Here is a 116,107-nt window from a genome sequence, read left to right as displayed (position 1 = left end):
CTGTCTGCACATTGTCATCCCTCTAACGTCTGAATGATAAGAAAGGGGGGAGGCAAACTGCAATCTATACCCCTATCTCTACCCAGTGCTTTCTATCTCCACAGAAACATAGTGGTCAGCAAAGAAAACACCAAGGCGTTTCTGGGGCACAGGGCGCCTGTCACACCATGAGTAACGCTACAACGGGCACCAGAAACGCGTTTGTGTTTTAATGATGGATTTGAATGTAAAAATAGGTTTATATCTTTCCCAATAAAGATTTTAGCTGGATCCTCTGCTACAACAATATATTTACCCTCCCCACATTAGACTCTACTCACAGAGCCACACACACACACCAGTATAACTCACACACACCAGTATAACTAACATACACACCAGTATAACACACACACACACCAGTGTAACTAACATACACACCAGTATAACACACACACACACACCAGTGTAACTAACATACACACCAGTATAACACACACACACACCAGTATAACTTACACACACACACACACACACACACACACACCAGTGTAACTAACACCAGTATAACACACACACACCAGTATAACTAACACACACACACACACACACACACACACCAGTGTAACTAACATACACACCAGTATAACACACACACACACCAGTATAACTAACACACACACACACCAGTGTAACTAACATACACACCAGTATAACACACACACACACACACACAAACACACACACACACCAGTATAACTAACACACACACACCAGTATAACTAACACACACACACACACACACCAGTATAGCTAACACACACCAGTATAACTACCACACACAGACACCAGTATAATGCACGCGCACACACACTGCTCCGCTCTCTAGTCGCATGACCCAAAGGTCCTGGATGGACTGTTTTTATACACACTGAACCATGGATGAAAGAGCTGTCAACTCCCTGCTCCGCTGTTATATACAGCTAAAATCCAGACATAACCCTGACCTCGTGGGACCGCTCCCCAAATTTGAGACAGTCCTGATGGATCTCGGACGGTTAGGAAGTATCCATTCGATTTAGGCCACGTGCACACGGTGAGTATTTAGTCACTTTTTTTTTTAACTATTTGTAGCCAAAACCAGGAGTGGGTGATAATACAGACATGGTGGCCGTGTCTGTATAATACTTTTTCTCAGATTGTTCCACTGTTGGTTTTGGCTACAAATACTGAGCAATAAAACTCCCCAATAAAAATACTCTATGTGTGCCTTACTCCATAAGTATAAAGTGCCTTGCGAAAGTATTCGGCCCCCTTGAATTTTTCAACCTTTTCCCACATTTCAGGCTTCAAACATAAAGTTAAAAAAAATTAAATTAATGGTGATGAATCAACAAGTGGGACACAATTGTGAAGTTGAACAAAATGTATTGTGTATTTTAAACTTTTTCAAAATAAATGGAAAATTGGGGCGTGCAATATTATTCAGCCGCTTTAAGTTAATAGTTTGTATCGCCACCTTTTGCTGCGATTACAGCTGCAGTCGCTTGGGGTATGTCTATCAGTTTTGCACATCGAGAGACTGAAATTCTTGCCCATTCTTCCTTTGCAAACAGCTAGAGCTGAGTGAGGTTGGATGGAGAGCGTTTGAGAACAGCAGTTTTCAGCTCTTTCCACAGATTCTCGATTGGATTCAGGTCTGGACTTTGACTTGTCCATTCTAACACCTGGATACCTTTATTTGTGAATCATTACATTATAGATTTTGCTTTATACAGTTAGGTCCAGAAATATTTGGACAGTGACACAATGTTCGCAAGTTGGGCTCTGCATGCCACCACATTGGATTTGAAATGAAACCTCTACAACAGAATTCAAGTGCAGATTGTAACGTTTAATTTGAAGGTTTGAACAAAAATATCTGATAGAAATTGTAGGAATTGTACACATTTCTTTACAAACACTCCACATTTTAGGAGGTCAAAAGTAATTGGACAAATAAACCAAACCCAAACAAAATATTTTTATTTTCAATATTTTGTTGCGGATCCTTTGGAGGCAATCACTGCCTTAAGTCTGGAACCCATGGACATCACCAAACGCTGGGTTTCCTCCTTCTTAATGCTTTGCCAGGCCTTTACAGCCGCAGCCTTCAGGTCTTGCTTGTTTGTGGGTCTTTCCGTCTTAAGTCTGGATTTGAGCAAGTGAAATACATGCTCAATTGGGTTAAGATCTGGTGACTGACTTGGCCATTGCAGAATGTTCCACTTTTTTGCACTCATGAACTCCTGGGTAGCTTTGGCTGTATGCTTGGGGTCATTGTCCATCTGTACTATGAAGCGCCGTCCGATCAACTTTGCGGCATTTGGCTGAATCTGGGCTGAAAGTATATCCCTGTACACTTCAGAATTCATCCGGCTACTCTTGTCTGCTGTTATGTCATCAATAAACACAAGTGACCCAGTGCCATTGAAAGCCATGCATGCCCATGCCATCACGTTGCCTCCACCATGTTTTACAGAGGATGTGGTGTGCCTTGGATCATGTGCCGTTTCCTCTCTTCTCCAAACTTTTTTCTTCCCATCATTCTGGTACAGGTTGATCTTTGTCTCATCTGTCCATAGAATACTTTTCCAGAACTGAGCTGGCTTCATGAGGTGTTTTTCAGCAAATTTAACTCTGGCCTGTCTATTTTTGGAATTGATGAATGGTTTGCATCTAGATGTGAACCCTTTGTATTTACTTTCATGGAGTCTTTTCTTTACTGTTGACTTAGAGACAGATACACCTTCTTCACTGAGAGTGTTCTGGACTTCAGTTGATGTTGTGAACGGGTTCTTCTTCACCAAAGAAAGTATGCGGCGATCATCCACCACTGTTGTCATCCGTGGACGCCCAGGCCTTTTTGAGTTCCCAAGCTCACCAGTCCATTCCTTTTTTCTCAGAATGTACCCGACTGTTGATTTTGCTACTCCAAGCATGTCTGCTATCTCTCTGATGGATTTTTTTCTTTTTTTTCAGCCTCAGGATGTTCTGCTTCACCTCAATTGAGAGTTCCTTAGACCGCATGTTGTCTGGTCACAGCAACAACTTCCAAATGCAAAACCACACACCTGTAATCAACCCCAGACCTTTTAACTACTTCATTGATTACAGGTTAACGAGGGAGACGCCTTCAGAGTTAATTGCAGCCCTTAGAGTCACTTGTCCAATTACTTTTGGTCCCTTGAAAAAGAGGAGGCTATGCATTACAGAGCTATGATTCCTAAACCCTTTCTCCGATTTGGATGTGAAAACTCTCATATTGCAGCTGGGAGTGTGCACTTTCAGGCCATATTATATATATAATTGTATTTCTGAACATGTTTTTGTAAACAGCTAAAATAACAAAACTTGTGTCACTGTCCAAATATTTCTGGACCTAACTGTATTTGGGAACATTGTCTTGTTGGAAGACAAATCTTAATCCCAGTCTCAGGTCTTTTGCAGACTCCAACAGGTTTTCTTCAAGAATGGTCCTGTATTTGGCTCCATCCATCTTCCCATCAATTTTAACCATCTTCCCTGTCCCTGCTGAAGAAAAGCAGGCCCAAACCATGATGCTGCTGCCACCATGTTTAACAGTTGGGATGGTGTGTCCAGGGTGATGAGATGTGCTGTTTTTACGCCAAGCATATAGTTTGGCATTGTGCCCAAATAGTTCAATTTTGGTTTCATCTGACCAGAGCACCTTCTTCCACATGTTTGGTGTGTCTCCCAGGTGGATTGTGGCAAACTTTAAATTACACTTTTTATGGATATCTTTGAGAAATGACTTTCTTCTTGTCACTCTTCCATAAAGGCCAGATTTGTGCAGTTCTATGGACAGACTCTCCCACCTCAGCTGTAGATCTTTGCAGTTCATCCAGAGTGATCATGGGCCTCTTGGCTGCATCTCTGATAGTCTTCTCCTTGTTTGAGATGAAAGTTTGGATGGACGGCCAGGTCTTGCTAGATTTGCACTGGTATGATACTCCTTCCATTTCAATATGATCGCTTGCACAGTGCTCCTTGGGATGTTTAAAGTTTTGGAAATCTTTTGTAACCAAATCCAGCTTTAAACTTCTCCACAACAGTATCACAGACCTGCATGTTGTGTTCCTTGGTCTTCATGATGCTATCTGCGCTTTAAACAGAACACTGAGACTATCACAGAGCAGGTGCATTTATACAGAGACTTGATTACACACAGGTGGCTTATATTTATCATCATCAGTCATTTAGAACAACATTGGATCATTCAGAGATCCTCAATGAACTTGCTGTATGTATCCATGTATCCATGGTTATGACCACAAGTAAATAACTGTTACTATATGAATGGACATAACTATGGATACCTAGGCTGCAATGCCCTGCACACGAGGTAAGAGACATGGCTATATCAGGAGAACTACGGTAGTATTAATAATAATAATTAATATTAGCAAATACCTCCAAATGGAAATATAGTACAGTATACTATATTTCCATTTGGAGGTATTTGCTAATATTATTATTATTAGACATATTGGGATTTGATCCTGGAGATTGAAATAACCCTTTAACTAATTTTGTGATGCTGAAAACAAATATGATGCTTAAATTTGCTGATTGGCTCTAATTTTCAAGAGGAGGTTGTAATTACTTATGACATCTTTACTTATGACACATTTGAGATGGATGGCGACAAACTGGAAGTTGTAAGGGACTTCAGCCTACTCGGATCAATGACCACTCAAGATGGAGTGACGACACCAGAAGTCAAAAGGAGAATAGCTATATGCAAATCATCAATGAAGTCCCTGGATCAGGTCCTCAAATCAAAGAAAATTTAAAAAAATTGTTCTTTTTTGTAGTAACATATGGATGCAAAACCTGGACGATAAAGAAACATGACGGAAGAAGAATCAATGCCTTTGAAATGTGGTGCTGGAGAATGATAGCAAAAAGAACAAATAATTCAATTTTGGAAAAAAACCAAGCCAGACATGTCTCTTGAAGCAAGGATTACCAAGCTATGACTTGCCTACTTTGGACACATCATATGAAGAATGCAATCACTAGAGAAGGACATCTTGGTTGGAAGAATAGAAGGAACAAGGCGAAGTGGAAGACCAGCAATCCGATGTCTTGACCCTGGTGGACTGATCTAAGCTTGCACAAGATCGATCTTCCTACAGACCGTTCATCCATCAAGTCGCCATGGCTCGAGATAGAGCTGAAGACTGTTAAAAAAAAATTCCCCCACACTGTAATATGGCCCCTAGTATTCCCACCACCCTATAATATGGCCCCCATTACTTCCATCACACAGCAATATGGCCCACAGTATTTACCCCACTCTCTAACATGGCCCTCAGTATTTTCCCACCCTGTAGTATGGCCCCCAGTATTTTCCCCACACTGTAATATGGACCCAGTATTCCCTCCACCCTTTAACATGGCCTACAGTATTTCCCTACCCTCTAACATGGACCTCAGTATTTTGCCCACCCTGTAATATAGCCCTCAATTTTTCCCTCACACAGCATAATGGCCCCAGTATTCCCCTCACACAGAAATATGGCCCCCAGTATTCCCCTCACCCTGTAATATGGCGCCCAGTATTTTCCCGACACTGTAATATGGCCCCCAGTATTCCCCTCACCCTGTAATATGGCCCCCAGTATTTTCCCCACACTGTAATATGGCCCCCAGTATTCCCCTCACACAGAAATATGGCCCCCAGTATTCCCCTCACCCTGTAATATGGCGCCCAGTATTTTCCCCACACTGTAATATGGCCTCCAGTATTCCCCTCACCCTGTAATATGGCCCCCAGTATTTTCCCCACACTGTAATATGGCCCCCAGTATTCCTCTCACCCTGTAATATGGCCCCCAGTATTTACCTCACACAACAATATGGCCTCTAGTATTTACTCCACCCTCTAACATGGCCCTCAGTATTTTCTCCACCATGTTATATGGCCCCCAGTATTTTCCCCACACTGTAATATGGCCTCAGTATTTCCCCCCACCCCCCACCCTGTAATATGGCCCAAGTATTCCCTCCATCCTATAATATGAGCAAAAAAAACAAAACCTCTTATATTCACCCAACCATGGTCCTGAGGTGCGTCGATAGGACCAAGGCATGGGAGGGCGAATGCCGTGATGTCATCACAAATGGATCTTTGTAATGACATCATCACTTCGCTCCAGGTCCTTGCTTCTTCTGTGAGTCTGAGTGGTAGGTCAGGGAGATCATGTCTCCTTGTGTAAGACCTGTTAACATTTATATGTATATATATATATATATATATATATATATATATATATATATATATATATATAGGTTAAAAGACTGTTTGGTGGACTTCCTTGTGTTATGCTGCCACCTGCTGCTCAAGTGACTAGATTGAGTCTGGAACAGGAGGAGGAGGAGTCGACATGTGTCTGTGTGTTTTTGGCAGAGAGGAGTGTGCTGGAGTGGGCTGTAAGATAGAAGGCCTCAGTCTGCCCTGTTTTTCCGAGGTCCAAGTACCTCAGAGTGTTGCGTGGTGTCTCCCCCAAGACACAGATCCAAAGAGGCTGGATGTGGAGCGAGGAGCCAGACAGCACGTGCAAATTACAAAATTACAGATCCAAAGAGGCTGGATGTGGAGCGAGGAGCCAGGCAGCACGTGCAAGTTACAGACCCGGGACAAAGACTGAACTTTAGAGGTGTCTGCCGGCGGAATACGGGCCCCAACGGTGACGAGGTACCCCACGCTGAAACCTGCAGTTAAGTGTGCACACTACTTTTAGTTAGGGACAGATAGGAAAAGACTGCACTGTGTTATACGAGTAAGATAACAAGGACTCTGCGTTTTTTTTTTGTTGAATAAGGATTTCTGTGTTTTGCTTTTGGGAGTACAATCTGAGGCTTCCTATCCTTGACAAGTTATTCAAAGTGGTTGTATGTATATTGCATTATATCTACTGCTGTGCACATTCCCGCTTTTCTTCCCCCTCCTTTCCCGCACTATTCCTCCACCTGTGTTGTGCAATACATTATTAAATCTGCATTGATTAACCCCCGTGGTTCCGTGCAGTCCTTGCGTATCCCGTTACCTGCAGTATTACATTTGGCGTAGTCGGCAGGATACGCAGGCTGGTACGGAACAATGGACGGACAGGGGGGTGTCGCTGATGGAGGTGTTCTAATACAACCTGATGGGGGAATACCAGCAAGGCAGCTGTCCCTGGGGGCTATGCTGACCCATATAACCAAAATTTACTGGCAGCAATGTACCTCTCCATGACTGGGCGCAGAGAGTGAGGGGCATGTTGAGAGTAGCAGGAGTGACTGCAGAAAATCAAGGGGAGATATTGTTGATTGCCCTTGAAGGCCATGCTCAAGAGACTATTTTATTGCGCCCTGAGAGTGAACGAAAGACGTTAGAGCAGGTGGTGAAGATTCTTGAGAGAGTGTATGGCGGGAAACCAGAAGCAGGAGATTTACAGGCGCAACTGTTCTACAGGCTGCAGGGTGAAGAAGAAGGTCTGCCACAGTATGCAAATGCACTCCAGAGAATAATGAGACAAATGCTTACAGCAGAGCCAGAGCTAGCACAAACCCCCGGTTATGCTGACCGTACCCTGCGAGATCAATTCCTCCGCGGATTACATAACCCCAAGATCAAAGGTGCCCTCCGTGAACGGCTCAGGGTAGAAAAAAAACTAACTTTCCAGGAAATATTGGAAGAAGCAGTCTCCCGCACACAAACTGAAAATTGCGACCCGCAGAACGCCTTGGGTGAAGTTTGTATGCATAAGGTAGTCCCGGGTGAGAAAAACCGAGAACCGAGCCAACTTGAGGCTAAAGTGGATCAGTTACAAGAGACTGTTACTGCTCTACAAGAGTTGCTGAAGAATATGCAAGCCCCGGCGTCAGAAGTAAGAACGACAGCACCGCGGCCAAATACCCGCACGCATACCTATCAAGAAGAGAGGAGTGTATCGGCCGGGACGGCCGAGGTTAAAGAGGGGGGGAAATGTAAGACCTGTTAACATTTATATGTATATATATATATATATATATATATATATATATATATATATATATATATATATATATATATATATATATATATATATATAGGTTAAAAGACTGTTTGGTGGACTTCCTTGTGTTATGCTGCCACCTGCTGCTCAAGTGACTAGATTGAGTCTGGAACAGGAGGAGGAGGAGTCGACATGTGTCTGTGTGTTTTTGGCAGAGAGGAGTGTGCTGGAGTGGGCTGTAAGATAGAAGGCCTCAGTCTGCCCTGTTTTTCCGAGGTCCAAGTACCTCAGAGTGTTGCGTGGTGTCTCCCCCAAGACACAGATCCAAAGAGGCTGGATGTGGAGCGAGGAGCCAGACAGCACGTGCAAATTACAAAATTACAGATCCAAAGAGGCTGGATGTGGAGCGAGGAGCCAGGCAGCACGTGCAAGTTACAGACCCGGGACAAAGACTGAACTTTAGAGGTGTCTTCCAGCGGAATACGGGCCCCAACGGTGACGAGGTACCCCACGCTGAAACCTGCAGTTAAGTGTGCACACTACTTTTAGTTAGGGACAGATAGGAAAAGACTGCACTGTGTTATACGAGTAAGATAACAAGGACTCTGCGTTTTTTTTTTGTTGAATAAGGATTTCTGTGTTTTGCTTTTGGGAGTACAATCTGAGGCTTCCTATCCTTGACAAGTTATTCAAAGTGGTTGTATGTATATTGCATTATATCTACTGCTGTGCACATTCCCGCTTTTCTTCCCCCTCCTTTCCCGCACTATTCCTCCACCTGTGTTGTGCAATACATTATTAAATCTGCATTGATTAACCCCCGTGGTTCCGTGCAGTCCTTGCGTATCCCGTTACCTGCAGTATTACACTTGCACTACCAGAGTCTATCTTTATTGGCACTGCACACACCAATGCAGTTTACAGGAGGGATAGCTCAGAGTGGGCCCGTTATATGACGATGCCTGGGCGACCTCCCTCTCTGCCCCCCGATGGCTACACTACTGATGCGATCCATTTGCTATATGGGATTTTCAGACCCTTAGACTTTAAAGGGAATATGTCAAGTGCAATATACACGCAAAACAACGAGCAGTTCTGGGTGTATATTGCTAATCCCTGCCCAACCATCCCTGTATCTAGTAGCATACATAAAGAGATCTTTAGAAAAAGTATTTCCAAAGATCCTTTATGATATGCTAGGGCATTATTTCCCCAGACTAGCCTGTCTTCTTAGCATGTTAACATGCCCACAGGGACATACTAATATTCTATTCAATGCCCAGTGTCATCAGCGGTGATGCTGTGTGCGTTGTCACCACTTCAGAATGCCAGGTTTTGGGTCCTTGTACATGATCAGAAGTCCCGGCACTAGACCTCTCTGAAGCCAGGACGTGTACACCTGGCTTTATAGTGTGCATGACTGGAAGTGCTGGGACTTCAGATCATGCACATTGACCCTAAACCTGGCATTATGAAACAGTGACAACGTACCCAGGTACACGAGTCACCACTGATGATGCTGGGCATTGAATAGCATGTTAGCACGCCCTGTGGGTGTACTAACATGCTAAGAGGACAGACTAGTCAGGGGAAATGACACCCTTGTGACTAGTCCCTGGCCTCATTATCATATCATAGAGGATCTTTAGAAATCCTTTTTTATAAAGATCTCTTTATCTATGCTAGTGTATACAGGGACGGTTAGGCAGGGATTAGCAATATACACCCAGAGCTGCTCGTGGTTCTCACTGCATATTGCACCTGATAGATTCATTTTAATAGATATGAGTTCTATCCATAAAAATCACAGATAGAACAGTGTACAGGATTCATGGACAACTGAATGGAGCGGTGGACACGTGTGAATGGAGCGGTGGACATGTGTGAATGGAGCGGTGGACACGTGTGAATGGAGCGGCGGTCGTGCAAACAGAGTCAGACCGTAGAACACAGACATGTTTGTAATTGAGATTAATATGAAAAAAAATAGAACATGTTTGTAATTGACCTTAGTCACAGTTCCATGGTCCATGAAAAACAGGGAAGACTCCGAACCCCCCGCTCAGGGCCGCCATCAGGGCATTACTACTGTGCCTGATGTAGGGGGCCCGGTGGAGAGAGTGGGCCCGGTCAGGCCCGGGGTAATTACTTAGCTTTGTAAAGCCCCAGGCAGGACGGGCCCCTTCTGTTCACCGGGCACCAGTCACAGGCGCAGCAGAGGGGCCTGGCTGTGTCATTTCTGCCACTGCACACACGGCTAAATTGCAGGCGAAGCCCTTTTAGGACATTGCATGCAAAATAGCCATGTGGCCGGAAGCGAGTAGAGCAGGGAGGCGGCGTGTCATCACACAGCACTGTGATGAGGCCATCACTCTACCCCTCATCACAGTGCTGCGGACAACGCGGAGGTGGCGAGGACATGGCATCCGGCGGGGACAGGTAAGCGCTGTAAGCTGAAAACTATCGTCGGGGGGGTGAGGTGGTGGGGAGGCCCGCCCGCTGATCCCAGCCCAAGAGGGGACCGCTAAGCTCTGCCTGGGGCCACCTACAGACCCGCCGACTGCAGACCCGCCGGCCGCAAGCCCGCAGACCCACCGACCACAGCCCCCCCGACTGCAGACCCGCCGACCGCAAGCCCGCCGACCACAGACCCGTCGGCCGCAAGCCTGCAGATCCATCGACCACAGGCCCCCTGACCGCAGACCCGCCGACTGCAAGCTCGCCGACCACAGACCTGCCGGCCGCAAGCCCTCAGACCCGCCGAACAAAGACCCGCTGACCACAGGCCCCCCCCCCGACCACAGGCCTGCTGATCCCTTCCCCTGTCTTGCTTCAGCTAGATCAGGGGTGGGAAACCTCCAGCACGTGGTCTCCTGCATTCCTGCTGTGAGCCTCCTGCATTCCTGCTGTGAGCCTCCTGCCTCCCTGCTGTGAGCCTCCTGCCTCCCTGCTGTGAGCCTCCTGCCTCCCTGCTGTGAGCCTCCTGCCTCCCTGCTGTGAGCCTCCTGCATTCCTGCTGTGAGCCTCCTGCCTCCCTGCTGTGAGCCTCCTGCCTCTCTCATGTGAGCCTCCTGCCCCTCTGCTGTGAGCCTCCCTCTGCTGTGAGCCTCCTGCCTCTCTCCGGTGAGCCTCCTGCCTCTCTCCTGTGAGCCTCTAACGCTCTGCTGTGAGACTCCCTCTGCTGTGAGCCTCCTGCCTCTGTGCTGTGAGCCTCCCTCTGCTGTGAGCCTCCTGCCTCTCTGCTGTGAGCCTCCTGACTCTCTCCTGTGAGCCTCCTGCCTCTCTCCTCTAAGCCTCCTGCCTCTCTGCTGTGAGCCTCCTGCCTCTCTGCTGTGAACCTCCTGCCCCTCTGCTGTGAGCCTCCCTCTGCTGTGAGCCTCCTGCCTGTCTCCTGTGAGCCTCCTGCCCATCTGCTGTGAGCCTCACTCTGCTGTGAGCCTCCTGCCTCTCTCCGGTGAGCCTCCTGCCTCTCTCCTGTGAGTCTCTAACGCTCTGCTGTGAGACTCCCTCTGCTGTGAGCCTCCTGCCTTTGTGCTGTGAGCCTCCCTCTGCTATGAGCCTCCTGCCTCTCTGCTGTGAGCCTCCTGCCTCTCTGCTGTGAGCCTCCTGACTCCTGGTGCTGTGAGCCTCCTGACTCCTGGTGCTGTGAGCCTCCTGCCTCCCAGTGCTGTGAGCCACGCTCCCTCCAGTGCTGTGTGCCACACCCCCCAATACGGTCTGTGCTCTCTCAGTCCTGTTCATATCCTCCAGTCCTGTTTGTGCCCCTCTAGTGTTGTCCGTGCCACCGCTAGTTCTGTCCGTGCCCAGCAGTACTGTCCGAGCCCCAGCCCCTCCTGTGATGTGTATATGCCCCCAGACCCTCCTGCTGTGATGTATGCATATGTCCCCAGCCCCTCCTGTGATGTATGCATATGTCCCCAGCCCCTCCTGTGATGTATATACATGTCCCCAGCCCCTCCTGCTGTGATGTGTGTGTATGTCCATAGCCCCTCCTGTGATGTGTGCGTATGTCCACAGCCCCTCCTGCTGTGATGTGTGTGTATGTCTACAGCCCCTCCTGTGATGTATATATATGCCCCAAGCCGCTCCTGTGATGTGTATATATATGCCCCCAGCCCCTCCTGTGATGTGTATATATATATATATATATATATATATATGCCCCCAGTCCCTTCTGTGATGTACGTGCCTTCAGCGTCTCCTACATGATGTATATGATTTACCAATCTGTTGACATATATACCGGGAGGAGGACATATTCACCAGGAAGAGTTAGAAATCAGGCTGGGAAGATATATACCCGCATGTGCCCAGAAGGGGTGTGTATGTGTATGTGTATATATATATATATATATATATATATATATATATATATATATATATATATATATATATATATATATATATATAATGCATACATACATATACCAAAAAGCCCCAAGGATGGGACCTATATACCGGAAGGATTACTTATTCACCAGGAGGGGCAGAAACCAAGCTGGTAACATATATACCTGCATGCCTCCAGGAGAGGGATAAATAATAATAATAATTGCAATATACACTGTGTGTGAAATATATATATATATATATATATATATATATAATTACATACATATACACACATGTTTTTCCAAGAGTGGCAGTGAGAGTGTGGAAGGTTTGAGTGGTGGAGGCGGAGCTGGGGGTGGAGCCTGGGCGGAGTCCCAAGGGGGCCCGAAAATGTTTGCAGTATGGGGCCCTGAAATTCCTAGTGGCGGCCCTGCCCCCGCTGCAGCTGGTGTTTGCTTGTAGAAACTGGAAAACATTATTTATTTATTTTTAAGAGAGAAACTAATGAAACTGCTGCTAAAAACTGAAACACTGATATCAATCTGCTCCAGCACACCCATTCATCTTTCACATAAGAAAAAAAAGAAACAAAAACCGATGGTTTTATGGGGAAAATAATAACTCATGTGTAACAAACAAAATATTAAAGCATTTTATCTGTAGCTCACAGGAAAGAGAAGAAGAAAGACAAAGATCCCAAAAACGGCGACACCTGTACATGGAGGAAGGCGGCTCCGGGCTGCGCTCACCACACACTGTACAACAGCGACATCTGCTGGACGGGAGCAGAACAGCAGACAACACGTGGCAAAAACTTATCAAAAGTTTGATACGATTAGAACTTTCTTTCTATGATAATCTGTTGTGTGAGGACGGGACGGATAGGAGATTAGCAAGGTTCCGGATGTTATCGTGATCTGCAGCCTCTGTAGATGGGAGGATCCACAGTGCACTGCACACGAGCCTTCCGGGGGGAGCGGCGCCTGCCCCTTCCAAGGTCCTCATTTGGTGCGGTGACTGCGGAGAGGTCGGTATCATGTGTCTGCAGCGCTCCCGGGTATTGCTGCAGCTATCTATGTAATGTATGTGTGGGTATATATATATATATAATCTCTCCCCCCCTCCCTATCTCTCTGGTGCGTGTATTCTGCACTGCCCTCGGCTGCTCCCCACGTGTTGGGCCTTGTGTAGTCTCTTCCTGTTACTGACCTGACCCTGTTCTGATCGTTTGTGTGAACATTTACTTGCAAGAATTCATAACCCTGGATCTGTAATGTGGTGGGTTGTTGATTTTTTTTTTTTTTAAACTTAACCCTTTACTAACTATATACATGCACAGGCCCTACTGACTCGTAAGTAACACCAACCCCCCCCCCCCCTTACTTCTACTTCCACTTCCCCATTTCAATGTGTGTATTGATGTGGCTTATGCTGAGCATTCTATTTATATTTTTACCTGTGCTGTTATGGAATATTTTCCTATTACAAAGTGTGTTTATGTAATAAGTTCTATAGTTCTCCACAGAGGGGAAATGAAAAATTGAAGTGCAAAAGTGAAAACTCGCCGTGCTCTTAAGGGGTTTACTGTGTTGCAATAAATAAAGGCATAGTTGCAGTATGGTGGATCTGAAGTGACTGGGTGTAAGGCTATGTGCCCACGTAGCGTATTTTCATGCAGTTCTGCACCGCAGTGTAACTGCATGCGTCCCGCGTCCCCAGCATAATCTATGAAGATTGTGCCTAATCCATGCTCATGTGGCTTATTAGAACGCATGCATCCAGAGCGCATAAAATCGGCTTTTCAGTACGCACTCCAGCGCACATGTGCTGTTCAAATCGCTGCAGAAATTTATGCAGGGACAGAACGCAACGTGGACACATATCCTAACTGTCTGGAGACAGTGGGTGGGATTGGTTGGCGGCGTAGAGACAGTGGGTGGGATTGGTTGGCGGCGCAGAGACAGTGGGTGGGATTGGTTGGCGCTGGTGGGTGGAGCAGAGACTGGGGTGGGATTGGCTGGTGGGTGGAGCAGAGACTGGGGGTGGGATTGGTTGGCGCTGGTGGGTGGAGCAGAGACTGGGGTGGGATTGGTTGGTGCTGGTGGGTGGAGCAGAGACTGGGGGTGGGATTGGCTGGTGGGTGGAGCAGAGACTGGGGGTGGGATTGGTTGGCGCTGGTGGGTGGAGCAGAGACTGGGGGTGGGATTGGTTGGCGCTGGTGGGTGGAGCAGAGACTGGGGGTGGGATTGGCTGGCGCTGGTGGGTGGAGCAGGGACGGGATTGGGCGGCGCAGAGACGGGGGCATAAGTCCATGCGGTCATTGAATTTTCTAAAATAGAAGGGGGCTGTCTGAGAGTAAGGGTATGTGCGCACGTTGCTTTTTACCTGCTTTTTACCTGCTTTTTTGCTGCTTTTTCTTCTGCGCTGTTTAATGCCAAAATGGATGTGTTCTTCTATTCAAGCAAAGTCTATGGGAATTTGGGTTTCTTGTTCACACTATGTTGTTCAAAATGCTGCCTTTTTGTGGCAGAACTTTGGTCAAAAACTCAGCTTTGCAGTGCAAAACCCAAATGGCAAAAACAATTGACATGTTGCTTCTTTGAAAAGCTGAGTTTTTGACCAAAGTTCTGCCTCAAAAAGGCAGCATTTTGAACAACATAGTGTGAACAAGAAACCCAAATTCCCATAGACTTTGCTTGAATAGAAGAACACATCCATTTTGGCATTAAACAGCGCAGAAGAAAAAGCAGCAAAAAAGCAGGTAAAAAGCAGGTAAAAAGCAACGTGCGCACATACCCTAAGACTCCCCAGGTGAGGGGAAGGGGGTCCTTAACCCCCAGATCCTCGTTTAATTATGCAACCCCTTCCCCCACCTTGGGGTCTTATCCCCAGCCCCCCGCTTCTATTTTAAAGAACTCCATGACCATGTGGACTTAAAAATTAAAGGAACTGCTGGGCCACCTAGGGTGGGTGTGAGCAGCTTATCACCAACTGCGCCCACTAACTCCTGTGGTCACACTCTCACTTCTGGTCCCCGATACTGCAAGTATGCCATAAATAAAAGCTCATGTCCCCCTGTTGTCCTAAATACATACACTGATGTGAGCGGCCCATGGTGTATTCCATAGACTGGTATAATAGTGCGTGATGCAGAACATTTATTATTAGGACAGTGTTGTTTATATTCGTACCTTTTTTCCCTGCTCCTCTCTACTCGCTCACTATATCTACTTTTGCTTTTTTTCTTGCAGCTTGCTAAAAATGACCGCCCGTCACACATTGCCAGCGCTGCTGGGGACGTGGATACTTTGGTTTCCTGGAGAAGGCACCTGAGGCAAAGGTGAAATAACTTCTAGAAGTTTCTAAATGATGATCTACTGTATACACCACGCCATGTCTCCAGTCAGGCTATGTACTTTGGCCTTTTAGTGTCTCGTCTCACATGAAGGACGGGTGCCTCAGTAACCTCACAATTTTCTGCACTGTTGTTGTCTCCTCCTTGGATCACCTTCTGATAAATTGTCAGCATTATATAGATGATATTGATGAGCCGCTTCTTCTGAGCTGCTCCTGCTTAGCCCTAATAAAAATACTGTAATGTGCATAGTCGATGACGACAGCTGTACTCCCTGATTATATCATCATTGATGTTCAAAAGGATTTACCTGAGACTGTGCACGGCCCCTGAACTCCACCCCATGACAATTAGGCTATAATCATAGACTTCAAAGGGAAACATATTTAGCTATGGGGAAAGTTTTCTTTTTTTTTTTTGTTAAATTTTTAAAAAGAAAAGCTAATCTTGTAGCGGTTTTGTTTTTGCTTCTTCTTTTTCACATGTTACAATCAGTATTAACCCCTTAACGACCCATGACGTACTGGGTACATCATGGATCGTGTGCCGGTAAGCCCCGCCCCCTGCCGCCGGCAGGCGGCGGCGATCCGCGCACATATCAGCTGTTATCAACAGCTGACATGTGTGCCTGCTAGCCACGGGTGGAATATCTTCCACCCGCGGCCATTAACCCCTCACATTTCGCTGCCAAGATCTGGCAGCGAGTTGTATATGGGCGCCGCCATGACAGTCACTTACCCCGCCCCCACCGGAAGTCACGTGACATGATCACGTGACTTTCGGTGGTTGCCATGGTAGCACAGGGTCATGTGATGACGCCTGTAGCTTACATGACTCACTTCCTCTCAATGCCGGAATACACCCGGCATTGAAAGTAAAGCAGCAAATCTGCAGTTCTCCGCTCTGTAGCTGAGATCTGCAGATAGTGCAGAGCGATCGGATTGCTGATTGCTATAGCCCCCTAAGGGGACTAGTTAAATAAAAAAACATTTTAAAAAAATAAAAAAACCTAAAAGTTCAAATCACCACCCCTTTCACCCCACTGAAAATTAAAGGGTTAAAAAAATAAAAAATATACACATATTTGGTATTGCCGCATTCAGAAATGCCCGATCTATCAAAATATAAAATCAATTAATCTGATCAGTAAATGGCGTAGCGGCAAAAAAATTCCAAACGCCAAAATTGTTTTTGGTCGCCGCCAATTTTGCGCAAAATGTAATAACAGGCGATCAAAATGTAGCATCTGCGCAAAAATATTACCGTTAAAAACGTCAGGTCGAGACGCAAAAAATAAGCCATCAATGAGCCTCTGATCCCGAAAAATGAGAACGCTACGGGTTTTGGAAAATGGCGCAAAACGTGCGCCACTTTTTTTGGACAAGCTTGTGAATTTTTTGTAACCCCTTAGATACAAGTAAACCTATACGTTTGGTATCTACAAACTCGCACCGACCTGAGGCATCACATAGATACCTCAGTTTTACCATATAGTGAACACCGTGAATAAAATATCCCAAAAACTATTGTACGATCACACTTTTTTTGCAATTTTTCCGCACTTGGAATTTTTTTGCCGGTTTCCAGTACACTATATGGTAAAACTTATGGTTTCATTTAAAAGTACAACTCGTCCCGCAAAAAACAAGCCCTCATATGGCAAGATTGATGGAAAAATAAAAAAGTTACGCCTCTCGGAAGAAGGGGAGCAAAAAACAAAAACGGAAAGTGCCTGAAGGAGTTAAAAATAAAAAAAAAATGGAAACCTTTCCAACAGTTTCACCAGCCACTGAGGCCATTCTATACTCATGCGCCCTGTACATGTGCATTTCCTGAAACGTTAGATGCAATGGTCAGACCCATTTTTTCTAATGAGGTGCCTACTAAGCTTGTGCAAAGGAAGGGGGAGGAGGTCTGCTGTGACATCCCCTATAGGGATTGGTGGACCCTGTGGTATCTTAGATCTCTCCTGTCACTGTAATCCTGCCTGTGCTGATAAGGGGCCTGCTAAAAACTTCCTGAAAGGGCAGATAGCTTGAGCCTAAAATGGCTCCAGTGGTCACTGTGGAAATTGCAAGATTCCAAATTTAGTGTTAATAAAATAATATTTAAAAGAAAAAAATAATTTTATTATGTTTCATTTTTTATATATATATATATATTATTATTTTTTTTTTTTTTTATTGGAAATGTTCTAATGTTGTTTTTTTTACTTTAGTTTTTTTCTCCTCGGAAACCAACTCCACCCTCAACTCATCAAATAGATGTTTTATATATTTCTGACCACATATAGAAAGGTGAGTAACCTGTACACAATGTATATATGTAATTCTGAAAATGTACAGCATGTAGCCAATGATGAGCATTGTACTCCCTGATCGGAAATGTTATTCTGTAACTGATGCCTTTTAAAGGATTTACCTGAGGCTACAATAGTCATCAATCTGATCTGTGAATCTGCATCTTCACAACATCTTATTTATAATTCTTTTGTTTTTTTGTTTTATTTTTAAGCTTGTGTGCTCACAGTTTGGGGGGGGAGGGGGGGTCACATATATTATTTGGACCATTTAATAATAATAATTTTTTTGTTTCAGCATTCTGCTGGGGTCTGACCATTGCCCTAGGCTTGCCCGCCTGTTTGGGAACACCCGCGTGTGACCATGGTAAGACGTTATTGTGTCAGCTGTACGGTGAATGTTGCGATACATAAGTAGCCAATGATGAACTGTGTACTCCTGAGCGGAGGTCATCTCCAGTTGATGCTTTAAAGGATTTATCTGAGGCTACGTCTAATCGAGGCTCTTGTTAGTAATACATAAGGCCTAGGAGACAATCATTGAGGCGGTCAGATCAAGTCAAATACTTCTTAATGGAGGTATTGGAAATATTGACTCTTTATCATGATTGGTTTTCTTCTTGTTTGTAGGTTAATCGGTAGAAGTCAAGAGACTGCGGTAGAAAGGTCCAGCTGACGCCACGCTGAAGAGCAAATCAACAGAGAATGACTGTCATTTTTTTTCAATCACTGAAGTGTTTGTTTTTTAACTTTTCTTAATAAACATTACTTAATATTTAAGAACATATTTTTAATCTTCCAAGATTTTTTTTTTTTTCCTTGAGCATGATTTCATATTTATCAAGATGTACCCAGGATAAAAGTCCGAGCAACACCCATCCCCCCCCCCCCCCCCCCATGTGACTGCAATATGAGACGGGGTTGTGCAAACAAGGAAACTCCCTTGAAAGTAGAAAAGATTTAGGCTGTAAGCCCACGTTACATTTTTTTATGCCTTTTTTTTTTTTTTTTCCCTTGCTTCTTTTAACCCCTTCAGCCCCCGGGCACTTTCCGTTTTTGCGTTTTTGTTTTCTGCTCTCCTTCTTCAGAGAGGCGTAACTTTTTTTTATTTTTCCATCAATCTTGCCATATGAGGGCTTGTTTTTTGCGGGACGAGTTGTACTTTTAAATGAAATCATGAGTTTTACCATATAGTATACTGGAAAACGGCTAAAAAATTCCAAGTGCAGAAAAATTGCAAAAAAAGTGTGATCGTACAATAGTTTTTGGGATATTTTATTCACGGTGTTCACTATATGGTAAAACCGAGGTATCTATGTGATGCCTCAGGTCAGTGCGAGTTTGTAGACACCAAACATGTATAGGTTTACTTGTATCTAAGGGGTTACAAAAAATTCACCAGCTTGTCCAAAAAACGTGGCGCACGTTTTGCGCCATTTTCCAAAACCCGTAGCGTTCTCATTTTTCAGGATCTGAGGCTCAGTGATGGCTTATTTTTTGCGTCTCGACCTGACGTTTTTAACGGTACCATTTTTGCGCAGATGCTACGTTTTGATCGCCTGTTAGTGCATTTTGCGCAAAATTTGCGGCGACCAAAAAACGTAATTTTGGCGTTTGGAATTTTTTTGCCGCTACGCCGTTTACTGATCAGATTCATTGATTTTATATTTTGATAGATCGGGCATTTCTGAACGTGGCGATACCAAATATGTGTATTTTTTATTTTTTTAACCCTTTAATTTTCAATGAGGTGAAAGGGGGGTGATTTGAACTTTTAAGTTTTATTTTTTTTTAATTTTATTTTACTAGTCCCCCTAGGGGGCTATAGCAATCAGTAATCCGATCACTTTGCACTATCTGCAGATCTCAGCTACAGAGCTGAGAACTGCAGATTTGCTGCTTCACTTTCAATGCCGGCTGTATTCTGGCATTGAGAGGAAGTGAGTCATGTTAGCTACAGGCGTCATCACATGACCCTGTGCTACCATGGCAACCGCCGAAAGTCACGTGATCATATCACGTGACTTCCGGTGGGGGCGGGGTAAGTCACTGTCATGGCGGCGCCCATATACATATCGCTGCCAGATTTTGGCAGCGAAATGTAAGGGGTTAATGGCCGCGGGTGGAAGCGATTCCACCCGCGGCTAGCAGGCACACATGTCAGCTGTTGATAACAGCTGATATGTGCGCGGATCGTGGCCGCCGGCAGGGGGCGGGGGTTACCGGCACACGATCCATGACGTACCCAGTACGTCATGGGTCGTTAAGGGGTTAATCAATAAAAGCATTCCAGCAAAGTCTTTGAGAATCCTGACTTGCTGTGCACAGTTTTTTTTATGGTTTTTTGGGGGGGGGGGCCGGGGTTTCCCCTTGCAAATTTTGTTGAAAAAAGCAGCATGTCAATTGGTTCTGCGTGTTTTGTTTTTTTTTGTTTATTTTTCTTTCTTCATTTCTATAATCTGCAATGCTTTATCCCTACGGGGGATTATAGCGCAGCACTTTGCCTCAGACACCTTGCATACAGCATGGTGTGTAAGGCTCTCTAATCTCTAGCTCAGTAACCTGGGGTCATCTTGGTGATGACTCAAGAGTTACTATGGCAGTGATTGGGTCCCTGTGATCGCATTACAGGGACCCGATCACCAGAGAGAGGTAAGTGATCCTCTCCCTGCCTCCTCGATCGCACTGACCGCAGCATTTAGGGGGTTAAACTGCCGGGAGCAGCATGGGCACCACTCCAGTCACTGAGAGCCAGGTCCCAACTGTAACATCAGCTGGAGACACTGAGGCGATTGTGGGGGTATAGCGCCTGAACCCTCGCAATTGCCATCGCAAAAAAAAGCACTTTTTTTTTTTTTTCCTGCCAAAATTTATTTATTTATTTATTTTTGGTGCACAAAAGAAGCACACGAAAAGGCCACGTGACCACATAGCCTTAGTGTTCTGAACTGAAGGTAGAATAAAAGTTTTTATTTTTTAGCAATTGATGTGGGGTATGATGACTTAAATCGCGTTAACCCTTTTCCCGCCAAGGAATTGTACGTCTGATTGTAGAACATTTTATTACAATCCACCATACATTCACAGTCAAAAAAATGAGTCCGCACCATCTGCATTGAGCGTGGACTTGTAACGGCCAGGATCCCAGATCTCAGTTTTAACTCCTTAGATGGCGCGGTCAATAGAGGCTGCGGAATCTAAGTAGTTAGAGGAACTCCCCTTCTCTCATCATTATCTCCTTGTGATACTATGATGTGGTGCAGAAGCTTTGTCTTTGCAACCGAACAATTGGACTCCATAATTATCTCAAAACATCTATTGAGTCCTGCTAGAAGCCGTACCTAATAATCCTATTTACATACAAATGTTAACGATTCATCTAACCCGGAAGTGGCTGGACCGGTAGGCATTGGACATATTACCTTTTAAATAAGACTTTGGAGGAAAGGGTCAGGCACGCTGCCAGGGGATTGTCCGGGCTTCATTACCTATGGAATATTGCATGATTTGTAGTGATCATCTAGCATCAGTTCCTGTAATTGTACAGATGAGTAATCACTTGGTCATTGCACAGACAAGTGTCTGTCACTCCTAATGTTACTGTACAGATTTAGGCTGGTTTCACACTACGTTTTTTTTAACATCCGTCATGAACGTTTTTTAACACAAAAGCGGATCCAATGCAAATGCGTTTTCATTTCAATGCATTTGCAATGGACTCGCGTCAACATGCGTTCACCTGCGTTTGCGTGCGTTATAGTGAGGATCCAGCGACTTGCAGTTTTTTAACATTTTTCAAAAACGCTACTTGTAGCGTTTTTGAGCTGCGTCCAAATACTGCAAATTGCTGGATCCTGACTAAACAGCATGCAAACGCATGTGAACGCTGGCATGCTGATAGACAGGATCCTGCTTGCTCTACTGAGCATGCACAGAAACCAGTCTCATGTGATCAGTCCCTCTCTCACCCTCTCCCTCCACCCTCTCATTCCTCCCTCTCTCTCTCTGTCTCTCCTCCCTCTCCTGTCTCTCTCTCCCACCTGAGAGCTGCGGACACTCGTAACCAAGGTAAATATCGGGTAACCACTTCTCTTAGTTACCCGATGTTTACGTTGGTTACGTGTACAGACGCTCGTAACCAAGATAAATATTGGGTATCCAAGCAAGTTACCCGATGTTTACCTTGGTTACAAACCTCCGCAGTTGTAAGAAGCCGGCTCCCAGTCTGGCACGTTTAGTTCCCCTCACTCCCGATCACATGACTCCAATGCCCGCCCCTAAACATCCAGTGACAGGATCCTGCAAAATAACACATGCGTTAGCCAGGATCCGCTTTTACAGCAAAAAAAACGTTCATGACGCATGTTAAAAAAACAGTGTGAAAGCAGCCTTACTTGTGGGTTCATCAGGAGTGAAATAGTTGGTAAAGGGGGAAACGCGTTGAGTGTGTTCATTTCTAAGTGCTCTGAGTAATGGGGTATTGACCTTAATAATTAATGTTAGTGTTAATTGTGGTATTTGTTTGGACATACACCCATGAGTGTTCTTTCGGAATGTTCTGAAGAGTATTACAGCATTGACCTTTATACCAGCTACTTACAATGAAATGCTATAGTGCTATCAACTGGGGTATTACTAACTATAATTTACCATTCGATATCTAACCACAATCAATTTTGGCTTGTTACCTAGGTCCTCTTGGGGCCAGCTAACGTGGACTGGGGGCATTAATAAAAATTGGGGTGCTTAACCTCCGTCGGTAGGTAGGGTAAGGTCAGAGCATTTTAGGGATCTCTGTCCAATGTGCCGCAATGTGTGTTTTATCCTTATGGTCACTTGGTTTTGCTGTGTTTTTCATTATTTCATTTGTTTCACCTTATGTGAATTTTTAACAAGTTTAATATTAAAAGGTATCTTTTAATTTTGAGTACATTACAGTGACTTATTGATGTTATATATGCTCTTACATCTATATCTGTGAAGACAAAGTGGAAGGACTAAACTGCACATCTAATCCAGATAATAGGATAAAATAAAATCTTCATTACATGATAAAATTGTCAGAAAAACTGGAACATAACTGACGCGTTTCTGGTATATTTGCGACAGGTAAAATGGATTTATAGGCCCCATATACTAGGCAAAGGCCAAAAGTGTTAATTGTCCTCAATCTGGCCAGAATACGCTAGGGAATTTGTCACTGTACCTCCCCTCCAAATGTTGTACGTACTCCAACATGGTAATGAAAAAAAAACTCAAACCCAAAAAAAAAAACAACTTTTCTAAAAATATTTTTTTGCACCATTTTTAAATAAAAAAAAATTAACCCTTGCAAGTTGAGCCTAACAAACATTTAGGGGGCACCTGACTGAGAATCTCTGGTTTATATCGTACTAGGAACTGTAATGTCTCATGTAAGAAACGCCTATAGCACATGTTAGGTCTAAGCCACACGGTGAGAAAATCGGTGCGGGTGGAGTGCGATAAAACATCGCATTCCACTCGGACCAATTCTAGCCTGTGTGTCAGCACCCTTGAGCGATTTATTTTCTCAGCCCTAATCGCACCGAGAAAACAATCGCAGCATGCTGCAACTGCAATGCGAGACTCTTTCTCTCGCACCCATTCAAGTGAATGGGGCGAGAGAAAAATCGCACTGCACTCGCAGTACACCGGTGTACCGCGCATGCAGAGCGAGAATCGCAATAGCCGGCTATAGAGGAGAGAGGGAGATAAATCGCTCCCTCCCCTCCTCCGTGCCGGCCCACCCCTCCTCTGTGCTGGCCCGCCCCCTGCAGCTGAAGTCTGTTCGCACAGTCGGACCTCAGTTGAATGGATACTAGCATGATACTCGGCTCCTGCTGTGCTGCCAGCGGAAGCCGAGTGTCATGCGAGCATTGCACTAGTGCCCCGTGTGGCCCCGGCCTAAGGCAGAGGCTATCACGTTCAGATCAGGAAACTAGCGGCCGGTCCATGCATCGCTGTTTGTACTTGGACCGCAAAACACAGGTGCGTGAATCCGTACCTAATGATTTTTAGCTGTGTACTATACCTCAGTTATCCCTCATGTCAGGCAAGGACCTTTTTCTTAAAAATGTACATCTCGCCCTGTCTAGCCAGTCACTGTACCCCCTTGACCAGCCAGACCAGCATTTGGCTGTAACCAATCACAGGCTACAATGGGCAAGTCTAGAATGGGGCTGATTTGTTTTTCAATACAATAAATAATTCCGTATCGACTGGAGCACTGGGACGAGTACATATTCATAATTAGCTAAAAAAAAAAAAAAAATTGTTTAATGCAATTACATTTTTTTTTTTTACAGTAATTAACGGAAATGTTTGTACAATACTATATAAATGTATTTAACCCCTTAATGACCGCGGGCAGTAAAGTTACGTCCTAACGGTCATAGCGTTAATCCCCACCTGCTGCTGCAGGCGGGGATCCGTGCACATCTCAGCTGATTTATACAGATGACATGTGCCTGCTAGGCACAAGCGGAATCGCTATCTGTGCCTTTTAACCCCTTAAATGGCACTGTCAAGATGTAACAGCACCATATTAACAGCGATAGCAGTAGATCCGTACTCACCGCCCGATACCAGAATTTAAGTGACGTGATCATGTGGATCCGGTGGTTGTCATGGTAGCACAGGGTCATGTGATGACTTGGAAAAAAAGGTGATCCAGCTCAACTGGGGCAAAGTCCGGCATGCAAGGATAACACTCTGGCAGTGCAAGGGTCCAATAGAAGAAAGAAAAATCCAGCTTCTGGAGTAGTAGTAAAACTGATGCAACATTTTATTAAAGGACGTAAAAATTAATGTGATGACAAAAATAGGGAGCCCATATGCGGCGTAAGGCTACGCGTTTCGAACGCTGCCTGCGTTCTTTGTCAAGCCTGAGTGAACATGTCTTGCTCACAAGCATTTAAACTCACTCCTACCAATGGGAGGAGTGTGTTTAATCAGAAAGCACATGTGCCAGCATGGGGTAGATAACATACAAAGCAACAATACAAAAATTCAACAATAAGTGAACAGATTTTTTTTTTTTTTTCATATATACAGAAAAGATTTTTGATATTAAAATTCCACATAAAAAAACTATCATCCGAAATGTACATGCGAACATTATCTACCAAGATTTAATAATGAAACATGACATCTCGTCTCAGATTAAGACCATTGGGTATTCTAGTTCCCAAATGAAATATCCAAAAAGCCTCACGTGTGAGAACCTGATGTTGGATATCACCACCACGAGGAGAGATTTTAACTTTTTCTAAGCCAAAAACACGCAGGGAGTCAGTATTGCAATTGTGATGTGAAATAAAATGTCTGGATGCCGATGAGAGATTTCTGGCTGGAATAACGGTGCCCTTAGAATTATAAATATCCCGGATATGTTCATTAAAACGCACCTTGAGTTTTCTCACTGTACAACCAATATAAAGTAGGTTGCAGCTGGTGCACTTAATGCAATAAACCACATTGGTGGTATTACAATTAATGTACCTCGAAATGGAATATGTGGCAGTCTCACCAGTATTTGAAAATGAGCTACAAGGTAAGGCAAATTCACATGTACGGCAGCGTGAGGTGCCGCACCTAAAAAATCCCTTGTGTACAAGCCAGGTGGAAACAGGTTTATTTTTTACAAAAAAACTAGGTGAAAGAATGTTGCCCAGTGAAGGTGCTTTTTTAGCAACCACATTGCAACCAGATTGCAGTATGGTTGGAAGAACAGGGTCTTCATTTCAAACGGGTAAATAACGTTTAATAATATTTTTGATGTGATTAAATTGTGTGCTGTATTGTAAAGATAGCACTATTTTGTTATGCAATTTCATATTATTCTTATTGTTTTTACATTCAGAGTTTTTATTTGAAAAATCTATCAAATGATCACGTTTTTTATTTTCTACTATCTTGCGTGCTCTCTGAAGTGTCCAGGATGGATAACCCCTTGCACTTAATCTGGATTCAGCTGACCTGACTTCATTGTTATATACAGAATGCTCACTGCAATTACGCAAAACCCTGGTAAATTCACCCACTGGTACAGCTTTGATTGTATGATTAGGATGACTACTCATAGCATGTAAAATTGTATTTCCAGCCAGTGGTTTACGATAAATACAAGTGGATATAATCTGGTTAGGCATGCCTGTGAAAGTCAAATCCAAAAAATTAATTTTATTATTGTCACAAAAATGGGTGAATTTTAGATTGAATTGATTATTGTTTAAATAATTCATGAACTCCGGAATTAATAAGGTGGGACCATTCCAAATGAATAACTGGTCATCAATAAATCTACCGTACCAGTGGATGAATTTACAGTAAGGGTTATTAATATCATATAAGTATTTTTCCTCCCAATGAGCCATAACCAAATTCGCAATTGAAGGCGAAAATTTAGCACCCATAGAAACTCCGTGGTACTGTAAATAAAACTGTTTATTGAACACGAAAAAATTATGCTCCATCAAAAATTGCGCAACTTGTATGATATAATTTTGAAACGCTGAAAAATAGGAGCTATATTTATTCAAATGAAAAATCAAAGCTTGTATAGCTACAGATAAAGGAATAGTAGTGTACAATGATATAACATCGCAACTAAGCCAACTAAAGCCTGTTTGCCAAATTTTATTGGAGAACTGATCAAGAATGTCAATACTATCTTTGATGTACCCTGGAGTTCTATGGGTTAAAGGCTGCAGTATTGAATCCAGCCATTTACTCATGTGTTCATTGGAAGAGCCGATACCTGAGACTATTGGCCTCATTGGGGGAGGTGATATTCCCTTGTGTGTTTTGGGTAAAGCGTGCAGAGTCGGGGTAACAGGATGTTGTACAATGAGATAATCCCTTTGTTTCTCAGTAATATAATTCAAATGTACACCTTCATCAATCAATCGGACAATCAATGCAGAAAATTTCTCAGTAGGATCAAAATCCAATTTTTTGTATACAGTGGGGTCGTTGAGCATGGATTCAACCTGGGTGCAATAAGCCAGTGAATCCATTACTACAACAACCCCACCCTTGTCTGACATTCTAATTACAATGTCAGTCATTGTTTCAAGATCCTGCAGTGCTTTTCTTAATTTAAAAGACAAATTGTGCCTGGCAGGTAGAGTGTGAACACTGTCATGCAGCTTTTTTAAATCCTGTTCTATTAAATCCTGAAATCTATCCATGCATTCAACCAGTGAATTTATTGGATAAAATGCAGGGTTTTTTGGAAAAAACTGAGTAGTTTGATCAATGGAATTATCATCAGCAGTATTCACACTCAAATCCTCCAAGCACAACACTGCACGTTGTTCTGAAAAGTCATAAGAACGATAAGGGTTAATACTGACAGGATTATTCACATTAGAAAAATTTTTCACCAACAGCATCATGAAAAAAATGTTTTTTAAGGCTATGTTCGCACTGGGAAATGGAATTTTCTTGAGAAAATTCCGCATGCTCTCAAATATTACCGCACCCGCGGAAAAAAACCGCGGGAAACCGCACCGGAAAACCGCATGCGGTTTGCTGCGGTTTTACCGCGGTTTTGCCGCGTGCGGGTTGGGATGTGCTTTATTGCATTCAATGCAATAAAGCACATTGAAAAAAAAAAAGTCATTTAATTCTGAGATAGTAGATAGATAGACAGAAGAATAGATAGAGGGATAGATAGATAGACAGACAGATAGAGGGATAGAGGACAGATCGCTGCATTTCCCACGGTCGGCAGTGAGTTCACATTACCGGCCGTGGGAAATGACCGGTAATTACCTCTGCTGTCTGCTGCGTTCATTCAGCGCTGTGTCTGTGACAGTCGCGGCTGGATGTAAGCAGCGCAGGACCTGTGGATTACGCCGGAGCAGTGGATTACGCCGGAGCTTTGGTGCGGGAGGGGTTAATAAAATGGTGAACGAGGCTTGTTTGTTTTATTTAAAATAAAGGATTTTTCGGTGTCTGTGTTTTATTCACTTTACTTACGGGTTGATCATGTCAGCTGTCTCATAGACGCTGCCATGATCAAGCCTGGAGTTAATGGCGGTGGTCCCCCACCATCATTAACCCCTTGTATTACCTTGCTGCCACTGCTGCACGGCAGCAAGAAGAGCCGGGGACACGCCGGTGCTGCCGCATAATGCATGCGACAGTCCCGGTGCAGCTGCGGCTGATATTCTCGGCTGCGGGAGGGGGAGTGAGGCGGGGGACATTAACCCTGCCCCTCTCCCTCCCCAGCCTGAGAATACCGGGCCGCCGCTGTGTGCTTACCTCGGCTGGAAGGTAAATATGCAGCGGAGCCCACGTTCTTTGTTTTCTATATTTCCGTTTGCTTTCTATGTGTGTTCTATGTGTCTGTGATGTCTATCTGTGTCTGTGATGTGTGTGTGTTTACTCTCTGCTTTGCTTCCTCTTCCTGTAATGACATCACTTCCCTGCAAACCGCAGACAAGCGATGTACATTACCGGAGGTAAACCGCGAAATACCGCAGGGAATAACGCAGTGAACCGCACAGAATTTGCTGCCTGCGTTATTCCCTGCGGGATTTCATGATTAACATTGGAGTCAATGGAGTGAAATCCCGCAGCGATGTGCGGAAAAGAATTGACATGCACTTGTTTTTGCTGCGGGATTCCCACAGCAAAACATGCAGCTGTCAAATTCCGCCCAGTGCGCACAGGATTTTTTTTCCCATAGGATTTGCTGGTGATTCACTGCAGAGATGTTATGAACATTTTCTGCAGCGAAACATGCAGCAAATCCGCGGCAAAATCCGGTAAGTGCGCACATAGCCTTACAGTGAGAATTCTCATAAACCTGTTAATATCCAGTAATGTTGAAAATAGATTAAAGTCCCGTGCAGGAACAAAGTTCATACCTCGTGATAAGAGTTCAATATGGTCATCTGATAAAAGACGCGATGACAAATTAAGAACGCTGTTCTGATTTAGCGGTAATTGTGCTTCTTGCCTCTTGTTATAACATTGTAGGTTCCTCCGATGTTTCCTCCCCCTGCTCCGTTTTTTGATTTAGAAGGTACAAAAGTCCTGGGCAATTCATTGAAGGAGGAATTATTGGAAACATTATCTGTGTCCACATTATGTCCATCAGACATTTTTGCCTCAGAAGAACTGAAACTTACACGTGAAGCTCGATTAAATTTTTTCTTCTTGAGAATGGATTTTGGTGTCCTGTTATAGAAGAATTCTTCATGCCAATCATAAATTTTGTTTGCAGCATAGTCATTGAGATCCCTTTGGAACTTTTTCTTTTTTAAAAACATAATGTTATCATCCAAATTTGAAACTGATTTGTTAATTCGTTCCATAGCAGTATCAAATTCCTGTTTGTTATATTGTGAGATAACACTCTGCTTAAGGCTATGTGCGCACTGGGAAATGGAATTTTCTTGAGAAAATTCCGCATCCTCTCAAAGATTACCACACCCGCGGTAAAAAACCACGGGAAACCGCACCCGAAAACCGCATGCGGTTTGCTGCGGTTTTACCGCGGTATTATTCGCGGTATTGCCGCGGTTTTGCCGCGTGCGGGTTGGGATGTGCTTTATTGCATTCAATGCAATAAAGCACATAGAAAAAAAAAAAAAATACATTTAATTCTGATAGTAGATAGACAGAAGAATAGATAGAGGGATAGATAGATAGACAGACAGATAGATAGAGGGATAGATAGAGGACAGATCGCTGCATTTCCCACGGTCGGCAGTGAGTTCACATTACCGGCCGTGGGAAATGACCGGTAATTACCTCTGCTGTCTGCTGCTTTCATTCAGCGCTGTGTCTGACAGTCGCGGCTGGATGGAAGCATTGCAGGACGTCGGAGCTGTGGATTACGCCGGAGCTTTGTTTGGGGGGGGTTAATAAAATGGTGAACGAGGCTTGTTGGTTTTATTTAAAATAAAGGATTTTTCGGTGTCTGTTTTATTCACTACTTACGGGTTGATCATGTCAGCTGTCACATAGACGCTGCCATGATCAAGCCTGGAGTTAATGGCGGTGATCCACCACCATTAACCCCTTGTATTACCTTGCCACCACTGCTACACGGTGGCAAGAAGAGCCGGGGACACGCCGGTATTGCCGCATAATGCATGCGACAGTCCCGGGGCAGCTGCGGCTGATATTCTCGGCTGCGGGAGGGGGAGTGAGGCGGGGGGCATTATCCCTGCCCCTCTCCCTCCCCAGCCTGAGAATACCGGGCCGCCGCTGTGTGCTTACCTCGGCTGGAAGGTAAATATGCAGCGGAGCCCACGTTCTTTTTTTTCTATATTTCCGTTTTCTTTCTATGTGTGTTCTATGTGTCTGTGTCTATGTGTTCTGTGTCTGTGTGTGTGTGATGTGTGTGTGTTTACTCTCTGCACGGCTTCCTCTTCCTGTAATGACATCACTTCCCTGCAAAACCGCAGACAAGCGATGTACATTACCAGAGGTAAACCGCGAAATACCGCAGGGAATAACGCAGGAAAACGCAGTGAACCGCACAGAATTTGCTTCCTGCGTTATTCCCTGCGGGATTTCATGATTAACATTGGAGTCAATGGAGTGAAATCCCGCAGCGATGTGCGGAAAAGAAGTGACATGCACTTGTTTTTGCTGCGGGATTCCCGCAGCAAAACATGCAGCTGTCAAATTCCGCCCAGTGCGCACAGGATTTTTTTTTCTCCATAGGATTTGCTGGTGATTCACTGCAGAGATGTTATGAACATTTTCTGCAGCGAAACATGCAGCAAATCCGCGGAAAATCCGCGGCAAAATCCGGTAAGTGCGCACATAGCCTTAATGTGGAAATATTCTTTTGAAGTTCTGTTAATTTGAGCTCCTCATACTTGACAATGAGTCGCATCAGGTTCAATGAACAGGTACTGAGAATCTGATTCCATTCCTCTTGAAAGGCAGAACAGAAAATCGTGGTAGGTGATTTTTTAATGCGAAGACCTCTTGGGATCATGTCCTTTGAAACGTACTTGTTTAAGGTTGTACAATCCCACCACGTTTTATTTTCTATAAACAATAATTTTTCCAGCTCACGCATATCCGATAACATATTTTTATTATCAAAAATCTTTTCTGTATATATGAAAAAAAAAAAAAAAATGTTCACTTATTGTTGAATTTTTGTATTGTTGCGTTGTATGTTATCTACCCCATGCTGGCACATGTGCTTTCTGATTAAACACACTCCTCCCATTGGTAGGAGTGAGTTTAAATGCTTGTGAGCAAGACATGTTCACTCAGGCTTGACAAAGAACGCAGGCAGCGTTCGAAACGCGTAGCCTTACGCCGCATATGGGCTCCCTATTTTTGTCATCACATTAATTTTTACGTCCTTTAATAAAATTTTGCATCAGTTTTACTACTACTCCGGAAGCTGGATTTTTCTTCTCATGTGATGACTCCTGTGCTCACATGACTCAGGTCCTGTAAGAAACAGCCGAGTGCTGCTTGTTACAAGAAATGATCATTTCTCCCGGTCTGAGTGGTGCTGCTCTGATCGGGAGAAATGAATGAGTGATCAGACAGCTAATCGCTATAGTCCCTAGGGCACCTAGTAAAATTAAAATGAAATTAAAAAATAAAAAAACCTATAAGTTCAAATCACCCCCCTTGGGCTCCATTGAAAATTAAAGGGTTAATAAAATAAAATATATACACATTTGGTATCGCCGCGTTCAGAAATGCCCGATCTATCAAAATATAAAATCAATAAATCTGATTGGAATTTTTTGCTGTTACGTCGTTTACCAAATGCCAAAATTAGGTTTTTTTGGTCATCAAACATTTTGCGCTAAATGCAATAACAGGTGATCAAAATGTAGCATGTGCACAGAAATGGTACCGTTAAAGTCAACCTGAGACGCAAAAAATAAGCAGTCATTGAGCCATAGATCCCAAAAAATGAGAACACTCTGGGTCGTGGAAAATGGCGCAAAACGTACGACACCTTCGGACAAATTTCTGATTTTTTTTTTTAACTCTTTAGATAAAGTAAACCTATACATGTTTGGAGTCTACGAACTTGCACCGACCTCAGGCATCACAGTGACATATCAGTTTTACCTTATAGGGAACACAGTGAATAAAATATTTCAAAAACTATAGTGCAATCGTACTTTTTTTGCAATTTTTCCGCATTTGGAATTTTGCCGTTTTCCCGTACAGTATATGGTAAAACTCATGGTTTAATTTAAAAGTACAACTCGTTCTGCAAAAAACGAGTAATTAGTATCATGAATTTGATCCGATTGTTCAACACACCTACACTTCAGATTATCTGTCTGTGTGAACACAGCGCATGATATTGATGTGATTATTTAACGATAGCTATTCAACCATTTCATTCATGATTCTCAGGCTGTATAAACACTTGTCTGATGAAGTTTGTAGTTGTGAATTACGATCGCATCACTGGCAGACACAGATAGAAAAGCGCCCCTGTGCAAGAACAGTATATGGGAACCTGGCAGACCAATAATTCATCATAATGCAGTTCCATCTGCTTTGGAAGTGGTCATGGGCCAATGATATGGCCACACCTGGATAACCTCATTTAAAGCACCACTCCAGGTCACAACTTAATACAAATCTATGAGAGCCTCATTCTGGCTGTCATAGACCTGTTTTGACAGCTTGTGATGTAACCTCCGACTTCCAGAAGCGAAGCGGCGTCAGTCAAAGTTGAAGACGCTGAACGGTGAGTATATAGTAGGTGGCTTAGATTTAAAGTGCCACTCCAGTGCAAAATGAAACAACACAGGAGTTATGCTTTAAACAATTATCTGGTCTTCTAAACCAGGGTTCCCCAACTCCAGTCCTCAAGGCCCACCAACAGTGCATGTTTTCAGGATTTCCTTAGCATTGCACTGCTGTTGGAACCAGCACCTGGGCAGGTAATTACATTAACACCTGTGCAATACTAAGGAAATCCCAAAAACATGCACTGTTGGTGGGCCTTGAGGACTGGAGTTGGGGACCTCTGTTCTAAACGAACCCTAAGTTTCACAACTCCGCTTTGTATCCAGCTCCATCTAATCCAACGAAACAAGCATGGGTTTCAGAAATAAGATTCCAACAATTATAATAGAGACATAAAAGTAGGTTTTGGTGTTTTACATAATATATGTTGTTTATTTCCAGTGAAGTTAATAGAATCTGTATATGGAATATGGTGGTTCATGTATAAAATAAAAATATAAAAAGAAATGGAACAGATGAGGTGAACATTGGACAGGTCTGCTAAAGTTATCCAACACTTCATGGTAAAGCTCCTACTACGAAGATTATACTGCTATAATGGTTAATCACAAGACTATCAGGCAGGAGTATTTAGGGATTCCCTCTCTTTTGTTTTATATTTTTTGGTATAAAAAAAATACATGGTGTGTCCAGCGATCACAAAAAGGATCGAGATGATGACCAAGAGCCCAAACTGTTGAGGTTGAGGAGCAAGAATGACCATGATGAAATGTACTAGATCCATGAGGTAATTCATTGAGCTTTGCACTCCATTGACGACTCCACGCTCTGATTCGGGAATGTTCTCCTGGAGAAGTTGAGTCACTGTTAAGTCAAAAGACCAAAGACCTACGAGAGACAGAAATATCAAAATATTCATAAAACCAACAATAGGCTTAACATAAAGGTAAAATTTTTCACACTTTACAGTATTTCAGACAAGCAATGTAAAAAAAGGTCAAACACTTCTAATAACTGCAGTACCAGTCACCGCTATACGGAGATGGGGGCACTGTTCTGGATAATGCAGTATAAGGGGTGCAGAGCACGAGCTCCATTTACTATACAGGTTAAATAAACCTAGTTGCTATATAGTCATTGTCATATAGACAATGTGAAAATGTCAAATTAGTCTCCAAACTATCACTTTAGGCTACATTCACACATCCATTGAACACGTCCTTGTGCTGTCTGCTGTTTTTTTTACTTAGCACAAAAACCTATAGGTATTTACTGACCCATACAAAATATCTACTGTATTTTAAAAATTGATTTGTCTGAACCTTTAGATTCAGACATGTCCTATTATCATGTTTTTTCGCGGCTATTCTCATCTTTCAGCCGCGAGCACAGTTGAAGCCCTGACTGCCAGCACTTCAGTGTCAGCACGACAGCAGTGCCATCAGGTCAGCTGATCACGCTGTTGATGTCACTAGGCGGCTGACAGCCTGAAAGCGTTGGTGGTAAGTGCTTCAGTGGAGCGGAATATATCAAAGATTTATTGTAATTAGGAGAAGGGGAAAGAAATTTCAGTAAAACGTATGCGGAGAGAGGGGGGGGGGAATGTATACAGACACAGTATGGGGTGCGAGGGGGGAATACATTTGAGGACTATATGGGGAGTGATGGGGGGATTTGAGGACTCAGTATCTGCAGAAAGGGGGCAAGATGGGTGTGGATACAATATGGAGTGTGAGGGTGAGAATGTATGTGAACACAGTAATGGAGCAAGGTGGGGATGGGTGTGGACACAGTATGTGGAGCGAGGGGGGATGAGTGTGGAGACAGTGAGGAGCCATATGTGATGAAAATAATGTGAGTGGGCACAGAATAGAGACTGGGTAGTATCGGGGGTTGGTATTGAAAGGGGGCAGCATGGGAAGACAGTATGACAAGGAGGGGGAGTATGATGAGGGAGCACAATAAAAAGACTGAGCACTATAATGGGGATGCAGTGTGAAGAGGGGGCTCAGTATGGAAAGGAGAGGGCAGTGTTTAGGGCATGTACCATAAGTGGGACAGTGTATGTCTCATATTTTGTGCAGGCAACACAGTGAAGGGCAATTATTTATTCAGGAACACAGCATAGAGCAGATAATGTTATTCAGGAGAATTATAATGACACTGCTATTTTTAAGAGTTTCGTGCTGGGTGGGTTGTGCTGCAGAAGACAAGAGAAGACGGAAGTCTGCCGAGATGAGCTGGGGGATGTGAAAAGTCATCATGGCGTCTGGACAAGATGACGAAAAGAAAGAGAATGACTCCGATCAGTGATTTCATCAATAAGGTACCTGGATATAAATGAATATTTGTAATACTGACATTCTCATCAGTACTGTGGTACCTGTATGGTCTGCAGTCTGATAATGCAGATAACAAAAACTCCCAGTACATTTTTACCATTGTTTAGGACATACTGGAAGTTGTAGGTTCATGCAATATAAATGTTTCTGGGTCTGACCTGACATTACATTTGATGCATCATGTACTGATGGTGGTTCTTGTGATGTATTCCTGTAGTGATGAGGATTTTGATGCTGTATATTTGTACTGATGCAGGTTACATGGATGTACTTCTGTGCTGCTGGTGGTTCTGATGATTAATTTTTGTACTGCTGGTGGTGCAGATTATGAACTTTTCTTTTCTACTGCTGGTAGTTCTGACAATGAATTTCTGTACTGCTGGTATTTCTGGTGATAATTTTCTGTACTGCTCGTGGTTTTGTTAAAGGAATTTCTGTACTTTGCATTGTTCTGGTGATGAATTTCTGTACTGCTAGTGGTTCTGATGATGAATTTCTGTATTGCTGGTTGTTATGCTGATGAATTCCTATACTGCTGATGGTCATGGTGATGAATTTCTGTACTGTTGGTAGTTCTGGTGATTATATTCTGTACTGCTGGTGGTTCTGATAATGAATTCCTGTTCTGTTGGTTGATCTGGTGATCATTTTCTGAACTGGTTGTGATTTTGGTGATAAATTGTGATTTATTTATTTTTTGCCAGGAAGTGTAGATAGGATGCAGAAATATGGTGTAAACATTTCAGCAATAAATCTGCATCTCTTGGCAAAAAAAACCTGCAGTTTTATGCCAGGAGATGCAGGTCTGTGAACTCAGTGACCTCACTGGGGAGTGATGGGGGGATTTGAGGACTCAGTATCTGCAGAAAGAGGGAAGATCGGTGTGGACACAATATGGAGTGTGAGGGTGAGAATGTATGTGAACACAGTAATGGAGCGAGGTGGGGATGGGTGTGGACACAGTATGTGGAGCGATGAGTGTGGAGATAGTGAGGAGCCATATGTGATGAAAATAATGTGAGTGGGCACAGAATAGAGACTGAGTAGTATCGGGGGTTGGTATTGAAAGGGGACAGAATGGGGGGGACAGTATGACAAGGAGGGGGGAGTCTGATGGGGGAGTATGATGAGGGAGCACAATAATGGGGATGCAGTGTGAAGAGGGGGCTCAGTATAGAAAGGAGAGGGCAATGTTTAGGGCATGTACCATAAGAGGGACAGTGTATGTCTCATATTTTGTGCAGGCAACACAGTGAAGGGCAATTTTTTATTCAGGAACACAGCATAGAGTAGATAATTTTATTCAGGAGAATTATAATAACACTGCTATTTTTAAGAGTATTGTGCTGGGTGGTTTTGATGATAAATTGCGATTTATTGATTTATTTTTTTGCCAGGTAGTGTAGATATGGTGCAGAAATATGGTGTAAACATTTCAGCAATAAATCTGCATCTCTTGGCAAAAAAACTGGATTTTTATGCAAGGAGATGCAGGTCCGTTTAATGAGGTTACCTGAAGTCCGGTTACCTTCGATAACAAGTGAAGGACTCTGGGAACATCCAACTGTGATCACAAATAACCTGAGTGATGTTGATGCTCATCGCGCGGCTGAGTCTCTGCCTAAGGCTGGAAACACATCTATGCAAGTAAAATCGGTCCGAGTTGGCTGAAAAAAACTCGGCTGATTTTAGTTCACGTTAGGTCAGAGTGCAATGCAACTGCACTGCGATCCTAAGATTTTTCTCATGATTGCAGTGCGTGTGTGATCCTTTTTTTTCTCAGCAGCTGTCATGTGCCATTCAGCTCTGCTACATGGCTGCTGACAGCAGCCACAGACAGAGCCATGTAGCAGAGCTGAATGGCAGATGACAGCAGACACAGACAGAGCCGCACGATCAGAATGAACTCGGGTGAACTTCACCCGACTTCATTGTCATGCCGCGGCTCTGTCTGTGTCACGTCCTGATTAGCGGTCACCCGTGAAGGACTCACCAGTGACCGCTAATCCCCTGAGTGACTGAATTGAGCAGCGCGATTAGCGCTGCTGTCACTCAGGTTACCCGCGGCCAGCTGGATCCTCCCCCCGTGACCGCAACTCACCTGTGACTTCATCACTGTCACTCGGGTGACTTGCTGTCACAGTTGGAGGATCCAGCGGTGGCCACGAGTTACCTGACTGACATCAGCTGATCGCGCTTCTCACCTCAGTTGCTGCGTGGAGGTGACAGGAGCGGCGGTGTCTTCTGCAGCTCCTGTCACCTTCATGTAGCAGAGCTGGAAGCGACGCGGGACCTCCGTGGATTACGTCGGACAGGGATGGGTTTTTTGCGTACTTAATAAAGTGGTGAACGAAGGTCTTTGTTATTGTTTATTATTTCAAATAAAGGATTTTTTTCACTGTGTGTGTTTATTAACTTTAATTTACAGGTTAATCATTGGGGTTGTCTCATAGACGCCTGCAATGATTAATCTAGGATTTAGTGGCAGCTATGGGCGGCCATTAACTCCTTATTACCCAGATTGCCAACGCACCAGGGCAAATCGGGAAGAGCTGGGTACAGTCCCAGAACAGTCGCATCTAATAGAAGCGGCCATTCTGAGCGGCTGCTGGCTGATATTGTTAGGCTGGGGGGCTCCCCATAACGTGGAGCTCCCCATCCTGAGAATACCAGCCTTCAGCCGTATGGCTTTATCTGGCTGGTATTAAAATTGTGGGGGACCGCACGCCGTTTTTTTTTAATGATTTATTTATTTTACTGCACAGCATAGACACGCCCACCGGCTGCTGTGATTGGTTGCAGTGAGACAGCTGTCACTCAGCGTGGGGGCGTGTCTGACTGCAACCAATCATAGGTGCCGGTGGGCGGGTAAAGCAGGGAATACGAGATTGAATAATGAGCGGCCGGCTTTTTCAAAAAAAGGAGAAGCCGACGGAGCAGTGTGAACGCCGTGCAGCGCCGCCCTGGTGATCGGGGATCGGTGAGTATGAGAGAGGGGGGGAGAGGGATAGACCAACATGGACAGAGAGTGAGGGACAGAGATAGTGACCGACCGACAGAGAGAGAATAGAGACCGAGAGGGAGAGACCGACTGACAGAAAATAATGATTGACAGACATTGTGAGACATCACTCGTTTCCAGTGTTTTAGGAAACATGCGAGAAATGTATTTAGAAAATCGGATGTCACTAGGATGGTGTGAGTGCCGTCCCGTGATATCCGATTTTTTACACGCTCCCATAGACTTGCATTGGAGAGACTCGCAGTAGAAACTCGCAAAAAAACAGCATGCTACGATTTTTTTTCTCAGTCCGATTTGGACTGAGAAAAAAATCGCAAATGCGAGCTGAATCATTCACTAACATGTGTCCGATTCCAATGCGAGATTTTCTCGCATTGCTCTACTGCGAGAAACTCGCAAGTGAGAAGCAGCCCTAAAGCTCACAGGAGGTAGTCACGTTCTATGGCCGCGCTGTGCCTTCAGATGTAGCAGAGCTGGAATCATTGTGGTACCTTGTGGATTACGTCAGACCTGGGTGTTTTGGGGGTTAATAAATTGGTGAAAGACTGGGGTTTTTGTATTTTATTTCAAATAAAGGATTTTTTTGGTGTTTGTGTTTATTTCTTTTCACTTACAAAGTAGTAATGGATGGGCCTCATTGATGCCTCTCATTACTAAGCTAGGGCTTAGTGGCAGCTGTGAACTGTTTTTAACCCCTTATTTCCCCAATTGCCACTGTGACGCCCTGGCAAAGCCAGGTTGTCACAGAAAGAGTTAATCCTCCTTGGTAATCTGATCTCACACCGGTGCAGCAGGACAAACCACATCCCTCAGGGTAAGAGAAAAGCAGAGCAGAGCAGAGGGGAGGGGCTGGAGCAGAGTGTTTGGAGAGACAGAGAGAAGAGAAGTCTGGAGTTGTAGCTTCCAGGCTGATAGTGAAGCGTGCTCCGAGAGGGCCGGGACAGGCCGTAGTGAGGAAGGGGCCAGAGGTAGCCGGAGCAGGGTAGTGGCCCCTCGGTACCTAGGGTGACCCGGATCACTACAGGGGAGTGGATTCCCCGTTCCCGGCTGAGGAGAAAGAGGAAGAGAGTGGAGAGAAAGGCACCTGGCTGCAGGGAAAGAACAGGAGCTGCTGCACCGTGTGTGGGACACTAACACCCCCGTACCGAAGGCTGCGGACACTGGCAATTCCTAGTTTACCAGTGACTCTGTGTGGAATACTTGTGAGTACGCCCGTGCCCTCGGGCATCGCACCGCAGCCCTGCGCCCTGCTCCCTGCTTACCCCATCACCGGGCCCCGGGACAACCAACCCCCTACCCACGGAGGGGAGAAATAACATCTAGCTGCTCCATACCATCGCTCCCGGGATCCCCGTCCAGAGCAGCGGTGGTGTTCCAACCTCACCACAACCGTGGGTGGCATCACGGAAAATCTCCCTTACCAAATCCCCTTTTACTGTGGAGCCTGGGATCACAGACCGGGTCATGCCACCGTGATACCCACAGAAGTGACCCTGTGGCCCGGATCTGAGAACCCCTGGTCCCCGGGCGACACACCACCGCAACAGGGCAATCGGGAAGAGCCAGGTAAAGTTCCAGGATTGTCACATTTAATGGATGCAACTATCCTAGGGAGATGCAGGCTTCTATTTTTAGGCAGGGGTCCCCCAATAAGCATGGGTCTCCCCAGGCTGTGAATACCAGCCCTCAGCTGTTGGGCTTTATCTTGGCTAGGTATCAAAATTGGGGGAGACTGCACGTCATTTTTTAAAATTATTTATTTAAATAATTAAAAAAAAAAAAAGATGCATGCGGTTCCTCTGCCACCATTATCCCTTCTACCACCATTTTTAAGCGCCAGATTCTGATCCCCATAGACTTATAAGGGGACTGGCATCCAGCCAGATATCCGGGATCAATTCCGGGCCTTAACCGTTTTGTTTGTTTTTTTTTAAATGTGGTTAGACTCGCCAATCTCGGTTATCTACGAGTCCGCCCATCACTAATCAGAACACATTTCTCAAAGAAAAATGGACCAGAGAGATCCACATGTATGACAAATTTGAAAAAGATGCATCAAAAGGATATGACTAAGTAATTCACATTGGTGGAGCCAGGTCGGTCATAAACAAGATGAGGTGGTGTTAAGGGATTATGTAGATGATCGTATTTTTGGTCAAATCAAACCATCAGATCGCACGCGGACCAACGTTATTCAGTGAGGCAGTGCACCTGTACAATTTACCTCCTTAAATCAAATCGCACTAAAGGCCACTTTACACACAATGACATCGCTAACGAGATGTTGTTGGGGGTCACGGAATTCATGACGCACATCCGTCGTCGTTAGCAACGTCGTTGCGTGTGAAACGCAGGAACGACCGTTAACGATCAAAAATACTCACTATATCGTTGATCGTTGACACGTCGTTCTAATCTCAAATATCGTTGCTGCTGCAGGTACGATGCTGTTCATCGTTCCTGCGGCAGCACACATCGCTATGTGTGACACCGCAGGAACGAGGAACAACATTGTACCTGCGGCTGCCGCCAATGAGGAAGGAAGGAGGTGGGCGGGATGGTACGGCCGCTCATCTCCGCCCCTCCGCTTCTATTGAGTGGCCGCTTAGTGACGCCGCATGAACCGTCCCCTTAGAAAGGAGGCGGTTTGCTGGCCAAAGCGACGTCGCTAGCGATGTCGCTGCGTGTAAAGCAGCCTTTAGCCATTTAAGTCTATGGGTCCATGAAAAAAAATTCAACCGCACTTGATGACATCCGACTGTGGTCTCATTTCACAGACTGACAAAATGAAGAAGGTGGAGAAACATTGTTTTTCATTCTCCACCGTTGAGAAAAATCGGATCTCACACTGTTCAAACTCTGATCAATTCTGATGACAGTCTGATTAGCGTATTTGGACCATTTTTCTCAGATGGAGAAAATACGGTAATGTGAACCCAGCATTAAGGCCCATTTACACACGTACCGATCGCACCCGCCCCTGTCGTTTGTGCGTCACGGGCAAATCGCTAGCCTTTAGGCTCAGAAATGTGCTGTACGTTGTGCCAAAAAATTGCACAAGAGGATTTGTTCTCCCCGTGAAGTGTTGTAATTCCAATGCTATTCATACACATACAAAATGGAGTAGAGAAGGGGTTAACGCTGCGCATCAGCCAAATTAAACTGTTGGGATGTTGATGAATAACTTTCTTTTATTTCATCGGTCTACGTGTTTCGAGGTCGAAACCTCTTCCTCAGGACCAGTACATCAACAAAAGCAAAGCATAGATCCAGATAACAGATATATATATACATCTGGTATAACAAGAGGACCGCCTACTGATAGAAAAAAATGCAGACAGAGGGATTGCCCGCTGATTTTGTTTCTATCAGTAGGCGGTCCTCTTGTTATACCAGATGTATATATATATATCTCTGTTATCTGGATCTATGCTTTGCTTTTGTTGATGTACTGGTCCGGAGGCAGAGGTTTCGACCTCAAAACGCGTAGACCGATGAAATAAAAGAAAGTAATTATTCATCAACATCCCTACAGTTTCATTTGGCTGATGCTTAGCGTTAACCCCTTCTCTACTCCATTTTGAATGTTCATCCACGTGGGGCTGCAGCAGACGCCATTATCTCATGGTTATCAGTGGTTGTGACTCTTACAACCGAATTAGGTGAGTGTATATTTCCTATATACTACATTTGTCCATCTGGTGTTACACTATCAGCTCTTCTTATTTTGAGATTTGCATTCATACACATACAACATTGTATATCTTGCCAGTGTGAACTTACCCACTCTTGCTAATATTACTCCTGAAAATAACAGTATTATTGAGATATAGGAGTCTGGATGATCGCCGGCACGGACACTCTCAAACAGCACAGTATTGTTAGTCCAGTGGATCGAGGAGCGGTCTGGGAGGATAGGCTGGTTGATATTCCCTTGAGATGGATATATATGAAGTTGGTTCTGATGCAGTTTTTCAGTGTTTGAAGAAGAATTCACACCAATAATGACAGAGAAAATGCCCAAATCAAACGGGCTCCCTGGAGCAAAGACTGAAAACACGCAAAGCATTAAACAACAAACATGGAGGCAGCTGGATATAATTCCTGTGACCACTAAGCCATAATGTCTTCTTAGTTTGGTAAACAGAAATGTGCCCATTAATCCTGAGATGGCAGACACGGCCATGAGTATGCTGAGCAGAGAGCCACTGATCCCCTGAGTGTAGGCATAACCTGTAGTAATACAGTCAAAGCCCAGGACTGTGGTGTACAGGAAGGCCAATCCTAAACCTGCTAAAAAGACAGATTGTCTGTAGTAGGATTTCCAGCCGTCTGTACAGGTACGCAACATTCTCTGTACTTTTTGGAAACAACGTGGAAGTGCCGAAGTGCGTTCTGCTGAGGTCTCCGGAGTCCGGGGCTTCCCTTCATGGGATGCACTGGGAATGGCTGGTGTGCTAATGAAGTCACCTATGACTGAGCAGATTGGCAGATCACCTGCAAAAAAAGCAAATGATAAGAGGAGCATATCAGCTGCTATAATAGATCAACTGTATATAAGATACCACTTCCCCCCAAACAGCCATATTTTCATTATCTCATCTAATTTCTACAAAACTCTCTTTTATTACACCTCACTAAAGAGACTCTGATGCATCCAATATACAACATTACAACAAACGATGGCCACCATGGAAATGAGTATAGCACCTATTTAGTCTTAAAGGGTTAATCTTATGTGAAAAACTAAAAAAAGTTAACCTTAGACAATGAGAAATGAAGCAAGTTTTCAATTTTATTTATGTTTCTAGCTGCCTGTGATCTCCTCTTGTCTCTGTTTTTTGTTTTTTTTTTGTGTACTGGTAATTGCCAAGGAAATTGCTACCAAACAGTGGTGGCCGTACAAGCTATTATAATTATTATTATTAACTAGCTGCATTACCCGGCATTGCCTGGGATAGTAACTGTCTCTCTCCCTCTCTGTCTCTCTCTGTCTCTGTGTGTCTGTGTGTGTCTCTGTATCTGTGTGTGTTTTTGTATCTGTGTGTGTCTCTATGTGTCTGTCTCTGTATGTGTATCTCTGTCTCTGTATATCTGTGTGTGTGTGTGTCTCTGTATCAGTCTCTGTGTCTCAATCTCTTCATTTCTGTATGTCTCTGTATAAGTCTCTGTGTGTCTCTGTTTCTGTGTGTGTCTTTGTATCAATCTCTATATCAGTCTCTATCTCTGTTTATCCCTTTCTCTCTGTGTGTCTGTGTGTGTGTCTGTCTCTGTGTGTCTCTATCTCTGTATGTCTCTACTAATATCATATCCCCTCACACATAAGCTGTGTTATAATAATAATGTCCTTTGTAGCTATAGCTACCAATCAGAGCTCCTGTTAATGACCTGTAGCTCCCAGCTCTATTGACTTTAATGTAAGCAGGTTTTTTAGTGAATAACTGTAATCCTTGTATTAGTAATCAGACTAATTTAAATGTAAGGTTCTATTCACAATTCGTTTGTGAAATATTTCTTATACTTGTGATTCTATTGACCTGGGATGCGTCAATGGAATGTCCCGGCATGTGTCAGGCTCCTGTGTATTCGAATGCTTTTTACACTATGTGGAATAGAGTAGCAGACTAAACTACAAGTTATTACAAAACTTTTTTCTAAATCTTATTTCTGAATCCATTTGTACCTTGCACATTTATAAGTTCCAGTTGTCGCTCCATGTAATGCTCGCCGATGGATTGCTGTGGTTTTACGGCAAGCTGAGGTACCATTTTGTAAACTCTGGAGAGAAAGATAAATTCCACGAGGAGCGACACCAGATTCCAACCAAGAATGAAACCACAGCCAACCACATTGGAAGCCCAAGTCATGACCTGACCCACTGACAACGGGGCAAAGATATTGATTACTTGATCCATCCTTCTCACAGTTGCATTCATCCCTGTAATTTACAGATAGAGATCACAAATAAAAATGTAATTTATTGAACATTTAACATTTGGCTACCAAAACGTGTCCCACCCGTGGTTACATATGGAAGTGTTTTATAAGTGTTACCACGCAGCTAGGGCTTTACAGCATGGCATTGCACACACCGGCCACCTTCCCATTTTTCGTCAAAAGGAGCAAGTCTCAAGTGACCATGTGGGATCTTTTACAATGGTGTCCTAATCTCTTACGATCTTTGATCACTAGGGAAATGTTGAGGTTTTATTGTGGTAATCCCATTATTTGCAACACTGCTTGTGGGGGATCCTTTTAAGTGAAATTTTACAATTGTTACCATTTATCTATACCGGTAGTCTCAAAGGATATAGGTCTCATTCAACTCAGTAAACTATTGAAGACTGCAGCATACAGTAGTAGGTGATAAGTTGCTTGTAGAGTTCCCTGTTTGAACAAAGCGGTGGTCGTACAGGACAGCCATACCACTGGTGCAACCTGCGCAGCTGAACAGAGGCCAGGGTCAGAGAAGTACAAGAAGCTGCTGATAAGTCTTTGGCTTTGTGGGGTTTTTTTTGTTTCTATGGTAACGAATGGTACATTACATGAAAGTCTTATGTGTCTAATATATGTTTTCAAAATTTTGTGTTTGTTGCTTATGGCAATAGTGTTCTACGCATGCGGGAAGACAAAATGGCGGAGGCTAATGCGATATTCACAGCAACTGAGAGTAGAGGAGTGATAAAATTCTTGTTTCTGCAAGGAAAGTCCGTGAAGGATATTCATGGTGATATGTCGCAGACATTGCGGGATCAATGCCCTTCATATTCCACAGTTAAGAACTGGTTTGCCAAATTTAAAACAGGCCACTTCAGCCCCAATGATGAAAAACGTCCTGGACGACCAAGAGTGGTTGTTGTTTCGGAGATGGTCGATGCTTTGCACAACCTCATACTAGAGATCGACAAATTTCAGCTAAAACAATAGCAGACATCATGGGGATTTCCTGTGAACGTGTTTGTGTCATTATCCATGAACATTTGGACATGAGGAAACTATCTGAAAAGTGGGTCCCCAAATGTTTGATAACAGATCAGAGAAGCATGCGAGTGAAAACTTCCCGGTCCATTTTTCAGCGTTTCCGGACTGATAAGAACTTCCTGGTTTGACTGGTCACCATGGATGAGACCTGAATTTATTTGTATGACCCTGAAAACAAGGAGCAGTCAAAAGAGTGGAGACAAGTGGTTCTCCTCGTCCAAAGAAGTTCAGGGTACAAAAATCAGCCCCTACGGTGATGGCATCTGTGTTTTGAGATAAGGAGGGCGTGCTGCTAGTGGACTACCTTCAAAAGGGTTCCACCATCAATGCAAGGTATTACATTGAACTTTTGGACTGACTGAAGGCAGCTCTGAAGGCCAAGCTGTCCAAAGGAATCTTGTTTCTGCAAGACAACACCTCCGCTTGCAAGCGATCATGGCATGACTGTCAGAGCTGGGCTTCCAGCTGGTTTGCCACCCACCTCATTCACCAGATCTAGCTCCCTCCGACTATAATCTGTTTTCAAATGTGAAGAAACACCTCAAGGGTCCTAAATTTCACACCATTTCTTATGCCATGGCTGCTACGGATGCCTGGTTTGAGGCACAACCGAAATCCTTCTTTTTGCTAGGCTTACAGAACTTGGAATACTGATGTAAAAAGTGTGTTGACAGCAGTGGAGAGTATGTGGAATAAATGTAAAGTTTCAACATCCTTTCTCGTTTCTTTCTGGGTAAAGCCAAAGACTTATCAGCAGCCCCTCGTAAGGGGACCCAGTACCACCTCAAAATCAGTTGGAATAGTGCATTATGATGAGCTGTTAGACTGAAAATATACCGTTCTTGCACATCGGCCCCTTCCTGTCTGTGTCTGCTCTTGGTCCTGCATGCACCTGTTACATGGTGTTTGGCTCTAAACTCATTGAGTGTCTTGGTGGCATCTGACGCTGCAGATTCTGACACTCCCCATTATGCCTTCTTTGGTGTTTTTGAGTTACACAGACAGGCTCAGGCGTCGACCAGCTGTGTTCTCATTAGTGATTAGGCTTGCAGGAGTTAATTTCTCCTAGTCTGCTGGTTACCTCTTGGATCACATGTTGTGGGTGACCTACCAAGTCACTCCCCACCTTTTTAACATGATGAGCATGTCTTCCCAAGCAGTCTATAGCTTTTGCTAAACCGGTCCGTGTGCTGTTGTATCCCACTCATGCTGGTGATTGTATTACTTTGTGCATGGAGCAGTGGAGTTCTCCCATTGTCTTGTTGCTTCCTCCCTGCTTTTATTTTCCTCCTAAGCTCTTTTTATCTTATGTATGTGTGTGTGTGTGTGTGTGTGTGTGTGTGTGTGTGTGCGTGTGTATGTGTATGTGTGTATATATATATATATATATATATATATATATATATACATATATATATATGTGTGTGTGTGTGCGTGTGTGCGTGCGTGCGTGCATGCCCGCGCCCTGAGGAGATTTGGTTTCCCCTGTTTATCTATTTCTGTTGACTTAATCACTCCTGCCCTCCTCAGGGGTTGGGGAGAGGGGGTAAAAGAGCAGGGCTGGTAAGGAGCATGGCATGGAAGGCGGCCCAGATATCTTCACCATCAGAGGTAACTCTGGGATTAGGGATAGCTAGGGTTCCCTAGAATGAGGGCCAGTCTAGGAGCCCTTGTTCTCCACCTACATTGTTACAGCACTGTTCTACTAAAAATCTATGTGGCTGATGAAGATAACAGAGTGACGCTCTCAGCTATAACCATTAGTTATTTGCATATTAGTAAGAACTTAGAATATTAATGCTATGTTTATAGAGTAAACACGTTTGCAAATTACACACACAGGGTTAATATTTTTTGTTAATTTTGTACATTAGTTCTGTACAAAGCACAAGTAAATGGCAATTATTAAAAGCCCAGGAAACTTCACATCTAAGGATATACTAATTAAAAAAGCTCAAAGGAAACCAAATCATCCATATTCATGCAGCCTGCAGCATAACAAATGCATGAAAGCAAATGTAACAAAAGCAGGAACAAATGAATAATTCTGTGTCAGTGTTTTAGAAATAAACAGGACTTATTAGAAAAAACCCACATAAAGTATTATTTCTAGCTGTCCTTGTATGACCAGTGCTTTAGTGGACAGTAAATGTGTGGATCCCAAGAAAACGACAACTCCAAACCTCTCTTTTTTGTATATTACTTTTTTTTCTGGCCTCTTGTGTAATGGACAGCATACCGCCCAATAGCTTATGGATGATTTTCCACACAGTTCTCAGGTCAATGTGGAAAAATATCACAGCATGTGCCGGTCTAATTCATGGATCTGACTAGTGCGTATACAAAGCAGGCGGCTCCTCCACCCGTCCGCACTGCCGGATCTGCAGAAGGGCTGTATATCCACAATTTGCACACGTGATTGTTCCACAAAGTTTAGCGCTGTTATGAATTTAACTTTAGATTATGATATCCAATTGTGGTGTTACCATTTACTCAGATGCTCCCACCTATTTCACATCTGTTTTTGTATTGCCTAATTGTTAATAACAGTTGTAACTGTATTTTGCACACCATTGTAAATCCCTAATCTAAAGGGAAACAATCACCAGGATTTTCGTATATAACCTAAAGCCAGTGCTATACTGGCACTATCAGGCTGATTCTCTACATACCTGTAGTGGTCAGCTCGGATGCATAGGCTTTGAAATCCATGAAAGTAAAGTTTATAAAAATTAGCAGCTTCTTGAGTGACAGCAGCTGAGGATCAGATAATATCTAGGGGGGTATTCATAGTTATCCCCTCCTTGTTAGAATTAGCATAAGTATTATACAATCGACCTAGCAGGACCTGTGTGAGGTCACACCCGTGTGACCTGGTATCAGCTTTGTTGGCTGAGGCCCCACCCCTTCTGGTCACATGGGTATGACCACACCACAGGTCCTGCTAGGTCGATTATATGATACCTATGCTAATTCTAACAGGGGGGGGGGATAACTATGAATACCCCCCAGATATTATCTGCTCCTCAGCTGCTGTCTGTCAAGAAGCTGCTGATTTTATAAACTTTACTTTCTTGGATTTCAAAACCTAAACATCCGAGCTGACCACTACAGTATGTAGAGAATCAGCCTGATAGTGCCAGTATAGCACTGGCTTTAGCTTATATATGGAAATTCTGGTGAATGGTTCCCTTTAAGGAGCTTTCAGTCAATTAATAATAATGGAGTAATATGTGGTAACAATGTAGAGTTTATGTCATTCTCATTTGTGCTGTAAAGTTCATCCACAGTGAATAGATATGAGTAAATCGCTTTGCACAACTTCGCTTCATGGTCCAGATCAGCGTTCAGTGGCTGTTGTCAGAAGCTGCATAAATTTCCTCAACTTCTGCGTTACCCAGCATGCCTTTTGATTCGTCAGCCTGGCGTGGCATGAGGCACTCAGGTTATGTTTCACCATCCCGGCTAATCATAAGGTGAACCTGGGATACTGGAGGGTAAGGAAATTTGTGCAGCTCTTGTTCATGACTAGAAAACTCTGGCCTGGACCATGGACAGGGGGTTACTGATTTCTGATAGTCGACCTTCACCACATGATCAGCGAGGCGTATTTAGTCTTCATAGCACATTACATGGATTCTCAGAGACAAAAGTTTCAAGTAATTTTTGGTATGTTGTAGCCTCTCATTATAATTATTGACCAGTGGGGTTATGGGCCTTGAAACCCCTACTTAGGACTAAACCCAAGAAGAAAATGCTTAAGGACACATAGAGGGGTGTATATGCCTAAGCCTTGTAGTGCCGACTTCTCTGCAAAGATGCTGACTTACTCACCAACCCGGCAGCATCGCGTCCTCCCCTGCACTCCCCCGGCCAGCCACATGTGATGCTGCCTTCTTCCCCTCCCAAGCCCTGTACATGCCACACAGGCTTCCCAGTAGTGCACCTAAGATGTGTGTGCGCAAACCAGCTCTTCTCTTAAAGAGCCAGAGTGCTATTTCCAGGAAATGCCTCTCAGCCTATGGCTGAAAGGCACAGAACATTTAAGGCATCCTCCCATTAGGGTAGGTGCCTGTGCAACGCCTCTAGTTAGTCAGTCTTCCAGTCAGTTACCTAGCTAGTTGTCAGGCCCTGTTATCTCTGTGCCCATCACCCTGTACCTGCCTTCCCTGTTTATACCTGCCTGTCCAACCTGCCTCAGTCACCCCACCTATACCTGAGTCCGTCACCTGTCCTGGGGGTCAGCTGTCACAATCCCGGTCACTGCCTTGGGAGTGGTACCTAGCGTCTGCCTCTCAGTGGTCACTTAGTTAAGCTCATCCCAATAATGGGTAAGCCCGGGTCCCCCTGTGGTCTAGTGGCTTCACTAATCCTGCTTGCTGCCACTACACCAGCCATGAGCATTAAAGGGCTAGGGCTACACTGTGACATTTGGCAATTTGTTGTACAGCAAAATCACAGTTCTCAAATAGTCTCACCACAGCAACTGCACACAATTTGCACATATTGTTTTGGTGGCATGACTTTTTAGAATCGCTTTGAGAATGTTTTTTGAAAATTGCTGTTCTCTGACAAATGTCACCGTATAGCCCCATTGTAATATAAATTCTATAGGCCCACTCACCATTCAGTGCATGGTCTAACATAAGCTTAGCATGTCTGACCATTGGTTTGGCTGACTTGATGGACTCCAGACAATCAACAATATTATCAAGGGATGCAACATATCAAAGATGACAATGTTCAGTTACACCTTAAGCTATGATGACCTATTCTTAGGATATGTCTGCAAAGTGTAGCGCCTGGTCCCACCAGACCCCGTGGGGGGCGCGCTCCCTCACATGTGCCCAGTCCCAGCATGGCTCCCACTAGCACTCCCAGTCATAGCCCCAGGCAGCGACGACCTTCCTCTTACCGGTCCCATGGCTCTGCAGGCGCTGCTCCTGCTCCGGGTCCTGATGTACGTCCTTCTCCCAGGCATGCTGCAGCCTCTTCCTGTCTCCCTTCCTTACACAGAGCTGCAGTAAGTGACTCTAGGCTGCGCGCAAGGCCACGCCCCCTTTCTTAAAGCGGTATGCCCCGTTTTCTGAAAGTGACCTCAGAGGTCACCTGTTACCTAATGGGTATTTAGGTTCCCCTCCCCCAGCAGCAGGCGCCCGAGCAACGCTTCCATTAGAGCCTTGCCAGTGTCCAGACCCCTTGTGCTGTTATCTGTTTTCTGTGCTTTGATACCTGGTTCTAATCCCTTGTCTCACCGTAGTGCCATCCGTACCATTCCGGCTGTGGACGTCACCGCTCATACCGACAGTGGACGTCACCGTGCCCTACCTACCGTGGACATTATCTGTGCCGTACCTGCTGTGGACGTCACCGCTCATACCGACAGTGGACGTCACCGTGCCCTACCTGCCGTGGACATTATCCGTGCCGTACCTGCTGCGGACGTCACCTGCTGTGAACATCTCCGGTGCAGTTTCCGTGTCCTGCCGGCTGTGGACGTCACAACCTTGCTACACCTGGCCCTACAGAGACTCCTACTATCGGTTCCTGGCTGCCGTGCATTTAGGCCTTCTGGGGAGGCGCCGCACAGTCCCTGTATAGGGATTCGCTGCTGGTCGCCTTCTCAGGGGAGTCCGGTGCACGGTCCAGTGGGTCCACCTCCGGACGCTCGCCGCTCCTCGGTGAGCGTAACACAAAGTTTTATCACAAACATTTTTATCAACCTTTTTACTAATCGCAAGATCTCAAAAAACTTAATTCAATATTTCACGAATACTGTGTATTTATACGACTCTCACCGGCCAGTTGGCTTCTGTTATCTCCCGTAATAACGACAATCCAGTCTTTCTGAATAGTTATGGTTAGCGCCGTGCTTGCAAGATTTGCCAGATCTGCTAAAATAATGACCACACCATAGCAGAATATCTGCGGATAAAAAAAATCAAACTTCAATTAAAAATATTTTGGGGGGTGACATCACGACTACAGCGCACGTCAACACTGCAGATAATTGGGCTAAGTGGCCCTGTTAATCATCAGCGGCAGGAGTGAGTGCTGGTGCATGGGATGATTTTACAATCTAGCTGCTGTAGGGGTATGTGCACATATTAAAGCCAGAAATCCCCGCACCAAAAAGGCATCTCTTGGCAGGAAAAACATTGCATATAAAAAAAGCATATTTTGACAAGTTTATTTGCACACATTTTTTATGCGTTTTTTCTCTATTCATTTAAATAGGTGAAAAATGTTTTATAAAGACGGTGAAGGAATTGATATGCTGCGGATATGAAACTGCTTCAAATCTGCAAAAAAAAACAAGCAGCGTGTGCATGAGATTGCAGGAATCTCAGTCATTTTGCTGGCACTGTAATCTGCAGAATTTTGGGTGAAGAAATATTTATGCAGAAATTTCTGCTGCAAATACTTAACATGTGCACAAACCCGAAGGCTATGTGCCCATGGGACAATGTACCCGCGGATATTTCAACAGGTTTGTCCGCAGGTTTCCCTCAGCAGCTCCCCGGAATCCGCAGCTATCCATTGCAGCGGGTTCCGAGCATTTTTGTAGCTGTAAACCTGTGGGACAAGTGCGGAAATACCTGCAGAATTCCCACCCTGTATCTCAATAGTGGAGGAGCGGGAATTCCGCAGATATTTCCGCAGGAATAATTGACATGCAGTTATGTATTCTGCAGCCGCACATACCGCACCATTGATACAGCACTCCCCAAATCCCATAGGATAACATAAGGTGTGTCTGTACTACTGAAAATCCAGATAAATCTGAAGGTTTTCCGCGACAAAATCCGCGGGTACGTTGCCCCGTGGGCACATAGCCTAAATGTATTCATGCTGCTCCCCCAAACCACAGACACTCACACTGAAGAGTAAGTGAGAAGGACGGGCTGAATATTAATGTCTATAATTACAAGTATACTGCACATCCAACTACATACTGGCTGGATTTAGAAATGTTTTTCTATGGAAAGAAAGTTCTGATGGGACCATATTAGGTTCTTAAGGCTATGTGCGCACTGGGAAATGGAATTTTCTTGCGAAAATTCCGCATGCTCTCAAAGATTACCGCACCCGCGGTAAAAAACCGCGGGAAACTGCAACCGAAAACCGCATGCGGTTTGCCGCGGTTTGCTGCGGTTTTACCACGGTATTGTTCGCAGTATTGCCGCGGTTTTGCCGCGTGCGGGTTGGGATGTGCTTTATTGCATTCAATGCAATAAAGCACATTGAAGAAAAAAAAAGAAAAAAAAGTCATTTAATTCTGAGATAGTAGATAGACAGAAGAATAGATAGAGGGATAGATAGATAGACAGACAGATAGAGGGATAGATAGATAGATAGATAGATAGAGGACAGATCGCTGCATTTCCCACGGTCGGCAGTGAGTTCACATTACCGGCCGTGGGAAATGACCGGTAATTACCTCTGCTGTCTGCTGCTTTCATTCAGCGCTGTGTCTGTGACAGTCGCGGCTGGATGTAAGCAGCGCAGGACCTGTGGATTACGCCGGAGCTGTGGATTACGCCGGAGCTTTGGTGCGGGAGGGGTTAATAAAATGGTGAACGAGGCTTGTTTGTTTTATTTAAAATAAAGGATTTTTCTGTGTGTGTGTTTTATTCACTTTACTTACGGGTTGATCATGTCAGCTGTCACATAGACGCTGCCATGATCAAGCCTGGAGTTAATGGCGGTGGTCCCCCACCATCATTAACCCCTTGTATTACCTTGCTGCCACTGCTACACGGCAGCAAGAAGAGCCGAGGACACGCCGGTGCTGCCGCATAATGCATGCGACAGTGCCGGGGCAGCTGCGGCTGATATTCTCGGCTGCGGGAGGGGGAGTGAGGCAGGGGACATTATCCCTGCCCCTTTCCCTCCCCAGCCTGAGAATACCGGGCCGCCGCTGTGTGCTTACCTCGGCTGGAAGGTAAATATGCAGCGGAGCCCACGTTCTTTGTTTTCTATATTTCCGTTTTCTTTCTATGTGTGTTCTATGTGTCTGTGATGTCTGTGTGTCTGTGATGTGTTTGTGTTTACTCTCTGCACGGCTTCCTCTTCCTGTAATGACATCACTTCCCTGCAAACCGCAGACAAGCGATGTACATTACCGGAGGTAAACCGCGAAATACCGCAGGGAATAACGCAGGAAAACGCAGTGAACCGCACAGAATTTGCTGCCTGCGTTATTCCCTGCGGGATTTCATGATTAACATTGGAGTCAATGGAGTGAAATCCCGCAGCGATGTGCCGAAAAGAATTGACATGCACTTGTTTTTGCTGCGGGATTCCCGCAGCAAAACATGCAGCTGTCAAATTCCGCCTAGTGCGCACAGGATTTTTTTTCTCCATAGGATTTGCTGGTGATTCACTGCAGAGATGTTATGAACATTTTCTGCAGCGAAACATGCAGCAAATCCGCGGAAAATCCGCGGCAAAATCCGGTAAGTGCGCACATAGCCTAAAACATTAAAGTCGCCTTAAAGTTGCAGTTATTCTGTAATTGTATTACAACTTGGCACCATGGCCACATTATTTAAATGGCACATTTCACATAAAAAAACACTATTAACCAGTAGGTTAATCTACAGGTTAATAGAGTTTTTTAAATCTGCACAAAGAGCACTGCTGTCAGAAGGAAATTAACTTTTTTCCTCCTGGCAGCTTCTAGCCATAAGGGTGTCGCCGATGTGGGTTCAGTCATAGTGAGGGGTGGCGGTAGCCACGCCCCCGTCACGGACTGACAGCCGGCTCTGCCTTTGACCCGGCTGTCAGTCAGTCAGTGTCAGGGGTGCCATTTCTGCAGGTTAATGGCATTTTTCACATGACATGTTCCCTTTAATCAAAGAATTTTGGTTGCCTTCTATTATCACTAGAGGGAACTAGTGATTTACTTCCTAAAAATATAGACATTGAACTTTTACTCCTATATTCTTTAAACGATGAAAGAAAATCCAGCGAAGTCCTCAAGTGCAATTAAATTTTTTTTTTCATTTATTTGATAAATCCGTTAAAAATGGAAGGTGTACAAAGCGGTCAGCTGGGAAAGTATAGGGGACATAGAGAAAGAACCCCTCAGAACTACGCGTTACGACACATAGTCTTAATCATGTTCTGGAAAGGAAAGAATGTCGGTTTCCTATAAGGTGTAACACACACCCACCTTAATTACATGCACATGTTAACATTTGGAAATCCATCACACCAGACGGTCACATCGGTAAGTGCATGAAATGCGGTTTTCAGAAGAGTTGAATAGAAAACAGAAGTTGTAGAAAGTGATAAGGGAAAAAGAGAAAAAGGAAGAAAAATCAGAGAAAAGAAAAGAATGGAAACTGCATATGCAGTATATGTATATACTTTCCCAGCTGACCGCTTTGTACACCTTCCATTTTTAACGGATTTATCAAATAAATGAAAAAAATTTTTAATTGCACTTGAGGACTGCGCTGGATTTTCTTTCATCATTTATGAGACTGGCAGCCTAACCTTCCGTGCGCGGATCCAGACATACAGCGGACCACAGCAACTCAGTGAGCTGAATTTTCACATATATTCTTTAAACGGGTTTTACCACAAACAAAGTTAACTTTAAAGTTGATTTTAATCAATAGATCTTGGATTAATAATAATTTCCACTATTGGATGTTTAAAAAAAATGTTCCTGTGCTGAGATAACCTTATATATTTGCCCTGCTGTGTACTGTATAATGGCCGTGTCTGACCGTACACGGACATGGTCTGATCATACCACAGCTCCTGGACACGGGAGGACACAAAAGAGTATACAAATAGCACAGCTGATCTTGCTGATTCTTTTTGTGAGGTAAAACATTTCCCTGCCTGTTTTTTTAAAAATGTTTTACCTCAAAGAAAGCATAATTTGCAATCTCACAAGGTAATGTCTGTATACTTTTTTACTTCCTCCCCTAGCCATTAGCTGTGGTATGATTAGACCATGTTCCTGTATGGTCAGACACGGCCATTACACAGTACATAGCAGGCGCACATATATACGATTATCTCCGCACAGGAACATTTTTTTTAACACATTCAATTGTGGAAATGATTATCTTTCCAAGATTTATTCATTAAAATGAACTTTGATTGGAAAACCCCTTTAACTAGCACTTGTTAGTGTTCGAGTCAATCAACTAGAATTTTATGCTTTAATTCCATGAAGGAATACATGAAAGCAGGAAATAAAGGAGCGCAGTGTAATAAAAAAATCACATTAAGCAATAGCATAAAATTGGGAAATCACACACCACCCGAACTTACTGTAAGCCAGCCATGCCAAATCTGTTCTATTTCATTTTTATAGGAGAATACCAACATCAGGACTATACAGCAAGCGGTGACAGAGGAGTTCTGAATGAATAGTGATGCATGAGCAACTGAGGAAGCAAAAATGTATCATCAACATTAACATGCGCTGAGATTTATTTTTGTACTTTGCTAATCTATTATTACAGATACTCCAAATTTTAGTTTGTGGTGTGCAGAGGTTCAGCCATTGGCACCGCTTGTGATGGCTACATACTTTATATACCATACATGTGCTTTATTAGCAGTACTTTTTGTTTTGCACTGCAGGTGTTCCCCTCTTTGAGACATGCTGTGTGTGTGTATATATATATATATATATATATATATATATATATATATATAACATTGCATAACTGCTGAGGATTATTTGAAAAAAGAGAGATATTTAGCTAATGTATTGATGAATTCATTATTGCCCCATTACCACTTCACGGTAATCTCTTATTTATGGGGTCCCTAACTAAATGTTACGTCTATATGCGGTTATAACCTGCTTGTGTATGGGAAGCCAGGGACCTGGCTATATAGGAAATTGAATAAACATGGCTAAAGGGCGGGACTGGGTTCTCAGACAGAAAAAACTGCATAACAATAGAAAACTGAAGGACGTTTGGTTGAATCACTGCCTGTGGGTTCATTGACTTCACACATCAGCAGAGCCTCATCCAGCACCACGACAACCACTGTGAGTTTCTCTGCTCCCTGTCTCCCAGACCTATAGCCCACGGCTCCCCCTTCCCATCACCGGGCCCATGGACACCAAACCCCCTACCCACGGAGGGGTTAAGCATCCTGCTGCTTCAACATAGTCACCGGGCTCCCCATCAGCAGCGGTGGTCTCTCACATTACCACGCACCGTGGGTGGCGTCACGAACTTTCTAAGCCCCCTGTACATATTCCCCCTTTATTGAGTGGCCGCACGACCCCCGGGTCCGGAGACCCCTCAAACCACGGCGGTTCCGGATCCGAGCAGCCCGGCTGCTGTCACAGGGGGGCACACAAGCAGGTTTCAACTGCACATAGAGGTAACATTTTGTTAGGTACCCATACACACAAGCAGGTTTTAAACTCATCATGGGCACACACCCTAAGGCCTCATTCAGATGTCTCTGTGTGGTACGTGCATGTGATATCAGATTTTTTTCACGGATACCACACATATCCATTATAGCCTATGGTGCTATTCACATTTCTATGTTTTTATGCAGACCATATGTCCATGCAAAACTCAAGGGGACATGTCCGTTTTTTCTGGCATCAAAGATGACAAGAACCAATACAAGTTTATGGGTCTGTGAAAACACGTACAGTACATAGATTGCACCCGTGTGCCATCAGTGTGCTTTACATCTTTAACATTGAAAAGCATAGAAGAAGCTTTGTAATTTACCGTATTTTCCAGATTATAAGATGCACTTTTTTCCACCAACACTGGGTGTAAAATAGGGGTGCGTCTTACAAGCCGGATATGACTTACCTGGGAAGCCGTGGTGGAACGGGCTTATAAGAGGCAGGGTTGGCGATACTGAGGGCTTGGAGGAGCAGTGGAGCGGCTTAGGAGGGTCAGAGAACAGGGTGTCTTGGCGGCAGGTGAATTGATCTGACTGCGGGCTCCATTGAATCGCCTGCGGTTGACGCAATGGACTTCAAGAAAATAGCCACGGAGTCCTATCTGTGCACGCGCCGCCTCAGCGGCTATTTTCATGAAGTCCATTTTGTTAACCAAGGGCGATTCAACGGAGCCCGTAGTCAGATCAATGGCACCCGCCGCCGAGACACCCCGTCCTATGACGGTCCTGAGTCGCTCCACTGCCCCTCCGAGCCCTACTCCCACAGACCGCCAGCAGATCAATGACGCCCGCTCCCGCCGTGACACCCCAGATCCCGCAGTATCGCTGACCCTCCTAAGCCAAAACACCCACTTCTCTGAGCCCGCAGCATTGCTGATCTTGCCTCCTGTGACCTTCCTGAGCCGCTCAACCACCTCCGCTTCCCCCTGGTGAGATATTATAAGACGCACTAGGATTATAAGATGGTGCCACATTTTAACATTGAAATTTTTTTTTACTATTTTCCTCCTCTACATTAAGGGTGCATCTTATAATCCGGTGAGCTTATAAAATGAAAAATACGGTAATACGGTATTTAGTTAATGATCCATATGTGAAAACACTGTCAACTGATGGTGAAAACGGACACACAGACCGCACACTGATAACACACCGATCCAAAACACTGATGACATGGTACTATTTTTTCACGTATGTGTTTAATCACGAATGTGTGAATGAGGCCTTAGAGCAGCTTTGTTGCCCATCTCACTGCGCTGCAGGTCGTGGGCTCAATGGCAACCTCCCCGATTGACTGCAGTATGTTGTGTACTCTGCTGCCTCGACGCTGTTTCTCTGCACCGACATAGCTGTGCATAATATGATTTCTGTAAAAGAACTGTACTATTACTACAGTCCTCAAAAGTAGATCAGAAGATAAAAACAGGGGTTTCTTTGTAAAAAAATCTGCATACACATAACGGTAGAATACAGTTAATCAAAATTATATTCTAAAGAGGCATATTTTGTATTTAAGTAAAATTAAGCAAAAAACAAACACAAAAACATAAAAAGTACACATATAAAATGCATTGCTTCAAATATTTTCTGGTTTGTTTTTTTTGAGGCTCCTCCTTAGTCCTCCGAAATACTTGTAAATAAATTGTCAACTGGGTATTACTACTTGTTAAAGGATTTGGCCCTTACAAAGCAATGATGGGACAATGTTATACACATATTTAATTACATTTTCAATTCAAGATAGTGTCTTCTTTAAATTAAAAGTTTTTTCCAATATATAACATTGATTTATAAGTTATAGTAAACCACCAGTGACAAAATGGCACTCAGATGAATACATAGCGTTTATCACTTTGCAGAACTTTTATCATTCTGACATGATGTGTTTATCTGTGATTTTTTTTTCCGTAGAACTATAAAACCTACAAAAACAGCCAAACCCTATGTGCTATCCTTAGACGGGGAGTTACCACGATTCCCTCTGGCCAGTCTGAACGTCTAGAATACCTAGTGAGTGTATAACGCCAAGGAGCCACATTTTAGTAACATCTGTGCGTACCGTCATTTATGATCAAACCATTGCTGTTTCTAAACAAATCTTATGGTGTCTGTAGATGGCGCTATACCACAAAAATATAACCTGTGATATGTGGTCATATGAAGCAGTAAGCTACCGTCACAGCTGTGAGGAGGTGGAGGGAGAGGTTTCGGTCTCTTGTATGATATGAAAATCTACATGGGCAATTTTGCAAATCAAATATTTTATTTTACTGTGAATATACAATGACAGCAACAGATAGTAATTCCCATTCAGGACATGTTCCCATGTGAGAAAACATTGATTTTTGTCTGCAAGTGTGAACCAAATTAGCAATCTGCTCTGTTTAATGCATCTTTGTTGTATTTTTTTAATTATTTTTTTTGGATGTAGATTTTCTCAGCATTGCATTTGTTACGTGCATTTTTTTCAGACTGTCCATAGAAGCCTGAGGGAAAGAGTGCCCAAAAAATGTAGGCTTAGGCTGGGTACACATTACATTTGGGGCCATTGTGGGGCTTAATCGGGCTTTACATGCTACGAGATCGCTACAGCGATCTCGTTGGGGTCACGGATTTTGTGACGCACATCCGGCCGCTGTAGCGATCTCGTTGTGTGTGACTCCTAGGAGCGATTTTGGATCGTTGCAAAAACGTCCAAAATCGCTCCTCGTTAACATAGGGGTCCTCTCCCAATTATCGCTTGGGCGAAGTTGATCCTCGTCCCTGCGGCAGCACACATCGCTACGTGTGACGCCGCAGGAACGAGGAACCTCTCCTTACCTGCCACACGCCAGCAATGAGGAAGGAAAAGGTGGGCGGGATGTTCGTCCCACTCATCTCTGCCCCTCCGCTTTGATTGGGCGGCCACTTAGTGACGTCGCTGTGACGCCGAGTGAACCGCCCCCTTAGAAAGAAGGCGGTCCGCCGGTCACAGCGACGTCGCCGAGCAGGTAAGTACGTGTGACGCTGCCGTAGCGATAATGTTCGCTACGGCAGCGATCTTCACATCTCGGCATAACGATAGGGGCGGGTGCTATCACGCTCGCCATCGCTAGCATCGGCTAGTGATCTCATAGCGTGTAAAGCCACCCTTATATGCCCAGGAGATATGTGTCTGCAAATAGCAGCAATCAGGATGGATGCCGAGGCATCCGTCCACCATAGGAACCCATTGTAAAGAAATGTATACCACGTGGTATATATGTCTTTGCAACTATCTATATAGGAACCCAGCTGTAACACACTTTTCTATACAGTTAGCAAACCGTATACAGAAGCATACTGACCAGAAGGAGCCAGTGAGAACACATTTTTTTGTCTTCATCTGGTGAATGGAGGGCAAGGAGATTCTATCGGTACGTACCCACGATCAGTGTTCACAGTGTTTTGGACGCAGCATGTTTCAGCTGCGTCCAAAACGCTGCGTTGTACAGTACAAGCACAGTGGATGGGATTTCTAGAAATCCCGGGCCCACTGCTTGTTTTTACTGCAGCAAACACTGATTTGCGGTGCGACTTTCTGAGCCACAGCATGTCAATTGTTTGCTGCGGAGTCGGAAGCATCCTCCAGATCATGGGCACAGGCAGCTGCGGTCTCCTGCGTTCTACTGCGGAGGAGACTTGCGGCCCCGCAGGTCAGGACCCGCCGTGTTCAGGACAAAGCAGGTCCTGATCGTGGGCATGTACCCTAACAGTATGCATCGGAAACAAGTCTTTACATACTGACAACTAAGTGCACAGGTGCAGTGTGCATCTAGCATTAAACACAATTTTTAAATGCACATTTCCTTTTTATCCTTATATATACTTTTGTTTGGAACTTATGGCTAAGAGAGACAAAAACAGATCCTTTGTTGACAGAAACGTTTGTTATGGTAAATGAGCTATGTTCTGCTGGTTTAGACTGCATTTTGACAGCATGAAACGGAGGTGCTGGCACCTAGGAGGAAGTGCCTGAGAGGAAGTGTGTGGATGGTCATCTTGAGAGAAGAGAGTGAGAGCTGCAAGGAAGAAGACGTGTGACTCTTCATCCAGCATTATCTGTGGGGGCCGTGTGACCTGGTGAGACGAAAACCACTCTAGTTAACAGAGGACACTGCCCCAATTCAGTTACTTTGGCAAGGGAGAAGGTTGTTGCGGTGACATTTACAGCAGGGAGTGGAAACGAAAGCTTCGGGAGCCAGTATCAGTGACGCATCTGGAGGGCCCTCCCAAAGGTCGGCGGTGGTACAATGCATTAGTTGGAGACTCGCTACTTTCCTCTTGACCACGCAGTTGTTGACTGGACGGACATAATTTTGCATCAATACAGCAACCACTCCCAGGTCGGTAAGTCCTGAGCTCAGGCCCCACCACAGTGATCATGGTGGGAGTGTGCATGCAAATGTAGTTAGTTTAGTGCCAAGGTAGTCAACAAATATAGACACCAGATTGTAGCAGTGCTCAACAGACTCATCTCTCTGAACTAACCATATTTCAAAGAGACTACAGCTGTAGGAGAGTTTATACAACACCATATCAAACATTTCTTATATAAATTATCTATGGGGATGAAGAAATGGGAGATTTAGAGTTTTTGTTAAGTTTGTGAAGTGTTGTGCTGCACCACCAAAAGGCCATCCTTGACATACATTTGATTACTCCTTATACTAGATAAACCTCTTGGTTACTGCACTAGGCGGGTGTACTATAAGCCAAATTATAGTAACGTAGGGACTACATCTGGGCCTACTGAGTTGTTCAGCACAGTGGTCCTGGTCAGCATTGACTGGGTGCATGTGAATCCATTTGGGATCTTTCTTTTGTTACTGGAAAAGCGTTTTATTTAAATTCTTTAGTATAGAGTTCCTTTTGCAAGCTTGGTGTTTGGCCATTTTCCTTGTTCACAGTTTTCCTGTATCCTGGGGAGCCCCCCCTGTACATGGTCTACAGATGGACGGTAACTGGGAGAACAAAAGAAATATGAGGCTGCAAACCACATAGGAAAACATCTAATTTACCTTTATTTCTGGGTTTCCGATCAATCCAGTCACCAATTATGGCCCCGAACACTAATACAGAGCCAGCAACCACTAAGCCAAAAACAGCTGTCAGCAGCAGGTTATGTCCATAGAGTTCAATGAGGAACACAGAAATGGCAAAATGCCACATGCGATCCCCCTGAAAGCAAGTAATAAAACACAATCAGTACTCGAATATACTGACACTTCTGCATTCCTATTAGTTCTAAATAAATCAATGAATATAATCACACAATTTATGATTACACCGAAAATCTGAAGGTTCATATGTGGCTAATAGCGCCCTTACCATGCCCTTCTCACAGAGGTCCAGAAAGATGAGATATATGAAGAGATCATTGATTGCTAGGGCTTAAATAATCTTTTAGACTCTTGAGCGTTACGTGGGCAAGAATTATAGAAAGCTTTACCTGCCCCTACAATTAAAGCCCCCATACACAATAGAATAAATCAGCCACTCATTTTGCAGAACCAGTTGACCTTCAAGTATGCATGAGGGCCTCTTGAGTTTCCCCCATAGGCATCAAATTATGGACCAGGAGTGTAAAAATTCCACATCTGGCTTTTTTGCTACAAGTGAGAAACAGCCACCAGAGGTCTCCAGATGAAGCTTGCTCCCCTCTCCCTATTGAGAACACATGCATGCTCTGCAGAATTGAGTGTGCCTGAGTATAACAGTGGTTTGACAGTACTTATCATCAAAAAGTGGCTGCCATTTTTAATAAAAAATAAACCGTTCCCATCTCCAAAATAATGTTTTTTTTAAATACAGTAGGTAAAATAAATATTGAATACATAACCAATTTTTGTTAAGTAAATATATTTCAAATGTTCTGTTGACATGAATTTCTCACCAGATGTCAGTAATAAACCCATCCAATCCACACAGGTAAATAAATCAAACCATATAAGTCCATAAATTAAGTTATGTGTCATAATGAGAAAAAACACAGAGAAAAAGTATTGAACATGTAAAGAAAGATGTGCAAAAAGCCATGAAAATTCAAGACACCAGCTGAAATCTATCGTTAATTAGAATGTAATCTTGCCACTATTTGAAAAATAACATCAGCTGGTTCAACTGATGGCCTGTAAAAAAGTGTCTCATTACCAAGGTGCCACACAAGAAACATCTCATGATGGGTAATACCAGTGAGCTGTCTCCAGATATTCACAACTTTATTATTGCAAAACATACTGATCGCATTGGTAACAGAAGAATTTCTAAACTATTGAAGATTCCAGTAAGCACTGTTGGTGCCATAATCTGGAAGTGGAAAGAACATAATTTCACGATAAACCAGCCACGATCAGGTGCCCCCCTGCAAGATTTCAGACAGAGGAGTGAAAATAAATATCAGAAGAGTTGTCCAAGAGCTAAAAACCACCTGTAGAGAGCTACAGAAAGATCTTGAATCAGCAGGAACAATTGTTTCAAAGAAAACAATAAGTAATGCACTCAACCTTTATGTCCTATATGCACGTTCACCAAGCAAGACTCCATTTCTGAACAAAAATCATGTTGAAAGTTTGCTTAACAACATTTAGACCAGCCTGTGAAATACTGGGCGAATATAGTCTGGTCAGATGACACCAAAATTGAAATCTTTGGATGTCATAATACACACCATGTTTGAAGGCCAAAGCGTAATGCATATACCCCCAAAACACCATACCAAAAGTGAAGTTTCGAGGTGGCAATATCATAGTGGAGTGATTTTCTCAGCACCTGCCACTGATAAACTTCATAAGGCTGAAGTAAGGATGAAGGGACAAACGTACTGAGAAGGTCTTGATAAAAATCTGCTGCCATCTACCAGGATGATGAAGATGAAACGAGAGTGGACAGTTCAGCATGACAATGATCCCAAACATACAGCCAAGGAAACTCTCAATTGGTTTCAGAGAAAGGAAATAAAAAGAAAATAAACCTTCTAGAATTGCACAGCCAATCACCTGACCTGAATCCAATAGACAATTTATGGAAGAAGCTAAAGCTCAGAGTTCATGGTAGGAGCCCACCAAACCTTCAGGATTGAAAGAATGTTTGTGTAGAAGAATGGACCAAAGTCACCCCTGAGCAATGCATGCCACTATTTTCTCCACACAGGAGGCGTCTTGAAGGTGTCATAACCAAAGGCTTTTGTACGAAGTATTAAGTAAATTTCAGTAAGCGTGTTCAATACGTTTTCCTTGTGTAATTTCTCGTTATTACACATCTATGGTTTGATTTCTTTGCCTGTCTGGATTGGATGGGTTGTTACTGATGTCTTGTGATAATTTCATGTCAATAGCACTTTTAGAAATATATTTACTTACAAAATTAATGATGTGCTCAATACTTATTTCACCAGCTGTATGTGTGAGTAAAAAAATGAACTAAACTGATGATTACCTGCATGTAATAAACCCATTCCTCCAGGATAAGTTGTCCAAACTTGTAGAATGTACGATTATGCTTAACAACTTCCTGCAAGCTCCCATCATTTAAGCCAGGATCACACAGTCGTATAGCATCAGATGCTAATGAATCATATGCTATATCTTCATGACACTCGGCTTGTTCTGCTGTCAGTATGAGCAGAGTGTTAATTCTTTGTGATCTGATTCTCTCATATGCGAGAATCGGATCACGGAAAAAATGGAGAGATCAATCTATCTTCTCCCTTGCCTGTTTCTGCATATATCGGACTACACTCTGATGACATCCGAGTACAGTCCGATGTTTCACATGCACCCATAGACTTATGTGGGTGTGCGTGATCCAAGATCCACTGCCAATCACAGCATGAAGCAATATTTTTCCGAATGATGAATCGACATGAGAAAGAAGAAACTGATCGGCACTGCCCCATACTGTAACATTGGACCAAGTGCTATCTGATAAATCATCAAATAGCATTCGGCCATGTTATACGGTGGCGTGAAACCGCCATTTGTGATGTGTAACTACTGTAATGATGTTACTGGCCTGTCATTTTATTTTATTCTATTTCAATGCTGCAGATGTTAATCATTTAGTCAAAACTACAGGATCTTGTCTCTTAAAGTCTGTAAAAAGAGACAATTTTCATTTGCTAGAATTTGAAAGTTCTGCCTGCAAAATGGATCAGAATAGAACACACCCTTTTTTAACCAAATAAAGAAAGAAAACGGCATCTCACTCTGGAGAATATCAGGATTTATTCAGACATCACGGAATGGGGGAGAGGGGAGTGCGGGGGCGGCAGACGGACGACAGCCATTTTGTGCTTTAACAGTGCCCAACAGTCTTGTTTTATTTTGTTTATACCCTTTTTTATGCTGTGTATTGATCGGTGCCAAAAAAACCTCACATAAAATATAATGGCAGATGTCAGTGTGCTGTCCGTGATAAATACTGACTGCACATGGATGAAAAAACACAGATGTGTGAATAAGGCCTTTGGTCAGTTCCAGCATGCTGTTCGTGTGCACAACGGTCTGCATACTGACTAATGGCAGTCAATCTGGAAGTGTGGAGAAGAACAATGTGCATAATGACAAGGAGCCCCTGCCAATATCTGTGCAACTGTGGATGCAACTGGTGCGATAATTGTGAGGCTGTGTGCGCACGTGTGCGTATTGCATGCATTTAGGTTGCGTATTGCACTGCAGTGTAAATGCATGCATCCTATGTCCCCTGCACAATTATGAAGATTGTGCATAATCCTAGTGCACGATGCTTTTTTGAACGCAGCGATTTGGATGTTGAAATTTTGATCCAAGTCCGTGCGTTCAAAAATGCAGCATGTCACTTCTTTTGTGCGCTTTGGATGCAGCTCCCACTCGGTCTATGGGACAGGCTGCATCCAGAGCGCATGATATTGGGATTTATTCTGCTGAAACACTGCATCCATTATGCAGTGTTTCTGCAGCGATTTGAAGTGCACATGTGCTGTTAAATCACTGCAGATATTTCAGCATGGACGTGCGCATACAGCCTAACAGTTGTGTAAACTTGGCCACGTTATACCATGAAACTCCCCAGAATAGAATTGTGAACTTACCCATATTGAAAGTGCACAGCTTACATAGACAAGAAATCTTGGTCCCATGAAGTAGTTGACAGCTGGGCCTGATAAAAGCAATATAGTTATTTGGTGTATACTGTACAGCACTGTATGTATTATTATCATAAACTAGTTAAGTGAATGAGTGAATAAATACGGGAAAATAGTACATTTTATTTCACAGATTTTCAAACCATAACAGAATTCTAAATTCTCAACCTAATTAGCTAAAATTCCTATCAAATTTATTTATAGAAGCAAAAATAGCAGACAAATCTATTTTAGAAGAGGAACCTGTTTATGCTGCCAGAACCATGGGGGGCATGAATCAAAGTCTGACTGTGCAACTCAAAGAGTTACTTACAAAGAGTAAAGGCCCCGTCACACTAAGCAACATCGCTAGCAACATCGCTGCTAAGGAACAACTTTTGTGTCGTTGCTAGCGATGTTGCTGTGTGTGACATCCAGCAACAACCTGGCCCCTGCTGTGAGGTCGTTGGTTGTTGCTGAATGTCCTCGGCCATTTTTTAGTTGTTGCTCTCCCGCTGGGAAGCACAGATCGCTGTGTGTGACAGTGACAGAGCAACAACTGAATGTGCAGGCAGCAGGAGCCGGCTTCTGCGGACACTGGTAACCACGGTAAACATCGGGTAACCAAGAAGCCCTTACCTTGGTTACCCAATAGTTATCTTCGTTACCAGCGTCCGCCGCTCTCAGTTGCCTGTCAGTGCTGGCTCCCTGCTCTTTGCACACGTCGCCACAGTACACATTGGGTAATTAACCCGATGTGTACTGTGGCTAGGAGTGCAGAGAACAGGAGCCGGCACTGACAGCTAGAGCGGCGGATGCTGGTAACGAAGGTAAATATCGGGTAACCAAGGTAAGGGCTTCTTGGTTACCCGATGTTTACCATGGTTACCAGTGTCCGCAGAAGCCGGCTCCTGCTGCCTGCACACGTAGCAGAGTACACATCGGGTAATTAACCTGATGTGTACTGTGGCTAGGTGTGCAGGGAGCCAACGCTAAGCGGTGTGCGCTGGTAACCAAGGTAAATATCGGTTTGGTTACCCGATATTTACCTTAGTTACCAAGCGCAGCATCGCTTCCACGCGGCGCTGGGGGCTGGTCACGGGTTGGTGGTGAGATCTACCTGTGTGACAAGCTCACCAGCAACCCGTGTAGCGACGGTCCAGCGATCCCTGCCAGGTCAGGTTGCTGGTGGGATCGCTGGAGCGTCGCTTAGTGTGACATCTCACCAGCGACCTCCTAGCAACTTACTAGCGATCCCTATCAGGTTGTATCGTTGTTGGGATCGCTGGTAAGTTGTTTAGTGTGACTGGGCTTTAAGGCTGAAGTCACATTAGCGTATGGCATGCGATGCGACTGCATCGGATGTGATATGCTAATGATCCTTGGCTCCTGCTCTCCTGCAAGTGTGAGCTGAGTGTCATTACTGTAATCTGATCTTGCAATCAGATCACAGCTGCAGAAGAGAGGGAGGGATTAATCTCTCCATCTCCTCCATTGTCAGCATATGTGTATATCGCACTGCACTCGGATGTCATCCGAGTGCAATCTGATGTTTCACTCACACCCATAGATTTGTATGGGTGCAAGTGATGGGACACTCACAGACAATCACAGGATGCTGCAATTTTTTCCTCAGTCAAATTAGGGTTTAGGGCTGACGAAAAACTCGCGGGTCTGAGCTGCAGCATTTTCTTGAAAGGGGCCGAGTGAGATGTAAGATGCGGTGGTGTGAGCGAGCCGTCAGACACAGTCTCGTGCCGGCCTTTCAAAGTACACTTTTGGGCAGTCACACTGGTGTATGACTCATACCAGTGGATGTGAGGGATATTCAGCAGACACCTGCGACTGCAGATTGTTAAGCCAAATTCAGCACTGTCCTGCTCTTAAGAGAGAAGCTAGCTCTTTATTTAATTTATGTGCAGACATATGTCGGCCCGCCCCGTGAGGAGGATAAGTTACGGAGCCAGAGAGGTGAGAGGAAGTCAGGACAAATCCCTGACTGCCGGGATAGCGGGACAGAGCCCTCAAATTGAGACAGTCCTCTTGAATCCAGGACAATTGGGAGCTATGCACATACCTCAGTCACCAGGCAGGAGCAGGGCTATGGTGTGAGAAGAAATATGTTTTAACCCATTGTGTGATCAATGAGGAGATATCCAGCTTCATTCTCCTCTGTCAATCTGACAGCTTTATAGAAGTGCATGGCATGGAGACTGAGTGGAAAACAATTAAACATTGAGGATGAACTGGAGAACACCTCCATTGTGATCAGCAAGGAAGAGATATAATTCTTCACACATGACAACCCTGCTAACTACCAATTTAGGTATGTGTGATACATCTCTTGTTGAGTTGAAACCAGCTCTCGGGAGCTGTATATTTTCAGTCTGCATCTCGTACTGACATGACTAGGAGGGGCTGCCGTTTGGATTATATCAGGTATGCAATTTTATCGCATTCTCTGAGAACCCCTTTAAGCAGAAAATGCTTTAGGAAATTCTGGAGTTTTTTTCTCCTGAGGCATCTTTTGTGGTGATTTTTTGTCATTTGCAGAGTGTTTTTGTGATGGTTTTGGCCAGTAGCAGTTTTTTTAAGATCCCAATGGTTTTTGTGGCGTCTTTTTTACTACCATTTTTCAATCTTTTTTCAATCCAGCTTTTTTTTGGATTTTAGCAAAAACAATGGGAAAACACTCCAAAAGACATCCAAGCATCTGAGGGCAGTACTTCTAAGGGTATGTGCATACAGCATCTTTTTCTGAAGGATTTTTGCCTGGAACCTGTCTGAAAAAGTACTCAAATAAAATGAACACATTGCACTGCAAATTCAGAACGACTTGTATATACGTTCCGTTATTTGTAGCTTCTCTTAACTGATTCAGGCCTCCAAAACTGTGGTGTGGTAAAAGAAGAAGTAAGGCTGCTGTCACACCTCCGTTTTTTGCTATGCGGCACAATCCGGCACTTTGCAGGAAAAACGCAACCGTTTTTTTTGCTGCCGGTTGCGTTTTTCCTGCATAGACTTTAATTAGTGCCGCATGGCCTTGCGTTCCATCCAGTTTTTGCCGCATGCGGCAGATTTAGCCGATGCGGCGGCCGGATGGAACGTTGCCTGGCACGTTTTTTTTGTGCGGCAAAAAAAAAACGCATCGCGCCGCATCCGGCCGATGCGGCACTTTTCCCAATGCATCCCTATGGATGCCGGATGCGGCGCGATGCGGCAAAAACCGCATCCCGCCGCCGCATTCAGTTTTTGCCACTGCGCATGCTCAGTAGCATGCCGCAAGCGGCAAAAACCGGACGGGCCGCTTGTAAAAAACTTATGCAAAGGATGCGGTGTTTTCACCGCATCCGTTGCATAGGTTTCACAGCCGGATTGAGCCGCACAGCTCAAACCGGATGTGTGAAAGCAGCCTAACCTGGACAATTCTTAATGAGGCTTGTACTTGGAATACTGCACTATTTAATATCTAAAAGAAAAAAAAAGACACTGGTGGTGAACACGCCGCAAAAACGATTGAGAAGATGACAAATAAACCCTTCAGGAAAAACATCACCGGCATTTTAGTGAGGCATATTCTGCTTCAAAAACTAAGACACCGTGGACACATAATCTGAATGAGTCATATTTTAGTCATAACAATAACAGGCTTTTCTTTTTTTAATTCATTGAGGCTGAACACCAATTATTATATTTGGAAGTGTCTCATAACCTAAAAGAGATTGAACAATAGGCACTGTTGGTTAATTTTTTTTAATAATCTAAGAAAAGTTCTAAAATTTGATTCTTATAAATGTCTGAAATGGATGTAACTGATGTGTGATGTCCTGGCCTATCAGGTTGTCACAGGGTATTGTGCAATCTGCCCTTCTGTGCAATATCCACCTCCTCCTTGGTTACGGGTCCCTAACCAATGGTGTTGCCAAAACCAGCTAATCAAAATCCTAGGTACACTCTGCACCACACCCACCAGACACACCAGTGGACGGCCTGAGTGGAATAGGCTCGGTCACTTGGGGGGGTTGGTAAGTGGAGGTCAGGAGTGTCAGGAGTAGGTGAGTGTAGTGTTGGAAGTGAAGGAGAGAGGAGGTCAGGAGCTGGGCTCCTTGGAGGTACTAGGTAGCAGAGGGTGGTCTGGGCCTGGTAGGAGCTTGACCCCCGGTCGCAGGGGATCGTGACAAGGGGCACGGAACTGTCGAGGACGACAGCCGACGGCCTTGTACCATCACCAGGCTGGGACCAGGGTACGACGGGGTACGTGGACCCTAGGTCAGGGAGTAGCTTCAGGCAACCTGACAATTTACCCGATGAGAACGAAGCCTTCAAGATCCGCTCTCCACCCGCTCCAAAATCGGACTACTAGCGCAACGAGGGGGATAGCACTTTCCACACATATGGACCAGGAAATCCTGAGAGTAAGCTCCCACAGTTAGCCACACTGGGGAATGGGACCCGACTAGTTTCAAGCTATAGGGGCCAACTAAGAAGAGAACAAGGTGCCAAGGGAAAGGTCACAGATCAACAGGCAACACCATCAGAAACTGGAGCCAAACGTGCTCCCCTCGGCGGCAGCGGTGTCCAGAACTTTCGTTTACTAAGTTGTCGGTGTCAGCTTTATTGGACTGAGTAAGTACGCAAGTGACCCTTACCTCCCCAACGGCACCTCCGTGTCCCTATCACCAAGTCCCGGGGCATCCCCCCTACCCGTGGAGGGGTGAAACACCTGACTCTCCACTCCATCAACACCGGGTACTCCCCAGCTGCAGCGGTAGTACTTTACCACACACCACGGGTGGTGTCACGAACTGTAAATACAACATCCCCTGTAAATACCCCCCCTTAATTCGAGTGGCTGCACGACCCCCTGGGTCCGGAAGCCCCTCGAGCCACCGTGGATCCGGATCTGAGCAGCCCGGCTGCTGACGTGGGGGCGGCACAGATACAAAGTTGTGTACTTTGTTCCCCATTATGTCATACATGGCCAGATTACAAAACACTTCATACATCTTTTTTGGATCTGCCTGTAAGACCAGTCCGAATGGCCATTTATAGGCAATGTGACCTTACAAAAAATGAAGTTTTAATATAAAGTGTAAATTAAATGTTGATTTTCCCTTTCTTTTAATATTTATACCTTATGCACCTGAAAACTGCCCCCCTTATTGGCCATAATCAAGGTGAAAAGTGGCCACCATCTCTATGCTTAGATATAAAGCATCAATGGTGGACACAAACAGATTAGGGCTGTAATGCTTGTCTCTGGAAATTGTAATATGGACCCACTGGACCACAGAGGAGACCCGTGCTTACCCTTTAGTGGAAGGGGCTTCACAAAGCACCCACCGCAAGGCAGACACCAGGTGCCCCTCCAAGGCACTGACTGGGACTGTGGCAGCTGTGGAAAAGATGGACGCAGGTGCAAACAGGAGGAGTCTCCAGTGTAGACAGAGACCAATAGGACCGATGAGGCAGATAGCATAGCCAGGACAGACAGGTACAGTCACTAGTATAGACAGAAACCATCAGGATGCCTGATGCAGAAAGCATGGCCAGAATTGGCAGGTAAAGTCAGTAGTATAGACAGGGACCACTGGGACAGCTGAGGCAGATAACACAGCCAGGACAGACAGGCACCAGGGTACCGGCAGGACAAAGGTACAGGAAATGTACTCTGGCTCCAACACAGACAGTAGACAAGGGGATCTGACAACTAGCTAGATAGAAAACTGAACTCACTAATTAACAATGATGCTCAGGCACCTCCCCTAGTGGGAGAGTACCTTAAGTACCCAGTGCCTCACAGTGATAGGCTGAGAGGCACTTCCAGGAAATGTTGCACTGGCCTTTTAAGAGAAGGGCAGTAGTTTGCACGAACACCCTACGGGGACTCCCTGAGGACCTGTGCAATGTGTACAGGCATCGGGAGATCGAAGCAGAAGAAACTTATTTGGAGGACCTTGGGGGATGCCAGGCAGGGCAGTGCAGGCCGACAAACAAAGTAAGTGAGTCAGGATCCCTGCAAGGACGGGGGGTGGAGCAGCACATGTGCCCTTTTAGGCCAAGAACTCATCAAAATTCATAATTCTAAACGCTTTAAAAGTACAAATTGGCCGCCTTATCTCTTGTGTTGCTGTGCTGCCTGACATGTTGCACCAATGATATGTCTGCCCATGGGTTGTATTCAAAATTCCCTACCATTCCTCAACTACACTATCTAACATCTATTATAGTTTTTTATTCTAATTCTATTTTGATGACGCTTCAGTTAAGAATCCCAGTACATCCTGGGATACTCAAACAAAGCATCATCAGGAGCCTATACCCCTTCCTGAAATGAAGCATCATCAGTGGTACTCATTTAAGGGACTGGCATAGTACCTGCACATTGTGCGATTTGCACTGTGACAGCACACTCTGTGTTGCCAGCAAAACAGAGCAGAGCGCACTGTCAGTGCACATTGACAGAATCCCCAAGTGGGACGTCACTTGCGAGGACTGCGCTGATCTCTGCACAGCAGGGATTCTGCCAATGTGCACTGAAAGTGTCCTGTGCTTTGTGTTGCTGGCTCAATACTGATCTGAGCCAGCAACACAGAGCTCGCTGTTATTGTGCAAATTGCACAATGCACAGCGTGCAGGGACTAGCTCAGCCCCTAAAACAAGTGTCAGGGAAGAGGCAGGGGATGTGGAAGTGACCTCAGTCTTTGCCCTTTGGTGATGCTTTGTTTGAGTATCCCAGCATGCACTGGGATTCTCAAATGAAGCATCATTAGAAAGGAAGTAGAGAAAAAAATATATAATAGCAGTTAGCGTAGTTAGGGAAGGGTAGGGATTTTTTTATGCAGCCACATTAGAAATTTAGATTATTGCAATAAATCGATGGAGATTTAGATCACAATTTATTCAGCCTTAGGACCACCTCTTTAACTATAGAAAATTAAGGCCTGAAGGTAATAATGCCATATCCATATAGTTTCAATCTTTCTTATACAACATTTTTATATAAAAACTTTTTTATTAGAAGAATATATTATATATATATATATTTATCATTGCACATCTTGATATCTAAAATTGCCCGTAGTGTGAACCCTCAAGCCTTAGATGTGTAAAAGTAACTGTGAAAAGGATTCATGAGTTCTAAGCAACAGCAAATATAATATATTGACCCATTTCTGCTGTTTTTCTAGAAGAAATATGATGGCCTGTGAAAAATACAGAACACAGGAGGTTTTTTCTTGTATTAAAAATTAATTGAAGTTCCGCTAATAGCTATTCCCATAAATAAAAGAGACGCCCATTACAATCGCCGGCTATAAATAAATTATTGATAAATATTTTGTATTTTGTGGGGGATGTATTAGTTTTAAAGTGGCTTTATATCATCTTTACAGATGAAGAAGAGCTAAACTTGTAAATTAAAACAGTTCTCCAACCATGAGGTTGTGCTATCATTTTCTGATCAATTTATGTGTGATTGCCAGAACCCTTGTTAATCCTCAATTAATCCACAGTCAGTGACCTTCTATGCAGGGAATGGCGAGAGGGGGTTTCTAACCCTTTTTCAGGAAATCAGGGGGGGTAACAAAGACCTATACTTCTTATGATGGCAATACCCATTTAAAGGGAAGCTGTCACAAAGACATGCATTTATGTCTGTGAACAGCACCGTATAGAGAAGGAAAAGTTAAGAAGAATATATAGGTTTGTTAAAAAAAAAGTATTACATATGACATATTTTATTAATAGAAATCCCCTGTCTATGTATACATGAGTCTAGTGGGTGATCCCACTAGTGATTGACAGCTATCTCTGCATTCATAATCATAAAGGAAAGATTGTTGATCACCGAATAAAGCCTGCTTTACACGTTGCAATTTCGCATACGATTTCGTATGCGATTTGCAACGTCCCCATCGTATGTGTGGTACGTTCAATTTGTTGAATGTGCCGCACATACGATTAACCCCCGTCACACGTACTTACCCGTCCATACGACCTCGATGTGGGCGGCGAACGTCCACTTCCTGGAGTGGGAGGGACGTTCGGCGTCACAGCGACGTCACGCGGCAGCCGGCCAATAGAAGCGGATGGGTGGAGCTGAGAGGGACGTAAACATCCCGCCCACCTCTTTCCTTCCGCATTGTGGGCCAGGAGCCGCAGGACGCTGGTAAGATCTGTTCATCGTTCCCGAGGTGTCACACACTGCGATGTGCACTACCCCGGGTACGATGAACAATCTGACGTGCAATTCTAGAGACAGGTACGATGTGTATGCGATGAACGTTTTAACGTTCAATCGCAATCGCATGTACCTGTCACACACTGCAATGTAACTTACAATGCCGGATGTGCATCACTTACGACGTGACCCCGCCGACACATTGTAATATATATATATATTGCAGCGTGTAAAGCAGGATTTAGACTGCTCACAGGACTCATATGCATGCAAACACCAGGGATTTCAATTAATGAAATGAAAGTTTTATTGATACTTTTGCAACAAAATTGTATATCAATCTGTTCAGATTTTCCACCTCTGTAACATCCTACCTGCAGATCAGAAAACATTTAAAACATGACAGGTTCCCTTTAACACAGCTCACTGTGCAGGAAAAAACTTGCTCCCTTTGTTCTTTTGAGCTGTTGTGGCTGCAGTATTTGCACACCCACCAATTATAATGTTATGGCCTAGTAATATTATGCAATTTTTCAGAACGGAAATACTCTTTTACCCATTGTGCTCTATCATTTATGGATGTAAAGATATCTCACAGTGAAGATAATACATGAAGTTTGTCTACAGTCCTATGTAAAACTGCATCTAAAATTTCAAAATTAGCCGTGCTACATCTATATAGTCATTGTTAATCCTTTGACAAATAGCAGAAAGGACAGAATCAGGCCTTGAGAGACAAGTCCATGGTATTAAGTAATACTTCCAGATATACATCTCATAGTTGGGCTGACTGACACATTTCAACCTGGAGGGCAGTCACAAGGCAGTGGCCCTTGAGATGTAGGGGCCCATCTTTTGCCTGCTTATCTCTGGCTGTTACATTAAAACAGCAGAGGTACAGTAGCAGGCTTTAAAAACAGGCTAGTACATAGATATGGGAATAGAACGGAGCTCACTGACTACATACTGTAAATACTCCAACAAAAGCAAGCTGACTACATAGATATATCAACTGAACTAACTGACTACATAGACATGAGAATGGAACCGAGATTACTATGTAGATACAGGAACTGAATGGAGATTACTACAGATATATGAGAGTAGAACCAAGCTTAGTACATAGCTAATGGAGCAGAATCGAGCTTACTACAGATATATGGGAGCAGAAACAAACTTACTACAGAGATATGAGAGCAGAACCAAGCTTAGTACATAGCTAATGGAGCAGAATCGAGCTTACTACAGATATATGGGGGCAGAAACAAACTTACTACAGAGATATGAGAGTAGAACCAAGCTTAGTACATAGATAAGGGAGCAGAACTGAGCTTACTATAGAGAAAAAGGTGCAGAACAGAGCTTACTAGACTGATAAGGAAGCAGAACTGAGCTTACTACTGAAATATGGGAGCAGAACCCAGTTTACTAAATAGATAAGGGAGCAGAACTAAGCTTACTACAGATATAAGGGAGAAGAACTGTGCTTTGTACATAGATAAGGGAGCAGAACCAAGCTGACTACAGATATAAGCAAGCAGAACTGAGCTTACTACATAGATAAGGGAGCAGAACCAAACTTACTACAGAGATAAGTGAGCAGAACAAAGCTTACTATAGAGATAAGGGAGCATAACCAACCTTACTATAGAGATAAAGGAGCAGAACCAACCTTACTATAGAGATAAGGGAGCGGAACCAAGCTTACTACAGAGATAAGGAAGCAGAACCAAGCTTACTACAGAGATAAGGGAGCAGAACCAAGCTTACTACAGAGATAAGGGAGCAGAACCAAGCTTACAACAGAGATAAGGGAGCAGAGCCAAGTCTACTATGGAGAAATACTGTATCAACTGAATTAACTGACCACATAGACAAGAGAACTGAATCAAAGTTACTATATAGATACAGGAATTGAAAGGAGTTTACTACATAGATAAGGGAGCAGAACCGAGCTTACTAGAGTGGTAAGGAAGCAGAACCATGCTTACTACAGAGATATGGGAGCAGAACCGAGTTTATTACATAGATAAGGGAACAGAACTAAGCTTACTACAGATATAAGGGAGAAGAACCAAGCTTACTTAAAAGATAAACAAGCAAAACAGAGCTTACTGCAGATATAAGGGAGCAGAACCAAACTTACTAAAGATATAAGGGAGCAGAACCAAGCTTACTATAGAGATGAAGCAGCAGAACCGAGCATACTACAGAGATAAGAAAGCAGAACCAAGCTTACTACAGAGATAAGGGAGCAGAACCGAGATTACTACAGAGATAAAAAAGCAGAACCAAGCTTACTTCAGAGACAAGGAAGCAGAACCGGGCTTACAGCATACATTGTCCATCAGATTAGTTATGCAGATACTTGTCATGTCACTGCATTGTTACTGTTTTGCTTCTGGTGTTTGAAAAATCTTTTTCTTCTTGTATACTACAAAATATAACCTGTTCTCACATTCCCTAATAGCTCCGTGTGTTATTACGTTGATTCCCAAGTGAAAGGTCATTGGTCCGAATCGAGGAGCAGTCATGAAGAAGCTTTCCTAAGAAAGAGAAACCGCATCATCTAGCTCATTGATAGATGTCTCTTGGCCAAGAAAATTGCCAAACGGCATCATGTGAGTGCCATGATAGTCAGAAGAATACAAAATTAAGTCCATCCAGCCATTCAAAAGCCACGAGGTCGATGTCCAGGCAAAATATTGGAGTCGACAAGTCGGCTCATCACAAGGTCTATCAGTTTTGGAGCAACAAAAGCGGCAGTAGCTTGTATGCTTTGTAAAAAAGTACAAAAAGTGGACAGTAGAAGACTAGAAACTGGTGACTTTGAGTGATGATAGAAAAGTCAATAGACTAGGCTCTGATGGTTGCAAATGAATGGAATGGAAGAAACAAGGGAGAAAAGGGCTAACGCAGGGGTGGGCAATTAATTTTCCCATGGGGCCGCATGAGAAATTGGGATTGGTTTAGAGGGCCGGACTAATATAATTACCTCAGTTCTACCCAATATATTACATCACTACACCCCCTCCATATACTACACCTGTAATAAACTACACCACTACACCCCTATATACTACACATGTATTATACTACACACCCCCATATACACCTGTATTATACTACACTCCCTCCATATACCTGTAATATACTACACCCCCATATACACCTGTATTATACTACACCACTATATAATACACCTCCGATATACTACATCATTACACCCCTATATACTACACCTGTAATATACATCACTACACCCCATATACTACACCTGTAATATAGTACACCCCCATATAGTACACCTGTAATATACTACACCTCCATATAGCACACCTGTAATATACTACATCACTACACCCCATATACTACACCTGTAATATAGTACACCTCCATATAGCACACCTGTAATATACTACAACTCCACATAGTACACCTGTAATATACTACATCACTACACCCCTATATACACCTGTAATATACTACATCACTACACCCCATATACTACACCTGTAATATACTACACCTCCATATAGCACACCTGTAATATACTACATCACTACACCCCATATACTACACCTGTAATATAGTACACCCCCATATAGCACACCTGTAATATACTACAACTCCATATAGTACACCTGTAATATACTACATCACTACACCCCTATATACACCTGTAATATACTACATCACTACACCCCTATATACACCTGTAATATACACCTCCATATAGCACACCTGTAATATACTACACCTCCATATAGTACACCTGTAATATACTACCCCTCCATATAGCACACCTGTAATATACTACACCTCCATATAGTACACCTGTAATATACTACCCCTCCATATAGCACACCTGTAATATACTACACCTCCATATAGTACACCTGTAATATACTACATCACTACACCCCATATACTACACCTGTAATATAGTACACCCCCATATAGCACACCTGTAATATACTACAACTCCATATAGTACACCTGTAATATACTACATCACTACACCCCTATATACACCTGTAATATACTACATCACTACACCCCTATATACACCTGTAATATACACCTCCATATAGCACACCTGTAATATACTACACCTCCATATAGTACACCTGTAATATACTACCCCTCCATATAGCACACCTGTAATATACTACACCTCCATATAGTACACCTGTAATATACTACCCCTCCATATAGCACACCTGTAATATACTACACCTCCATATAGTACACCTGTAATATACTACATCACTACACCCCATATACTACACCTGTAATATAGTACACCCCCATATAGCACACCTGTAATATACTACAACTCCATATAGTACACCTGTAATATACTACATCACTACACCCCTATATACACCTGTAATATACTACATCACTACACCCCTATATACACCTGTAATATACACCTCCATATAGCACACCTGTAATATACTACACCTCCATATAGTACACCTGTAATATACTACCCCTCCATATAGCACACCTGTAATATACTACACCTCCATATAGCACACCTGTAATATACTACACCTCCATATAGTACACCTGTAATATACTACATCACTACACCCCATATACTACACCTGTAATATACTACATCACTACACCCCTATATACACCTGTAATATACTACATCACTACACCCCTATATACACCTGTAATATACACCTCCATATAGCACACCTGTAATATACTACACCTCCATATAGTACACCTGTAATATACTACCCCTCCATATAGCACACCTGTAATATACTACACCTCCATATAGTACACCTGTAATATACTACCCCTCCATATAGTACACCTGTAATATACTACACCTCCATATAGCACACCTGTAATATACTACACCTCCAGATAGCACACCTGTAATATACTACATCACTACACCCCCTATATAGCACACCTGTAATATACTACACCTCCATATAGCACACCTGTAATATACTACATCACTACACCCCCTATATAGCACACCTGTATTATACTACACCCCCATATGTCACACACCCTGCTCCCCATACAGCCTGCACCCCCATATCACACACACTACACCCCCATATGTCACACACCCTGCCCACATATTTCACCCTGCCTGTACCCCAACTTACCCCTCTCAAACACTCTGCACTCCTTCACATCCTTCTGTCAGTCTGCAGCTCTCATATGCCACTCACCCTGCAGCTCCATGTTCCCACATATGCCACTCACCCTGCAGCTCCATGTTCCCATATATGCCACTCACCCTGCAGCTCCATGTTCCCACATATGCCACTCACCCTGCAGCTCCATGTTCCCACATATGCACTCACCCTGCAGCTCCATGTTCCCACATATGCACTCACCCTGCAGCTCCATGTTCCCACATATGCACTCACCCTGCAGCTCCATGTTCCCACATATGCACTCACCCTGCAGCTCCATGTTCCCACATATGCACTCACCCTGCAGCTCCATGTTCCCACATATGCACTCACCCTGCAGCTCCATGTTCCCACATATGCACTCACCCTGCAGCTCCATGTTCCCACATATGTCACTCACCCTGCAGCTCCATGTTCCCACATATGCCACTCACCCTGCAGCTCCATGTTCCCACATATGCACTCACCCTGCAACTCCATCTTCCCACATATGCACTCACCCTGCAACTCCATCTTCCCACATATGCACTCACCCTGCAACTCCATCTTCCCACATATGCACTCACCCTGCAGCTCCATGTTCCCACATATGCACTCACCCTGCAGCTCCATGTTCCCACATATGCACTCACCCTGCAGCTCCATGTTCCCACATATGCACTCACCCTGCAGCTCCATGTTCCCACATATGCACTCACCCTGCAGCTCCATGTTCCCACATATGCACTCACCCTGCAGCTCCATGTTCCCACATATGCACTCACCCTGCAGCTCCATGTTCCCACATATGCACTCACCCTGCAGCTCCATGTTCCCACATATGTCACTCACCCTGCAGCTCCATGTTCCCACATATGCCACTCACCCTGCAGCTCCATGTTCCCACATATGCACTCACCCTGCAACTCCATCTTCCCACATATGCACTCACCCTGCAACTCCATCTTCCCACATATGCACTCACCCTGCAGCTCCATGTTCCCACATATGCCACTCACCCTGCAGCTCCATCTTCCCACATATGCACTCACCCTGCAGCTCCATCTTCCCACATATGCACGCAGCCTGCAGCTCCATGTTCCCACATATGCACTCACCCTGCAGCTCCATGTTCCCACATATGCCACTCACCCTGCAGCTCCATGTTTCCACATATGCACTCACCCTGCAGCTCCATGTTCCCACATATGCACTCACCCTGCAGCTCCATGTTCCCACATATGCACTCACCCTGCAGCTCCATGTTCCCACATATGCCAAACACCCTGCAGCTCCATCTTCCCACATATGCACTCACCCTGCAGCTCCATGTTCCCACATATGCCACTCACCCTGCAGCTCCATGTTCCCACATATGCACTCACCCTGCAGCTCCATGTTCCCACATATGCACTCACCCTGCAGCTCCATGTTCCCACATATGCACTCACCCTGCAGCTCCATGTTCCCACATATGCACTCACCCTGCAGCTCCATGTTCCCACATATGCACTCACCCTGCAGCTCCATGTTCCCACATATGCACTCACCCTGCAGCTCCATGTTCCCACATATGCACTCACCCTGCAGCTCCATGTTCCCACATATGCACTCACCCTGCAGCTCCATGTTCCCACATATGTCACTCACCCTGCAGCTCCATGTTCCCACATATGCCACTCACCCTGCAGCTCCATGTTCCCACATATGCACTCACCCTGCAACTCCATCTTCCCACATATGCACTCACCCTGCAACTCCATCTTCCCACATATGCCACTCACCCTGCAGCTCCATGTTCCCACATATGTCACTCACCCTGCAGCTCCATGTTCCCACATATGCCACTCACCCTGCAGCTCCATGTTCCCACATATGCACTCACCCTGCAACTCCATCTTCCCACATATGCACTCACCCTGCAACTCCATCTTCCCACATATGCACTCACCCTGCAACTCCATCTTCCCACATATGCACTCACCCTGCAACTCCATCTTCCCACATATGCACTCACCCTGCAGCTCCATGTTCCCACATATGCACTCACCCTGCAGCTCCATGTTCCCACATATGCCACTCACCCTGCAGCTCCATCTTCCCACATATGCACTCACCCTGCAGCTCCATCTTCCCACATATGCACTCAGCCTGCAGCTCCATGTTCCCACATATGCACTCACCCTGCAGCTCCATGTTCCCACATATGCCACTCACCCTGCAGCTCCATGTTTCCACATATGCACTTACCCTGCAGCTCCATGTTCCCACATATGCACTCACCCTGCAGCTCCATGTTCCCACATATGCACTCACCCTGCAGCTCCATGTTCCCACATATGCCACTCACCCTGCAGCTCCATCTTCCCACATATGCACTCACCCTGCAGCTCCATGTTCCCACATATGCCACTCACCCTGCAGCTCCATGTTCCCACATATGCACTCACCCTGCAGCTCCATGTTCCCACATATGCACTCACCCTGCAGCTCCATGTTCCCACATATGCACTCACCCTGCAGCTCCATGTTCCCACATATGCCACTCACCCTGCAGCTCCATCTTCCCACATATGCACTCACCCTGCAGCTCCATGTTCCCACATATGCCACTCACCCTGCAGCTCCATGTTCCCACATATGCACTCACCCTGCAGCTCCATGTTCCCACATATGCACTCACCCTGCAGCTCCATGTTCCCACATATGCACTCACCCTGCAGCTCCATGTTCCCACATATGCACTCACCCTGCAGCTCCATGTTCCCACATATGCACTCACCCTGCAGCTCCATGTTCCCACATATGCACTCACCCTGCAGCTCCATGTTCCCACATATGCACTCACCCTGCAGCCCCCCTCCCCTTCATGTCCCCTCTTTTCTTATTACCAGTCATCATGTGTCCACATCTCCTTCAGGATTCAGTATCTTTGCTTTCTGCCCGTCCTCCTGTGTCTCCTCCAACACAGTCACATGGGCGTGACATCATCGCAGGTCCTACAGTGCAGGATGAATTATTCCGTCTGCTGTGCTGCTTCTTCTTCTGCCCGGCGGGAACTTTTGAAATGACACACGCAGCGCAGTACTGACAACGTCAGAGCGCGCGCGTGTGTCACTGACAATTAGTGCCGGCAGGGAACAGAGGAAAGACTCCTGCGTTCCGCTGCCTGCACTGACTGTGCGGACCTGCACAGGATCTCTCCTTACTCGGCACGTTGCAGCCCGGCTCCACTGCACCGGCTGAAGACGGGCGGGCCGGTCACAGAGAGCAGGCGGGCCGGATGTGGCCCGCGGGCCACCCCTTGCCCAGGTCTGGGCTAATGGATCGAGAAATTGAAAGAACTGTTAAGTTCAGTGGAGGAAGCTTGATGATATGGGGTTGTTTCAAAGCCATAGGCGTTGGATAGTTGACCAAGCTTAATGGTGGTCTTAATGTTGAGGTATATATGAGTATCCTACAAGACGAGTTACTTCGTACACTAGACTACTATTGGCATGAAAATGACAACATAGTGTTCCAACAGAATAATGACCTAAATTATACATCGAGATTGGCGAAGAAATGGTTCCATGACAATGAAGTAGAGGTGCTGGATTGGCTTCCAAAGTTCCCAGACCTCAACCCAATCAAACACTTGTGGGTAGAGTTGAAGAAAAAGCTGTATACATATCCAAGTCAGTCGACCAGAATGCACCAACATTGCGAATGTGTAGAAGAGACCTGGTATCAGGTTTCGGTCGAGACATGCTTGAATCTAATCAGGAGCATGCCCAGAAGGATTCCGGCAGTGTTGAAAGAAAAAAATTGGATTTACAAAATACTAACATAATAAAAATTACAATTTATATTTTTAGGAGCAAAACAGTAATAATGCAGTGAGATGACAAGAATCTGTATAACTGATCATATGCTAAATAGTTGCACGTAACATTTACAGTATGTATGAAATAGCCAAGATGATTGCATATAAAATGAACATAGTCTAACGTTTGAAGCCGTAGTGGATGAGTGGATGGTGACATATGGGGCCCGAAAGTCAAAAGTTCAAAACAGTGTTACTCTTTGCTCGTCAGTGTAGATATGAGAAGAGAAAAAAAAACTTAATACGCTGATATAGGAATAGAACCGAGCTTACTACATCAATACGAGAACAGAATCACACTTAAGTCTACTACATAGATACAGCAGTACTCTATGTGGCCAACAATTGATGAGAGTCAAAAGGCCCTGTCACACACAGAGATACATCTTTGGCAGATCTGTGGTTGCAGTGAAATCATGGACATATTGTTCCATTTGTACACAGCCACAAACCTGGCACTGATTGTCCACAATTTCACTGCAACCACAGATCTGCCACAGATCTATCTTTGTGTGTGACAGGGCCTTAAGTAAAGAGACTCTCAGACAAAAAACAATATGAATGAATATAAATCCTTTATTGAACACAAAAGGGACAATACAATAAAAAATGAAAAAGAAATGTGCACAATTTGAATGAAGATGAATGATATAATAATACGTTCAAAGACAATTAATAAAAATTATTGTTTAAGATATCTGGGCTGTTCTTCGTGCATAAAACGTCCATAGCAAGGCAGTGATAGCAAAAAATATGTTGACACTGGGTATTAAAGACTTATCATGAGGGAAATAAACACTGCAAAAATTAATAGTGCTCCCCTAGCATGTGGGACGAAAATGTTATATAAGCATATGTGCGCACGCTGCGTTTTTCGCCGCATTTTTTGGGTGCAGTTTTGGTCTCAAAACTGCATGAATTTCATTCCCCAGTAAAGTCTATGAAATTTAATTTTTGTTGGCCGCACATTGCAGTTTTTTTTGCCTACGTCCTTGTGGTGACCACAAAGATGCAGCATGTCAATTCTTTTTGCGTTTTTCACCGTGTTTTTCACCCATTGAATGCATTGGACAAAAACGCAGCAAAAAAACCGCATCAAAACACATAAAAAACTCACAAAAATGCGAAAAAACGCTTGCATTTTTTTCATGCGTTTTTCCTGTGGGTGCGTTTTTGTGCCTTTTTTGGGAGCCAAAAACGCTGCATCTTTGTGGTCAGAAAAAAAACTCAGCGTGCACACTAAGGGTACCTTCACACTTAGCGATGCAGCAGCGATCCGACCAGCGATCTGACCTGGTCAGGATCGCTGCTGCATCGCTACATGGTCGCTGGTGAGCTGTCAAACAGGCAGATCTCACCAGCGACCAGTGAACAGCCCCCAGCCAGCAGCGACGTGCAAGCGACGCTGCGCTTGCACGGAGCCGCCGTCTGGAAGCTGCGGAGACTGGTAACTAAGGTAAACATCGGGTATGGTTACCCGATGTTTACATTAGTTACCAGCGCACACCGCTTAGCTGTGTGTGCAGGGAGCAGGGAGCCGCGCACACTGAGCGCTGGCTCCTTGCTCTCCTAGCTACAGTACACATTGGGTTAATTAACCCGATGTGTAATGCAGCTACATGTGCAGAGAGCAGGGAGCCGCGCACACTGAGCGCTGGCTCCTTGCTCTCCTAGCTGCTGTACACATCGGGTTAATTAACCCGATGTGTTCAGCAGCTACATGTGCAGAGAGCCGGAGCCGGCAGCACAGGCAGTGTGAGAGCTGCAGAGGCTGGTAACTAAGGTAAATATCGGGTAACCACCTTGGTTACCCGATGTTTATCTTGGATACAGCTTACCTCAGCTGTCAGACGCCGGCTCCTGCTCCCTGCTCGCTTCATTTGTCGCTCTCTCGCTGTCACACACAGCGATCTGTGTGTCACAGTGGGAGAGCGCCTTTGAAGAAAACGAACCAGGGCTGTGTGTAACGAGCAGCGATCTCGCAGCAGGGGCCAGATCGCTGCTCAGTGTCACACACAGCGAGATCGCTAATGAGGTCACTGCTGCGTCACAAAAAGCGTGACTCAGCAGCGATCTCGGCAGTGAGCTCGCTATGTGTGAAGCACCCCATAGCCTAACACAGAAAATGATGACGTGGTGATATAAGACAAAGCACCAGATACAGACGATTGTGCATCTATGGTAATTGATACCCAGCAGGCAGGGACAGCACTCACAAGAACTTGCACCACTTGAAAGGAGTTAAATGACTGCTATTGCAAACACTAAATATTGCTGTTGTCACTTGAATTTTGTGTCACTCTGCATGGGGCATTACAGCTCTCTCTTGCTAACTCACTCCATTTGTATTCAGTTATTTAACTCCTAACTCAGCCTTGCTATGGATGTTTTATGCACTAAGAACAGCCCAGATGTATTCAACAATATTTTTTATTAATTCTCTATGAACATATTATTGTGTCATTAATCTGCATTCCAATTCTGCACAATTCTTTTACATTTTTATCGTATTGTCCCTTTGTATTCAATAAAGGATTTTTTATTCATTTTTATTGTTTTTTTGTCTGAGAGTTTCTTTACTTGGATGCTTACAGAGATACAGCAACATAACCAAGCTTCCTACATAGATACAGGAACAGAACCAAGCTTACTACATACATTTGGTACCAGAATCCAAAGTACTACATAGATATGGTAATAGAGCCAAGCTTACTGCATAGGTATGGTGGCAGAATCAAGCTTATTGCTTATATACGGTACCATAATCAAGCTTACTATAAAGTTATCGTAACATAACCATACTTACTGCATAGATATGGGAGCAAAACCAAACTTACTACATAGATACAGTACCATAACCCATATCACTACATATACAAAGTTACCTAGTGAGAACATTATCTATAAACCCTTTACGACACATGTCATGACCCTGACTTTGATGACGGCCCGCATCTTTCCCCGCACATGACAGCTGATTTAATGAGCTGTCATGTGCCTCTAACAGCTGCGGGTAGATTAGCGATCCCCCTTAGCTTTTAACCAGTTAAATCCTGACAGCTGTAAGTTTCTGACAGCGGGATTTAACATGCACCAGAAGGAGGTGTTTCGTTACCTGCTTCCGGTCACGTCACAGGTGCCGATGGGTTGTCATGACAGGCAGGGGTCAGATGATTCCGCTGATGATCCCTGTGTCTCTCATGATGATCCTCCTCTGATCGCCTACCATTGGCATTCATAGAAGATAGTGATTTCTACTATACAGAGCAGTGCTAAAGGAGACTATAAAAACAGTAAAAAAAAAATCAAAATAAGTTCTAAAAAATATCACCCCCCACAAAAGTAAAAATCACCTTTCTTTTGCCATGTTCAAGATAAAACAATAGAAAAAAAAATACATACATTTGATATCACTACAATCAGAAATGTTCGATTTATCAAAATGTTTTTTAAGAATTCAAAACACCAGAATTACATTTTTTGGCTGCTGCAACATTGCAATAAAATACAATAAGAAGCAATCAAAGGGGGCGTGTCTGGGACTCCATGGAGCAGGACGTATAGGGACTGAGCTCCTCCACCCAGGATAAAAACAGCCCTTCAAATAAGCCTTAAAGAGCCGGAATGGGGAAGAAAAGACCGCCAAAAACTACCAAGGAACCCGGGACCCCAGCACGCTCACCCTGGACTACTACCTTACAAAGGAGCCGCCGGGGGAGCGGGAACAGGAGAAGGCGCGGGCGGCTGGAGCGCCACAAAGCACCTACCCCTGGACGGCCGCGGCGGAGGACTGTGCAGAAGGGACCGAGCGAGGATCACCCACCCGCACCGCAGACGGAGGGAGAAGAGAAGATCGGGAACCGGTGGATGCCGGCGGGAACGGGCCCTCCCTCGTGAACAAGATGGCGGCGGAAGTGGCGGAGGCGGCGTGCAGCAACTTACCAGTGCAGCGGCAGGAGCCGGAGCATCGCAAGTCGGGTGAAGCTGCGCGTCTCCAGATTACCAGGCCAGGTGAGAAGCATGTGTTCTCCCCTGACGCGAGCACCGGTAGTTCAGCGGAGACGAAGGTGATCATGCCGCCCCTCCCCCCATAGAACTGTTAGAGCATGGTGGTGGCTGGAGCCCGGCCGCCCCCACAGATAGCATACTAGGGGGTATGGAGCACACAGAGTGGGCCTATGAGGACATGGAGCTGGGGAGTGATGGCCATGAGGAAACAGGAGAGGGGACAAGGAGCGAAGGGGAGACCCTGGGGGGACCCTAGAGCATGGAGGGGCAGACCTTCAACCTGCTGGAATCCCCCAGTCCCCAGGGGATAAAGTGAACATAAAAGAGAGTGGCCTGCCTTCCCCATTGGGGCCACCAACACTACTAAGTGAGGCCCTTACACCCAGGCCTCAAAGAGCCCATAAACCGCCTAGGGACCTGGGGCTCCGGAATTCAAGCCTTATAACTCAACGGGGGGAGACCCTGAGCCAGCTCCTGACCCACCTGCTTTGGAAAGCAACAAGAATAAGGCCCCAGAAAGTATGATGGCCAGACCAGTGACTACACAACCGGGGTGCCCTCCAACAGAGTGGTGGGAATTTGTCAGGCAACTCCCCACCAAGAAAGACTTCCAAACACTCATTTCAGAAGTCAAGGACGCCTGCAAATCTGAAATAGCAACAGTCCGGCAGGACGTTCTTTCCATCTCCAAACGAATAAACCAACTGGAGAATGATCATAGTGAAGCTAGAACAACTATCCGCCACCTCCAGTCCCAAGCCTCCTCTCAAGCTGACGTCATAAGAGAGTTACAGCGCTATATTGAGGATCTAGATAATAGAGGCAGGCGCCATAACATACGGGTCAGGGGCGTGCCTGAGGTCCAAACAAAGGAAGACGTTACAACAATCTTGCAGACCATATTTAATTCGCTCCTCCAGCGGCCCCCGGACAACCCAGTTCCTATGGATAGAGCACATAGGGCTCGCCGCCCCAAAAATCTAAAGGGGAATCCAATATACATTATCTGTCATATCATTAACTTTCAACTTAAAGAAGAAATAATTCTCAAAGCCCGACCGCCAAAACAAGTGATGTACCAGGGCACCAAGATCCAGCTCTTTCAAGATCTCTCGTGGATAACATTGCAACAACGGAGCGCTCTCCGCCCATTACTGTCTTCCTTGCAGGCCCATAATGTTCTTTACAGATGGGGGTTCCCGTTTAGCCTCACCGCACGGAGCGGAGAGACGTCGGCTAGCCTCCGGGCCCCTGCAGACCTGGAGCCTTTTTGTCGGGTTTTTGATCTCCCTGTTCCAGACTTGCCAGACTGGACTTTGCCTCAACAGATGCCGCCGCTTCCTCCGACGTGGCAACCAGCTACTTCACCCCGTAAACGGCGACCTGGGAGTTCAAGAGAAAAGGGGCCCACCTGAAAGTGCCCTCCTATACACTTATGGTTACTTATAGACTCCAGTTGGGGGTTACTTGGCTCATTTATATAGTTTTTCTTGTGCCCTTTTTTTTTTCTTTTGGGGGGGATGTCTCCCCATTCCGGAATCCTGGGGGAGAGCGAGGGCCCGAGGGTCTGATTTGTGGAGTTTCACCACTCACCCACTAGCAGAGTCTGACTAGTCTAGTCGCACGTTGGTTTACAGTGCAGGTTGTACTTAGTGTGACATTTTCTATTTAGAGTGAATGTAAGTCGACTCTGGTACTGGGATAGTGGACGATTGGTATCGTTTACCATATACCTATCTCATAACTGAAAAGTTTCTATTTCATTGTTGAACATAGTTATGTACTTTTCTGTTTCTCTATGTCTAATTTCTATCTACAGGTATGCGCTTAGCCAATTGCAGAAGGGTTTCTGGAGTACATTTCTTACATACACCAAGCGGAGGTTCCGGGCATTAGCCTTTACATTAGAGTATGTTGAGATCCTGGGATGGGTAGGTTAATGAGTCTCAATGTTAAAGGGCTGAATTCTGATGTAAAGAGGAGGCTGGTCCTCCAAGAGATGCAAAAATCAAGGGCGGAAGTGGTGTTTCTACAAGAGACGCACTTCACAGAGAAAAGTTCCTTTAACTTTGCCCGCCATTGGTTTCCCCAATCCTTTTCAGCCACAAACACAAGGAAGAAAGCAGGGGTGGCCATACTGATCTCTCGCACCTGCCCACTCCAAGTGAGTAAGTGGGAAGCGGATCCCTCAGGTCGTTTTTTGATCGTCCAAGGCACTCTAAATGGAATACCACTAATCTTGGGTAACCTGTATGCTCCAAACTCTAACCAGCTTAGATTTATTTCTTCAACATTGTCACGCCTCCCGATGGACCGTGGGACCATTCACATTATAGGGGGAGACTTCAATACGGTATTTTCAGACAAGGCTGATAGGATGCTTGCACCTTCACATCCTATAGGCTCACATAGATCACCACATTTATCCACTGGTTTCTGCAAATTGATCCGCAAACATCAACTGTTTGACCTTTGAAGAATTGACAACCCGACAGCAAGACAATACACCTTCTTCTCACACCCCCATAAATTGCATAGCCGAATTGACTACTTTTTAGGTAACATCCTTACACTTAGAACACTCCAACATGCACAAATTGGCAGTATCACTTGGTTGGACCATGCCCCTGTGTTGATATCTCTTAATCTAACAACCCCCCTCCTGAAACGCACCCACTGGAGACTGAACGAATACTTACTCACCAACATCTCCTCTCGAGAATCTCTCCGGAAGGTCATACAGAACTATTTTACGGAGAATTCTCAGTCTCTTCCATCTTTCCCGATGATATGGGAGGCCCACAAAGCAGTAGTTAGAGGGGAGTGCATAGCCCTGTCTTCTAAGCTCAAAAAGGATTCACAACAGCATTACCGTCAGTGCGAAAGGGACCTCCGTACAGCAGAGAATCAGCTTCACACTCACCCCACTAAAACTCGCCTGAAAAAAGTGATAGACATGGGAACTAAACTAAAAGAGATCTCACATGGAAACATAGAAAGACTCCTGCGTTACTCCCGCCAGAAATACTATGAATACGGCAATAAACCCCATACGATGTTCGCTAGAAAGCTTAGAGACCAAGCGATAACTAATGCCCCATGCGCTATAAAGGATACTACAGGTACCCCTCACTATGACCCCACGAAAATAGCTCAACTTTTCCACACATACTATACGTCGTTGTATTCTATCCCCCCGCTGTTACCAATGACGCATCCGAATAGAACAAAAATATTGAATGACTATTTGACTGACTATCACCTCCCAAAACTGTCCCGGGAGGCATTGGAGGACCTTAATCGAAAGGTGGTGCTAGAGGAGATCCATCAACTCATTAAGGATTTGCCAGGCCACAAAGCCCCGGGCCCTGACGGGTTTACCTATCTATATTATAAGACTTTTGAGGGAGAGCTGTCCACTCATCTAACACACCTTTTCAACCTTTTCATGGAGGGTGACGACATCCCAAATACATTCCTACACTCATATACAACTGTTATTCCTAAAGCAGGAAAGGATCCTATGGAGTGTGCGAGCTACCGTCCTATTAGCCTTCTAAACTCTGATCTTAAGATATTCACTAAATTGCTGACTGACCGCTTAAATAACTGGCTCCCGCATCTGATCCATAAAGATCAGGTAGGATTTGTCCGCTATCGTTAGGCGGGAGACAACACCCGACGGATCTTAAATCTGGTGAACGTGGTAAATAGGGGGGAAGTTGAGGTTCTTCTTTTGGGGCTAGATGCGGAAAAGGCTTTCGACAGGCTGGACTGGTCCTTCATGTTTTCTGTTTTGGGCCATTTCGGCCTGTCGGGGCCATTTGTCTCGGCGCTCAGGGGATTGTATTCTTCTCTTGCGGCGACAATCCGTCTCCCCATGCACATTCAGGGCCCCTCCCTATCAGAAACGGAACCATGCAGGGATGCCCATTGTCCCCCCTGCTTTACGTTCTTAGCATTGAGCCACTGGCGGCGCAAATCCGACATAATCCAGATATTATGGGGGTCAAAGTCCGGGAGAAATCCTTCAAAATAGCCTTATTTGCGGACGACGTCCTGCTGTCTCTGACCAACCCTGTGGTCTCCCTACCAAATCTACATGCAGTAATAGCCCAATATGCTAGGCTCTCGGGATATAAACTTAACTCGGACAAAACTGAGGCCCTACCTTTCAACATTCCGGAAGCTAAATTACAGTCCCTCAAACAAAACTTTAAGTATTCCTGGCGCACAGATTCCCTGCGATACCTGGGAGTCAAGATAACTCCTAACTATAAAACAATATATCAGGCAAATTTCCCACCCTTGATACGAGAAGTTGAAAATAGTCTAAAGAAATGGTCTTCCTTGCAGATCTCTTTTCTAGGTAAAATCGCCACAATTAAAATGTCAATTATTCCTAAATTCCTGTATTTGTTTGAAACTCTCCCAGTGCGAGTACCCCTAGGGGTGCTGAAAAAGATTCAGTCATCACTTTTGCGATTTATTTGGCAGTCGGGAAGACATCGCATTCCGGACTCAGTCCTATGTGCACCACGTACTAAGGGGGGTTTGTCATGCCCGAATATTACACTTTACTATTACACTTCACACCTACGTAGCCTGGCCTCCTGGACGACCTTGCCAGCTTTCAACAAATGGACGGAAACAGAGAAGCTTTGGATGGCACGTTTTCATCCAAGCTCTCTAATCTGGAGTCGCCCTATTGAAACCTCCTCCAGAGATCTCCTGGGCCCAATGGCATTTACAAGAGACTTATGGCGACAGTGTAGGATGAAGTTTCAGCTGGCATCACAGTCTTCCCTGTTAACCCCTTTCTTGTTCACTCCACATTTAACTACAGGCATGAGCCCAGAGGTAGTCGGGCGGTGGGCAGAGGCAGGTCTTTATTGCTTTCGGGATATAGTTGATCCATCCACATAAAAACTCAAGCCATTTCCGGATTTGCGACACCAATATAAGCTACCTTCCCATCTATATTTCTCATATCAACAGATATCACATTTTTTTGCGGATGTTATGAGACGGAGAGAGGTATGCCGTCCTTCGGCATTTGAGACTCTCTGCTCAGGCCGGACCTCGACCAGGGGACTAATCTCAGCCATTTATACAATATTGGTGGCGAGGAATCCCTCAGACACAGTGAAACATACATATATGAAGAGATGGGAGGGCTGGGTGGGAAGACCTCTGTCGGAAGCACTCTGGTCAGTCATTTGGGCGAGGACATTTCGGTCCTCAATTAGCACTCTCTACAAGGAGAACCAAGTTAAAGTCCTTATGACATGGTACCATACCCCGGAGCTTTTGCATAAGTTTAACCGTGCTTGCCCAGATGTCTGTTGGAGATGTGGGCTCAGTGGGGCATCCTTATATCATATATTTTTGACATGCCCAGCCATAGAAAATTTCTGGGAGGAGGTGGAAATCCTGATAGATAAATTGTTGGGTAAAAATGTGAGTAGAGACCCGGTGGTATACCTGTTGAATGCCCTCCCGTCGTTTCTAAGTAAACCCGAGATAAAGTTACTGCTTCATATCCTCACAGCTGCCAAGTGCTTAATTTCATTGTTCTGGAAAAGAGTGGCACCTTCGTCTGTCTCAGATTTATATGCTCGGATAACAGATGTTAGAAATATGGAAAGACTAACGGCCCAGCTTCATAACACAATGGATGGGTTTATAACGACTTGGTCTTTATGGGACGCTTTTGAGGACTCATACCAGATGTAGGACAGAGAAGGCCCCTACTGTAATAGATGTTCATCCCTGCTCATAATATACTACATATTTGTTGGTCCACTTTTGGAAACATCATATTTTTATGTGCAATGATAAATCTATTATTAGATTTTATTCTATTTTCTTTGCCACATATTTGAGTTGACTAATCAACTTAGCATTAAGCAGTGTTTTTCTAGGGGATGGTCTCATAGTTGGTGTCATTTTTTCTTATACACTTTCTATCTGTGGTTTTCATGGATTGCACACGTACCTATGATAGTCTAAAGTAGTCCAAATGTCCGATTGTTTCTTCAGACCAAGTGGTCCGCACAAAAGCATTTAAACTTGTACAATATTATTCCTTATATGTCTGATATCGTTGGATCAAAAGTAGCCAATGAAAGTCTATGGATTCGTGAACAAATTGGACTGCACTCAGATACCATTGTTTTTCACAAGCTGATTCATGGAGGTTTCTCAAGCTTCTCTTATCAGTTTTGATGAAAGTGATCAAACTCTGATGATAAATTCTGGCACCAACTAGACTCTGATCCAAAATGTTGATGAAAACTCGGATCGTGTTTTGCGCACAAGAGAAATCACTGACGTCTGAATAAGCCCTAAGGAGCTGGCCTACATAAAGAGATGGTCTTTTGGAAATGTATATATATATTTATATATTACAAACTGCACTTAATATGCATGGCATTGATACAACTTCATAAATGGAAACAGCACACGTAATGTATATATTACTATATTAAAGCTACGTCTTTTTAGCCTTTTCAGAAAATGGAGAAACAGATTTGTGTGAAATATTTACCAAGTGATTTCTTCTTTTTGCCCTTATCTTGTGTATTAGGTGGCTGTGCTTCTGCCCTTTCATTTTCAGGACCCTCAAATTCTTCTAATTCTTCCAGCATTGCAGATTACTATACACAAAGGAAGCAGCCATTTCAATTTACATGCACTGGCAACCATGCAAACTTTAAATCGTGAAACGTAAAAACTACAAACACCATTGTTCACATTTCGCTTTCCATCAGAGAATGATGTGCTCTGGGCAATATTCATTATGGCAGAGTGTAAAATACTATAGTCTTAAAAAACATTCTAAAATATATCTGCCATGTGTTAAGTGTTCTCTTTATCTAAATTTAAGAGACAGAAATAAATCAATGACGAATAGTAATAAAAACAATATAAATAAGGTGAAACATAAACATAAACAGGCATTGAGTACAAGACTGTCATTTCATGAATATGTTTATATGCCCAGGTATTGCACTGATAAATATATATTATCTTAGAAGTTATAGTCACTTTTCTAACTATAAAAGCTTAGTTTGTAAGATATTTATGATTTAGACACTCGGCTAATAGCATAATGTCCACTACATATAAAAAGCGGCATATTGTAAGATCTAGGAATATTTTGGTGGTACTTACCATTACCATACACACGCAGGATCAAAACGCTCATGTGTCCTAGTGTGTTTTTTCAAACCGTCGCTGGAAACAGTTTGATAATTGGAGAGGGGCCCTCCCAGGCATGGAAAGATGAAATTTCCCAAAAAAAAAAGGAAAAAAAAAGGAGAAGGAAAAGAAAAGGGATGAGATCACTTTATGAAACTTACATGTACACTTGCTAACATGTACCCCATTGTGTAAAAATGCTGGAGGTGCAAATGTTTCATGTTTGTTGTGAAAAGGACAGCCAGCACTTTCTGTCACACGTGACAGGCGAGTACAATGTGCTGTATCTGGGGTCATTCTGAGCTATGGGAATGCAGTGGCTGGAGACTGCCTATGCATTAGGCAGCCTGGGATTTCGTTTTTACAACACAATGGGGAAAAAAGCTGGTCCGATGCACGCAATAAGTGGATTATATGGATACAAGCCTTTTCACTCTCCCGGCGCTACTCATAGCATTATAGCATCAAAACTACTAAATGGCAAATTGTAAAAAATCTCAATAATATATGCTTATTTTTCTGTATTTGCATATAGGGATATTCAGACTGGCATATGGATCACCTCCTCAGTGGAGGATACAATGTGATTTCAGACTCGTTATATCTATAGTAGTGTGCAATAAGATCAGAATCTTCAGGTATGTGTGAAGAACTTGCTCAGACATTTTAGCAGAGGCAGATCTAAGTTTTTCCGCCACCTGGGGCAGGAATTCAATTTGGCGCCCTTCTCAATTGGCTTGGGTAGTCACGATGTGACCGCTCATATGCAATTTGCACATTTACAGTCATATGCCAATTAGCTGCTCTTCCAAACTCTCTTAATGCTTCATTGAGATAAGTTGGAAAAAAAGCTAGTTGTTACGTGACCGTAAGTGTAAAAAAAAATCGCTTATAAGCAAACAGAGCTGAATCCTAAAAGTGAGTATTTTACAGGCTGTGAGGATTGGACAGGCTACAGTGCTTAATTTTATAATTATGAGGTTGTCCAGGTTTGTGTTGAAAGTCTGTAGGCACTCTAAGTGTAGGTATGCTATTTGCATACTTCCAATAACATTCCAACTATACGTGTCTGGCTCACTCGATACCCTTGTTTTAAGCGAGGTAACGTATGTCTAATCAGCATGTGAACGCATGTATGAAAATTGCATACGTACGGGTTCATGAATACCACTCTCACTGCTGGCAGCAGAAAATAATAAGAGCATGCATTGCAGGTGCTGTGAGAATTCAGAAGCTTAAAGTCACACAGACCACGATCATTACATACATACATCACCAGGACCACCATCAGATCATGGTACATAAATTGTAATTTCTGTTCAGACCCATATACATTTGTATGAACCTACAATGCAGTATGTCCTTAACAATGTTAAATAGTTGTTATCCTCTCATCACCAGACTACGGACCAAACAGTAACCATAGAGGAGAATTAATCAGTAACACAAATAAACATTTACATCCAGGTACTTTATAGATTACATCTTCTCTGATTGGAGTCATTCTCTGTCTTTTCTTCATCTTGTCCAGATGCCATGATGACTTTTCAGAGCCACAGCTCGTCTCTGCACACTTCGATCTTCTCTTCCATCATCTTGGCTCAACCTCTATTTATACTTGTGTATTAGGAGTTCCAGCCCTTCAGCCAAAGAGTTTATCTTATTGGCTAAACACCTGTTTAATTCCTACAGTGAATTTGGTTTGTTTCCTTTCCAGCACCTTTCCCTTTTGACCTCTTTTAGGCTTCTGGAAGATTTTACTTGTCCGCTTATTTGAGGGGATCCCGTGCTGATTTTTTTTAATTATTTGAACAAATAATTTTAAAAAACAGCATAGGGTCCCCCCATTTTTTTCAAAACCAGCTAAAGGACAGCAGACAACTGGGGGCTTATATTTTTAGTGTGGGAAGGGCCATGGTTATTTGGCCTTTCCAGCCTAAAAATAGCCTGCATTTGCCCCAGAGGTGGCACATTATTAGATGCGCCAAATCTGGCCCTCTAGTCTGCTCTTCCCATTGCCTTGGTGCAAGATCTGTGGGCATTGAACTGTGGTGAATTCATGCTGTCACCGCTCCTCCTTGCCCGCGGAAGCTCACATATTGCTGTGTGACCCACTGCAGTGACCTGGGGTGACCTCATGAGGTCATTAAGCTGTTTCACTTCCATTGAGAGCTCCTTTGACCGCATATTGTGGGTTCACAGCAACAGCTTCCAAATACAAATGCCACAACTAATAATCTTTAATATTAATAATCTTTATATAGCGCTAACATATTCTGCAGCTCTTTACATACAACTGCAACACTGTCCCCATTGGGGCTCACAATGTAAATTCCCTATCAGTATGTCTTTGGAGTGTGGGAGGAAACCGGAGTACCCGGAGGAAACCCAAGCAAAACACAGGGAGAACATAGAAACTCCTTGTATATGTTGTCCTTGGTGGAATTTAAACCCAGGACCTCAGCACTGCAAGACTGCAGTGCTAACCACTGAGCCACCGTGCCACCCACAACTGAAATCAGCTCTAGACCTTTTACCTTTCCTAATTGATGTTGGATTAATAAGGAAATAGCCCAAGCAGCCCATTAAAGAGCTTTTAAGATAATTGTCCAATTACTTTTGGTCCCTTGAAAAAAAGAGTCAGTTACATATTAAAGAGCCGTAAATACTACGCTCTTACTTCAGTTATAATGTGAATACCCTCAAACTAAAGCTGAGAGTCTGCACTTTAAGCCCATATTGATTATTGTTTTGATAAACAGTAGTAACAAGATTAATAGAAAAAAACGATTCCGGCCCGGAATTGATCCCGGATATGTGGCCAGATGCCAATCTCCATACAAGTCTATGGAGACTAGAATCCGGCAATTAAAAATGGTGGAAGGAGGGATAGGGGCATAGGAGCAAGCAGGCTATACTTACCGAGGCTCTGGCACGGTTGTAACTGCTTTCTGGCCGCTCATTCACTTCCAGGGCCCTCATTACCTTTATGGATAATTCTTTCGGTCTAATATAGCGCAATAAGGATATTTGCTGATATTAATTATTTGAACTTTATTGAATAGGCACTCCTATTATTACAACGCGTTTCAGCAGAATTGCTTTCATCAGGTAAAATAGGAGCAGACCTTTACTTTACCTTTATTGCATAGCCACTGCTTTCTCCACCCATCAGCGTCTGTGATTGGTTGCAGTCAGACATGCCCCCAACCAGAGTGGCAGCATGTCAGATGACTTCTTCCAATCTCAGACGCTATGCACATCTATCATGGTATAAAAATAAATAAATAAAACAATTGGCGTACAGTCCCCCCATATTATGATACCAAGCACAGATAAAGCATACGGCTACAGGCGGCAGCCCACAGCCCTGTGATTATCTTGGTTGTGTCTGAAAATAAAAAGGAACTGCATGCAGATTTTTTTTAAATTATTTAAATAAATAATTTTAAAAACAGAGTCCAGTCCCTGTTGTGAATACATTTGGACTAGGTTCCAGTTTGGGGCTCCCTCTTGTGGTCAGTGCTGGTAGTGAAGTTTGCTTGCTGAATAGAAACCAGACATCTGAGGATGATTGGCAATCAGGTTGTTCTGACTGGGCCTATATAACTGAGTAGTGTTCTCTTGTTCCTGGCCGATGCTCAATGTTGTTTCCTGTGTGCTAAGGACATTCTGAAGCCAGCCCTTCCTTCTGTGTCTACCAGAACTCCTTGCAGATAAGTTTGGTCTTTGAACCTCTGCTGGTAGTTTCCACCTTCTTGTTGTTTTTCTGTTTAGGTACTAAGGCTTATTTCCTATTTTGCCTGTGTGGAGTTCTGGGTGGAGTTGAATCATTCCCTGTTGGGAATGTTTATGTACCTTGCTCCATATTCTATGCATTTTGTTTTGTCATGCTTTGTACTAATTTCAGTCTCTCCACTATATTAGTGTTTTGTTTAGATCCCAGTAACCCCAGAGTACTGATATAGTGGGGGAGAGTCCGTGTGGGCTCAGTATTTTTCCATATCAGGCGTGTTGGTTCTTTTTCTAGGGTATTGCATGGCTGCAGACAGTGCGCTTTTCTGTCCTATCCTATTTAGATAGTTTGGGCCTCATCTTTGCTGAATCTGTTTTCTACTGTGTATTGTGTTTTCCTACATCAGTTATCTTTATATGTGGGGGGCTATCTATATCGTTGGCGACTGCTCCGAGGCAGATTATCCTTTCTTGTATTTCTCTCTGTAGCAATAATTAGTTCTCCGGCTGTGTCGAGGCAACCAGGTCATCGTAGGCACGTCCCACGTGTACTTCTAGTTGTGTTAGTGTTAGGTCTGCAATTCGCTGAGATTCCAACCACTCTGGTAACATTCTGGGTTTCCTAGTTTTTTGTCCTTTTTCGGATCCTCCTCGGTTACTGAATCATAACGGGTCCGCCTCAATTTTGATACCAAACCATGATAAAGTCCGACAGCTGGGGGTTGGTATTCTCAGCCTGGGGAGAGCCATGTTTATTGGACCCTCCAGCCTAAAAATAGCAGCCTGCAACTACTCAGAATTGTTGCATCCAATTGATTTGACAATCCCAGCACTTTACCTGGCTCGTCTCGATTGCCCTGCTGCAGTGGCAATCAGGGTAATAAGAGTTTAATTGCAGCTCACAGGTGCCATTAAGCCCTAGATTAGTAATGGGAGGTGTCTATGAGATGCAGCTAACCTGACCTCAGGGTACTGCATTAAACTCAGTGACCCCACCTGAGGTCAGGTTAGCTGTGATCACAGGAGGAAGGCCGTGGGAACCTCCAACTGTAACTGCAAATCACCTGGGTGATGTCACCACTGATTGCTGAGGCTTAGTTTCTGCCTGGAGTCCACAGAAGGCAATAATTCTCCATGATCACACTTGGCCTTCAGATGTAGCAGAGCTGGAATCGTGGGAATTCGTGTGGATTACATCGGAACTGCAGGGGTGTTGTGAGGTTAATAATGAGGTCAAAGAGGTTTGTTTTTTTTTTGTTTTTTTTTTTTATTTTATTTCAGATAAAGGGAAGCTGCAGGCAGCTATTTTTAGGCTGGGGGCCCAATAAGCATGGATCTCCCCACCCTGAGAATACTAGCCCCCCAACGGTCAGCTTTATCATGGCTGTGTATCAAAATGGGGGGAGACTACACGCAGTTTTTTAAATTATTTATTTAAAAAATTTTTTTTTAAAAAGCCACATTCGGTTCCTCTTACGGTATAAATCAAAAAAAGAAATAATATTGTTGAACTGCTCTTTTTCACAATTTCACCACACTCGGAATTTTCCGCTTTCCAGTACATTACATAACAAAATAATGGTATAATCAAAAGAACAACTTGTCTTGCAAAGAACAAGGCTTTAGAAGGCTATGTCAATGTAAAAATAAAAAGTTATGGCTTGAGGAAGAAAGGGATGAAAAAAATGAAGATGCAAAAATGGAAAATAGCCATGTCAGGGATTAATAGTGTGATCTATTTATTGGCGCTACTTTACTTTATATTGAAAAGCCAAAAAAATTTGCTGTAACAAGTGTTGGAATATGTACAATGTGTAAGTGAATCATAGAGTCTTAGAATGGTAGAGTTATAAGGGACCTCAAGGGCCATCTGATCCAAAACACCCTGCAAGTGCCGGTTTTCCTAAATCATCCCAGTTATGTGTTTATCCAGCTACCACTTGAAGATTTCCATTGCTGGAGAGCTCACTACCTCCCGTGGTAGCCTGTCCCACTCTCTGACTGCCCTCACCGTCAGGCCTCTTTCACACATCCGTGCATTTAAGGCACGTGTGATGGTCTGTGGGGCAGGTCAGTACATTTGTCCATGTGTATGTTCTTTGTGTGCTGTTCATGTGACATCCAGATAGCACATGGACAGCCTGAACTTGTATACTTACCTGTCTCCGACGCTGCTGTTACTAACAGGTCTGTGGTCAGTGCAGTGAATACGCATGAGCATAAGGAGTGGAACCTGGAAGCAACAGCAGTGCTGGAGACAGGTAAATATAAAAATTATTTAATTTTTTTAAAGGAACAGGTGTTTTTTTTCCTGTATGTATCACACCGATGTCACACAGCTGGCATCAGTGTGCTGCTGGTAGAAAACGGACATGTGTGTGCGCCACTTGGACACGTATGTGTGTGCAAACCCATTGAATTGAATGGGTCTGTGTGTGTCCGTGTCTCCGATACATGTGGAAACAGACATCACACGTACAGGAAACACGGACATGTGAAGGAGGCCTTACAATGTTTTTCCTAATGTCTAATCTGTATCTTCTTCCTTTTAGTTTCATGCCATTGCTTCTTGCACTTCCTTATGGTAATGCGAAAAGGGTGATTCCCGCTGCACTAGCCAGATAACTGATAAATAAATGTTAGATGGATAGATAATAGATACAGTAGATAGAAAGAGGTAGATAATAGAGCGATCGCTAGATAGCAAAGTTAATAAATAATGTACAGAAAAAAAATAACCATGGGGTTCCCCTTAATTTTCATAACCAGCACAGGTACAGCAGCAGCTGAAATCCTCAGCACTACCTTGCCTGGTTTTGAAAAATAGAGGGGGTCTCATGCTTTTTTTTTTTCTTTAATTATTTGAACAAATAAAAAAAAAAAAAAAAAAAAAAAAAAAAAAAGGCATACAGGCCCACCCCCCATTTATGAAAACCAGCCAAGGGACAGCAGACACTGGAGCTGACATTTTTAGGGGGGGGATGGGCCATGGTTATGTGGCCCGTAACAGCCTGAAAATGGCAGCCTGTAGTCAGCCCAGAGGTAGCGCATCTATTTGATGCACCAAATCTGGCGCTGTACTCTGCTCCTCCAATTGCCATGTGTGGTGGCAAATGGGGTAATATATGGAGTTGATGAAGCCCTCAAACTGTTCAAAACCACAGCCAAGAAGTTTAGTAACTCTTCAGGTGCTTCACAGGCACTAAAGCAATGTGAAAGGAAAAAAATGAAAATTTTACTTTTTCCCACAAAAATGTTACTTTAGCTCCAAGTTTTGCATTTTCACAAGGGTAACAAGATAAATTACACAACAAATTGTATGGTGCATTTTCTCCTGAGTACAAAGATATCCCATATGTGGTGGAAAACTGCTGTTTTAGCACAGAAGGAAAGGAGCGCTATTTGATTATTCAAACGCAAAATTAACTAGAATCGATTGACACCATGTCACATTACAGAGCCCCTAATCTGCTTAAACAATAGAAAACTCCCACAATTGACTCCATTTTGTAAACTAGATCCCTCGAGGAATTTATCAAGATGTTTGTTGAGCACTTTGAACCCCCAGATGCTTCACAGAATTTTAGAATGTTGAGCAGTGGGGGGAAAAAAACGCACATTTTTCCCCACAAAAATGTTGATTTAGCCCCAAATTTAGCATTATCACAAGGGTAACCGTAGAAAATGCACCATACAATTTGCGGCACAATTTCTCGAGGCATCAGCGTATGTCGTGGAAAATGACTGGTCGCATAGCAGGGGTCAGACGGTAATAAACACCATTTGTCTCTTGGAACACAAAATTGGCTGGAATAGTTAGCGGATGCCATGTCACCTTTGGAGAGCTCCTTCTGTCCCTAAACTTTAGAAGCCTCCACTAGTGGCTCAATTTTGAAAACTAGAGCACTCGTCAAATGTAACTAGAAGTGGAGAGCGCTTTGAACCTCAAATTGCTTCACAGAATTTTATAAAGTTGAGCTGTGAAAATAAAGAAATATATTCCCAGAAAAATGTTTCACCCTCAAATTTTGCATTCTTTTAAGAGCAACAGGAGAAACTATATCTTACAATTTGTTATGCAATTTCTGTAGAGTACGCAGATACCCCAAATGTGGTGGAAAACTACTATTTGGGCACATCAGGGTTTGCAAATGAAGGAACACTGTTTAAATTTTGCAATGTAGACCAGGCTGGTATCGTTAGCAGATGCCATGTCGCATTTGGAGAGCCCCTAATGTGCTTAAACAGTGGAAATCCCCAAGTGACCCCATTTTGGAAACTAGACCACTCAAGGAATTTATCTATACATGTGATGAGTACCCTGAACCCACAGGTGGTTCACAAAGTTTTACCACGCTGAACTGTAAAAATGAAAAGATAAAATATTCACCCCTCCAAAAAATGTCATTTTAGCCTCAATTATTTTCATTTTCGCAAGGATAGCAAGAGAAAACAGACAACAAAAATATGTTGTGCAATTTCTCCCGACAAAGCGGATATCCCTTATGTCAGGAGTCTCAAACTCGGCTGGGTGTATGGGCCGCACCGAGGAAAAAAATAATTTGGGGGGCCGCATTCTTTGCAGGACAAAGTGACATTTTTATTGGTACCATATATATTTTTTTATACACCTTTGGATCACTGATTTTCAACATTTTTCACTTATTATAACAAATGTGCACATTCTTTGGTTAAATCTAAAAAAAATAAATTTGATGTTGAAAAAAAGTCATGCCTTATTTTGTTTTTGTTTTTTTTACATTTTATCTCTTTCTTGTAATTAATAGTGTTACAATTATCACTCTATAGAAATTTTGGCCAACATCCTTTAGTAATGTTCCCTATCCTATAGTAATGACCCCAGCCTTGTCCCTATTCTATAGTAATGTCCCCATCCAATAGTATGCCCATCCTTGTAATGTCCCCATCCAATAGTATGCCCATCCTTGTAATGTCCCCATCTTTTAGTAATGTCCCCATCCTATAGTCATGTGCCCACCTTGTCCCCATCCTATAGTCATGTGCCCACCTTGTCCCCCATCCTATAGTCATGTGCCCACCTTGTCCCCATCCTATAGTCATGTGCCCACCTTGTCCCCATGCTATAGTCATGTGCCCACCTTGTCCCCATGCTATAGACATGTGCCCACCTTGTCCCGATCCTATAGACATGTGCCCACCTTGTCCCCATTCTATAGTAATGTCCCCATCCTGGAGTAATGGGTGGTGGGGGCGGGTGAAAGGTGATAATTTACCGATCGTTCTCGGCTTCCACCCACAGATTCCTGAGTGAAGCTGAGGGGGCGGTCTCTGGCCCCAGATCCACAGTGATTGGACAGATCGGTCACAAGGCCGGTCTCTCCAATCAGAGCTGGGGGCGGGTGAAACAGGTCACCCAGCTCCAGCCAATGATCGGTGCTACAGCTGCACTGATCATAGCTGGATTTTAATGTTACAGCCATTTTCAATGGCTGGAACATTACAGTGGCTGTGATTGGCTGACGAACGCCGCACAGCCAATCACAGCCTCCGTAGGTCCGGGGAGGAGACACCACCCCTCCTGAGGTCCCCTCCTCCCCGAATCTAAGGTATTTGCAATGCAAACAGCGATGGCAGCCACCGGGGCTGCGATTTCACCATGACGTACTGGGTATGTCATGGATCCTTAAGTACCAGGGAGCCATGATGTACCCAGTACGTCATAGGTCGCTAAGGGGTTAATGTGCCGTCCTTCACATACACAAAAAATAAAAAAAAAACACCATTCTTCTCACCTGTCCCGCGTTCCCTCGGCTCCTCACCTCTGCTTCTTGCTGCCTGCAGGCCGTGCCCCGGTGACTATCGCGGCCGGTGCAGGGACCGCAGCCACTGGCAGCGATTTATGTCAGATCAGATGGTTGTTTTGCCGGCGCTGCGCGCGCACAGTCCTTGCCTCTGAGAACGCAGCGCCGGCAAAACACTCATCTAACAAAGTGTAGACAGTGGCTGCGGCCCCTGCACCGGCCGCAATAGTGACAAAGGCACGAGACTGGGGGCTGCACGAAGCAGCCTGACGGGCCGCATGCAGCCCGCGGGCCGCGTGTTTGAGACCCCTGCCTTATGTGGTGGGAAACTACTGTTTGGACACTATGTCGAACTCTGAAAGGAATCAGTGAAGTTTTGGAATGCAGACTTTGATGGAATGGTCTGCGGTTGTAATGGCGCATTTGGAGAGCCACTGAGATTCCAGAACAGTAGAAACCCCCTCACAAGTGACCGTATAATAGAATTGATCTAGTGTTTTCCTGGTATGTGAATTTTATAATGTGATGGCATACAAAAGTTGTTTAGAGTTCATCCAATCACGTAATAAATTAGAGTAAGTCAGAAATAAATTTAGTAGTCCATCGATGAGTGGTAGACTTTGAAACATTCTTTTATACACAGGCTAGGTTTGTCAAGCAGGTGTCAAACTGAAGAATGGTGTCCCTTCTGTAATAAACTTTTCACTTTTCCTGCGACCTTACATTCACTTCAAATTGGGGGACCTCACCAGGGAAATGCTGCCCTGGGACTATACTGGCAACTTCAATTCCAGAAGTACTGGAGCCTACTCCTCCCTGACTTCCAAAGATTAGTGCCTTGATCCCTACCTCCTGGGACTGACGAATTGTGGCAGTCTTGACTGCACATTGTGATTGCACATAAAAGGTACCGTCACACATAACGAGATCGCTAGCGAGATCGCGGCTGAGTCACGGTTTCCGATCTCGTTATGTGTGACACCTACCAGCGATCAGGCCCCTGCTGTGAGATCTCTAGTCGTTGCAGAATGGTCCAGGCCATTTTCTTCAAAGGAGATGTCCTGCTGGGCAGAACACATTGCTGTGTTTGACACTGTGACAGGGTCACAGTGACTGCTGAGATCGTTATACAGGTCGCTACTGCGACCTGTATTGTTCCTGCATCGCTGGTAAGATCTGACTGTGTGACATCTCACCTGCGACCTCCTAGCGACTTACCTGCGATCCCTATCAGGTCGCATTGTTTTCGGGATCGCTGGTAAGTCGTTGTGTGTGACTGGGCCTTAAGTGTTATACATTGCCATCTGTATGATGTGCACTGCCAGCTTCTTGTACCACACTTTAGCTTTCTGCATGGCACTGCAGGGTTTAAGGACCTTATTAAAGATCAATTCCCCCATATTTGTATTGTACCACAACACAGTCTATTTTGTGGACCTGTGTAGAGGAACCTTGTACAGTGGTGGTGGTGCTGCCATCACCATGTATTGTGGTCAGGAAAAGGACAGCTCTCTTGTACTTCTACATGACCACAAGCATGTTGTTGCTATATTGGGCTCTGCTCTCTCACTTTCTTTGCAGCTGCCCAATTAGCATCCTAGCTTTTGCACACAGTACCATATGTTGTAGTAGCTCTTGCAGAGAGGGATTTGAACAGTGGGATGCTTGTGTAAACGTTATCTACGCAGTGGGTGCAACAAATCCCACACAACTTTACCACTCACTCGCGAGACAAGGGTTCAGAGTGTCCCTCCCATTATGAACCCTAAATTTGTGGGTGTATCCTGAAGAACTCTTACATAGCTTGTGCAGCTTAATTCCATACTCGGCCCTCTTACTGGGCATGCATAGCAGAATTGAAGCCTCCTCTTAAAAGGTATTAGGGACACATCCACGCAGATGTCCCCTAGGACAGATGTCCCCAAAGTACATCTCTGCAAATTTGTTGAAGTGATCAATGACCAGCCGAATTTTGGAAAGTCTGTCAAAGTTGGGGTCATCATGAGGTGGACACTGAATTAGCCTTAAAATGCAAAAATGTGCAAATGGCTTCAAAGTGTTTCCGGGTCATAGCCATGAACAACTAGAGTGATGTATAAAACCTCAACACTACAATATTGCTGAACATCTGGCTTCTTCACAATCCCCATGTAAAGAATAAGGCCCTAAAATTTCATCTGTGTCTATGGTAGTCCAGTTAGCAAATGAGCAAGTGCGGTTTTGGGCCAAAAATTGTTGGGCATATAAACTTGTCTCGTTCTCCATGAGATGTACAAAATTGTTTTAGAAAGTCAATTTCTGTGAGGGTGGCAGTGTCAAATTGGGTTTCTAATTGGTTCACAAAAACAGGAATCTGAGGATCAATCTTCGAGGGGTGAGGTCCATATGAGGGGGGTCACTAGTGGTGAGCGCTGGCTCATTTGGTGTCCTGGGGTGTCTGCATGGGAGTTCGTTCACACTGGAGGAAGAGAGGTGGAAGAGGAATACTCTATCAGTGTTGCAGGCAAGGATGGCATATGCACCCTTAGCTAAATACAGTATATGGTACCAAATAAAAAAAATTGTTTAAAAGAACTGAGAATCCTCAGTGGTTGATACCTTTTAATGGCTAACTGAACAGATGGTAATAATTGCAAGCTTTCGAGACTACTCAGGTCTCATCAGGCATGGTATAACACAAAATCTGAAGAGTCACATATTTATACACAACAGGACATAGAATAGTGCAGTAAAAAAACAAAAAAAAACAAAAAACAAACAAAAAACAAGTTATATAAAACAGAACTCTCTCTATGGCAGGGGGGCAAACTGTTGTGGCCCCCTGCCATAGAGATAGTTCTGTTTTATATAACTTGTTTTTTTTTACTGCACTATTCTAAGTCCTGTTGTGTATAAATATGTGACTCTTCAGATTTTGTGTTATACTGAGCCTGATGAAGAGACCCGAGTAGTCTCGAAAGCTTGCAATTATTACCATCTTTTCAGTTAGCCATTAAAAAGGTATCAACCACTGAGGACTCTCAGTTCTTTTAAACAATTTTTTTATCTCTACTGGCTAACACGGTACAAAGATATATTTTACTTGTATGGTACCAGAGGGATATTTTAGTGTGTGTAAAATAACCACATCTTATTCAGGTGGCTTTGTGTGCTTGGTGGGAACTTTTATTAGAATAGAGGAAAAAAAAAAAAATAGAAAAAAAGAATATAGAAAGGAAAAAAAAAAATGGTAAAAAAAACCCCAAAATTACTAAAAGGATGACCGTAAAAACAGTTACAGGGATACTTTACTATATTACACTAACTGTAAATATATGCAATAGAAAAGAAAAACAAAACGGTAGAATAAGTACTTGAAGGACTTTCCACTACAATTCTGAAACTATTACTAAACAAATCAGTAAAAAAAAAATCCAATTTATGTATATCAGCTCACCATGTACACGCTCGCTCCTGGCCTCTCCCTGGAGCACAGACAGGCGCTGCCACAGCCCGATATTGCAAATAGAAGAAAGGAAGAACATCCAGCTCTTCAGGCGAGGAAAGCCATGGTCTTTATATTAGCATGCAGAAACAACGGATGACATGACCAGCACAGCACTACGCGTTTCAGGTGAAACAATCACCCTTAATCATGATTAAGGGTGATTGTTTCACCTGAAATGCGTAAGTGCTGTGCTGGTCATGTCATCCATTGTTTCTGCATGCTAAAATAAAGACCATGGCTTTCCTCGCCTGAAGAGCTGGATGTTCCTCCTTTCTTCTATTTAAAAATAAAATAAAAAAAATTACTGAGTGCCCGCAACTGACACTAATTTCTGACTATATTCAGAAAAAAAAATACTGCAGTGGCCGCCGATTATTACAGTATATTTACTATCCCTAATCTGACCTTATCAACTATTTTTGATTATTTTTACATAAAACACAACTGGACACCGATCAGGGATGTGCGTCATTGATCAGCTTTACAGGACGCACGCAAAGATGTTGTGCAAAAGGTGGTGTTATTTATATTCACTGTTAATATTTACTACTGTTGGGCATTTGCTCATCGTTTTTATCCTGGTTTACATACTTTACATTGCTTACATTTTTTTTTATCAACACCAGGCTGAATTTTTTTTCCCCATCCAAAGTAAAAAAATAGACCACAAACAAATTTTTACAAAGCTTTATTTTAACATGAGAACAAATGTGCAATACTAAAACACATTACTAGGGTATAAGAAAGGGAACAGAATAAACACCACTAATCCTATCATATTACAATACAATAAACCAAAACTTTCAAAAAGACAAAGTTTAAATTCTACATAAAAAAAAAAAAAACAAAAAACAAAACCGACATAACCATAGGCCTCAATCAAAAAGATGAGCCTTACAAATTAAATGAGCAATTACACTGTATGGCACATTCATAGTTCATTACAAAACTACACGAATACCAAAAGAATAAAACATTGAACGCGAACACAACAAAACATATTCAATTGAATTTAAAAAAGTAATTGATCATCAGGTCCGGTTTTATCCGCTTCTCTATGAATGTAGCAGTGCTATTAATGTCCCATGAAATATAATAGTATGGAACTTGTAGACGATGGCATTTTTAAGATAGCCCTGCAACTTTATATCACAGTATTAAGCAATCTGTCTAAATGAAAGCCCAGTGTAAAACATCTAGAATTGTGTGTCGAGCATAAAATTGTAATGGATAGTTCATCTGTACATGTAGCAGAAGCTTAAAGTGAATCGGTCAGCAGGTTTTTGCTACCATATCTGGGAGCAGCATAAAGTAAAGTAGAGTTGGATATCCTGATTCCAACAATGTTTTGTTTTTTTTTAAAAAAAAAAAATCACTTCTCTGCTGCAGATCTAGCAGTTCTCTGAATGCTCAGCTCTGTGTAACCCCGCCTATACCAATGATTGACAGCTTGCTGTCTTTGTACACTGTATACAGAAAGCCGCCAATCAGTGGTGGCAGAAGGGTTATACAGAGCTCATGAATATGCTTGACAATTTAGCAGGTTTACTAGAACTGTAATGATAATCTACCACTGATAAAAACATGATTTTATTAAAAGTACAGCAAGCAGCCCAGTAAAAGAAACATCGCTGAATCAGGGTCTCTGTCTCCATTATGTTGCTCTCAGATTTGGTGAAAAAAAAACCCCAACAAACTTAACAGATTCCCTTTAAGGTGATTTTGATAATTACAAATAATGGCTGCTTTGCACTAAAATAAGAATCACAGCGCCCCCTTGTGTCTGTTATTGCAGCAAATAATATTAATTTCAATAGGGCAAAGCTGCAATTCCAGACACATCCCATTGACAGATATCGGATTATTATTTTTAAAGAGCTGAATAATGATCATCTGGATAAGATTGTGCTTTTTCACGGTTATATTATCAGAGGTGTAACAGCTATATGCTACAAATCCAAGGATTGCTGAAGGTTACGGAACAAATGAGATGTGTTAGGATGTAGAAATAATTTATTACACATGATCTGGAGTGGAGCTTTTTTTTTATATGGAAACATAACCTAATCCTGGATTTTATTCTTGTGTCTTCTTCAAAAAAGATTTCCTACATAAATAGAAATGCAGCCCGTTCTACCAAATAATCTCCTTCTAATGTTTCCAATATAACTGGCGTAAAGTAAATTCAGCCTCTCGCATACATTTTTCACATTTAGTCGACTACAGCAACCACTCATTAGCTAAACAAAATGTTACTTTATAAGGGGTGAAACAATTAGATGTCTGAAGACGGATACTTCTTAGAGCGAGGGTCATCAGTTCTCTTCCTGGCAAAAAAAGTGCCTGATGATCCCAATAAAAGACCTATGGGACTTATAAACTGTTGAAATGACCCAAAGAAATTCATACGGTAAAATATCCAATAACTAAACACTGTCGTTTGGCTGACAGCTCTCTCTCCCATACACAGGAATGCTTGGCCATTCTCGAGTCCTCTATAAGAAAAGCATTCCCAAGCACCTTTGACAGAGTCTTATCTGACCGGCAAACAAATAGATCTGCGGTTGGATGGTCCAGATCGTCCTCTTCCCAGAGATCATCGTTCAGGGCAGAGTCGGATGGCTCCTATACACATTAGATGGTCGGTTGATAATATTGCAATGAGCAGGTTTGGACAACTTTTATCTAATAGGTATGGGGGTCTTAAAACAAAAGTTTTTGATGGGCTTCACATTTTACAAATTGGTGATGGTCTTCACTTGCATTATTTTTGCAGTATATCTGTTACTGTATCGGTGTACTGACTATTGTGAGAAACGCGATGTGAAAATATTTTGTTTTTTTCTTGTCTTTTTTGTTCAGGGGTATATTCACGCATTTTAAGCTTAATGTTATATATGAATATGAAAAAACTTTTTCAAAAAGGTCTCAAAAAACTGAATATACCGAATGGATTCACACTTGCATAGGTATTCCCAATCTTATGTTAAAACTACTGTCAAAATCCACAACAGAAACACAACATTTAGAACAGTTACAATGATAGAAAAGCCATGATGTAATAATTGGGCTCTGATCATTACAAGTCCACTATATGTCACTTGCTTTGTACCCATCTATGATATTGCAGTATTCACTCCAGCTCTGTACACTTACGTAAAAGCCATCTTTACTTTTCTGTGCCCCGGTACTAGCTGGTTGTAGGGGACAATATGTATATGAGCTCTTGTTGCAGTTTTGCAGTGAGTGGCTGAATACCTCGTGTCATTTCATCGTCGGGATGCGCTTTGTGATCTCCCGAACAGAATATCTATATAAAAAAAAATCTGTCCTGTTGCTAGGGTTGCTGAGGAATACAGGCTATGAAGTAATTGTATTTTCAAGTTTGTCTCTAAACATCAAGGTGCATGTGTAGGTTAAATCAAAAACTTATCATGGCTTAGAGGAGTCCTATATTTTTTTTTTTTTAATTCGTAAAAAAAAAAAAAAAAAAAAAAAAAAAAAAAAAAAAAAAAAGAAAAGAAAATAGGAGTGACCATAAAATATTCAGAAATTTCCAGAATAATAAAACATTGTTTAAAAAAGACGTAAAAGAACAGTAAAAAAATTGAACACAATTATACTCCGAAAAAGTTTAACGTTACAAAATTTTATGACTTTATCAAACCAGCAACAAACCTGAAAACACAAGCACGTGGTACATTATTACACGGCCGTCTGCTGTGAGGCTCAGGTAGTTTCTGTGGTAATTCTTCAGTATAGGCCACTTAAGGACAATAAAATCCACAGTAAAGTGCTAAATCAACTGAATACTGTAGAGGACGCCATTTCTTCACTTTGATTTCCCAAGTGCAGTATTAATAGCCCCCTGGCAAGCAAATAAGCTGCAAGTTCGAGAATGCATGGCTGCCTAAGCAGCAGGCTGTTGAAAAGAAAAATCTATGGCTACATACCTATCCAATGTATAGAAACTGTTTAATGCTCTGTTAGGTAGCATGTAAAAACTTTGGCAGGTTACTCTACACAAGTCCATGAAATATCAACGTTTCCCCATTAATTTTTAGAAAACGCCGGGTGAACGCAATCAGATATCTCCATTCATATGCAACTCGACATTGCTGCCAGGTCTAGTCGGTAGACAGGGTGATGCAGATACTTGGGGACCTCTGATGGAGATTTGGTTGGGGTTTACCAGGCACTGCAAGTTCAGACCTCTCAGAAATGTACACCAGGTTCTCCTCCTGTAGGCTACATGCGCTAAACCGATTTGTTTCCACACACAAGCCTGTTCCAACATTGTTTACACCAACAGCATTATGTAAAGCTGCTGCCCCACTCATTTGCTCAAAGGATTTACTAAATACAGATGTTGCAGTTCGTGCAAGACTGTGGCTTCCAGGCTTGGGGAGGGACTGACTAGTTGTTAAGGTCAGCCTCTTCAGAGACACTAGCTCCAGGTTCTCACTCATTGCCCTCTGGTTCTGCTTTCTGCCGAGATGCTCACGACAAGAATCTCCCCCAGAATCTCTTTCTTTAAACCCAGCCCGGGCTCCAAGAGATCTCCTCTGGGCTTTCCCCAATGGTGGCCTGCTGAAACTGCCACTACTGCTGTGAGACAGGGCAGACTGGCTGGAGTTAGAGGCGGCCCTTGAACAAAAACCTTCGTCCACCTCTGCTATTTCGGTCAGCTCATCTTGTAGTGTTAAATCTGCAGAGTCTGAAGAAAGAAAAAAAATTGCAGTTAATACCAGAGTTCTATGAATAAGAAGAGAGTCTAATGCTAAAGTGCCATATCCAAAGCCAAATCATTGGGAGAGGTGTCATTAAAGGGAACTGGTCACTAGAGGTAACATGATTACACGCCAGTATAATGCTATAGTTTATGTTAATAACTTTATAATCATCCTAATTAAACCCTCGGTGTTACTATGTGAGGGAAAAAGGTTATAGAATACAGCACTCGGCTCATCAAGTCATCTAAAATGGTTAAGAAGAAAGAAAAAGTCTGAAAGCCGATCATACAAAAAAGTATGGCAGACAGTTCTCTATCTTGGCTGAATCATACATAAGAGTGTTCAGTCAAGCATTCATAAGCTTTCAAAGGGGTTTTGGAAACTCATCTAATGTGAATGAGGGTCTTCATCTAGATCTGTTTTGAAAGGTATTGGGAATAGAGATGAGCGAACCCATGGAAGTTCGGTTCAGGAAGTTCGGTGCAGCAGATGCAGCATAACCAGACCTCCACGGGTTTGGACTTGACCCGAACCTCAATGGAAGTCCCCGATTGGCAGATAGGGTCTCCACCCATATACAGCCAGCCATAAGCAGAACACTTCCGGGGGAGGGTGGGCAGAGTTTTCCATTTTTTTTTTTTTTTTTAGGGGGTGGGGGTTTGGGACTACATCTGATCATGCTACTGTTACCCCTAGTGCGAGCCGTTCAAACACCGAATGTACTCGAGTACAACGATGGTCGAGCAAGTAGTTTGCACACGTAATGCACCCGAACGCCATTTAAAAAAAAAAAAAAAAAAAGCCGGTGTTCGGCACGAACACTGAACGTCGGGTTTGCTCATCTCTAGTTAGGAACTTGATTGCCTCACACCCACTCTATTATGGATATCACATAAAAGCGCCAAACCTTGATATATCTATGTGAACCACCTTGAGATTGAACTTACACAGTGCTCCCAATCCATGGGACTCTAAGTATATCCTGTTCTCATCTGTTTCATGGATCAAACTTTGCCATTAAAGTTTATGAAATCCATTAAAAATGAATGAAAAATGGAAGACCTACCGTACTTTACTTCAGTGTTCCACCCACATTTCAACTATTTTTATCTAATCTATTGATAGGAGTCAATGGATAAAGTTCAGACAATCTACATGTTTGTTTTTAAAACCGGATGAGAAAAAAAACTGATGCGAAATGGAGGTAATACAGATGACACAAGAGAGAAAAATGGTCCAAGTGAAATGGACACAATAATGCGAAAGCTATGTACACACTGAGTATTTGCAGCAGATTTTACTGCTGCAAAAACCAGTGTTAACAGAAAAAAAATGAACTTTTATGTGCGTTTTTACTTTTTCTTTTACCATTCATGGGACTACGTGAAAAACATTGCAAAAATGATGATAGAACTGTCATACTGCAGATCTGAAAGTTACTCTACAAAAAAAAAAAATAAGCAGCTAGTGGAGGAGATTTCAGAAATCTGGTACTGTAAAATCCAGCCCTTAGCTACTCCGGCGTCATCTAGCTGATCTTTGGCGAATATTGCCCACTGAGGTTTTTAATAAAGGAATGGTTAGAAAAGCATTAAGAAAGTGCAACTTTCTGAAGGTTTAATCATCTAAACACTAGTGTCAAGTTCCCTTTAAATACTTACCACGCAATCAAAGCCAAAATTAAGAAATCTATTGTGCAAACTTACAAATAAAAGCTTAAAAAATTAAAAAAAACATGCGTGCTTCGATTGTAAAGAAATCTCAGTAGTTAATCATGCAAGCAAGTTGATTGAGGGGTCACCCAAATCATAGCCCACTGCAAACTCTAATTTTTCCTGGGATTTAAAAGGTAACAAATGGAAAGGTCGTAGGATGCATGATGTGACTCACCAATTGAATCCATATATCACTACTACTACTACTCCATGAATATAGCATATATTCGTTTACATAATAGTATGCCGAAGAGTTATATGCCCTTGTGCATTCTAGGAAAGTTTTCTATATAACCACCTGAAGCTGTGGCTGGAGGGAATTGAAGCACAGTGTACAGTGTATAGTAGTAATACATAAGAGAAGCATGCTGGACTGAGCTCATTATATACGCCATTGTGTGCATCCATGCATTGTGACCCTTTCACTTGCAGGTACCTTGACGCCCATCTATCAAGAGATTTAACACTGCACTCTGCCAGGTGATGTCACTCCGTCCTCCAGCAATCTCCTTACAGATTTTTGCCTTCTGATCTCTGGCTTGCCCTCAGCTCTAGCTTCTGAACAGATATCCTGCATTGCCTGTATATGCTGAGCATCATTCTCTGTTAGTGATTTCACTCTCTCCCCATTCGGAATTTTGTCTCCGGACACATTTGTGACACTAATCTCGGGAATGACAAGGTTTCCCGAATCTGTGGAGTCATTATTTGCGTCATTTTCTTCTAAATGAGAAAAAAAACAAACAAAAAGAAAAATGATGGCTGAAATGATGACGATGGCTTTGCTGGGGAAACAATACATGGAAATGTAATGCATAACACAAAAGTTACATGAGCAATGAGAAAATATCGTTTTAGGTACTGTCCAAAACTTAGTTTTTTTTATCAATTTCTGAATGACTTGTGACCTTAAAATCAAAACCATGGATTTCAATTAGATTTTATCTGCCACGTGTCATAAATGACATCTGAGAATATAAGTTCACCAAGGACAGACCGATTTCTGGCACGTGTAACAGTCCGCTAGTTTCCCACCTAGCGTCACCGCTATGGACTTGAATGACATCTGTTAACTCCGCTATGTCAGTGCTGCCAGCAGTGCTGAGGAATATCAATCAAACCCATCGGAGGTGGTGCCAGGCCTCAGTGTCCTGCCCTCGGTGCACTTGCGACTTCATTTACATAAAGATTCAAAATTGATTTACTCAGGGCTGGAAAATCTATTAGTGGCCAAGAAGGTAAGTGTGAACGTGTCTTTAATTATGATACTGGGTAATGTACTAATTTTGCCACCCTGTTTAGCTCTTGACAGGTTCCCATTAATTCTTCTATTTGCCCTGAAGTCAATGAATGAATAACAAAAAAGTAATTTATCAAATTAACTGACTTCAATGCCATGTGAAATAATCATAAAATGGATGACAACAGGTGACAAACAAACAATGACAAATACAATAATGTTGAGGATTTTTTTTTAATAGGTCTAATGTGAACACAATGCACTTGTAATGAACATGTTAGTTGTGGTTAGATGTTTGAAGATGCAGTAATGACTCTAGACCCCTCCCAAAAAGATTTCAGCTGCTTAAAACCATCTGAAACTTGATAAATGAAACCATACTTACTGCCCTTATTGCTCTTTTTTTTTTTAAATGGGACTGTCAGCACACCCCGACAGATCACACCAGGTATAGGCGCTCAATACATCATGGTGGGGCCAAACATTTAGGTGTACATGCCCACCTTGTTTTCCCTTCATCTCCATCCCCGTCATTATCAATTGACAAATCTGGCTTCATAGAGCCAGAGAAGGGTGGAGATAGAGGGAAAGCAAGCAGTTGGGAAGGTGTGCTTTAATGTTTGCTCTCGCCATGATGCACCAAGCGCCTGTACTTGGTATGAACAGTCATTCTGTGCTGACAGAGCCCCTTTAAATGTGTAAGAAATGTTACACAACACTTCAAATTAGACATAAAATCAACTTAAAGGAAGCACTAAAAGAACATGAATAACTGTAAAAATTAATGGAAAACAGAAGATTTTCTTGCAAGTTAGTTTTATGAGTCAATCAGCCCATACTTTAAGTGGAGAAGGTGGTCAATTTAAAAACAGATCATTAAAGACAGCTTATAACATCTAAGTGCTACACCGCGTGACTAAAATGGAACAAAAAAAGTTTCATGTGGCTAAAGTGCTAAATGAACAGCATTAAATAACTACCTTTTTTCTTTAATTTAAAAACATATTGATCTGTCTTTGCAAAATTATGAATCTTTATAATGTTCGTCATTTTATTTTTCTTCCTTTTCTCCCAACCTCCATGCTGAAAGTGCATGAACAAGGCAGTTAAAAACAGCACTTAGGCTATGTGCACACTTCGCGTTTTTTTCATGCGTTTCCGCAGCGTTTTGAACTAAAGTGTTTTAATGCCAAAATGCATGCGTTTTGATTTTCAAGCAAAGTCTATGGAAAATTGGGCTTTCTTGTGAGCACTATGCTGTTAAAAATGCAGCGTTTCAGTTGCAGAAAATTTGTCAAAATCTCTGCATTTAAAGAAGCAGCATGTCAATTGTTTTTGCCATTTTGGCAGCGTTTTGCTAACAGTCAATG

The 116,107-nt window shown here is 43.6% G+C and overlaps 2 protein-coding genes and 1 long non-coding RNA gene across 6 annotated transcripts in view; 1 reads left to right on the top strand and 2 right to left on the bottom strand.

Annotated features, from left to right (window-relative positions):
- The first annotated feature begins 13,256 nt into the window (after nt 1–13,256).
- Nucleotides 13,257–18,901, top strand: LOC142244488 (uncharacterized). Of its 2 annotated transcripts, none has more exons than XR_012724559.1 (5): nt 13,257–13,386; nt 15,611–15,699; nt 17,933–18,011; nt 18,312–18,380; nt 18,644–18,901. It is a non-coding gene; the product is annotated as an uncharacterized LOC142244488 (long non-coding RNA). The 2 variants fall into 2 exon arrangements; XR_012724558.1 differs by having other exon boundaries at nt 13,343–13,441.
- A 14,315-nt stretch (nt 18,902–33,216) lies between these two features.
- On the bottom strand, nt 33,217–93,491 carry LOC142244487 (ferroportin-like). The gene is made up of 8 exons (XM_075316719.1): nt 93,392–93,491; nt 65,595–65,662; nt 61,546–61,705; nt 55,388–55,503; nt 50,890–51,016; nt 43,794–44,048; nt 41,894–42,607; nt 33,217–33,634 (listed from the first exon to the last, which is right to left on the bottom strand). The coding sequence occupies exons 1-8, from the start codon at nt 93,489–93,491 to the stop codon at nt 33,363–33,365; spliced, it is 1,812 nt and encodes a 603-aa protein (XP_075172834.1). The 3' UTR covers nt 33,217–33,362.
- Nucleotides 93,492–110,541: 17,050 nt separating this feature from the next.
- HYCC1 (hyccin PI4KA lipid kinase complex subunit 1) overlaps nt 110,542–116,107 on the bottom strand; it is a 184,742-nt gene continuing 179,176 nt past the window's right edge. Inside the window, exons 11-12 of one of the 3 annotated variants that reach the window (XM_075315366.1) lie at nt 114,012–114,220; nt 111,673–111,766 (exon numbers count right to left, since the gene is read on the bottom strand). In XM_075315366.1, coding sequence (XP_075171481.1) covers nt 111,752–111,766; nt 114,012–114,220 — 224 coding nt within the window. In that variant the 3' untranslated portion in view covers nt 111,673–111,751. Of the gene's footprint in view, nt 111,767–113,933; nt 114,221–116,107 lie in introns of all 3 variants that reach the window. The other 2 variants (XM_075315365.1, XM_075315364.1) reach the window with 2 other exon arrangements.

This window comes from Anomaloglossus baeobatrachus, chromosome 6, assembly GCF_048569485.1.
Source record: "Anomaloglossus baeobatrachus isolate aAnoBae1 chromosome 6, aAnoBae1.hap1, whole genome shotgun sequence".
NCBI lineage: Eukaryota > Metazoa > Chordata > Amphibia > Anura > Aromobatidae > Anomaloglossus > Anomaloglossus baeobatrachus.
This window is presented reverse-complemented; position numbering and strand designations above follow the sequence as displayed.

Excerpts from the sequence above, each read along its gene's own strand:
- LOC142244487 (XM_075316719.1), bottom strand. The coding sequence starts at position 93,491 with ATGCTGGAAGAATTAGAAGAATTTGAGGGTCCTGAAAATGAAAGGGCA. Across the intron at positions 51,017-55,387 it reads TTTGGCATGGCTGGCTTACA|ATATTCTGCTATGGTGTGGT; the intron begins GTAAGTTCGGGT and ends TTTTATCCGCAG. Across the intron at positions 42,608-43,793 it reads GGAACTTATAAATGTGCAAG|GTGATCTGCCAATCTGCTCA; the intron begins GTACAAATGGAT and ends CTTTTTTTGCAG.